The sequence below is a fragment of the Rhinatrema bivittatum genome, chromosome 6 (assembly GCF_901001135.1).
Source record: "Rhinatrema bivittatum chromosome 6, aRhiBiv1.1, whole genome shotgun sequence".
Lineage (NCBI taxonomy): Eukaryota > Metazoa > Chordata > Amphibia > Gymnophiona > Rhinatrematidae > Rhinatrema > Rhinatrema bivittatum.
In genome coordinates this window covers 348,655,647-348,782,303 of record NC_042620.1, presented here as the reverse complement: position 1 = coordinate 348,782,303, position 126,657 = coordinate 348,655,647, and the positions used below count along the sequence as shown (strand labels likewise).

At 49.2% G+C, this 126,657-nt stretch overlaps 1 protein-coding gene and 1 non-coding gene across 2 annotated transcripts; both read right to left on the bottom strand.

The window, feature by feature from the left end:
* Nucleotides 1–47,431: 47,431 nt before the first annotated feature.
* RBMX (RNA binding motif protein X-linked) lies at nt 47,432–101,796 on the bottom strand. The gene is made up of 9 exons (XM_029607791.1): nt 101,660–101,796; nt 100,719–100,844; nt 100,423–100,529; nt 75,081–75,228; nt 74,476–74,613; nt 49,284–49,395; nt 49,072–49,197; nt 48,917–48,996; nt 47,432–48,018 (listed from the first exon to the last, which is right to left on the bottom strand). The coding sequence occupies exons 2-9, from the start codon at nt 100,825–100,827 to the stop codon at nt 47,714–47,716; spliced, it is 1,125 nt and encodes a 374-aa protein (XP_029463651.1). The 5' UTR covers nt 100,828–100,844; nt 101,660–101,796; the 3' UTR covers nt 47,432–47,713.
* LOC115094760 lies at nt 100,600–100,670 on the bottom strand. Its single transcript, XR_003857613.1, has one exon. It is a non-coding gene; the product is annotated as a small nucleolar RNA SNORD61 (small nucleolar RNA).
* Nucleotides 101,797–126,657: the final 24,861 nt, after the last annotated feature.

Genomic DNA, 126,657 nt, shown 5'->3' with positions numbered 1-126,657 from the left:
CAGTAACCCAGAATATGTGCTCCCCCCGTCTGAGAGGCATTGGTGGTGAGAATGGCCTAGGAATTCCCAGCCTGTGAGCTTTCCAAAAGGGACAACCCTGCTACAGGTTGGAGGGGACCATCCATCACAGGAGGGATTGCCACACCCTGTGACTATGTGAGCATGAAGGTCCTGCAACACCTGCCAACAAGGAGAGCAGTGTCCATTGTGCACGCTGCATGTGTAGCTGAGCAAAAACAGGGTAACATGCACAATTGCTGCCATAAGGCCCAGCAGCTGGAGAAACTGCTGAGCAGAAATATGGGCAGCTGGAGACATGTCATACAAGAGCTGCTAAGATCTCTGCCCTGAAGTAGGAAGGCCCTCGCCTGGACAGTGTCCAGGTGTGCCCCAAAGAAGTCCAGCTGCCTAGCTGGCTGAAGATGGGACTTAGGATAGTTGGTCAAGAATCCCAGGGTCTCCAAAGTTTCAATTGTGAGGCTCATGGCACTGAGCTCCTTGATGGGAGTTGCCAATCATCGAGGTAAGGAAAAACATGAATTCCCAGCCTGTGAAGATTGGCACTGACAATCATTTGGTGAAAGTTCAGGGTGCCGAGGCCAGGCCAAAGGGCAGAACCCAATACTGATAGTAGTGTCCGTCAACTAGAAATCTAAGGTACTGTCGACGTGCCTGAAAAATGGCAATATGGGCATATGTGTCTTGTAGATCACAAGCGCAGAGCCAGTCCCCTGCCCTGAGAAGGGGGATCAGGGTACTCAGCGACAGCATTTTGAACTTTTCCTTTACCAAGAAGCAGTTTAAAAGATCTCAGGTCCAATATGGGCCTGAGGGCACCTGTTTTCTTGGAAATTAGGAAACAACTGAAATTGAACCCTCTGCCCTGTTTCCTGGTTGGAATCTGTTCGACCGCTCGAGCGGAAAGTTAGGTCAGAGAGCTCCACTCAAAGTATTTGAACATCGCCTGCTGTTCTCCACATGGGGCACAGGGGAGTATGGTTGAGGTTGCTATTAGTGCAGCAAGTAACCCTGGGGAACAATGAATAGGACCCCAGTCAGATGTGAGAGATCCATCAATCTGTGAATAAATACCAAGACTATTACCTTCCTCCTTTTCCCTTTATTTCCTTGTCCTCCCTTTTTCACCACCAACCTCTCCCCCTTCCCTTCATCTTTCCCACTGTTAATTTATGCAACTATGTTTTAATTGTTTATTCTTTGTTTGATTTCTGTAAACAGTTATGATGGCTGCACAGAATGACGGTATATAAAACTGAACAAACAAACGAACAAATAAATAAATAAAAGCTAGACACTACCCCCAACCAGAGGGCCAGGGTCCCGTTGGGGAAATGCTCCCTCGCCACCAGTCAAAATCCTGTGGCAGAGCCATATGTGCCATACAGGCAGCCTAGGTTGCCTGTATGGCCTTGTGGACAGGCCTCAGATCTAGACCACTGTGTGAATGGGTAATATTTACGAGGCCAATAGAAAGGCCTTTTTGGATATTGCCGTGTGGGCTTCCTGGTAGGCTGAGTGTTGGAAGTACTAGCCAACAATTGCTGAAGGGTATCATGGTAATCTTTCAGCTTGGCTAGTCTCTTTAATCCTGTCTCCAAACAGGTTCTCCCCCATACACAGCAGGTCAGATAGTCAGTCCTGGACCTTCAGGCGCAGGTCAAAGGCTTGCAGCCAAGCAGTCTCACAGGTAGAAATGCCCACTTCAGCAGATCTCATGGCTTTCTCAGACATAAGCTGACCATGTGTCACACTCCAGGCCCTGCTGAAGGATAAGGTACTATGCATCAGTCTATTAACTGGTGGCACCACAATGGGGTGCTCCCACAGGCAGGTTACCAGTTCCTTGAAAAATATATTGGACTGGTACAGCCACCTCCTTGGGGGCATCCATGAATTGCAGGATCTCAAGCATCATGTGCCTGGAGTCCTGTCAATTGGACTGCCATGGCCTTGAACCCCACAAAGGAGAGATCCTTGGGTGGGGGGGGAGGTTGTTCCTCTGGGGGAGAGGGTTTGGTAAGCAAATCCTCTATTTCCTCCGGAAAAGGATTCTGGCACCTCCCCTTCCCAGGTGTTGTAGGGGACCTCACCCTCTCTACAACACCCCCCCCTCCCCCCAGAGATGTGGGAGGCCGAAGGCCCATCAGTGTGCAGCCTAGCACTCGAAGGGCCTCGCACTTGCGAGGGAGGCAAGGGATCCGATGGTGTTAGTGGAATTGGGGGCACAAAAGGAATCTGTGGAATTGACCCAGGCGGCCTTGGGAGAGCTGGATGGTGAGGTAGCAGCCTACCAGAGCCTGATGGCCCTTCCTCCTCAGAGGAGTTACTCACCGGTATGGGAGCCGGTGGTAGTGGTGCACCCAGTAGCCTTTGAGGGGCTTGGGGCACCAGCGCTGGCTGCGTGGGAAGTACAGAGTAGGATGTTGACCCACTCCAGCAAAGGTACAAACACTGGTGGAGCAGGCTCTTATAGCAGAAGCAGTACCCAGGGAACCAGAGGCTCAAGGTCCTGCAGGCCCTGGCTGCTCACCAGCCTCAATGGGTGACTTCATGGGAGGCACCATGGTCGATGCCTTCTCAGTCTGGTTTGGAGGAAGATCTACGCCAGTGATTTTTGGACCTTTCACGACAATCACCAAGGTCCTTGCCCAATGCAGAAGAACCTGATCGGGAACGGAAATACAGGGACAGCAGTCTGTTCCCAGTGCCGAGCTCAGGACCTGGCAGGGCAGGAGAGAAGAAGCAAATGGAGCCAAGGCTGGGGGCTCCTTACAAAGTGAGGTGGAGGTTCCCAATGCAGAGGATGGCTCCAATAGCTTGGACCCTAAGATTTTCCATTTTGTTGAAATGGGCCCAACGACCCTTAGGGGTTATCTGGGCACAGGTTGCAGGTGGACATTATGGGAAGCTCGCAGGCAGAGAACAGACCTCATTTGAGAGGGGAGGGGGGGGGGGGGCGTTTGACATGGTCCGAGCATGGTAGAGTGGTAGAGGCTGGTTGATGCCACTGGGGAAAGCACAATGCATGGTCTGTGGTTAGCAGGTACACAGATACTTGAAAGGTTTTAATGATCCAAAGACAACGACAAACCTGTTCCGTAGGAAAAAAATCAGCAGAACCAGGGGTCACGATTTGAAGCTCCAGGGAGGAAGATTCAGAACCAATGTCAGGAAGTATTTCTTCACGGAGAGGGTGGTGGACGCCTGATGTGGTGAAGACCAGAACTGTGAAGGACTTCAAAGGGGCGTGGGATAAACACTGTGGATCCATAAAGTCAAGAGGCCGCCAATGAAGAGTGGGTGACTCACCAGAATGACAGCTACTGCCTGGAGACAATACCCTTATTCAATAAACATACACAGCAGGGGAGAAGAAAAACAACCAATAAGGACTGTATAACATAGTCTGGGTAAAACAAATAAGCATGGGTGTAGCTTGCTTATTGCGGCGGTTACTACCCCTACTACCCCTAACTAATCAAGCTAGATATTTCAATGGTGGGGGAGGAAGGTTAATAGAACCAAGAGCTAAGAGAAACAGATAAGTATGAGAGAAAAAATGTGTGAAGCTTGCTGGGCAGACTGGATGGGCCGTTTGGTCTTCTTCTGCCGTCATTTCTATGTTTCTATGTAAGATGCTGTCAGCAAATGACTGCTATGACCCAAAACTTACCAACTGCAGATTGAGAAGCGCATGGAAGGCAAACAAAAATCACTTGCAATAGCAAATTATCAAAAAAACATGAGATCCAAAATCGTGAGGGAAAAGCTCTACAGAAAAGAATAGACTGAAAAGGGACCATGCGTGGACACTCCCGTGTGCCTATCAGTTTCTAGAAAAACTGACAAACGTTTTTGTACTGGGCTCCATCCAATGTCACCTTGGCTAATACCTTTCACACATGTACATATATGTATATAGTAACCCAACTTGAGTGGTGGGGGGGGAGGAAGGGCCCAACCAATTGTATAGAAGAGTGGGGCCAGAGCTCTGCTATGTGGGTGCACATCATCAAGTTTCAATTTCTTCCAGAGCTAGGAGAGCAAGTTTCTCATGACTGCTACTGCTGAAGTCTCCCACTTCAATGGCTGATTTATCTTCTGTCCATGGAAAACCCCTACTACAGGTAAGAGATGCAGTGTTTGGGAGGGGCTCCTAGTTGACTATCTTTAGGGGGAATGAGGAAGAAATCTGGTAGCCTTGAGATTCCTGAGGACCCTGTGAGACTGGAAGATTGGGCATCCAAATGGCAGATGAAAAATTTAATGTGGACGAGTGCAAGGTGATGCATATAGGGAAAAAATTCTTGATATGGTTACATGATGTTAAGATTTACCATTCAGGAAGGATCTAGGCATCATTAGATAATACATTGAAATCATTGCCTCAGTGTGCTGCAGCAGTCAAAGCTGTTAGGGATTAGGAAGGGAATGGTGAATAAAATGGAAAAATATCATAATGCTCTTGTATCTCTCCATGGTGAGACACCTTGAGTACTGTGTACAATTCTGGTCACCACCTCTCAAAAAAGATGTAGTTGCACTGGAAAAGGATAACCAAAATAATAAAGAGGGATGGAAAGGCTAAAGAGATTAAGGCTGGTCAGCTTGGAGAAGAGAGTGCTGAGGGGTGATATGATAAGAGATCTTTAAAAGCATGAGGTCCAGAACAGGTAGATGTGAATCCGTTATTTACTCTAAGAGCACTAGAGGGCAATCGATGAAATTAGCAAGTAGCACATTTAAAACTGACTGAATTTTTACTCACACAATTAAGCTCTGGAATTTGTTCCCAGTGCTTGGGGTGAGCAGTTAGTGTAGCTGGGTTTTAAAGGCTTGGCTAAGTTCTTGGAGAAGTCCATTATCTGCTCTTAATCAAGCTGACTTAGAAAATAATGGAAAATTGGTTCTTACCTGCCACATATCAGTCCAGATACCTGGGTTCATCTTCCCCTATCAGCAGATGGAGACAGAGAAAAAACCTCAATGACACCCTATCTAAGCAACCATGTGATGTGTGCCTGAGTTTGAAACCAACATGGAGACTATGGCTCACCCAGAATCCTCTGCTGCCTTGGCCTGCTTGCAGTTCTGGATATGGGAACCTTAAATGCCCTATTGACCCTGATTTGGAGAAGCTACAGGAGACATCTGGACAGTAGCAGGAGCTGTCAAAAAACTTATGATGGAAGGTCATGGGGGTCACAAAAAAAGCAGAAGGAGAAGGTTAGACTCTCACAGGCTAATGTTTCTACTAAGTGGTACCAGTGAAACCACAGTCTTGGAAACCTCCCAGAGGGTGAAAACCTGACAGATCTTCTGTTAATCCTTTGTCCTATGTGAACAGCAGGCAAATGGGCCTCAATTTGGGAGGATCAGGTTAACTTAGGTTTAATTCATCTTGTTTTGACACAAGCAACATCCATGGATTCGAGCAATTTGGGGATTGAGACTGTGTTATCTATAAAAAGACGACTTTACTAATGTATGGAGAGAAACAAAAGGGTAGAACTTCTCCTACGCGCAGGCCAGAGAGGTCCTGTCCCTCTGTTCCTCCCAAAAGGTATAGAAACATATAGAAACATAGAAATGACAGCAGAAAAAGACCAAATGGCCCATCCAGTCTGCCCAGGAAGCTTCACACATTTTTTTTCTCATACTTATCCATTTCTCTTAGCTCTTGGTTCTATTTCCCTTCCACCCCCACCTTTAATGTAGAGAGCAGTGATGGAACTGCATCCAAGTGAAATATCTAGCTTGATTAGTTAGGGGTAGTAGCCGCCGCAATAAGCAAGCTACACCCATGCTTATTTGTTTTACCCAGACTATGTTATACAGCCCTTATTGGTTGTTTTTCCTCTCCCCTGCCGTTGAAGCAGGGAGCTATGCTGCATATGTGTGAAGTATCAGTCTTCTCCCATGCTGTTGAAGCAGAGAGCCATGCTGGATGTGCATCGAAAGTGAAGTATCAGGCACATTTGGTATGGGGTAGTATCTGCATTGCTTATTGATATGCACTAATAAACTTAATTTGTTTCTACTAAAGTTAGTATGGTACCTTTGTGGTTCATGGGGCTGTTCTATTTCAAAGCAGATAATAGCAAAAAAATATGGAAATATTAAACAATTAACAAATTTGCAGGTGGCACTCTCATATATGTGGCAGTGCCCAAAGTTTTGTTCTCTACCTCCATCTGCTGGTAGGGATGAATAAAACCCACTTATCTGGACTGATCTGGGTATGTTCTGCAACATATAACAATTTTACAGCTGAGCAGACAACTCTTCCCTTAATATAACCCCCTTCTAATTGGGCGGGCTCTGGCCCATTCTGTAGTACTACAGGAACAAAAATGGAGAAATTACTTACCTGGAAAATTTTCATTTTCCTTAGAGCAGACAGACTTAGGACCAATGGGTATTGTGCTCTTCTGCTAGCAGATAGTCGAGTCAGAGCTCAAAGCTGACATCATTCTAGATATACCCCTGCAGTAACCCCAGCTCTTCAGTATTCTCTTTGAAAAGCCATTGTGGATATATCTTTGCTTAAATAACTTTATTAAACTTGAGTAAAACGAACTGGTTCACCTAATTTCCAAACTGAAAACCACCAGTGCACTCAACCATTTAACGCAGACCCTGGTCAAACGGTGGGTGTCTTGAATGAGGGGTGGGCTGCAGCTTACCCATGTTTCTCCTTTTCCCAAGCAGCCATGGGCAGGATGCTGAGTCCATCTCTCTAAACTAAGGAAAACGAAATTCTCAGGTAAGTAATTTCTTCATTTCCTAGCGTGTAGCCAGAAAAGACTCACGACCAATGGGATGTACAAAAGCAACTCCTGAACAGGGGGGGGGGGAAGGCTGCCTGTGGCCCACTTAATACTGCCCTTGCAAAGGCTGAGTCTTCCTGGGCCGGAACATCCAAGCCATAGAACCTAGAGGTGTGTATGGAGGACCATGTCACCACCCAACAGATCTTGGTGGGCAACAGCACAAGGACATAAGAAATTGCCATGCTGGGTCAGACCAAGGGTCCATCAAGCCCAGCATCCTGTTTCCAGAAGCCAAACCAGGCCACAAGAACCTGGCACTTACTCAAACACTAAGAAGAACCCATGCTACAGCTGCAATTAATAGCAGTGGCTATTCCCTAAGTAACTTTATTAATAGCAGGTAATGGACTTCTCTCAAAACTTATCCAAACCTTTTTTGAACCCAGCTACACTAATTGCACTAACCACATCCTCTGGCAACAAATTGCAGAGCTGTGTTGAGTGAAAAGAATTTTCTCCGATTAGTCTTAAATGTGCTAGTTGCTAACTTTATGGAATGCCCCCTAGTCGAAAGTTAAACAGATTCATATCTACTCGTTCAAGATCTCTCATTAAAGACCTCTATCATATCCCCCCTCAGCCGTCTCTTCTCCAAGCTGAACAGCCCTAACCTCTTCAGCCTATCCTCATAGGGGAGCTGTTCCATCCCCTTTCTTATTTTGGTTGCTCTTCTCCATCACACCTATATCTTTTGTGAGATACAGAGACCAGAACTGTACACAGAATTCAAGGTGCAGTCTCACACTGGAACAATACAGAGGAATTATGACATTTTGTTTTATTAACCATTCCCTTTCCAAGAATTCCTAACATTGTCTGCTTTTTTTTTTTTTTGACTGCTGCAATACACCGAGCCAATGATTTTAAAGTATTATCCACTATGATGCCTAGCTCTTTTTCCTGTGTGGTAGCTCCTAATATGGAACCTAACATCATGCAACTACAGCAAGGGTTATTTTTCCTACATGCAACACCTTGCACTTTTCCACATTAAATTAACTGCCATTTAGATGCCCAATCTTCCAGTCTTGCAAGGTCCTCCTGTAATGTATCACAGTTTGCTTGTGATTTAACTACTCTGAATAATTTTGTATCATCCACAAATTTGATAACCTGTTGTATTCCTTTCCAGATCATATACAAAAGCACCGATCCAAGTACAGATCCCTGAGCACTCCACTGCTTACCCTTTTCCACTGAGAAAAGTGACCATTTAATCCTGTTCTTTTTTTTTTATTTAAGATTTTAGAGACACCAAGCAACACAAATACTATAGATACATGGTTATGGTATATCAAGTTTAATGATCCCCAAACTGGGAATACAATTAGTAGCCATATTACCAATAAAAATATTGACAGCATTATCTATACTATTAACAGGATTGTTAGAAATAAAATCAGTATAAGTATCATGCCATCCTATTGCTGTGTGAGTGCAAAATAATGGATCATGTGTCAATAAAAGACCCATTATGTCTAAGAGCCATGTCACTTTTTTTCCCCCCCATTTAGTTTCCCTCCAATACCACCCTCCCAACCCCCTTACCCCCCTCCCCCACCCAAGATAGGTAATATGTTAAAGATAATAAAAAAAAAGTATGCCATCATCCCTACCCTGTGTCTTATGAGGTACCATCTACAAATATGTTTAGGCTTGTGTGCTCAGAAAGCTCTCTATCCAGGTTCTATAATGCCACCAGGTTTTCTGAAACTGGCTTACGGGCTTGTGGTTACAGGCAGTGATTTCTACTAGGTTATAAATTTTCCCAAGTATTCTTTGGCCATCACCCAGGTTGGGTAAATGAGGTGTTTTCCATCTTCGAGCTATTTCGACTCTTGTAGCCATAAATATAAAGGTAATCAATCTGTTGTCATACTCTCTATTCGAGAGCAAGGGCACCCCCCAATAAAGCACGGTATGGGCAAGTCACTGAAGGAGCGGAGAAGAGTTGACCCAACCGTACCTCATTATCATGCCACAAAGCTTGGGCTAGCATGCAAGTCCACTACATATGAAAATAACTCCCTGATTGGAGACAGCCTCTCCAACATTTATCAGAAGGGAACATTCTATATACTTGAATTGGACAATAATACCATCTGTACATCAATTTTAATGAATTTTCAAATCAGAGGCCATGATCAGGCCTTTATCCAGTCACCTGAATGACCCTTCCCAGGCTTGCTGGGAGAGAGTGCTCTGCCAATCACTTTCCCAAGCTATCATATGCTTAATACAGGATTGTCTCCCCAGCAATAAATATACTGTAGATAGCAATTTAGTGGCTTGATTAGCTTTCTGATATAGGATTTCAAATTCCAACTCGTCTTATTGCAAATGGCCACTAAGCATGGAAATGTGGGCAAAATGTCACAGCTATAAGAACAGGAATATATCAGAATTGGACAGATTAAATTTTAAGTCCTAAAAAGAGACTATGTCTCCTTTGATTTCCACACTCGAAAAGCCAGATTTGTGTATCCTGGTATAAAGTTGCAATTCACATAAAGATAGGTACACCGATGATAGTTCCTATAAGTAAATGCCCATGCCTAGTCCAAAGGTCTAAAGATAACAGAGGCCGGTAGTATATATCGTGGTTGTACGCTCCAGGTCGATTTAGGCTGCCATATTACACTAGCAAGAGGGACCACTCCCATCAGCTGTTGGCTGAAGTGTACCCAGGGTTTAATATTGTACTGTCTACTCCAGTCTAACATCTTAAACTGAGCAGCTAAATAATACTTTTCAAATTAGGGATGCTCTACTGCAAGGGAGGTTCCCTTGCAGTAGAGATTGAAACAGAATACATCGCTACCTCTGGTCTCTTACCTCCCCATATGTAGACCATTACTCTTTTCTGCCATCTAGTCAAGGTTTGTCTGGAAATGGCAACAGGTAGTGTTTGGGACAGATATAGCAAGTTGGGCGTACTGTCATTTTGACAGCAGCGATCCTGCCCAGCCAAGATATGATACCTATTCCACTCAAGATCTTGAATGATTTTGGGCCATACCATGTCATAGTTTAACTAGAAAAAGTCTTGACTAATACTTAAATATATCCCCAGCTACTTTATTTTCTGACTGGCCCATTTAAATTTAAAATGATTTTGAAAAGTGGATTCTAGGAGGGAATTAGTATTAACATTAAGAAGTTCAGACTTCTCGCAGTTGATACGAAAACCAGATACTCTACTAAATGTTTCTAGCACAAAGTCAAGTTGGGTAGAGATGATGCCAGGTCACTGATCGTAATCAAGACATCATCCGCAAATAGCAACAATTTAAAGAAACTCCCAACCTCAATACCCCTAATATCTGGGTCCTTTCGTTCACTGATGGCAAAAAGTTCTTAAGGCAAACAAGAGTGGTAACAGTAGACACCCCTGCCTAGTTCCACCTTTCACCGGGAAGGTGGGCAAATAACTGCCATTAACTTTTACACATGGTAAAGGATTGCTATATAAAACTGTTGCAGCCATTGTATAAAGTGCTCCCCAACTTTCATTTTCTTCAGTGAAGTAAAGATATTGCCAGTGCACCATATCAAAAGCTTTCTTGGCATCAACCAAGAGGGGCAGTGTGGTAATATGTTCTGTTACCCACCATATCATATCTAAAATTTTATGAACGATTGCACTTGCTTGTCACCCTAAGAATAATCCTGCCTGGGGAGCGGTGACGTCACCCGCAGCGATGGCCGCCTGAACTCCGTGCTCTCCCCTCCGCCGCAAGCAATCTCCCTCCATCGCGGGCTGGGCAGGGTAAAAACTCCCCACACCGAGCGAATCTGAACCGCCAGCAGCACGGGATGCCACCCCGCGGAAAAAGCCCGATTTAAATCGCTTCTCCTTCGCAGCGGCATCTACAGCTGCGGCCCTAAATAGCGAGGAGGGAACCAAGATGGCGCCGGCGGGTGAACCCGGGGAAGCCCCGGAGGTGCCGGCGGGGACCGGGGATGAACAAGGCGCTATGGAGGTACCAACCCGGCAGGAATTTAGGCGGTGGTTCCAGGAGCTCAGGGGAGACATGGCTCGCTATCGGGAGGAGCTGGGGGCCATGTTCGCTGGAATCCAGCAGGAGGTCCGGGATATTGGAAGCAGAGTTGATGAAGCGGAGGTGGGCCTGCAGGAGACGCAGACGGAGCTGGAACGGCTACAAGAAGAACAGGGGAAGGTTAAGGAACTGCAGGAGGACCTCCAGCGCCAAGTGGAAGATCTGGAGAACAGAGCACGGAGGGTTAATCTCCGGCTCCGAGGTATCCCAGAAGGAGAGGAATATAGGGACTGTGCAAAGACTGTGCAAAGTATTTGCTCCCAGCTGCTGGATCCAGACAATTCAGCAGAGCGGCCTCGAGAGGTAGTGCTGGAGCGAGCCCACAGGATTTATGGCACCCCCCCGCAATAATATGCCTCGAGACATAGTAGTGTGTTTTCATAGCTTTCTAGTGAAAGAGCAAGTGGCACAAGCGGCCAGATCCCTGGGCACCATCACCTGGCAGGGTCATAAGATTGACATTTTCCAGGATTTAGCCGTTTCCACCATAAAGAAGAGGAGGGCCTTTCGTGATGTTGTTCAAATCCTGCGAGCCCATAACATCCGATATCGATGGCTTTTCCCCTTCGGATTACAGTTTGCTATTGGGGGCGTTACCTCTAGAGTCCATCAAGTCATGGAAGCGGAGGATATACTACGTGCGGCAGGACTACCGGATCCACCCTCCGGAGAGCGCCAGGAAAAGCCCGGGGACGGTGGTCCGCGCAGTGGACAAAGACCCGGATGGCAGCGAGTGGACACAGGCAGAGGACGCCTCAGCAGGAGTTCGGGAGGTCCTACCGACCTTGAGGCACCTGGATAAGACAATGGGGATCGGTGTGGGTGAGACAGTTTCATGCTGGCGGGGCAATCCGGGAATTGCAGGCCAGTGGGTTTTGGTTCTCAGAGCGGTCTGAGATGCCTAGTTTACAGCGGTGAGTGCTGACTTATCAGTTGGGCCTGGAATGTTACCAAGCATGTTATTCATGGGGTTGAAGTGGGAGAGGTTTTGCCTACTTTTGCCTACAATTGCATAACTATGTTTAGGGGAGACGATTTTCCAGTTAAAGGGATCCAGGAGGGGCAGAGGGGAGTACGGTTCGGAGAGGCGGGTGATGTCCGCTGTCTTAGGGAAATGAACCACATGGTGGAGAGTGGTTGTAGGATGGGGGGGATGGGGGGGTGCTGGAGGGGACCATGTTGTCACATATTGCGGCTTGCACACATCGGGTTACATGACAGACGGTACGCTGACTTCCCGGAGACAGGGGGCCTTTAGGGCGGTTGCTGCTCAGCTTATTTTACTGCCAGTATGGGGGTGTTAAACATTGCTTCTCTGAATGTGAAAGGCCTAAATACTTATCATAAAAGACAGCTTTTGTTTAAGGATATGGCCTTATTGCAGGCTGACATTATTTTCAGCCAAGAAACTCATATCCGGAAGCGACACGAGCGCTTGCTTACTTCGGTAGCGTACCCTCAGGTATATCATGCTGCAGCGAGCGGGCAAAACAAATATACGGGTGTGGGAATCTTCTTTGCCAAAGCCATGATAGTGGATATTTTGTCCGTCATTAGGGATGTGGAGGGACGCTACATCCTAGTGAAGGTTAGAATTAATGAAGCGCTGTTTACACTCATGAATGTCTATGCCCCGAATGCGGACCAGTCCTCATTCTTTAATAAACTGTCTACAGTTCTCAGTGAATGGGCGGAAGGGCACTTAGTAGTGGGGGGGGACTTTAATTTCACTCGTTACCCCTATTTAGACAACACGGGCAGGGGAGGTGTGGGGAGTAAGAATATTCGGCAGGCCCTAAAGAATTTGATAGCGGACAGAGGCTTGGTAGATGTTTGGCGGCTCCGCAATCCTACGTCTCGCAACTACACTTTCTTTTCCAAGCCCCATCAATCCTACTCCAGGATTGACTACTTTTTAGTAGATAGAGATATGGTGGGCATTATACGGGATGCGGATATTGGCATTATCTCTTGGACGGATCATGCTCCGATTTGGATCAAGCTCTACCTAGGAAGCCCACAAGCGGGGGTTAAGTTCTGGAGGCTGAACGACCGGTTATTGGACGATAAGCTATTTGTGGACACAATAAAGGTTAAGTTAGCTCAATATCTAGAAATTAATGATAATGGGGAGGTTTCCCCGGGCGTCTTATGGGATAGTTTGAAGGCGTATGTTAGGGGTCTTTTTATAGCTCGAGCCTCGTATGTGAAAAAGGAGAGGGACAGGGAGCGCTGCTTGCTAATGGACAAAATAGCCCGTCTGGAGTTGCAACATAAACGTTCCCTGGACCCGGGCCTGTTGGGGAAACTGGGGGAGGCTAGAGGGGCGTTACAGGCCCTAGATAACGATAAGATAGCTTTTATGTTGCAGAAATTGAAGCAACAACACTATGAATGGGGCAATAAAGCTGGGAGGCAATTGGCCAGAAAACTCAAAGAACGGGAAGCGCAATCTAATATTATTAAGATTAAGGGGCCCCAGGGTAAATATGCTTACACCCAGCAGGAAATAGGGCAATGTTTCAATACATTTTACCGCACCCTATATGATTCGGAGCAGTTGAGTACACCGGCAGAGCAGGACCAGTATTTGCGGGACGTACCACTTCCTGTTTTGCCAGATGCCCAGAGAACTCAGCTTAATGAAGAGATTAAAGAGGGGGAATTATCCCTAATTATCAAAGATCTTAAGTTGGGGAAGGCCCCGGGCCTGGATGGGCTAACTGGGAAATTCTACAAGACTTTCTGCTTGGAAGTGACGCCTATTTTAGTGTCTATGTTTAATGCATTACGAGGGGATGGTAGAATATCCCGTGAGTCCAATACGGCGGGCATTACGATACTGGCCAAGCCGGGACGAGATCATACCTTGTGTCGCTCCTATCGCCCCATATCACTGATTAACATAGATATGAAGATGTTGGCGAGAGCTTTGGCTGTCCGGCTCGGGAGAGTTGCACCTGGGCTGGTTCACAGTGATCAGTCGGGGTTTATCCCAGGACGCCTGGCGTCCGACAATGTGAGACGGGTGGTGGAACTGATGTGGTGGGCTCAGACTAATAGTATCCCTGCTGTATTACTCACTGTTGACGCCGAAAAGGCGTTTGATCGGGTCCACTGGCCTTATTTGTTCAAGGTCCTGGAGGCTCTGGGATTGGGGGAACATTTTATCACTTGGATTGCAAAATTGTACGGGAATCCACAGGCTAGAATTAAAATAAATGGGGCTTACTCTGATCCCTTCGAGGTGAAACGGGGCACGAGGCAGGGGTGCCCTCTCTCTCCGCTATTGTTTGCCCTATCCTTAGAACCGTTTGCGGAGCGTGTCAGGGGTCACCTAGATATCCAGGGTATCCCCATTAAGGATGTCTCCTATAAAATATCGCTCTTCGCTGATGATTTGCTATTTACCATAGCCCACCCGGAGGTCTCTCTACAGCCTCTGCTGGAGGAAATGCACATATTTGGTAGATTATCGGGTTTTAAAGTCAACGCCGATAAATCTGAATTGCTTAATGTTTCGTTGCCTACTGCCCAGTATGCAGCGTTGGGGAGTACACTGCCTTTTCGTCTGGCTCGAGAGGCCATAAAGTACTTAGGGGTTAAAATAGGGACGCGCTTGGCAGATCTTTATAGTTTGAATTACGATGCCTTACTGATCCGCATTCAACAAGACTTAGGCAGGTGGGACAGGTCGAACCTATCATGGTTCGGGAGGGTGGCAGCTATTAAGATGAATGTTTTGCCCCGCTTTTGTTATTTCTTTCAAACACTCCCTGTAGCGATACCGGCAGGAGCCATGAGAATCTGGCAACGGAAACTCTTTCAGTTTATTTGGAAGAGAAAACCTCCTAGGGTTTCCCGTAATGTGTTATATAAGGATAAGGCCCGAGGAGGCCTCAATATACCCAATCTTCATTGGTATTACTCAGCCATTTTACTAGGCGTAATTACCAGCTGGCACCTACAGGGTAACCCCAAACCGTGGGTGGCCATAGCGCAGGCGAGATCGGACCCTGTACCATTAACCGCTAGGGTTTAGTGGCGAGACCTGGGGAAGGGTACGTTCAAGACACTTACCCCGTTCACGCAAATGGTTCTCCGGCACTGGGGGATCTGGAGGGGGCGCATGGTGGGAACCAAGAGTATATTTCCACTCACTTCCTTTTTACTGCACCCTCGATTTCTACCGGGGCAGGATCCCAGTTTTGCTAGGAGATGGCGCCAATTAGGGGTTACTACGGCGGGTCAATTCTTTCAAGGGTCTCAGTTGATCCCCGCAACTGATTTCCAAGTTACATATGACCTTTCCCACAGAGACTTGTATGCCTATCGACAAATTACCCATTTCCTTAGGTCGGAAGGGGCACCTGGTGCATGGTCGCAGGGCAAGACCCTGTATGAGTCGCTTTGTGAACAGGCTCATCCGGTATCTAAGCCCATCTCTCGCCTATATATGCTTATTAATAGTGGTCCTAAAGTAAAAATGGGGTATCAAACTAAGTGGGAAAGAGATTTGGGCGCATCTCTCTCGGACGTCGAATGGGAACAATGCCATATGACTATGGGGCGGGGTTCTGTTTCCGCCTCTATTAAGGAGAACAGTTATAAACTGATGTATAGGTGGTATATGGCACCAGTAAGAATGCATTGTATACAACCCCAGTTCAGTAAACAATGCTGGCATCAGCGTGGCGAGAAGGGTACCTTCTTTCATATGTGGTGGCAATGCAATAAAATCCAGAGGTTATGGACCGCAGTGATACAGTATATATTCACTTTATTGGGGGTGGATGTTCCGCTTGACCCTAAGGGATGTCTGCTAGGCTTGATGGGGGGATTTGGGGGTGAAAAACAGAGGAGACTTGCCCTGCATATCCTCGTAGCTGCCAGGTGTGAAATTGCCTTTAGATGGAAAGGAGATACCGTTCCTAGCCTGACACAGGTATTATCAAGATTGGATAGAGTTTATCAGTTGGAATATCTGACAGCGGTTACACATGACCGGGTCAATAAATTCCATGCTATTTGGGATCCGTACCGAGTCTAGTAACAAAAACAGTAGTCACCAGTAGTGCTTGTCTCTGACTTTGAGTCAGATTAGAGCACCGTAATATGGACGGCGGGGTGGGTGGGGACATATAGGGGGGATAAAACCAGGGGAGCAGTTCGATATACACCACACATGTTGATATTTGGGAACAGTTTATTATACTTATGTACACAACGCTATAACATTTGCAATTATAAAGAGCATAATATATGTACACTTGTGCAGAAGGTTGTGTTATACTGGCGGTGCAGTTGAATGTTCTTCTTCTGAAGCTTATTTTGTATCTTTGTGCTGTACGAGCTTAAATAAAAAATTTCAAAAAAAAAAGAATAATCCTGCCTGATCTGGGTGTATAAGCTGGGCTCTAAAGCTATTCTACGGGTGGCTAAGGATGTTGGCTAATAGTTTCACATCAATACTGATTTGAGAGATCAGCCTGTATGAATCACAGATCTCTTCCTGGTTTAGCTATTACTGTAATGGCTGCAGTGTTAGCTATTGATGATAGTGGTATCCCATCTCTCAATGCCCTGTAGAATTTTGCCAAAATATAGGCCTATTGAGGTACAAATACTTGATAGAATCTGCCTGTGAACCCATCCCATCCCAGCAACTTCCCTGGTTTTAGGGCTGTAATAATTTCAACCTCAGACATATTTGTCCACTAACATTCACTGGGATTCAGTTAGCTCTGGTAAAGCTAAAGACTCCAAACAGCTTACTATCTCCTCTAAACAGATATCCTCATCACTGGAGTATAGCTCGGTGTAAAACTGGTGGAATCGTTGGCATATGGACTCATCTGTCAACATGACACCATCTTGATCTTTAACTACGAGGGACTGGGCCAGTCTTTTTAAAGCATGGGCTAACAGCATTCCAGCTGTATTGCCACCTGCAAAGTATGTGTGTTACATAATTTCCAATTGGTAAGCTAAGGTCACTGTGTCTAGAGCTGCTATTTGGGTATGCAAGTCAGTGAGTTGGACAAGGGTAGCCAGTGAGAGTCCCCTGCTTGTGTGGAGCCACTCAAGACTTTTTAGTTAAGTGAGCAAGTCAACCCATGCCCTTTCCCATTTCTTTAGAAATGGGACTCTGGCTATAAATTTGCCTTGGAGGACCACACCACCACTCCCCTGTATCATTTATAATAGATAGTCTTGTAGAGCTGTCTACCTGTGCAACAACAGGGATGTCTTCCAGGAGGGAATCATTAAGTCTCCAACCCCGTAGACCATCATCATCCTCATCATCAGCATGATTGGACCATAAGATAAGTTCAGTATCAATTGCTACTACATCAGGGATCAAACTTCTGCTGCCCAAAACCATCAGTAACTTTCATGTGGATGAGAAAAAAAAAAAAAAAGTATAATTCCTTGAATTTGGATATCTGGACCACCACTCCTTGACCATGCACAAGTGTTTTCAACACATGGCTAGCTGATTTGGGATCAGTACTCTGGCCCATGGAATTGTCCAGTCTTGGATTAAGGGTTAAGGGTTAAGTTAAAGTTCCCTCCAATAAATGCATGGCCCTCCACCTTAGCCATCAATGTTTGGTAAAACATCTTTGTGAGAAGTAGGGCCATAAACTGATACTAGCAAAAAAAAAAAGATGTCCTCATACTGGCAGTTTTATCAGTAAAAACCTGCCCTCAGGGTCACAATGCATCTCCCTAAGTTCAAAATGCAGATCCTTATGTATCGTAATTACCACTGCTGTATATTTAGGTGGAAGGGAAGCTGCCACCCAGAAAGGAAAATTAGTGCTTACCTGATAATTTTCGTTCCTGTAGTACCAAGGATCTGTCCAGACTGCTGGGTTATGCCTCCCGTCTAGCAGATGGAGTCAGAGAGAAACTGAAAAAGGCACCACTGATATACCCTGGTGTGCCCCCTGCGATCCTTCAGTATAATCCATAACAAAGCAGTATGAAATAAGAAATCAATAGCAAACTCTGACCAGATCAAGATAAATATGAACATGTGGAAAAACAAGGAAACCAGGCAAAAAAAGGCCATGAAATAAGAAAAACAAGTCCTTCAACAAGAAATCTGAAAGCCAATATAGCTGCGGGACTCTGACATGGGCGGGCGTCTGGACTGATCCTTAGTACTACAGGAACAAAAATTATCAGGTAAGCACTAATTTTCCTTTCCCTATACGTACCAGGATCAGTCCAGACTGCTGGGAAGTACCCAAGCTGCCCTAAATGGGGTGGGACATTGACAGTCCCGCGTGAAGCACACCGCTGCCAAACGAGTCTGTCGGAGCGCGCACGTCCAATCGGTAATGTCTAGCAAAAGTGTGTAACGATTTCCAAGTAGCCGCTCGGCAAATTTCCTGAGGTGAGATAAAACCACTCTCCGCCCAAGACGCCGCTTGGGAGTGCAGAGAATGGGCCTTAAGACCTTCCAGAACGGCGTGACCTTGAGAGATGTAAGTGGAAACAATCGCCTCCTTCAACCAGCGGGCTATCTTAGCCTTAGAAGCTTTATTCCCCTTCTTTGGACCATTCCAAAAGACAAAAAGATGATCAGACAACCGAAAAGGGTTGGTAATGTCCAAATACTGCAAGAGTGTCCTTCGAACATCTAACCTTCGAAGTTCCGGTTGCCTAGACGCATCACTGTCATCCATCGCAAAGGCTGGTAGGTCCACTGTCTGGTTGACGTGAAAAGCTGAAACTACCTTAGGCAAAAAAGAAGGAACCGTACGTAGTGAAACCCCCGAATTAGAAATACGGAGAAACTGTTCTCTGCAAGACAACGCCTGAAGTTCTGAAATTCTTCTAGCTGAACAAATAGCGACGAGAAAAAACCGTTTTGAGAGTGAGATCCTTGAGAGTAGCCCTTCGCAATGGTTCAAATGGAGAAGTACAAAGACCCCGAAGAACCAAATTCAAACTCCAAGAAGGACAGATAGGTCGCACCGGAGGTCGCAAATGTTTGACTCCCTTTAAAAATCGCGCTACGTCCGGGTGCATGGCAATGGAAAGTCAGTCAAGTTTACCGCGGTAACAGCCTAAGGCTGCCACCTGTACACGAAGCGAATTATAGGATAAACCTTTCTTTAGACCCTCTTGCAAAAAGGCCAGAATATGAGACACTGTAGCCTGCCGTGACGGCACGGTCAAACCTCGGCACCAAGAGTCAAAAACCTTCCATACTCTGACATAGGCAACCGAAGTAGAGGGCTTACGAGCCTGAAGAAGAGTAGTAATGACAGACTCCGAATATCCCTTCTCTCAATTGCCGCCTCTAAGCCAAGCTGCTAGACAAAAGCGAATCGGCCTGGTCGAAAAATACTGGACCCTGCCGTAGGAGTCGAGGCAGATGACAGACGCAAGGGGCCGTCCACTGCTAGGTTGATCAGGTCGGCGAACCACGGTCTCCTTGGCCACTCCGGAGCCACGAGAATGACAGGTCCTGTGTGGGATTCGATCCGACGCAATATTTTTCCGACTAACGGCCACGGTGGAAACATGTACAGAAGGACCTGCACGAGCCAGGGAAGGACTAGAGCATCTACGCCTTCCGAGCCGTGTTCCCTTCTGCGACCGAAGAAGCGAGCTGCCTTGGCATTCAAACGAGTCGCCATGAGGTCCAATTGGGGAGTTCCCCATCTTTGAGTGATGAGTCTGAGTGCCTCGGGAGAGTTCCCACTCTCCCAGATCTAGCCGCTGCTGGCTGAGATAGTCTGCTTGAATGTTGTCGACTCCTGCGATGTGCGACGCTGCAATACGAGACAGGTGCTTCTCTGCCCAATCCATCAATCGGCTGGCTTCGGTTGCTACTGGTAGACTCCTTGTTCCGCCTTGCCGATTTATATATGCCACCATGGTTGCATTGTCAGACAAAACTCGAACTGCTCTGTCCCGAATCAAAGGGAGAAAGTGCTGTAACACTAGGCAAACCGCCCTGGTTTCCAAACGACTGATAGACCACTTGGTCTGCGGAAGCGTCCAACGTCCCTGAGCGGACTGAGACTGACAGACTGCCCCCCACCCCATCAGACTGGCATCGGTTGTGACGATGATCCATTGAGGGGGCTCCAAATCGACACCTTGGAGCAAGTGGACCGGATCCAACCACCATTGTAGACTGGTCCTGGCTGGGTGTAGGAGCGGCAAAGGTATCTGAAATTCTTCCGATTTGGGATCCCAACGCGACAGAAGCGCCCTCTGTAGCGGCCACATATGCGCAAAAGACCAAGGAACCAAATCCAGGGTGGACGCCATATACCCAAGAACCTGTAAATAATCCCATACCACTGGCAAGGGAAGGGCTAAGAGACGGCGAACGTGCGCCAGACGCTCCATCCTTGCCTGTGGCAGGAAAACCTTGCCCAAATTGGTGTCGAACGAGGTGCCCAGAAATTCTAAACTCTGGGAGGGAAGCAGTTGGCTCTTGGAGTAATTGACTACCCAACCCAGAGAGTTGAGCCGGTAAAGTACTGTCTGAATCGCGTTTTCGCAGAGACACCGCGATTTTGCCCGAATGAGCCAGTCTAAGTATGGGTGTACCAATACCCTGTCTCTCCGGAGACTCGCGGCCACCACCACCATGACTTTGGTGAACACTCTCGGAGCTGTCGCAAGCCCGAACGGAAGAGCACAGAACTGGAAATGGGATCCCATTACCATAAAGCATAGAAACCTTTGATGGAACTCCTGTATTCCTATATGCAAGTAAGCCTCTGTGAGATCTAAGGAAGCCAAATATTCACCTTTGTGGACCGCAGCGATGACTGAGCGCAGGGTCTCCATCCGAAATTGCGGTATTCGCAATGCCCTGTTGACCTGCTTGAGATCCAGGATTGGCCGGAACGTGCCCTCCTTCTTGGGAACGATGAAGTAAATGGAATAGTGACCTGTCTGTTGCTCGGCAGCCGGTACTGGCACTATAGCTCCTAGCGCCTGCAACCGCTCCAGGGTCTGTGCAATCAACTGTTGTTTTGCCGGAGAGCCGCTGGGAGAGATGAGGAACAAACCGCGCAGGGGCCGTGCAAAATCTAAGGCGTAGCCGTGAGTTATGTCAAGGACCCATTGGTCGGTGGTAATTTTGGCCCATTCCTCCCGAAAGTGAGAGAGTCGTCCTCCGACCTCCGGGACTGAGGAATGGACCGGCGTCCCTTCATTGAGCCGCCTTAGAGGTGGTGAAGGTGTGACGCTCCTGCGCGTGCTGGTCTTCTAACACGAAAGGAAGGAGTCCATGCTTGGGAGCGCGTAGATGGTTGTCTTGTAGCATAAGATGAGCCCCTCCCGGAGCGAAATCGGCACTGCCCGCGAAAACGACCGCAGAAGGTGCCAGAACAACGAAAAAACCTGGGCTTGTCCTCTGGCAACTTGAACACCTTGTTCTCCCCCAGAGACCAAACAAGTTGCTCTAACTTGTCCCCAAATAATAGTTTACCCCGAAAAGGAAAGGAACCGAGTTGCGCCTTAGAGGAAGAGTCTGCTGCCCAGTGACGCAGCCATAGTAGCCTCCGTGCCGATACTGCCAAAGCCATAGATCGGGCCGAGGTGCGGAGTAGATCATAGAAGGCATCTGCAGCATAGGCCACTGCGGATTCCATGTGGTTTGCTTGCTCTGCTTCCTCCGGAGGCAGATCCTGAGCCGTCAACATCTGTTGTACCCAACGGAGGGTAGCCCTCTGCACCATGCAGCTGCAAACCGCCGCCCGTACTCCCAAGGCTGAAACCTCAAAAATTCGCTTAAGTAACATCTCCAATTTCCGATCTTGAAGATCCTTAAGGGCCGTAGCCCCTGTTACCGGGATGGTGGTATGTTTAGCCATGGCAGTGACCGCCGAAACCACTTTTGGCACCTTAAGGAGCTCCAAGGAATCAGCTGGGAGTGGGTAAAGCTTATCCATAGCTCGGCTGACTAAGAGTGGCCTCCGGATTATCCCATTCCCGGGATACAATCTGAGAAAGCTTATTGTGAAAAGGAAAAGCATGTGAGGGTGTGCGGAGCCCGGATAACTCAAAGTCTCCTGGCTGGGAATCAGATTCAATCTGGGGTACCAGAATTCGTAGCTCCTGAAGAACATGCATGATCAAAGGATCTAATTCTTCTTTATGGAATAACCGGAGTATCTGAGGATCATCTCCCTCAACTGGGTCCGTACCCCCCACGTCAGTACCAGAATCTGGAGCGGGAGGGTCCTGTGAAAAAGGATCTGGAGCTACGTGCTGCGGAGGTTTAGGAGGAGGGGCTGGATTAGAATCCCCCAGCCCCTGGTCATTCTGACCTGTAGAAATTTTGCCACGTTTATCTGGGGCAGAAGCACCCTGCTCCCATTCAGCTTCGGCCTCCATATAAGCCTTGAGGAGCGAAAGAACAAATTGTGAGGAAAAAGGATGAGGTCTCTTCAAAGAACCTCCCTTGGCTCCCATAGGTGGCAAATTCATAAGCCCTGATAAACCGTGGGGGTCGGTGGGGGCTAAGGTCCGGCGGAGACAGAGGCGAGAGGTCCGCTCCTTCCTCCGACGAAACTGCATCGCAATCAGGCTCTCCTAAAATGGCCGCCGAATTTTCCAAAATGGCCACTGCCCCCAATATCGGCAGCGAGGACTGCCGAGATTTGCCCGACGCTGACCGTGCCCCAAGTCGCGGTGAGGGAGAGCTCCCGGCTGTGGCTGGCCCCCGCGAGGACCCCTCACCCCCGGGAACGCACCGGGAGCAAAGGCCCTCGCGGGAGAGCCGGCGGCCCGGCTCCCCACATGCAGCACAAACTGTCCCTCTGGGCATTTTTTTTTTTATTTTTAAAGAAAACTGCGCAAAAAAGGCGCGAAAAAGGGGCTGGGTGACAAGCCACCCCTTCCGGAGACCACAGTGAGTAAAGCAGGCAGTGGGAAAAGTTACCTCTTTTTTTTTTTAAACGTTTATAGCGCTGCCACCGGCAGCTAAGTAAATACCTCACAAGTTAGTTTTATGGTGGAGCCTGCAGAGGGTGTAGCATACCCGTCTGAACTATCTTCTCCGAGGAATTAAACTTCTCAGGAGGCGGAGAGGGAGAGTGACCGGCCCACCGATTAATCCTCCCCCTCCTCTCACTGGGCAGGGCAGAAAGAAAACCCCAGGAAAAGGCTCTAGGGCAGTGCCCTGCTTTGCCTGCTACGGCTCCTATTACTTGTGTTAAAGTAGTTCTGAAAAATTACATTGATCCAGTCACAGGATTTCTCAGATAGCTTAAGTCAAACCTGATAGGGAAACCCCTCCCAATTTACAGGAGATCAGAACCGCAGGTTATGCTCTCATCTGCTGGAGTAAGAGAGATATACTGGAGGATTGCAGGGGGTGCACCAGGGTATATCAGTGGTGCCTTTTTCAGTTTCTCTCTGACTCCATCTGCTGGACGGGAGGCATAACCCAGCAGTCTGGACTGATCCTGGTACGTACAGGGAACTGGTAGGGAAAGATTTCACCAACCCCTAAAAACATTTTCTAAGTTGGGTCTCCTGTAGGACCACCCCATCCACCCTCAATTTCTCCATTTCTTTGAAGAAAAGGCAATGTTTGCATGAGGAATTAAGACCTTTTAAGTTTCTATCCTTCAATGTAAAAGTTGCTATCAGAATGTACCAGGCCCCCTATCCCACGCACTAGCATGTCCTGCCCCAAAGAAGAAAATTATTCCTTACCTGCTAATTTTCGTTCCTGTAGTACCATGGATCAGTCCAGACGGTGGGTTATGTCCCCCGTCCAGCAGATGGAGTCAGAACAGACTTCGAGGGGCGTAACCAGTACCCCCCTCTGCAGGAGCTCAGTATCGAGTATATCAAAGCCCACCTAGAACACCACCACTCTGGATCAAGTTTGCTTAACCATGCATTGAACGAAAACTGAACCAACAGGTAACCAACCAACTTGTAGGGAGTTGTGAAAGTAGAAAAAAAGAGAAACTGCGAGACACAGAAGACTGCTATATAGCAAGCCACCTGAGCAGCAAAGACAGAGCAGAGCGGAGCAGGACTAAGAACCCAAAAGCGGTGGGCGTCTGGACTGATCCATGGTACTACAGGAACGAAAATTAACAGGTAAGGAATAATTTTCTTTTCCCTGTACGTACCAGGATCAGTCCAGATGGTGGGATGTACCCAAGCCTCCCTAAATCGGGTGGGGTCCTGCAAGGTCTGCTTGGAGAACCTGCTCGCCAAAATGTCCAGAATCTGAAGAGGCGAGATGCAGGCGATAGTGCCTCGAGAACATGTGCAGCGATTTCCAGGTTGCTGCACGACAAATCTCCTGGGAGGAGACAGAGCGGGCCTTTGCCCAGGAGGCTGCCTGAGCGCACATAGAATGCGCTATGATGCCTCGAGGAGGAGTCCGTCCCGCTCCAATGTACGAAGCGGCAATACAGTCTTTTAACCACCTAGCAATCGTCTTCAAGGCCTGGGAACCCTTCCTGGGACCGGACCAAAGTACAAACAGATGGTCAGAAATCCTGAACTCATTAGTAGCCTCCAAATAGTGAAGCAACGTGCGCTTGACATCCAAGAGGCGGCGGGTCTTTGGCTCGGAGGCGAAGGACAGAAGTTCCACCGTCTGGTTCAAATGGAAAGACACCACCTTCGGGAGAAAGGAGGGGACGGTGTGGAGGGAAACCCCCGAATCCGTGAACCGAAGATAAGGCTCTCTGCACGACAAAGCTTGAAGTTCCGAGATGCGCAGAGCAGAACAGACGGCCACGAAAAAGACAGCCTTAAGAGTGGGATCCTTAAGTGTTGTGCTGCGTAGCGGTTTGAAGGGCGATCCTGACAAGGGGTGAAGAATGAGATTAAGACTCCAGGAGGGACAAGGATCCCGTAACTGAGGTCGCATATGCTTGACACCCTTGAGGAAACATGCGATGTCAGGCTGAAATAGGAGAGAGCCACCATACTGCAATAGCGAGCCCAGGGCGGCCACCTGAACTCGTAGCGAATTATATGAGAGTCCTTTATCCACCCCATCCTGGAGAAACTGTAGAATCTAGGACAGAAGCCCGCGTGGGGCTCGCGGGCTTCTGTGGTGCACCACATATCGAAGACCTTCCAAACTCGAACGTAGGCCACCGATGTTGAAGTCTTCCATGCCCGCAGCAGTGTCGAAACTACTGCCTCCGGGTAGCCCCGGCGCAGACGCCACTCAAAAGCCAAGCCGCAAGACAGAAGAGTTGTGCCTGCTCGAAAAATACCGGGCCCTGATGGAGACGGGGAAGATGTCCTAGTCTTATTGGCCCGTCTATCACCAGCTGTAGCAGGTCCGCAAACCAGGGTCGTTGGGGGCCACTCTGGGGCGATGAAGATCACGGTACCCTGATTTCTTCGCAGAATAGAAAGCTTTCTGCCCACCAGGGGCCACGGTGGAAAGGCGTAGAGCAGGAGATGTGGAGGCCACGGAAGGGCCCAGGGCATCCACTCCTTCAGTGTCGCGCTCTCTTCTGCGACTGAAGAAGCGGGGGGCCTTGGCGTTGAGGGCGGTCGCCATTAGGTCCAAGTGGGGGACCCCCCCACCGGACGAGAAGTTGCATCGCCTCGGAGCGGGACCACTCTCCGGGATCCAGCTGTTGACTCAATGCGCCTGAACGTTGTCTACGCCGGCAATGTGCGAGGCCGCGAGACAGACGAGATGCTGCTCTGCCCACTTCAGAAGCGCCGACTCGAGACGTGCCGGCTCCATGTTCCTCCCTGCTGAGAGGATCCTGACCTCCCAGTTCCGAAGAAGCGGGAGGAAATGTCGTAGCGCTAGACGGGCCGCTCTGGTTTCCAGACGGTTGATTGGCCACGTCGCCTCCACCGTTGACCACGTCCCTTGCGTGGCACTTCGATCGCAGACGGCTCCCCAGCCGACGAGGCTGGCATCCGTGGTCACCACCACCCAATTGGGAATCTCGAGGGAGACACCGCGAGCCAGATTTGACGGATCCAACCACCAACCCAGACTGTCCCTGCCAGTCTGCGGAAGGGGAAGTATCTGATAATCTTGTGAGACTGGTTTCCAACGAGAAAAGCGCCGCCTGTAAAGGGCGCAGGTGTGCAAACGCCCAGGGCACGAGGTCGATGGTGGAAGCCATCACACCCAGGAGCTGGCAACACAGAGAACCGCCATATGTGTTCCTGCAAGGATTGAGCCTTGTCCGGGCGTAAGAAGACCTTGCCCTGCCGCGTGTCGAAGCTTGCCCCCAAGAAGTCCAAGCGCTGTGAAGGAATGAGGGAGCTCTTGGAGAAGTTCCCTACCCAACCCAGGGAATGAAGAACCTGGATGACCCTGGCTACCGATGACTGTCCGTGGATGAAGGACTGCGCACATATGAGCCAATCGTCCAGATAGGGATTAACAAGAATGCCCTCCTTCCTTAGGGTCGCCGCCACGACGAGGAGCGGTCGCCAACCAGAACGGGAGCGCCTTGAACTGAAAATGTTGGCCCAGAATCTTGAAACGGAGGAAGCGGTGAGCCGGGAGGATGGGAATGTGTAGGTAGGCCTCAGTCAGGTCCAGGGAGGCGAGAAACTCTCCCTGATGCATTGCCGCAATCACCGAACGGAGCGTCTCCATGCGGAACCGGACAACCCGCAGTGACTTGACGTCTTTTAGGTCCAGGATGGGCCGGAAGGATCCGTCCTTCTTGGGCACGACGAAGTAGATGGAATAATGGCCCAAGCCCACCTTGCCTAAGGGGACGGGAGAAATGGCCCCTATGTCCCGTAGCCTGTCCAGAGTTTGCTGCACCTCTCTTCTCTTGAGGTCCGAGCCACAGGGGGAGAAGATGAACCTCCCCCTCGGGGGGCGGACAAACTCCAAGGCGTAGCCGTGCTTTATGGTATCCAGGACCCACTTGTCTGAGGTGATACGCACCCACTCCTCGTAGAAACTCGCCAGACGACCCCCAATCCTGGGGGTGGAGGAGTGGGCAAGGCTGGCATCATTGGGTGGACTTAGGAGAGGGTTCCCCGTTCCTGACCCGTCTCACATGGGCCTGCGCCCACGAAAGCAGCACGGCCAGGACTGCGATCTGAGAGCCTGTCTAACTTCTGTAGTGCCGCTGCGCTCTGGTCCGAGAAGCAAAGGCCCTTGAAGGTCGGTGTCTATCCTCAGGGAGATGGTGAACTGCTTTTCCCCCAGGGACTTGATGATCTGATCCAGATCCTCCCCGAAGAGGAACTTGCTCCTGAAAGGTAGAGAGCCCAGGCTCGACTTGGAGGAGGTATCCGCTGCCCAGTTACGGAGCCACAACAGACGCCATGCCGCCACCACCAAAACCATGGATCTTGCCAGAACCCGGAAGAGGTCGTACAAGGCATCCGCCCCGTACGCAATGGCAGCCTCTAGACAGTCCGCCTGGGCGGCTTCTTCGGGCGGCAGGTCCTGAGACGTGAGAAGTTGTTGCACCCAGCGAAGACTAGCCCGCTGGGTGAGCGAACTGCACATAACCGCCTCAAAGACCCGTTTGAGAAAGACTTCCAACTTGCGGTCTTGAGTATCTCGCAAAGCCGCTCCGCCCGTCACCGGAATAGTCATCCTTTTTGTGACTGCTGACACCGCGGAGTCCACCTTTGGAACCTTGATGAGCTCCAGGAAATCTTCAGGAAGAGGGTACAACTTCTCCATGGCTCAACTGACCTTCAGGGAAGCCTCCGGGGTATCCCATTCCCTGATCAGGAGCTGTAGAAAAGAATCGTGGATGTGAAAAGCCCGAGACCTCGGTCGAAGTGCCGCCAAGACTGGGTCCCCCTTCTTGGAGGACGTGAAGACGGCTGGGGCCACTGGAGCTGGCGGGTCAAGATCCAACTCAAGGAGGATCTGTATTATGAGGTTGTCCAGCTCTTCCCTCTGAAAGATGTGGAGCGCATGCGGGTCATCCCCCTCCGGCAGGACGTCCGGCTGCCCCGCGTCCGGGACAGCCCCCCTCAGGGCTGAAGTCGCACCCACCGCTCCTGGGGCCAAGTGAACCCGGGTGGGGACTTGGGAGGCCCCCGCGCCCGATCCTACCAGGTCAGGGGGGCCTGTAGTGTAGGCGTGAGACGAGGAACTTTGGCGGGGGGGGGGGGGGGGTCCCGCGGGCAACACCCCAGGAGCTTCCAAACCCTGAAGACACTGAAAAGGAAAAACCTCTGTAACTTACCCTGGCCAGAGAGAAGCAGGGTCGAGGAAGACAGAGAGGCAGGCAGAGTAGGAAGCCACACCTCCCCAAAAATTGAATTAGCTTTTTTTTTTTGTAAAACTTGATCCAAATTGTTAAATAGGAAATAAAGAAGCAGAAGAAAATAATTCCCTGCCAGTCTGGAGAAGCACTGATTCCCCTACTCGCATCTGCTGGAGTCAGAAGATACTGAGCTCCTGCAGAGGTACTGGTATATATGGTTACGCCCCTCGAAGTCTGTTCTGACTCCATCTGCTGGATGGGGGACATAACCTACCGTCTGGACTGATCCTGGTACGTACAGGGAAAAACAATATGCATGGAAATTCTAGACATTGCAACATTTCAACAGCATCTGTAGCCAACCACCTTTCACGATGTAGCTCAAGCACACCATTAGGTTGAGCCTAGTCCCACAGTATAGACCAGGGGTAGGGAACCTATGGCTCACGAGCCAGATGTGGCTCTTTTGATGGCTGCATCTGGCTCGCAAACAAATCTTTAATAAAAAAGTAAAAATCTTAAACCCCCCCACGCTCCTGACACCCCCCCCAAAAGACCTCAAGTTAATTTACTACAACCCCCCCCTCCCCCCCCAAGACCTGCCAAAAGTCCCTGGATGTCCAGCGGGGGTCCAGGAGCGGTCTCCTGGACTTGGGCTGTTGGCTGCCAGTAGTCAAAATGGCGCTGACGGCCCTTTGCCCTCACTATGTCACTGGGGTCGACCAATGGCGGTGGTAGCCCCTGTGATATAATAAGGGCAAAGGGCCGTCGACACCATTTTGATTACTGGCAGCCGACTGCCCTTTGCCCTCACTATGTCACAGGGGCTACCGCCGCCATTGGTCGACCCCAGTGACATAGTGAGGGGCGAAGGGCCGTCTGTGCCATTTTGACTACTGCCAGCCGACAGCCCAAGTCCAGGAGACCGCTCCCGGACCCCCGCTGGACCTCCAGGGACTTTTGGCAGGTCTTGGGGGAGGGGGGTGTCAGGAGTGTGGGGGGTTGTAGTAAATTAATTTGTAGGTCTTGTATGGCTCTCATGGAATTACATTTTAAAATATGTGGTGTTCATTGCTCTCAGCCAAAAAGGTTCCCGACCCCTGGTATAGACAGTCACCTCTGGTGGAAATTAACATTGCCCACCCTCCCTCCTCCATATCTATGGCAAAGGAAAATAATCTTAGCCCACAAGGTATCAGATGAAGTCACAGGCCACTGCCCATCTCTCCCAACCAGACATTCATAATTGTCTGATATCTAATATCTACAGTCAGTTTAGTGGTGATGCAGCAAAACTCCTGCAGTTTCTTTAGGGCACAGAAGCAAAGTCAAAGACTGCAATCTCATGTCCTTCCCATTGCCAGAGGTATTTTCGCACAGAGTTGAATATTTTTTCCTTTTGTGCAAAGGAATGGTAGCACACCACACTCACATGGCCTGTTTGCTAGTTTCGGCCCCAATGTTCTGTGTGTCCTTTCAACCTTAATTTGTTTAATGTCTTCCACATTGTTTGCGGTAGTCCCCAGAAAAAAAAAAAAACTTGAGATTTTTTCCACTACAGCTACGCAGTTTATAAACTCAGTTTCCGGGACACCTTATGCGTATATTGTTCCAGCAGCTACTGTTTTCCATATCCTCCAGTTTGAGAGAGATTGATTGGATACTTGCAGAGCATTGTGGTCTTGTTGTAGGCTATGCCAGCCTTCACCCTGTGTGTTGAGGCAGGTCTCAGCCTCATTGATCCTCCTACCTAATTCCACAGTGTCTTCTCTAAGTTCAGAGATCAGGGCATAGACTTCAGTTTTTATAGTTTGAGGTCTTGCCTCAGCTTGCAAAACCGTATCATCTGTGCCTGGGTGGGGAAATTGCTGGGATCCTCACTTGGGTCATCGCCAGCCTCCATTTCTTCTATATCAGGGGTCAGGAACCTATGGCTCTTGATGGCTGCATCTGGCTCGCAGACAAATCTTTAATAAAAAAGTAAAAATTTAACAAAATCCCCCACCCTCCTGATGCCCCTCAAGACCTCCAAAATTAATTTACTACAACCCCCACCCTCCTGACACCCCCCCCCCCCCCCCCAGGAGCGGTCCGGAAGCGATCTCCTGGACTTGGGCTGTCAATAGTCAAAATGGCACCTACGGCCCTTTGCCCTCACTATGTCACAGGGGCTACCGCCATTGGTCGACCCCAGTGACATAGTGAGGGCAAAGGCCCGTCAGCGTCATTTTGACTACTGGCAGCCGACAGCCCAAGTCCAGGAGATTGCTCCCGGACCCCTGCTGGACCACCAGGGAGTTTTTGGCAGGTCTTGGGGGGGTTGTAGTAAATTTGGTAGGTCTTGGGGAGTCAGGAGGGTGGGGGTTGGAGTTAGTATGGCTCTCACAGAATTACATTTTAAAATGTGGCGTTCATGGCTCAGCCAAAAAGGTTCCCGACCCCTGTTCTATATAGTGTCCACAGGTGCCATTTTGGGCCCCCACATCCTCCAGCTCATCAACACACTTGGACTCCCCCAAACAGCTAGAGTCCAACAAAAAGCTCCTACCTAAGGGGAGGAAGTCACTCTCACCTGTAGAGTAGTGCTCCGGTGCAAACAGTTTTGGGCTGGTTTTTTTTTTAATTAGTTTTAGTTAAAAATGAACAAACTGCCTTGAAAAAGAAAAATAGCCAAACAAATTCTTGTTAAAGTATTGTAAAGAGACTGCAGCAGCCTAGTAAAGAGAGGATCTGGACAACCAGATTAACACCTCACAGGCACCCAGACAAAGCACACACAAGGGTACCAACCCTGGTCAGCTGCCTCAACTAGACAGGGAAGAACCTTAAGGATTCTAAAAAAAATAAATAGCAACCCCCAGGAGGAAGGCTCAAAAGAAAAAGATTAGTCAACTGCAGGATTAAAGGAAAATTGGTTCTTACCTGCTAATATTCATTCCTGTAGTACCACTGATCAATCCAGACCATAGGTTGAGCCTCCTGTCCAGCAAATGGAGAGACCAAAACTGAAAGGGTATCCTATATCAGGACAGAGCCTACCCTCCATCCCTTCAGTATAACCATCGTCAAAGCAGATAAGTATAAAGACAAATAGAAGGTCAAGCAAGTAACAAGATAATTAAGAAAATTAGTAAACATTGGAACAATTGAATGAACTCTAAATAATTGCTCTTGTATAACTACCCATGGTCATCTTAATAGATGATAGAAAGGGAAGGGTGTCTGGACTGATTCATGGTACTACAGGAACAAAAATTAACAGGTAAGAACTAATTTTCCTTTCCCTGTACGTACCTGGATCAGTCCAGACCATGGGATGTACCAAAGCTTCCCTAGACAGGGTGGGACCTTGACAGGCCCGCTCAAAGTACCTGCCGCGTGAACATAAAGGCAGTAATGTCAAACAAATGCATGCAGAGACTTCCAGGTAGCTGCCCTGCGTATCTCCTACAGGGAGACTGACTTTCTGCCCAGGAGGCTGCCTGAGAATGCAAGGAATGGGCCTTGAAGCCCTCCGGGACCGGGTGTCCCTGACCAATATAAGCTGACTTTATTGCTTCCTTCAGCCAGAGCGATATCGTTGTCTTAGGGGCCACTCCATAAACAAAGACTACCTGACACTCAGAAGTCATTGGTTACCTCCAGGTAATGCATGAGAATGCATTTCACATCTAGACTGCGTAGGTCATCCCTGCCAGGGCTTGCAATGTCCACAGAAGAGAACGCAGGGAGCGACAGACTGACATGAAAAGACAACCTTTGGTAAGAATGACGGGACTGTCTTTAGAGAGACCCCGGAATCCAAAAAATGTAAGAAAAGCTCGCAGTGGGGGACAGGGTGACATCACCCGCTAAGATGGCCGCCTAAGACCTCCGCTGCAAATCCACCTCCATCGCGGCAATAATGGGTTGGCATAACCTGTATTTTGGAGATCCAGGGTCCAGAGACTTCGCAGATGGCCACCCCCTGGAAAAACCGGATCCCAAATCGCTTCTCGTTTCTGTGGCAAACACAGCAATGGCGCTAGGGGAAGGAGACAAGATGGCGCTGGTCCGCGAGAACACAGAGGAGTCAGAGCAGGCCGTAGCGGCAGCGGACACGGAGGTCCCAACCAGGTATGAATTCCGGACCTGGTTTCAAGAATTATGGGGAGATATGGCACGATTTCACCAGGAGTTGGGAGATATGATTGAGAACACTAAAAAAGGATGTCCGGGAACTTGAAAGGCGGGCGGATGAAACTGAAACAGGGCTGCAGGAAACACAAACTGAGCTTGATAATGTTTGTGAAGAGCTAGGGAAGCTCAGAGACTCACAGGAGGAGTTGCAATCACATGTTGAAGATTTGGAAAACAGAGCGAGGAGGGTGAACTTAAGATTCCGTGGGGTGCCGGAAGGAGAAGAATTCAGAGATTGCTCACAGGTGGTGCAAAATATCTGCTTATCTGCTGGATCCAGAGGGCACCAAGGAGAGTCCGCGTGAAGTGGTACTGGAGAGAGCACACAGAGCTTTTGGGAATCCAAAGAATAATCAGGCCCGGGACATTATAGCCCATTTCCACAGCTTCCTGGTTAAGGAGGCCGTGGCGCAAGCAGCACAAGCCATGGGAACTATAACATGGAAGGAACATAAAATCGAAGTGTTCCAGGACCTGGCAATCTCCATCAGGAAAAGGCGTGAATTCAGGGATGTTATTAATATACTACGCTCCCAAAATATCAGGTATCGTTTGCTTTTTCCATTCGGCCTTCACTTCACGATCAACGGGGTTCAGTCCCAAGTTCAGCGGGTGATGGAAGCGGAAGACACCTTGTGTGCAGCAGGTTTGCCAGTGCTGGGCCCAGTAGGGATCAATGATACCGCAGCTGCAAGCAACAATCGGAAAGGAGATAGACCCCAATGGAAAAGAGTGGACAACGGTGGCAGACGATTGCGACACAGATGTGGGGGAACATCAGGTCTAGAGGAGCCAGGATGAGCCTGAATGGACTTCTGGTTTGCTTGAAATCCAGGCTGGCTCCTAGTAGCGAAAGACTATGTATGACTATCGCTGGCACAGAGAGGTCCGTGGTTTATAGCGGTCTTACAGATGCTTAATTGCAAAGTTTACGGGGGAAATAGTTTTTCCCCTAGTTATCATCAGGAGGTGTTATGTTAAAGTTCATAATTTGGAGGAGGGGGGGGGAACTCGCTCAGGTTATGCGGTGACATCTGGTCTCTCATGGAGAACCACTCAGGGGAGAGTGGCTGGTTACTGGGAGGGGATGGGGAAAAGTAGAAGGAATATACATGGGAGAGGGTCACTTACCATACCAATACTATCCACCACTTACCCTGTGTAACAGGAGAGGCAAGCCTCAGATATAATGTGAATGCTTTAGAGCAGAAAATACAGAGATCTATACAGTAACCATGAGGCCCTTAAAACTACTATCTATTAATGTGAAGGGCCTAAACACTTATACCAAAAGACAGCTATTTATGCATGAAATGGCCCACTTGAAGACTGATGTCATTTTTTGTCAAGAAACCCACATTAGAAAACATTTTGAGAAACTATTGCCCTCTAAAGGGTATCCGCAAGTTTTTCATGCAGCGGCTACAGCCCAGCATAAGTATAATGGGGTAGGGATCATGTTAGCCAATTCAGTGGTGGCAGATGTTCTGAGGTTCAGGATGTTGAGGGTAGATATATCTTTGTAAAAGCTAAAATTCATGAGGAATTGTATACTTTTCTGAATGTATATGCTCCCAACGCGGATCAGGCTGCGTTCTTCACCAAAATTGCGACAGTAATAAGTGAGTAGGCGGAAGGGAGTCTTATTGTGGGAGGAGATTTTAACAGCACGCGCTATCCCTAGACAATACTAAGAGTGGGGGTGTTGGGGTAAAGCTGCTAGAAAGGTACTTAAACACTTAATAGAAGATCGTGGGCTCAAGGATATCTGGAGATTGCACAATCCCACCGCTCGTAATTATACGTTCTTCTCTCACCCACATAAGTCCTACTCTAAGATTGATTACTTTTTGATAGATAAGGACTTAGTGGGGAAGGTTATAGACGCGGATGTGGGCACTATCACTTGGTCGGATCATGCTCCAATCTGGCTCACGATAACGGGAGGCTCCCAGGTGGGTACTAAATTCTGGAGACTAAATGACAGATTAGAGGATAAGACTTTTGTGGCCAAACTAAAGAAACAGATTGTTGAGTTCCTGGACATCAATGATAATGGAGACGTTCTTCCAGGGGTAGTATGGGATAGCTTGAAAGCCTATGTGAGGGGTCTATGCATTGCCGTCTAGATTGCATTGTAAAGGAGAGGGACAGGGAACAACTATCGCTCATGGATAGTATAGCCCGTTTAGAGATAAGCAAACTTTGGATCCAGGCACCCTTCAGCATCTATTGGCAGCACGGAAGGCACTGCAGACCCTAGATATGGATAAGATAGCCTATCAGTTACAGATGCTGAAACAGCATCATTACGAATGGGGGAATAAAGCTGGGAGGCAGCTGGCCAGGAAGCTAAAAGGGAAGCACAATCCCAAATTACTAAAATCAAAGGAACCCAGGGCCAATTTGTGTGCGCTTTCAGAAAGATATTGGGCAATGTTTCAATCAATTTTACCGAAAACTATGAATCAGAGAATTTGTGCACTCAGGAGATTGCACAATATTTACAGGATATCAAGTTGCTGGAGCTATCTCAAGAACAGAGATCAGCTTAATGCGGAATTGAGAGGGAGAGGTTTCACTTATTAAAGATCTTAAATTGGGGAAAGCCCCCGGGTTGGATGGGTTTACAGGCAAATTTTATAAAGTTTTCAGTGCAGAGCTGATCCCGCTGTTGGTGGCCATGTATGAGTTACGGTCGGGAGGGTCATTTTCCATGGAAGCAAACACTGCTGGAATTACAGTATTGGCCAAACCTGGCAGGGATCACACACTATGCGGTTCGTATCGGCAGATATCTGATCAATATTGACCTGAAAATACTAGCGAGGGCTTTGGCTTTACGTCTAGGCAGAGTGGCCCCCTGGCTGGTAGACAAGGACCAGTCAGGTTTCATACCAGGTAGACTCGCATCAGACAATGTGAGGAGGGTGGTAGAACTGATGTGGTGGGCGCAAACTAAAGGCATTCCAGCGGTGTTGCTTGCTGTGGATGCTGAAAAGACGTTCGATCGCGTGCACTGGCCTTATTTATTCAAGGTCTTGGAAGTTATGGGGATAGGGGAATGCTTTATCACCTGGGTTAAGAAGTTTGGTAGCCCGCATGCTAGGATAAAAATCAATGGGGCCTACTCCGATCCATTTGAAGTTAAGGGGTACCCGTCAGGGGTGCCCATTGTCGGAACCATTTGCGGAGAAAATCCGATGTCACCCTGACATTCAAGGCATACAGGTCAATGATTTGGCATACAAGATCTCGCTATTTGCCGATGATCTATTTACTATTACTAAGCCGGAGGCCTCTAAATCTTTTGCTAGAGGAACTTCATAAGTTTGGGAGACTGTCTGGCTTCAAGATTAATGCTGATAAATCGGAACTCTTAAATGTCTCAATGCCAGTGGACCAATATAGGATATTGGGGAATGCTTTACCATTTCGTCGTGCTAGGGCCTTTATAAAATACCTGGGAGTCAAGCTGGGGCCCCATCTTGATGACCTATATCGACTTAACTATGAGAATCTATGGACTCAGGTCCAACAAGACCTGGATAGGTGGGACAGAACGGACTTATCTTGATTTGGCTGGATTGCTGCTATCAAAATGAATATATTACCTAGATTCTGTTATTTGTTTTAAACTCTGCCTGTGGCGGTGCCTGAGGGGGCCATGAGGATTTGGCAAAGAAAGTTGTTCCACTTTATTTGGAAGCGTAAACCCCCAAGGGTTTCGCGCTACATTCTGTATAAGGATAGATTAAGGGGGGCCTCCACGTTCCCAACCTAAGTTGGTACTACACTGCCATCATGTTGGGGGTGGTTAACTGGCACGCAAAACGTGGGTCGCTATAGAGCAAGCAGTCTCGGGAGACTTTCCTCTAGCGTGCAAGGTGTGGAGTAGAAACATAGGGAAAGTCATAAGTAATTCTTACACCGTTCTCCAAGACTGTTCTGCGGCTATGGGATAAATGGAGGGCCTGTTTGGCAGGGTCCAAAAGGATTTACCACCTCACATCCTCTCTGCAACTCTAGGTTCCCTCTGGGGCTGGATACAGCTTTCACACAGAGGTGGAGGCAATTGTGCCCGACTATGGCTGGGCAATTTTTCAGGGGGTCAAAAAAGTGTGGCTATGGCAGAGCTACAAGGCACTTATGGTGTGTCCCAGTGGGATTGGTATTCTTATATGCAAATTATCCACTTTTTGCGATCTGAAGGGACGCCTGGGGAACTTCTAAAAGGCAAATCCCTATTAGAGTCCTTGTGAACAACCAGGGCCCATCTCTAAAACAATACACAGATATATCTCCTCATTAATAGCGGATATAAAACCAAAGGGTCCTACCAACAGTGGGAATCTGATTTGGGTCATAAGCTTCAGGACTGAGTGGGATCAATGTCACATGATTATGGGTAGGAGCTCCATCTCTGCCAATATTAAAGAAAATGGGTACAAATTATATAGATGGTATATATCACCCAATAGATTACACCGCATGAATCCTCAGATCAGTGATACTTGCTGGAGGCAATGTGGTGGGAAGGGAACATTATCATATGTGGTGGCAGTGCCCTAAGATACAAGTTTTTTGGGCTATGGAGACGGGATTTGCAACAGATGTTCTGGGGGTTGAAGTGATATCAGATCCTAAGGGTTGCCTATTAAGCTTGGTGGATGGGACACTAAATAAGCAAAAAATGCTGGTATTGCAAATTTTTATTGCTGCTCGCAGCGAAATAGCGTTTAGGTGGAAAAACGCTGATGCACCTGCCCTAATGCATATTCTCTCTAGATTAGACAGTGTACCAGATGGGTTACCTCAGCGCTCCAACACGATCGTGTTCATAAATTTCAGGATGTGTGGGCACCCTATAAAGCATGGTTAACTAAGCAAGCTTGAAGCAGACCAACCCAACTGAGGTGGCAATAAGCCGGGAGAGAGGGGAAAAAGCATATTGAGTGTGACTTTGTACGGGTATGTAGTCATTGATCAAAGGAAGACACTTGTTATTTATACATGGTTTATTCATAACACTCCAGGCTTGTATAACTATTCATCTGATTGTTATGTGGATTACATTACTGTTGATGTGGGGGGATACTTTACCAGGCACAATGCGACATGCATAATTGTCTATGTTTCTGATCAAGTGTTATGTAAGTTATGCTTTTTTATATGAGTAAATAAAAACTTACAAAAAAAAGAAAAGCTCACCGCAAGACAACGCTTTGATCTCAGACACTCATCTGGCGGACCAAATAGAAACCAGAAATATCGTCTTGAGTGTCAAATTCTTGAGTGGAACGGTGAAGAGGCTCAAAGGGAGCCTGTTAGAGCGCTCGAAGGACCAAGTTCAAACTCCATGAGGGACAAGTAAGACGCAACAGTGGCTTCGAGTGTGACCCCTTTGAGGAAACAGACAATATCTGGGTGAGACGCAACCACGTGGCCGTCAAGGCTTACCAAAAGAGAACAGAGGATAGACACCTGAACATGGAGTGAGCCAGAGGAGACACCCACAGAGAGACTTCGCTGGAGAAACGAGAGACTGGGGCCGAACGAGTCGTAGCACCCGCACATTCCATGTAGGCCAACTCGAAAACCTTCCAGAACCAGACATAGGCAAGGGAAGTAGAAGTTTTGCAGGCCCGCAAAATAGTGGATATGACGTCCTCAGCGTATACCTGCCGCCTTAGCCTTTCAAAAGGTAAGCGGCAAGACAGAAGCGATCCGCCTGGTTGAAAAATACAGGCCCTTGACTGAGAAGGTGCTGAAGATGGCCTAGGCGAAGAGGACCGTCTGACGCCAGGTTGACTAGATTCGCAAACCACGATCTGCGGGGCCACTCGGGAGCTAAGAGAATGACTGGGCCTCGGTGAAGCTATGCATCTGAGCACTTTCCCAATGAGGGGCCACAGAGGGAACAAGTACAGCAGGACGTCGCTCGGCCATGGAAGGGCCAGGGCATCCACCTGTTCCGAGCAGTGTTCCTGCCGCGGCTGAAGAACTGGGAAGCCTTGGCGATGTTCAGAGTTGCCATCAAGTCCAGGTGTGGGGGAACCCCACCTGTCGATAATGAGGGACATGGCATCTGACAGCTCCCACTGACTTAAGCCAGCTTGAACGTTCGTTGCCTGCTATGTGGAAGGCCACGAGGCAGTCCAGGTGCCGTTCCGCCCACTTAAGGCAACTTGCTTCAAGGGCCACCAGTCGACTCCTGGTGCCCCCTTGGCGATTGATGTACGCCATGGTGGTAGAATTGTCCAAGAGCACCCGGAATGCCTGTCGCCGAAGTAGAGGGAGAAAGTCCTTGAGTGCTAGATGAACTGCCTGGGTCTCCAGATGGTTGATGTGCCAGAGAGACTGGGCTGAGGACCAGTGCCCCTGTGTGGTCTGAGACTGGCAAACCACTCCCCAGCTGGATATGCTGGCATCTGTCGTGACTACCATCCACTGTGGGGTCCGAAAGGACATTCTACAGAGGAGGTGCTTGAGAGAAAGCCACCATTGTAATTCGCTGATGGTAGAGTCTGAAAGCGGGAGCTGCATCTGAAACTGCTCAGATACCGGCTGCCAACAAGCCAGCAAGATTCTCTGTAACTGTCACATATGTGCAAACACCCAGGGGACCAGGTCGATCGTGGAAGCCATGGTCCCCAGGACCTGCAGATAACCCCATGCGGTGGGGAGAGGCATGGAGAGGAAGCCCTGGAGCTGATCCATCAGCTTGAAAGCTCTTGAGTACGAGAGAAAGACCTTGCCGACGCAGGTATCGAAGCGAACCCCCAGGAACTCCAAGACCTGAGACAGCCTGTACTGTGTCTTTGGCAACAGAAGAATCAGAATGCTTTGGCATTCCGAGAGTGTGCCATAAGGTAGATGTAAGCTAGACCCAACAATCTCAAACTGCATGGCTATCAAGTTCCCACTCACCCGGATCCAAGTGTGTGCAACTCAAGAAATCTGCCTGAACATTCTCTGTTCCTGCGATATGGGATGCTGCTAATCTCTGTAGATGTGGTTCTACCCAGAGCATCTCAAAAAAGATATAATTGCAATGGAGAAGGTACAGAGAAGGACGATCAAAATGATAAAGGGAATGGAAAAGCTCCCCTATGAGGAAAGACTAAAGAGGTTAGGACTTTTCAGCTTGGAGAAGAGACGGCTGAGGGGGGATATGAGAGATGTTTTGAAATCATGAGAGGTCTAGAACGGGTAGATGTGAATCTGTTATTTACGCTTTCGGATAATAGAAAGACTAGGGGGCACTCCATGAAGTTAGCATGTGACACTTAAAACTAAACTGAGAAAGTTTCAGTCAAGGCACAATTAAAAACTCTGGAATTTGTTGCCAGAAGATGTGGTTAGTGCAGTTAGTACAGCTGTGTTTAAAGGAAAATTAGTTCTTACCTGTTAATTTTTGTTCCTGTAGAACCATGGATCAGTTGAGACTGTGTGTTGAGCCTCCTTTCCAGCAGGTGGAGACATACTAAACCTGAAAGGATATCCTATGAGGACAGAGCCTATCCTATAATCCTTCAGTATAACCAATGTCAAAGCAGAAAACAACAACCAGAATAGGATCAAGCAAGTAACCATAAAGCTCAATGGCGCAACTGTAGAACAATGTAAGAAATATGGTATGACTAACCACTCTTGCATATACTTGGTGCTTGAGCAACCAAGGCTTCCGGTGTATTTGCTCAGTATTCTTGCACAAAAATGATGTATGGAAATCTAAGAATCTGCAAGAGAAACCAGCTTTGAGAGGACAGAAGACAAACAGGGAAGGGTGTCTGGACTGATCCATGGTTCTACAGGAACAAAAATTAACAGGTAAGAACTAATTTTCCTTTCCCTGTATGTACCTGAATCAGTCCAGCCTGTGGGATGTACCAAAGCTTCCCTAAACCGGGTGGGACCGAGACTCCCGCTCGAAGCACTTGTAGCCCAAAAGAACCAAGAACCGGAGCTTGCACATCCAGGCGGTAGTGTCGAATGTAGTATGCAAGGATGTCCAAGAGGCGGCCCTGTAAATCTCCTGCGGAGAGACCAATTGACTCTCCACCCTGGAAATAGCTTGAGAATGCAGTGAATGAGCCTGTAGGCCCTCAGGAACTGCCAGACCTTGACAAAGATAGGCAGAGGAGATTGCTTCCTTCAACCACCATGCAAGAGTGGTCTTAGAAGCCAGCTTACCCCAATTGGGCCCACTCCAGAGAGCAAAAGATGGTTTGAGACCCGAAAGCCATTGGAAACCTGGAGATAGCGAAGTAGAACCCGTTTGGCATCAAGTTTATGCAGATCGCCCCCAGTTGCAGGGGAAAATGCAGGGAGTTCTACCGACTGGTTGGCATGGGAGTTAGAAACAACCTTCGGTAAGAAGGAAGGGCCTGTCATGAGGGATACCCCGGAATCGGAAAATTGCAAAGAAGGTTCCTGACAGGACAATGCTTGGATCTTTGAGATCAGACGATCAAAAGAGAGACTAGAAAGACAGTCTGAAGTGTAAGATCATTGAAGGTAGTGCGACGGAGAGGATCGAAGAGAGCCGCACAGAGGGCCCGAAGTACCAGATGAACTCCACGACTGGCAAGCAGGCCGAGAAGGTGGACGTAGAAGCTTGACTCCCTCCAAGCACCGAATCACGTCCGGGTGGCCCGCTAAGTGATGACCTTCTACCCGACCCAGGAGAGAGCCGAGAGGTAAGACCTGTACGCGCAGAGAACGAAAGGAAAGACCCTTGGAGAATGAGGACGAACAAGATCGGGGCGGAGTGCGCTGAGATACCCGACTCTGAACAGATTCAAACTCATTCCAGAAATGCACACACACTAGGGAAGTAGCCTGTTTCCGGGCCCACAGCAAGGTGGGGATGACCTTCTCCTTATAGCCCTTGCGCCTTAGGCGCTGTTCAAAAGCCAGGATGCTAGACAGAAGCGATCAGCCTGGTCGAAAAATACAGGTCCCTGACCAAGAAGCCAAGGAAGATGGCCTAGCCGCAGAGGTCTGTCCGTCACTAGGTTCAGAAAATCCAAACCACAGCCTGTGCAGCCACTCGGGTGCTACCAGAACCACGTGACCCTGTGGAGTTTTATTCTGAGAACTTTCCCCGACCAGGGGCCACGGGAGGAACATGTACCACAGGATGTCTGCTGGCCAAGGGAGAGCCAGAGCATCCACCCACTCCGAGCTGTGTTCCCTCCAGCGGCTGAAGAAACGATTTGCCTTGGCATTGCGAAGGGTCGCCATGACGGCCAGGTGGGGGGGACCCCACCTGTCGACGATGAGATCCATGGCTGCGTCAGAGTTCCCACTCCCCGGGATAGAGTGACTGACTGAGAAAGTCAGCCTGAACATTCTCCTTTCCCACAATGTGGGAGGCCACCAGGCACTGTAGATGTCGCTCTGCCCAGGCGAAGAGACAGCTTGTTTCCAGGGCCACCAGAGAACTGCGGGCGCCTCCTTGGTGACTGATGTAAGCCACGATGGTGGAGATGTCCGACAAGACCCGCACCGCCTTGCCATGGATGAGGGGGGAGAAACTCCAGAAGAGCTAGGAACACCGCCCGAGTCTCCAACCGAATGATGTGCCAGCGAGACTGAGCTGCTGGCCTGATCCCCTGGGTAGACTGGGAGAGGCAGACTGCATCCCAGCCCGAGAGACTGGCGTCTGTGATTACTATCGTCCGCTGTGGGACTTTGAGAGGCATTCCCTGTAGCAGATTAGGAAGGGAAAGCTACCACTGCAAGTCGGCAATGGTAGAGCCCAAAACGGGAGGGCTATGTGAAAAGGTTCCGCCATTGGCTGCCAACGGGACAGCAGAGCTGTCTGTAACGGTAGCATACGAGTAAAAGCCCATGGGACTAGAGCAATAGTGGATGCCATGCAGCCCAGACCTGCAGGTAGTCCCAAGCTGGAGAAAGCAGCGAGATGAGATTCTGAATCTTGTCGAGCAACTTGAAAGCCCACGTGTGAGGCAAGACCTTGCCTGCTCGGGTGTCGAAGTAGGCTCCCATGAACTCTAACTCCTGGGAGGGCTGAAGGTTGCTCTTGGAGAAATTCACTATCCACCCGAGAGATGCGAGAAGAGCGAACACACGATCCACCGCCTGCCAGCAAAGAGACTCTACCTTGGCCCTGACAATCCAGATGTCCAAGGAGGGGTGAAAAAGGATTCCTTCCTGGCAGAGAGCTGCTGCCACGACCATGACCTTGGTGAAGGTGCGAGATGCCGTCGCGGGACCAAAGGGAAGTGCCCGGAACTGGAAGACCCGGTTGAGGATGTGAAAGTGAAGGAACTTCGGTAGTTGTGATGAATCGGAATATGGAAATATGCCTCTGACAGAACGAGTGAGGCAAGGAACTTTCCGGGGCGAACTGCCATGAAGACTGCGGGATCTTGAGAGCTCGGTTGATTCCCTTGAGGTCGAAGATCAGCCAAAAGACCCGTCCTTCTGGGGAAGGACGAAGTAAATAGAATACTGGCCTGCGGCAAGATCGCTCTGGAACCGGGACCACCGTGCCCAGACACAGGAGCCTGGTGAGTGTGCTCCACTGCTTCCTGCTTGGACCGCCATACGAGGAAAATAGAAAAAGATCCTGAAGATCTCTAGCACAGTTGAAGGCAAACTTCTCTGAAAATGTCGAGGACCCACTGGTCCGACATGATTTTGACCTATTCCACGAAGAACAGGGAAAAGTGACCACCTAGGAATGGGACCAAGGAATAAGCCAAGTGAACTGCATTGTGTGGCAGGCTTAAGGGTAGAGCATGTGGGCTGGCCCTCATGAAAGGGATGTGCCCATGGGAAGGCTGAGACTAAGACTGCGATAGAGAAGGAACCCCCCCCCCCCCCCCCCCCACCGAGGAGCCACCCTGCCTGCGTGGCCCTGAAAATGTGGACGAGGGTGTAAAGGAACAGGAGGTTTCGAACACTTTCCAAACTCGTGTAAGCAATGGACATGGATGATTTACGAGCCCGCAAGAGGGTGGAGATGACCCCATCCAGATATCAGTGTCTTAACCGGCACTGTTCAAAAGCCATGCCACTGGCGTCGACTGGGACCCGCAGACTGCTCCCCATCCGGAGAGGCTAGCATCCGTGGTGACTTATCCACTGCAGAGTGGTCAGGTCCATGTCCTTCAAGAGGTGGTCCAGGTTGAACCATCATTGCAGACTGTGCCTGTTGGCCATTGGCAACAGGAAAGGAGGCAAACTTCCACAACACTGGCTTCCAGCACAAGAGCAATGCCTGCTGGAGCAGTCGCATGTGGGCGAAGGCCCACAGCACCAAGTCTATGGTCGACACCATGAAGCCTATCAGTTGAAGGTAGTCCCATGCGGTGGGTGGCGATAGTGTCACGACAGGCGCAGTTGGGCAAGGAGAGATGACACCTGGTCCTGTTGGAGGAACACCTTCCCCTGGTTGGTGTTGAAGTGTGCTCCTAGGAAATCGATCGTTTGGTAAGGAACAAGATAAAACTCTTGCGGAGGTTGATGACCCAACCAAGGGAGCGCAAGAGCTGAAGCACCCACTGCACTGCCTTCCTGACAGATGTCAGGACTTTGCACGATCAGCCAGTCGTCCAGATAGGGGTGAACCAAGATATCTTCCTTCCGTAGAGCCGCAGCCACCACCACCATCACCTTGGTGAAAGTCCGAAGAGTCGTCACTAGTCCAAACAGGAGGGTTTGAAACTGGAAATGCTGTCCCAGGATCTTGAAGCAAAGGAAGTGCCGATGCGAGTGGTGAATCGGGATGTGCAGGTAAGCCTCCTTTAAATCTAAGGAAGCTAAAAATCATCATTCGTGGACTGCAGCGATTAGTGTGTAAGGTTTCCATCCAGAAATGGGAGACCTTGAGAGCTTTGACCATTTTGAGGTTGAGGATAGGGCAGAAGTCTCCTTCCTTTTTGGGAACCACGAAATAAATGTAGTGGCCTAAGCCTCGTTCTGCCAATGGTATGGGAACAATGGCCCCCAAGTCTAGGAGCTGGGTCAGGGTGCCCTGCACTGCATCCTGCTTTTTCCCTGGTCCACAAGGGGAAGAGATGAAACGGTCTCTTGGCTGCCAAGCAAACTAACGCGTAGCCTTGCTTTATGATATCCAGGACCCACAGGTCTGCGGTAGAACTGGGAAATGAGGGAGCAGGGAGCTCCGAAATCAAAATGGCCATCTCTTCAGAGGAGCAGGCCGAGGCCAGTCTCCGAAGGTGGGCACGCCGGAGCGCGCGAAATCTGAGGACTCCCTGAAACGGACGATCCCTCCCTGCTGTGGAGGCAGTCTGCACAAGCCGTCATGGGAGAGTCTGCCAGACTCCCCACAGGCTGAGCATTGCGACGAGTGCAGCATGGGGGCACCGCTGAAATCGCTCCCCCGAAGAAATCAGCAGCTGACAGGCAACGTGCTGGGCAGAGGAATGGTGCCTCAACCTGACAGCCCGAGGGAAACTGCTTCTCAGGCGTGCTGCTGAAGGGTAAGAAGCTGGAGCCACCAGCATTAACCCTAAGACCAGCTGAAATAAAAAATCACAGAAATACAGGACACTTACCCCCCAACAGCCAGTCAGAAAGAGGAAAGACCTATCAGGTCTGCCTGCATGTCTAAGATAAAGTTCACACTAACGTAAACCTTTCTTTTTTTTTTTTTAAATTGCTCCACACCAAAGGGAGAAAAAGTTAGGAAGAAAAGCTGGGGAGCCAAAGGTGCCCCCTGCCATCTGCTGAAGTCAGAGAAAAATACTAAGGGACACAGTGTGCTCCAGGCTATGGGGCGGTCCTTTCAATTTTTTGCTCTGACTCCATCTGCTGGAAGGGGGACATAACCCAATGTCTGTACTGATCTGGGTATGTACAGGGAAAATTGCTTTAGATAGCAGTAGTGACCTGCCCCTGTTCTTGGTGGATGGCAGCACTTTTTTCTGCCTATGCTTCCCTGAAACAGAGGCAAAGTATACTGTTCACCTCATTTCCTGGGTCTAACTGTACAAACTGTGCATCCCACCTAGTTTCTAGGCATCACAATTGAAATTATTAACTGTCCACAACCTCTCACTATGCATATTGTTTCACTAAGTGCAGAAAGTTAACCAAACTGAGCAGAAATGACCTGTAAAATGCAGCTTCATATAAACAAGTCAAGGTTGCATTTTCACAGTGACTATTCTGAGATATTTCAACTGCTTTGTCTCATTTCTTACCTATGGCTTCTAAATACAAATACATTCCAATCAGATGTTTAAATGACATAACTGTACACCTTACCATTTGAATTGGTACTGATGAATCTGTACTGGCTCATGGGCTCATTACATCTGACAAGCAATCTTAGGGAAACTTGATCAACCTGCAATAAGAAGTAAGAAATCAAAATCTGCAGCATTCCAATTTAAAGTCCATGCCCTGCCCACCCTTGACTATTTTCAGGTTCATCTAGTTCAGTGGTTCTCAACTTATGGGGTTGGGGTGTCATGACATGGAGGTGGGCTTGGCCCAAGCAGAGTCCATCTGACAATTGCTGAAATCAACTCTAATCCATGATGGCCCAAGCACTAACAAGGACAATGAGGAAGGTCCCAGATTTTTCCCACTTCCCAAATACACTTAAAAATAAACACATGCAAGAAGAAAAATTAGATAAAGGGACAAAGCATATGCTCAAGAGTATAGAGGTAGAGACTACAGCTTGATGGGGTGGGGGTGGAGATTGTCCCAAAATTAAGTTTTAAAGGGGAAGAGAAAGTCCTGGTGGAAATGTAGAAAAGTCAGAGGAAGAAAGGAAAAATTGAACTGATAGAAAAAGTGGAAGTGTGGGGAGGTTACTGAACAGATTGAACTGGAATGGCAAGTACTTTTATTCAGGTTATGAAAGGTGCCCACAATAGCCACAAAATATGTCAGTGGTACAGCACAAGTATTTTGAAAGGGTCAAAATAAAAAAGGTTAAGAACCACTGATCTAAGTGTCTTCTACTAAGAGGTAGAAACTTGAACATTCCATGGCTAGGTGGTTCCATTGTACTAAACTGCTCAAGCCATAACACGTGTGACAAAGCTTAATGTTGGTTGCATTTTAGTTGAGATCTTCAAGGCTAGAACTTCCAGGCTTCACAATAACTTCGTGAGATTATATTTGCATTTCCCACTATTGCAGATCTTACCATAAAAGTTATCCATCTAGTATCAAAATTAGTGGTTTGCTTGAAAATTTGCTACTAGTTGACACATTAAGCCGTCTGCTATTTACTGAATAAGGTTGTATAAACTACTAGTGAAGAAAAAAAAATGGTCTTAAGATACAGCTTGCCCCCTCCCATAAAAATATTGGTATCCCAGAGCTGTACTTAAAGCTTCAGCTTAACTGAAGTCTCACATACTTTATCCAAGTTAGAGAAAATGTTGAATTTTCAGGATTTACTGCAATCCAATATTGCTTTTCCATATGAAAACTGGAAATCTGTGCCTGAAAGCACTTCCATTGTATGATGTACAGCATGATGTACTATGGAGATTGTTTCAAGTTTTGACTTAGATGAAAAACTAGTTTGCTTTGCTTACCATCTTTTGCTGTTTCTCAGGCATTTGAAGCTTTAAATCTGATGTGGAAAGCTGAAAGATTCACTTGTTTTAGGTGTTCGTGAGCCTTTGAGAAGACGTAGAGACAGCTTTGCTTATCTTAATTCTCCATTGCCTTTAGAGTCAAAGGTGTTCCTTTAAAAGTGAGACACTACAGAGTTGCAAAAAATTTGAAACATAACAGCAAGTATTGTTTTGCAGCTTCCTTGGTGTGACCGAGTCAACCTTTTATTTATAGTATTTGAAGTTGATTTATCACATTGTTTATTTTTTGGGGAATGGGGAGGGAAGTCCTTGCAAATTCCCAGAGACATAGTTGAGTTAGTATTTGTTGCCATTTTAGGCTTAGTGACTTAACTCCATTTTTTCCTTTAAAATCAAGCCATCGGAAGCAGACAATTTGTGTGAATTTGTTTCAGGAGTGAATTTGAATCCCTACCACCCCATACCAGAGCCACATAGTTTGGTTTTGCATGGAAGTTTGTGTGGAAAGTCTCCAGTTTTAGCTGTTTGGAGTTTTTGGTGTGGAAGGTTTTAGCATTTTGCACTGTTAGGAAAAATAAGATGAAGCGTAGCATTCAGGGAAACTTTACTTTGAAAAACTTACAACACTAATACACAGCTCAAGCTATACAATGAACATCCAATTCTGAAAGAAAATGTTAACAAGTTTGAAATGAAAATTAAGCATTTTTAACCTTTCCTCACAAAAGCATAAAAATGAGGGGGTGCTTAACAGGAAACAATAAAAAAGATAAATAAAAACTTTTCCTTTCAGTAGTCCTCTGGTAGTAAAGACAGAACTTCCATTTGAGTTTTGTTTGTATGAAAAGAAAATCTGTGGTCCAAAAGATTTAGTATCTGCTTCTGCCTCCACCTCTATCAGAACGGCTTCCTCCACGGCCACCACCCCTGGGGGCACCACGGCTTGAACTGCTGTATGAATCACGTGGTGGAGGATAGCCCCTGTCCATACTAGGGGGAAGGCCACGGTCTTGTCTGCCAACACGATCACGGCCACTTGAGTAGAGATCACTTCTGCTTGAGTAACCATCACGGCTTCCATATCCATCACGAGTGCTGTTGTAATCATCATATCGACTGCTTCCACCATATGATGGCGGGGGCCCTCGAGCAGGTGGAGCACTACGTGAGTTACCTGCAGGGTCAATGTCAGGTAATATGGCAACACTATAAGTTTATGTACATCACTCATATCTGAATTTTACAGAAGTGCTGTCTTACAATTCATGTTACTTATTTGAATGACTTTGCAAGTTCTTAATGTGCCAAGGTGTGGCACTTCTAGTGAGGGGCTGCATTTCCTTTCAACATATAAAAGATCAAGATGTTAAAATTTGTGCCATGTTGGGGTGCACAGGGAACTTAATTCATCCATTGATCAAAGAAAGTGTTTCTTTAACAAGGCATTTGCCATTTTGGGCCATGGGGATGCAGTCTGCTCAGCAGATTGAATAGATCAAGATGATTTCTTAATATAATTTCTGCTGTGTTAAGGCATCACATACAAAGGGGGCTGCATTTCATTTGTCTGGTACAATGTGAATGCATTTTTGCAAAACTTCAGATGTATTCTTATGTAACCTCTGCCACATTGGGGCAAGTGCATGTAGCAGAGGGGGTTGCATTTCATTTGCCCAGTAGAGTGAATAGATGTGTTCTTAAGTCACTGCCATAAGAATCACTTATAGAAGTGGGCTGCATCTCATTTGCAGAGCAAAATAGTTTCAAACTGTAGATGGTGAACATTTCAAGACAATCTTTAGGGGGGACAGAAATCCAGAACAGATTTTACATTAGAAATTCAGCCACATTTTCCAGTATGGTGCTATTTTGTAATGAGGATTTTGCTTCGTTACCTTATGACAGTGGTTGATCTTGTAGTAGATTAAGTATGGCATATAGTAATAAGCTGAAACTTGCCAATTTCTCCAGGTAAGTGTCCTGGTTGCTCATTGTTCCATTTCTCTTTATAGACCTAAAATGGGTCCTGGAAGTTTAAATATGTAAACATGCTTCTTAAAGCAGGCCCTTACCGTACGACTCATATGAATCCCTGTAAGAACTTGGATGATCGGCATAGTCCCTATCACGTCCGCCATAACCATCACGATCACTGTAAAACAGAGCAGCTTTGTAGCTTCAGGTAGACAAATAAAATATCATTTAGTTCTAACTCCATGCTAATTACCTGTACCCTCTTGATCCATAGTCATCTCGAGAACTAGAATGGCCATAATCCCTGTAGGCATAATCCCTGGGAGGTGGAGCATAGTCTCTTGCATCTCTGGAACTAGGGTAATCTCTGCTCGAGTAACTACACAAAATAAATCCAAATACAATTTGTTTTAAACTGAAGACTACATCAAATATCAGTTAGCAACCCTAGTAAATGATAAATACCTGTCTTTAGCACTGTAACCATCATCTCTCGGAGAGAGGTATACATCTCTTCTAGGTGGCAATGGATCTCTGCGAGGAGGACCATAGCTGTCCCTTTCACGGGGCATGGGAGCTTAAAAAAAATAATCAATTGAAACAGCTTCAAACACAAGTCATGTATCTTGATTTGCTGAAGTACAGTTTGATTTATGCTCATTGTAATCTAAGACATTTAGCTTGTTATTTAGATGTTTAATAAAATAATAGCATGTAGTTTCAATGAAAAGTCAGTTCTCTACTACAAATCTGCTGGCAGGGGAATATAAATCCATTGGTCCCAAGTACATCTGGCTACACACTAGGAAACAATGTTACTCCTTTTTCAGTTACCTACCCTTATACACCAATTATTTTGTGCCTTTGTATTCAAGGAAAGGAAATTATCAGGCAAACTTCACTTTCTGTACAATCAGACCAGTCCCGATGATGCACATCAACCAGCAGATTGAGAAATAAGGGTGATAGTGAGCCTACAGATATGTCCATGCCGACACTAGCCTGCCAGCATTCCTTTAAGCTAATAAAGCAAAGCCAAAGAGTTAAAGGACAAAAAATCCCAGTAACCAAGACACTTCTAGATGAGGATGTAGAAACAAAAGAAAAAAAGTTACTCACCTGCTAGTTTTTGTTCCTGTAGTACCATGGATCAGTCCAGACAGTGGGTTGTGTCCCCCTTCAGTAAAAAGAATACCAAAGCCAGAAAAGGACATGGTATGGATCAACTAACATATGAACTTGAGAACCACACACAACTAAAAACGTAACTTAGAACTTGCAAAGTGAACTGGTAGACAGAAGTTGAGCTGGGCCCAATCCAGATAGGGAGGGTGTCTGGACTGATCCGTGGTACTACAGGAACGAAAATTAGCAGGTGAGTAATAATTCTCTTTTCCCTGTACGTTCCCAGACAGTGGGATGTACCAAAGCTTCCCTACTTAGGGTGGGGGCTGTGGATAGCCCTGCATGAAGAACTTTAGCACCAAACGAGCCAAACTCCGGAGATGGAACATGCAATAGTGCCATGCAATGATTTCCAGGAAGCTGCTCTGCATCTCGTGTGGAGACTGCTTGGCTCTCTGCCAGGGAGGTTGCTTGGGACTGAAGGGAATGAGCCTTGATGCCCACTGGAGGTGTACGACCAGAACAGATGTGGGCGGAAAAGATAAGTCTTAACCCTTCTCAATAGTGGTTTTGGAAGCCTTGCAGCCTCTTGGATCCGCCCCAGAGAACAAAGATGGTCCGTTAAACGAAAGTAGCTTCCAAATAATGCATGAAGACCAGTTTTACATCATCAAGTTGCTTAAGCTCTCTAGGGCTGTCATCCAGGAAGGATGAAGTTCTACCAACTAATTCAGATGGAAAGCAGAAACCCCCGAATCTGTGAAATGTAGGTAGGGCTCCCTACATGAGAGCTTAGAGTTCTGAGATCAGACAACTGAGCAAATGGCTACCAGGAAAACAGTCTTGAGAGATCTTTAAGAGTAGCTCTGGGGAGAGGTTCGAACGGTGGGTCACAAAGAATCTGGAGTACCAAATTTAGACTCCAGGACGGACACAAGGAGTGAACCAGAGGCCTGACATGTTTTACACACTGAAAACAATGTCAGGACGGAAAAGAAAGACTAATTCCATCAAGATGATGCACCAGGGCCCAGAGGGCTGCTACTTGGACTAGGCCAGGCCCTTCTCAAAACCTCTCTGCAGGAAGGAGAGAATGTTGGTAATGGAAGCATGACGGGAGACATGCATGGCGACACACCAAGTCTCAAAGACTTTCCAGACACAAACATATGCAATGGATGTAGATGGTTTGAGCTTGGAGGGTGGAAATAACCCCATCCGAGTAACCGTGCTCTCTCAACCTGTGTTCAAAAGCCAGGCTGCAAGACAGAAGCGATCTGCCTGGTTGAAAAATACCGGTCCTTTGAGACTGTTTGGAAGATGTCCCAGCCGAACGGGACTGTCCACTGTCATGTTGACAAGTCTGTGAACCACGGTCTTCGAGCTCATTCCGGTGCCCACCAGGATTAGTGGACCCTGATGGAACTCTATTCTCCGTAGTACCTTTCCCACCAGCAGCCAGGGTGGAAACGTAGAGCAGGATGTTCAGTGGCCACAGAAGGACCAGGGCATCTACTCCCTCTGCGCAGCATTCCCGTCTGCGACTGAAGTGCGGGGCTTTCACATTCTGTTGTGTTGCCATCAGGTCTAGATGGGGAGTCCATCATTGCACCAGTAGCTCCATTGCTCCTTCGGAGAGCTCCCACTCCCCTGGATCCAAGCGCTGCAGACTTAAGTCTGCTTGAACATTGTCCACTCCTGCTATGTGGGATGCTGCCAGTCGTGACAGAGCTCTGCCCATGCCATCAACTTGTCTGTTGATGGCATGGCTCTTGGGAGACATGCCAGCTTATTGTGCCTCCCTGGCGATTGATGTATGCTACTGTCATTGCGTTGTCTGAGAGAATTCGCACCACTTGCCCTCGGACTAAGGGGAGGAAGCGTTTCAACGCAAGATGAACTGCTCTGGTCTCCAGGTGATTGATCGTCCAGGCGACATGGCCTGTTGACCATTGTCCCGAGTAGACTGCATCCTGCACACTGCTCCCCAGCCAGAGAGGCTGGCATCTGTGGTGACGATCACCAGGTCTACTCCTCGCAGCAAGGGATCCACACTTATCCAGAGCAGGCTGTGTCTGGCTGAGTCCAAAAGCGGGAGGGGAGCCTGAAAATCAAGACAGGGCTTCCAGTGAGAGTAATGCCCACTAACAGATGCATATGGGCAAAAGCCCAGGGCACTAAGTCTATAGTTGATGCCATGGAGTCCAGCACTTGTAGGTAGACCCAGGCTGTGGTGGGGGGGGGGGGGGGGGGGGGGGGACGGGACAGGACCCCTGAAGCATTGCACTTGAGTAATGAGAAAGTATGCCCAATCCTGACGCAGGAAGACTTCCCCCCAATCTGGTGTTGAAGTGTGCTCCTAGAATGTCTGAGAGTGAGGCTTCTCTTAGTGAGACTGACGACCCATCCCAGGGAGTGAAGTAGTTGTAGCACCCTGTTGACCACTTGCTGGCACATGTCCAGGGACTTCACTCAGATGAGCCAGCCGTCCAGGTAAGAGTGAACTAGGATCCCCTTTCCCTTTTGTAGAGCTGCTACCACAGTCACCTTGGTGAATGTCCTCGGCACAGTCGCCAGACCAAATGGCAGAGCCTGAAATTGAAAATGCTGTCTGAGAATCTTGAAGCGAAGGAAGCGCTTATGTGCTTGGATAATAGGAATGTGCAGATAGGCCTCCGTCAAGTCCAGGGAAGCCAGGAACTCCTCTTGGTGGACTGCCGCGATCACCGAACGCAAGGTTTCCATCCTGAAGTGTGGAATCTTGAGGGCCCTGTTGAGCATTTTGAGGTTGAGGATTGGACAGAAGGAACCACGAAGTAGATGGAATAGTGGCCTGACCCTTGCTCTGGCAAAGGCACAGGGAGGATAGCCACCAAGCTCTGGAGCAGATCTAGTGTTTGATGCACTATGCCTTGCTTCTTCTCCAGGCCACAAGGGGAGAAGACAACCCAGTCTTACGTGCCGAGACCATTCTAATGCATAGCCGTGTTTTAGGATATCCAGGACTCACTGGTCTGAAGTGATTTTGACCCACTCCTTGTAGAAGAGGGACAGCTGTCCCCCTATCCTGGGAGTTGAAGAGTGGGCCTGCAATACTTCATTGTGAGGGCTTGGATGCCCCTTGGGAGGTGTTATCCCTGGTCTCTTCGGCCGTGACAGGAATGGGAACAGGACTGCAAGCGAGAGGAAGCTGGTCTCTGGGGGCCTGGACTGACTAAAATGACGCTGGCCCCTTAAGAGAGCACACCGAGCTGAAAATCCTGTAACTCAGGTCAATCTTTGGGAAACTTATGTACCTTATTCTCGCCGAGGGACTGGAAGAGCCGTTCCATTTCTTCTCCAAAAAGCAATTTGCCTTTGAAGGGCAAGGAGCCCAGCCAAACTTGAGGAAACATCCGCCGACCAGTTATGGAGCCAAAGCAGGCATCTAGCTGAGATGGCAGAGACCATGGATCTGGCCAGGACTCAGATCATACACCCCATAAGCAATTACCACCTCCAGGCAATCTGTTTGCCGTGCTTAGTCCGGGGAAGCTCTTGAGCACTTAATTGTTGCATCCAGCAGAGACCAGCTCGTTGCAGGAGGGAGCTACAGACAGCCACACTGACACCCAGAGGAGAAACTTTGAAAATTCTCTTCAAATACACTTCGAGCTTATGGTCCTGGATGCCTTTTAGCATGGTGCCCCCAGTGACCGGGATAGTTGTCCTCTTCGTGACCAGACACTGATGCATCAATGCTGGGCACCTTGAGGAAATCTGAAAATTCTTCTGGGAGTGGGTACAGCTTGTCTACTCTGCTGACCCTGAAGGAGCCATCAGGGGCATCCCACTCTGGACAACAATTGGAGAAGCCTGGGATGAAAGGGAAAGGTTTTTGCTGGTGGACAGAGACCCACCAGGACAGGGTCTCCCTTCCTCCCGGTCACACTGGGCCCTCAATATCTAACTCTTCCAGGACTTGAGGGATGAGTGGGTCCAACTCGTCCCTCTGAAATAGCTGTAAAACATGGGAGTCATCCCCTTTCATTTGTGGAGTTTGATCAGCCAGGTCCGGATCAAGAGAAAAATCCTATGGGGGGGTCTGGGTTAGGCAGATGAGACCTAGACCACCCATACCCGAGAAGGCCCCTGAAGGATTCCTGGCAATTGTGGGCCCCTGCTCCTGGGATTACTGGTGGTGTGACAGGTACCTTAGAGAGATCTGAAGAATCCCCACTCCCTTCAAGCCTGATGATTTTGGGAGAAGGAGCTGAAGCTGCATCCTGCTGCAAGATCCTTGCTAAATAAGCATTATGAAGTAGTAAAATGAACTCCATAGAAAATGGTCCTAGAGGGGCAGCAGGTGGGGGAACTGCCCCGATGGTAAAGTTGCATGGGGTGGGATTGCAGGAGTGAGAATCGGCAGGGGGTGGGGAGGTGAGGGTCTGGAGCAAGATTGGGAGGCACAGGCATTTCAGAACACAAAATGGCCGTCATTCCCTCTTCAGAAAGGAACGGGGCAGACCTCCCAAAGGGTGGGCACACTTGAGCATGTGAAGTCTGACACCCCCCAGCATGGCTAATTCATCTGCTATCTACAGTAAATTTATGATAAGCAAACTTGCTCTTTTCACTTAGATAAGCAGCTGGATTAGCCATGCTGTATGGGAGTCCCCAGCTGACGTTGAGCAATCAATATCTGAAGAGCAATTTATTTTTTTTTGCTCAATATGATAAGAGGCGGACAGTTCCAATGAAGGCTGTATTTGCATGGAATCAGTGCTCTTCTGTAGGATAGTCCCGTCTCAATAGGGCGCATCTACAGTTTGTCTAAATGGCAGGATGTGGAGTGTGTAGCGATAACATCTCCACTTGACATGCACGAGAGGTACGTGATGGAGCTAGGCAATCGAGGCTGTCGTTGCACGCACCTGATGTGTCCTTGAGTCGCAGATAGTGCTTGCAACCTTGTCATAACAAACTGGATAGAGGTGAATACCCGTGTGGATAAAGTGTTTGTTATTTGACGTGAACAAAAGTAGTAGTAGTGATGGTCGATTGGGTTATTCCAGTGCACATCAGGTAAGGTGTGTAACCGCCTCGCATAGTCATTTGCACGAGGATTAAGAAGCACATGGTAAGGTGATGTCTTGGTTAATGTGGAAACTGAAATTTGCCGTTGGTGGAAATTAAGGGTGAGTGCACAAGGTCACCCTGTCATGGTGAAAGTGAAGATAAGGAGGCTAGTTAACTAATGCTTAGAAGTTACTTATTCTTCTTACAGAAGTTAAAGCAATCAGGAAAAAACACCTACCATGCGGTAGCAAAGGGAGAAATTGTGAGCTGTTCGAGAACTGAAGTAATGGCTCATGGTACCTTATGCAGAGGTGGACGTATGTGAAATCCCTCCTTCATAAATCTGGAATTGTGTCCTCCATCTAGATGAATGTGAGAAGGTGCTACAGTTCCTAAGGAAGAATGTAGCAAGGAAGTAGCAAGGTTGTTGCTATTAAGTCGATTGAGGCACAAGCAAATTGGGTAGGTGGCAGGTGATGAACACCAGGAAGCATAGCAAAACTACTTTCTCTGGTAATTGAGGCCAGTGGATAGTCTTCCTGAGGAGAAGACATCCTGAAGGGTAGGAGAAGTGTTAAACGGTATCCAGCGAGCTTGCTGAATCCCTATGCCCTTAGGTATAGGGAGGAGTGAAGATGCTGCAGTGATTCCCTTGCCCCTGGGTAGACGCTGCAAGGTGGCGATCAGGGAAATTTTGTTGTGGATTGAAAACATAGTAACTGTAGCATGGTTTTGACCATGCTGTCGGGGTGAGGAACAGATCCCACCGGTTCACTTTGGATTGTGTGAGATAGGAGTGGTATTTAAAGGAATGCAGAGAGTGGGGCTTGTGACCAATCGATGATACAAGCATCTGGAGTGAGTCGGAATGGCTCAGGTAAACCAAAGAAAATCTGCAGTGTCCTGTTGTGTGCTGGAAAGATAAGACTGTAGGGAGACACTGCCTATGAGCTACTTTGGATTAAGTAGTGCCCTGTAGCAGGGGTGAAGTTTCCCTTGAGTTTGACCTCTCTGGAATTGTAAATTTTGGGAAGAGAAATTGTTTGCAGTGAAATGGATCCTTTATCCCACTCCAGTATTGGAATTGCTGGTTTGCAGAGGTTCCCTGAACTCAACCCTCTATTTGTTTACATAGGACATTGTAATCTGGTTGTCCATGTGAATCATGACTATGTTCCCTTGTAGGGAATCTCTGAAGTGTCGAAGGGTGTTGATTGCCACTTTGGGAACCAGGTGTATGTACAGTGTATGAAGTCCCTAGACCTTGTGTCTAATTCTTTCAGATGAATTCCCTTCAGGGGATGCATCCCTGGTGAGTATTTGATGTCAAAGGGGGTGCAGGGGTTAGCCCGTCGATAGTGTCTACAGGAGTAGTCACCAATTGGAGGTGTCTTTCCATACTGTTAGTATAGGAAATCAAGTGGACAGTGGATGAAGGAGGCCATTGGTGCTTGAGACCCCAGTGAAGGCAGCATATATGAAAACATGTATGTAGATGGCTGCTACCATAAGTGCCAACCCAGGTAGGACTTTGTGAGGTGTTACCATGGTACTGTGAAGTAAAATGGTACAGTGTGGAGAGAGCTACTGCTCTCTGGTGAGATAGGAAAACTTGACTGGAATTGTGTCGATGTAGGCATATTTGAAGTGTAAGAGTGAGTGGGCACCAATTCCGGTTGATTGTAGTCAATCTGGCAGCCTAGATTGTCTAGGTAAGAAAGGTCTGCAAAGATTCTCTTTGTAGTGTTTGATTGGATGTTAGGAGCCCAATTAGGTAGGGAAAAAAACTTTGCAACCCCGCCCATGCTATGCATATGGTGCAAAACTTGGGTCAGAGGCCAGGCCGAATGGAAGAACTTGTATTGGAAGTGATGATAGTCTGCTTGGAAACAGAGGAACACCAGGAACTGTGTACATCAGAATGTGAGCTTATGCATCTTGTAAGGCAAATGAGCTCATCCAATCTTTGGGGTGAAGAAAGGGAAGAATGGACTTGATGGAAGGTATTTTGATTTCTCCTTGTGGAGGTATATGTTGAGATACAAAGGTCCCAAATTGTGTGTAAGTCTCCCCAGTTCATGGAAACAAGGAAATAATGGGAAGAAAACCTTTGATAGGATTTCAGGTAGGCAAGTTGCGTATGACTGAGAAGACCATTGATCCGATGTAAACTGGATCCATGATGGAAGGTAATTGGACAACCGTTCCCCAGGAAGTGACGTGGCGTATTGATGCCTAACACACTGATTAGGTTTTGCAAACAAAGTCCGTTTGATGTTGCGGATGGCCAGGTGGTCCAGTATGCTGGTGTGGTGCCAGTCGCAGATAAGCCTGCTGCCTCAATGGTTGAGAAAACTGAGGCATATAACAAGGTATGTCTTAAATATGGTGAAGGCTGACCCTTGGTAGGGGGCCAAGCTGAAAATTGACCTCGTGATATAGATTGACATTGAGGAACGCTAGGAAAGGACCCATGCATTCTGCTCCTTGAGCATTGTCACAGCATGGTGGACTGATCTCCAAAGCAATTTTCTGGATGACATGGTAAATTCGCCCACTTGACATGAACATAGTCTCAGATGGTGGTAGCCTGTAACCCTGCAAGGCATCTGGATGCCTAGGCAGTTGAAGTTTTAGAAGCGACCTTAATCCTTCATAAATGGATCACCAATATTACCTCGACCCTCCCTCAATGATAAGGTATTGAGGTAAACAGGTGTTAGCTGCTATCAAAGGGATATTGTAGTATAAAACTGGTGGTTTGAATGCGGGCGGTGAGCAGATATGAAATTATGCACTGCGAAGTCATCCAAAGTTTTATTAGCCTTAGTCTGTGGTGTCGGAACAGATTCTGTACTTGAGTCGTCTGCATTGCTGACTAACTACCACGGATTAATGGATTAATTGCTCCTTGTGACCTTTGGCAAGTCACTTTACCCTCCATTGTCAGGTACAAACTTAGATTGTAAGCTGGCTGGGGATAGGGAAATATCTATAGTACCTGAATGTAATCCACTTTGCTCTGAAAAGTGGAATATAAATCTAAAAAATAGTATGGAAAAGCTTTCCATATGAAGGCTGACAAACTGGGTGTTGTGGCCTGTGAGCACAGTTGCGTTCGTGAGTTGAGTCGCCGATGGGCAGTGTCTGCTGATTTTGTACAGGACTGTGGTAGAAAGTGACCCAGGACTAGTTGTAGCAAGCCAGTTTTTGGGCAGGAGCTTTGTTGCTCATACGTTAAGGGGTGGTAATGTGTTATTTTTGGGGGGGGGGGGTTTGTTTTTTTTTTACAGTCATGCCCATTCTGGGCTTTAGCAGTCAGTTTTTTTTGAGTCACATACACAGCATGCTGGAGTCATCGATGTGCCTGTGGATGTGACGGGCTGTTGGGGTCAAGTACATGTTGGTGCGCTGTAGGACACTGGCGTTTTGGTGAATACATGTTCACGTCCATGTGCCTGCGGGCTTATTGGCGCACAGATGTGCCGGAGCTCAACTCTGTGCCAGGCCAGCCTAACCAGGTGGCTGAAGAGGTAAGCACTACAAGGGGCTTCTATGGCCCAATGGGGGAGGTCCCTGAAGACAGGGGATTTTCCCAAAAGTGCAAATTTTTTTTATGCCCGCGAAGCAGTCCTTAGCCCTGGCGAATCAATTGTGTCCTTCCCCCGGCTCCACTCAGTATCAGTTTAGAAAGATACAAGGGAGTCCCATCGAGGAGGTAAAGATAAGGCATCGAATCGGCCAGTGGGTGCCCAGAGATGAATAAAAGGATCAAGGGCAGGTCTTCAGGAGTTTTTTTTTTATCTGTAGATCTAATCAATTGTAGTAACAATTTTTCATTTTAGCTTTGTGTAGAGCACACTGTGCACGAAAAAAAAAACCACAGACCGAGGAGCCTGAGGTAAACCTGTCAAGATACAGGAGGGAGGGAGCACCTAGCTTAAAAAAACCAAAAAACAGACTAGACAGAGCTCTACCACCTAGTGGCATGGAAGACGTACCCATACAGCATGGCTAATTCAGCTGCTTATCTACATGAAAATAGACATTAACAGGGCGGGAGTCTGGACTGATCCGTGGTACTACAAGAACAAAAATTAGCAGGTAAGAACCAATTTTCTTTTCCCTGTACATGCCTAGATCAGTCCAAACAGTGGGATGTACCCAAGCTTCCCTAAATAGGGTGGGATTGAGTCCCACTCGAAGCACCTGCCTTCCAAAGGAGCCAGAGACTGGCACCTGTACATAAAGGCGATGAGCAAGTATGCAGAGCCTTCCAAGTAGCTGCCCTGCAGATTTCTTGGAGACACCAACCGACTGCCCCAAGAAGTAGCCTGTGAATGCAAAGAATGGGCCTTTAAGCCCTCCGGAACCATCTGGCCCTGACAGATATACGCTGATGCAATTTTAGTCTTAGAAGCCTTGTTTCCCTTATTGGGACCACTCCATAAGAAAGATGACAGATTCGAAACTCATTTGTAGCCTTTAATTATTGCAGTAATATTCTTTACATCAAGGCACCATCCACCAACTGACGTGAAAGGAAGACACAACCTTCAGCAAGAATGCTGGTACCATCTTAAGGGAGACACCTGAATCAGAAAAGCAAAGAAAAGGATTCCTACAAGACAACGCTTGGAGCTCAGACACCCTCCTGGCAGAGCAAGTAAAGAAAAACTGTTTTAAGCGTGGCCCGCCAGAGGGTTTCGAAGGGCGCCTTGCAAAGGACGCGAAGCACCAAGTTAAGGCTTCACGAAGGACAAGTAGAACGGACCAGTGGATTCAAATGCTTGGCCACCTTGAGGAATCGAATGACATCTGGATGGGCCACCACTGTGTAACCATTGATACTCCCTAGGAGTGAGCTGAGAGCCGAAACCTGTACTCTTAAGAATTGAAGGACAAACCTCTGGAAAGGCCATTCTGTAAGAAGGAGGACCTGGGATACCAGAGCCTTGCGTGCCAGTACTCTGGATTCAGCACATTCTCAAACACGCCACACCTGAACATAAGCGAGATAGGTAGAAGGCTTACGGGCCCGCAGAGTAGAGAACTTCCTTATACCCCTTCTTCCTCAGTCGCTGCTGCTCAAAAGCCATCGACCCGATCAAAATACACTGGACCCTGACCGAGCAGGTTCGGGAGGTGACAGAGGCCAAGAGGACAATCTATTGCATGGTTCACCAGATCAGCATACCACAGCCTCCAAGGCCACAAGAATGACAGGCCCCCTGTGGCGTTCTATCCTTCCAAGTACCTTTTCCACCAGAGGCCAAGGGGGAAACACGTAGATGAGGTGGTCCTGAGGCCAGGGAAGAGCCAAGGCATCCACTCCTTCCAAGCAATGCTCCCTTCTGTGGCTGAAGAATCTGGGAGCTTTTGCATTGTGCAGAGTAGCATTCAGGTCTAACTGGGGGGGCCCCCTCACCTGTGCATGATCAGATCCATCGTCCCGGACAACTCCTACTCCCTGGGGTCTAGACGTTGGCAACTGAGGAAGTCTGCTTGAACATTCTCCTTTCCTGTGATGTGGGATGCTGCCAATTGATCCAGGTGATGTTCCGCCCAGGTGAGCAGCTTGCTGGCTTCTAGAGCCAGACGACTTCTGGTGCCCCTGTCAATTGATATAGGCTACCGTGGTGGCGTTGTTGGAGGACATGCACTGGCTTGCAAGCTATCAGGGTCAGAAAGAACTTGAGCACCAGACAGACTGCTCGGACCTCCAGGCGATTGATGTGCCAGCAGGATTGGGCTGGGGACCAGCATCCCTGCATAAACGAGTCTGACACTGCTCTCCAGTGGTTACAGCAATCCACTGAGGAGTCTCCAGAGGCATCCCCTTCAATAGGTGAGTGAGACAACCTCGCCAACATAGTGGTGGCTAACACTGAAGAGCAGCAGGGGCATTCAAAACTCCTCAGAGACCATCCAGCGGGACAGCAAGGCTTTCTGTAAAGGATGCATATGCGCAAAAGCCCAAGGGATCAAACCTATAGTTGAAGCCAGAGCCCAGCACTTTGAGATAGTCCCAGGCCATGGGGACCGAGAGAGATCAGATGTTGCACTTGATCCGTCAAATCAAGAGAGGTGAGGAATTCACCTGTGTGAACTGCTTGCTGACCACCCTCAGGGTCTCCATGCAAAAGTGGGGGACTTCGTGCCCTGTTGACTCTTGAGATCCAGGATCGGACGAAAGGAGCAGTCTTGGGTACAACAAAGTAGATTGAATACTGGCTGGATCCCTGCTCCTGTGGGTGGACTGGGACTATGGCTCCAAGTGCTTGAAGCCTGTCTAGAGTCTGGTAGACTGCCAGCTGCTTCTGCGTGCCACAGAGAGATTAAGTAGAGGTCTGGGATATCCCAAGCAAATTCTAAAGCATAACCCTCTTTCAATCACCTCGAGAACCCACTGATCTGAAGTAATTTTGACCCATTCCTCTAGAAATAGGGCCAGCTGACCACCTAAGTCTGGAACAGAGCAGAACTTTGCAGCAGAGCCTTGGTGGGTACAGTCTCTGAAGGGCCATCTGCCCCAAAAGGACTTGGACCATACCTGAGATCTAGTGGAGGTGTTTTGTTGAAAAGCTCCTCTCTGCTTACTGTACCTGTGCTGGCCCCTGAAGCGAGAGTGTGAAAGAGTGAAATGGACTGTTTGGGGCAGTCCTCAGGCAGCTTATGAACTTTATCACCTAAGGAGTTAAGCTGTTCCAGGTCCTTGCCAAAAAGCAACTTACCCTTGAAGGGGAGAGTGCCCAACTGCAACTTAGAAGAGGAGGCATCAGCAGCCCAATTCCTCAGCCAGAGGAAGCATCAACCTTAGGTAGCTTGTCTATCGCCCTGCTCACCTGGAGGCCTGACTTGGGAGACCCCAACTCCTGAAGCAGGAGCTGCATAAGCATGGGGTGAATGGAAAAGTAGGCAGTGGAGCCCTCAGTCCTGGGTCCACAGTGCGTGAAGTTGAGGCAGTAGGGAGCTCTTCCAGAGGAACCTCAATGCCAAGTTAATCCAAAACAAAAAAGGAATGAGCGGGTCAAGTTCCTCTCATTGAAACAGTCGCAGAACCTGGGGATTGTCCCCGTCAGCAGGCAGATTAGGAAGGGCCAAATCTGTGTCTGGATCTAGCAGAGGAGAGGGTTGAGGAGGGTCTGGAGGATCTGGTATGCCCGGTACCATCCTGACCCTATTTGTGCCCGGTAAATCTAGGGATCATGCTGCTCCTCTAAACTATTAATTTCAATAGAACCCCACAAAGTTCCTTTGACCATGGAGGATGTAAATTATTCAACATATTAGCTGGATCTGTGGAAGCCTCATCTGCCTGAGTGTATCTGTGTAGAAGCAGAAGTTCATATTAGAGTCCCAGTTTTTGCTGTACAGCAGATTAAAGACAGCCTGCTCCTCTAAACTAGCCAGAAAGGATTTATGCATTAAGAACAAATTCTGTTGAAAAACAATGCTGAACCTCCCCAGGCAAGGGAGGGGAGGAGTCAAACTACACCCAGGGAATTCAGAGGGCTTAAATCAGGTGAAGGGTTGAAACCCAGCTGTTACTCCCTCAGGTCTTGTAACAGCAGGGAGATCTGGGGACAAAGAAAAAATTACTTACCTGTTAATTTTTGTTCCTGTAGTATCAAGGATCAGTCCAGACGGTGGGTTATGTCCCCCGTCCAGCAGATGGAGTCAAAGCTTCGAAGGGTGCTGCTATAAGAACGTGTGCACCCTCTGCAGGAGCTCAGTATAGAGAATATCAAAGCCAAAAACAACCACGTACCAAGGCTGGATCAAGTGCAACAATCATGAAAACAAATTGCAACTGAGGCAAAGAGCCATAGAACTGAAAACTTGCAGAACAAGAACAGACTTGAGTTGAACCAGGCTCTAGAAATAGAGTGTAGTCCAAGATGAAAAACAGAATGCGGTGAAGAGAGAGCAGGGAAGAAAGTACCCCAGAAGAAAACCCCATAATCGAGAGGCAGGCGTCTGGACTGATCCTTGGTACTACAGGAATGAAAATTAGCAGGTAAGTAGTAATTTTCTTTTCCCTGTACGTACCAGGATCAGTCCAGACAGTGGGATGTACCAAAGCTTCCCTACACTAGGTGGGCCCTTGAAAGCCCTGCTCGAATGACCTGGGCGTCAAAGCATCCAGAGGACGAAGACGGGAGATGCAAGCGGTAATGTCGTGCAAAGGTATGAAGGGACTTCCAAGTCTCTGCTAGACAGATCTCCTGGGAGGAAACTGACTACTTCAGCCCAGGATGCAGCCTGAGAACAGAGAAAGTGTGCCTTAATACCCTGCGGGGGATCCTGACCCGTACCTATGTACGCTGTGACAATGGCTTCCTTAAGCCATCTTGCGATTGTCTTGGAGGCCTGGGAACCCCTCCTCGGTCCCGACCACAACACAAACAAGTGGTCTGAGACTCGAAAGTCATTGGTGACCTCCAGGTAGCAAATGAGAACCCGCTTGACATCCAGAGCACAAAGGTGACCCGATTCTCCCGCTGGGAAGGTAGGAAGCTCAACCGTCTGATTCAGATTGAACGAGACTCGAGACAACCTTGGGTAAAAAGGAGAGCACTGTGCGTAGGGAAACCCGAGTCCGTGGACCGGAGATAGGGTTCTCTGCAGGAGAGTGCTCGGAGCTCCAAAATGCGGCGTGCGGAACTTATGGCCGCCAGGAAGACAGCTTTGAGCGTGATATCCTTAATGGTCGCGTTACGCTGAGGTTCAAAGGGCGGTCTTGCCAGAGTCCGGAGTACCAGGTTAAGACTCCAAGAAGGGAACGGATCCCTGACTGGGGGCCATAAATGTTTCGCACCTTTGAGGAAGCGGGCGATATCCGGCTGTCTCAAGAGAGGAATGGTCTGTGTACTGGAGAAGCGAGCCCAAGGCAGCGACCTGAACTCTCAAGGAATTGTAGGCTAGTCCTTTATCCAAACAGTCTTGCAGGAATGCCAGAATCTGAGGGACAGAGGCCGTGGCGCTGTGCACCAAGCCTCAAAGACCCTCACAGGTAGCTGACGTCGAGATTTTTCGGGCTTTGAGTAGAGTTGAAACTACTGTGTCAGGGTATCCCTTGCGTCGAAGGCAGTGCCGTTCAAAATCCAGGCCACAAGACAGAAGCGTTCTGCCTGGTCAAAATATACTGGTCCCTGATGAAACAATCAGGGAAGATGGCCCAACCGGATCAGGCCGTCCACTGCCAGATGGAGTAGGTCTGCAAACCAGGGGTGCCGTGGCCATTCGGGAGCCACCAGAATGACGGGTCCCCGATGAAGCTCTATTCTCCGGACTTTGCCTACTAGAGGCCAGGGGAGCACTAGGGTGTCTACTCCTTCCGCCCCGTGCTCTCGTCAGCAGCTGACGTCCCTCAACACCAAAGCGACCGAGTCGCTTTGGTGTTGAGGGACGTCGCCATGAGGTCCTGTCGTGGCGTCCCCCAGCGATGTCGAAGTTGATGCATGGTTCCAGAGAGGGACCACTCTCCAGGGTCCAGTTGCTGGCATCTCAGGTAGTCGGCCTGTATGTTGTCTACGCCCGCAATGTGTGATGCTGCCAGGCGCGCTATGTGCTTTTCTGCCCACGCCATTAGGTGGGCCGATTCGAACGACATGTGCCGGCTTTGTGCCCCCCTGGCGATTGATATATGCTATGGTTGTTGCATTGTCCGATAGGATGTGCATCGCTCGATTCTGCACCAAGGGCAAGAATTGCATGAAAGCCAGACGCACCGCCCTTGTTTCTAGGAGATCAGCCAGGTCGCTTGCTCCCTTGTCCACAACCTGTGCTGAACTCTGGTGGCAGACTGCTCCCCAGCTGGAAAGGCTGGCATCGGTAGTGACCACCACCCATTCCGGTGTCTCCAGAGAAACACCACAGGCCAGATGTGGCTCCAGCCACCAGGCCAGGCTGTCCTTGGCAGACTGAGGAAGAGGGAGTACCACCTGGTAATCCTGAGAGGTTTCCAGCGAGAGAGGAGAGCCGCTTGCAGTGGACCAAGATGTGCAAAAGTCCATGGGACGAGATCAATCGTGGAGGCCATGGAACCAAGAGCTGCAGATAGTCCCAGGAAGTGGGATCTGGTAACAGAAAAACACTGTACTTGTTCCTGGAGTTATTGGGCGTAGGAAGACCTTGCCCTGAAGCGTATCAAAGTGCGCTCCCAAAAAATCCAAGTGTTGAGGGAAGGAGGGAGCTCTTGGCCAAATTCACCCACCCAATCCAGGGACTGTAGGAGATGAACGACCCTGGAAACTGCTGACTGCCCCTGGGAGAAGGACTTTGCTCGGATGAGCCAGTCGTCCAGGTAGGGGTGGACTAGGATCCCCTCCCATCTCAGAGCGGCAGCAACCACCACCATGATTTTTGTGAATGTCTGTGGGGCGGTTGCCAGCCCAAAGGGGAGGGCTTGAAACTGATGGTGTCTGTTCAGGATCTTGAAGTGAAGAAACCTGTGGTGTGCCTACAGAATGGGGATGTGAAGATATGCCTGTCAGGTCGAGGGAGGCAAGGAATTCCCCTTGATGTAGCGCTGCAATCATGGAGCGCAGGGTCTCCATGCGGAAGCGGAGGACCCTTAGGGACTTGACCTCCTTGAGATCCAGAATTGGGCAGAAGTACCCATCCTTCTTGGGCATGACGAAGTAGATGGAATAATGGCCCAAGCCCACCTCTCCAAAGGGGACGTGAGCAATGGCCCCGAGGCTCAGGAGTCTGTCCAAGGTCTGTTGCACTGCCAGTCTCTTGAGGCTCAATCCGCAAGGCGAGAAGAGAAACCTGTCCCTTGGGTGGCAGGCAAACTCCAAATCGTAGCTGTTCTTTAGGATGTCTAGTACCCACTGGTCCGAAGTGATGCGAGCCCACTCCTTGTAGAAGTGAGAGTCTCTTCCCCCGATCCGCGGGGGTCGGTGGGCTCGGCATCGAGCGGGCTTGGACAAGGCTCCCTGACTCGTCCCCTCCCGAGCGGGCCCAGGACTGATCTAGAAGACTGAGTCCGGGGCCCCTGCTGTTTTGTAGCCGCTGTAGTGACGCTGCGCCCGGGAGCGGGATCTGGGAGTAAAAAAAAGACCTGTAGCTCTGCTGGCGGTCCTCTGGGAGCTTGTGGACCGAATTCTCCCCCAGGGACTTGATGATCTGGTCGAGATCCTCGCCTAAGAGGAACTTGCCCTTAAAAGGAAGAGACCCAAGGCTGGACTTGGAGGAGGTATCTGCCAACCAGTTGCGAAGCCATAGAAGACTGCCTGTGGAAACCATGGATCTCGCCAGAACGCAGAACAAATCATACAAGGCGTCTGCCCCATAAGTTATGGCAGACTCTAGGTGGTCCGCCTGCTGCACTTCCTCGGATGGTAATTCCTGGGAGGTCAGCAGCCGTTGTACCCAGCGGAGGCTAGCTCTCTGCACCAGGGAACTGCAGATGGCAGCACGCATCCCCAAAGTAGAGACCTCAAATACCTGCTTGAGGTAGACTTCCAGTTTCCTATCCCGAGTATCCTGCAGTGCTGTGCCACTGGTATGGCTGTCCTCTTGGTCACCGCCAAGTCTACTTTCGGGACCTTAATCAAGTCCAAGAAATCTTCCGGAAGAGGATAGAGTTTTTCCATGGCACGTCCGATCTTAAGGGATGTCTCGGGAGTATCCCACTCTCAGGCTAACAATTGTAGAAAAGTGGGATGGGTAGGAAAGGCCCTGGATAGGGGGTGCAAGCCGGCTAGGAGTGGGTCTCCCTTCCTGGTGGATGAGGTGACAACTGGGACAGGATGTGCTGGCGGTTCGTGTGGAGGGTCGAGGTCCAACTCCTGAAGGATCTGTGGTATAAGGTCCTCAAGCTCTTCCTTCCGAAAAATGCTTAGGACCTGCGGTTCACACTCCAGTTGAGTCTCCAAGGTCAGATTGTCCAGGTGAGACTGGGATCCCCTGGATCTAGGACAGATCCTGCCCCCCCCCCCCCCCAGCGAAAGGGGAGCGAAGTGGACCCTGTGGGAGGCCCCCCCCCCGCGAGCCCTGGGTCCCCTGCTAACTGGGGTGCCTTGGAAGGAGGAGGGTCTGGGCTGGGTGCCCGAGGAACCTCCAGGCACTGCAAATAAGCATTGTGCATCAGCACAATGAACTCTGGGGAAAAAAGGTGGGGGACCCCAGGGGGGGAGATAGGAGACATCCAGGGGGCCCTGGCCCCCTGAGGTGCCCATCGAAGCAAGAAAAGAAAATTACTTACCTGCTAATTTTCGTTCCTGTAGTACCATGGATCAGTCCAGACAGTGGGTTATGTCCCCAATCCAGCAGATAGAGTCAGCACAAGCTTTGAGGGGGCGTATCCATATATCCTACTACCCCCTCTGCAGGAGTTCAGTATCGAGTATATCAAAGCCAGAGTAGAAACCCCCGAAGGATCAAGTTTGTGGAAACAGATAATTAAAACAATTGTAACCGCAACAAGTAACTGCAAACATCCTACCAACTTGTAGGGAGTTGTGAAAAACAGCAAAAAAGGAAACGACTGTGAAGACAGAGCACTGTGAACAGGAAATAGCGCAGAGCTGAGCAGGATCAAGAACCCAAAACGTGGTGGGCGTCTGGACTGATCCATGGTACTACAGGAACGAAAATTAGCAGGTAAGTAATAATTTTCTTTTCCCTGTACGTACCTGGATCAGTCCAGACAGTGGGATGTACCCAAGCTTCCCTAAATCGGGTGGGGTCCTGCGAGGCCTGCTCGGAGAACCTGCTCGCCAAAGTGTCCAGAGACCGAAGAGGCGAGGTGCAGACGATAGTGCCTAGAGAACGCGTGTAACGATTTCCAGGTGGCTGCTCTACAAATTTCTTGAGAGGATACAGAGCGAGACTCCGCCCAGGAAGCCACCTGAGAACGTGTAGAATGTGCGACGATGCCGGGTGGGGGAGTCCATCCCACCCCAATGTAGGAAGCAGCAATGCCGGCCTTCAACCATCTGGCAATGGTAGCCTTCGAGGCCTGAGACCCCTTCTTAGGTCCGGACCAGAGTACGAAGAGATGGTCAGAGATCCGGAACTCATTTGTAGCCTCCAGGTAGAGGCGCAGAGTGCGCTTGACATCCAAGAGACGGAGAGATTTCGGCTCTGAGGAGGAGAAGGACGGCAGCTCCACCGTCTGGTTCACATGGAATGCAGAAACCACCTTCGGAGGAAGGAGGGAACGGTGCGAAGCGAAACTCCGGAGTCGGAAAAGCGGAGATAAGGCTCTCTACACGACAGCCTGCAGCTCCGAGATGCGTCGAGCGGAACAGATGGCCACAAGAAAAACCGTCTTGAGTGAGATCCTTTATCATTGCGCTGCGCAGCGGCTCGAACGGTGGTCCCGACAGGGAGCGAAGCACAAGGTTAAGACTCCAGGAGTGACAAGGGTCCCACAACGGAGGACGCATATGCTTGACACCCTTGAGAAAACGAGCAATGTCAGGATGCTGTAGAAGAGAGCCCCCATCGCTCAACAGCGAACCAAGGGCGGCCACCTGAACCCGTAGTGAATTATAGGCGAGCCCTTTTTCCACTCCCGCCTGTAGAAACTGAAGGATCTGAGGTACAGAAGCCTTAGCGGGTCTCGTGGCCTGGCTGGTACACCACAGCTCGAACACCTTCCAGACCCAAACATAGGCCGCCGACGTCTGTTTTTTGTGCCCGCAATAGCGTGGATACTACCGCCTCCGGGTAGCCCCGACGCCGGAGGCGGCGCTTCTCAAAAGCCAGGCCGCAAGACAGAAGAGTTCTGCCTGCTCGAAAAATACCAGGCCCTGATGTAGGAGCTGGGGGAGGTGCCCCAGCCTGATTGGCCCGATCACCAGCTGTAACAGGTCTGCAAACCAGGGTCGCCTGGGCCATTCTGGAGCGACGAAGACCACGGTCCCCTGATGGCTTTCTATTCTGCGGAGCATCCTGCCCACCAGGGGCCACGGTGGAAAAGCATAGAGCAGAAGATGTGGGGGCCACGGAAGGACCAGGGCATCCACTCCCTCCGTGCCACGCTCTCTCTGGCGACTGAAGAAGCGTGGAGCCTTGGTGTTGAGAGCGGACGCCATCAGATCCAGGTGGGGGGGCCCCCACCGATGGATAAGTTGCATCGCTTTGTTGGAGAGAGACCACTCTCCTGGGTCCAGCAGTTGACGACTGAGGAAGTCCGCCTGGACGTTGTCCACCCCGGCGACGTGCGAGGCCGCTAGCCGGACGAGATGACGCTCCGCCCATTGCATCAGTAGCGCCGCCTCGAGCGCGACCTGCGGGCTGCGCGTGCCTCCTTGTCGGTTGATGTAGGCCACGGTGGTAGCGTTGTCAGATAGAATTCTAACTTCCCGGTTCCGAAGAAGCGGGAGGAAATGTCATAGAGCTAGCCGGACCGCTCTGGTTTCCAGACGGTTGATTGACCACATCCCCTGCGTGGCGCTTCGATCGCATACTGCACCCCAGCCTGCTAGACTGGCATCGGTAGTCACCACCACCCAATTTGGCAAATCGAGGGACACGCCCCGGGCCAGGTTCGGCGGATCCAACCAGCCCAGACTGTCCCTGGCATTCTGCGGGAGAATCATCTGGTAGTCCTGTGATACTGGTTTCCACCGGGAGAATAGCGCAAAAGCCCAAGGTACAAGGTCGATGGTGGACCCCATCACTCCCAGGAGTTGTAGGTAGTCCCAGGAGGTGGGCTCTGGTAATGCAGAGAACCGTCGTGTGTGTGATCCCACAAGGATTGAGCCTTGTCCTGGCGCAGAAAAACTTTGCCCAGTAGGGTGTCGAAGGTCGCCCCCAAGAAATCCAAGCATTGCGAGGGAGTGAGGGAGCTCTTGGAGAAGTTCACTACCCATCCCAGGGAATGTAGAAACCGTACTACGAGTCACCGCTGAGCGCCCATGATCGAATGACTTCGCCCGGATGAGCCAATCGTCCAGATAAGGATGCACCAGGATGCCTTCCTTCCGGAGAGCTGCAGCCACGACTATCATGATCTTGGTGAAGGTGCGCGGCGCCGTCGCCAATCCGAACGGGAGAGCTGTGAACTGAAAATGCTGGTCCAGGATTTTGAAACGAAGGAAACGGTGGTGGTACGGGCGGATGGGAATGTGCAGGTAGGCCTCCGTTAAGTCCAGGGAGGCGAGAAACTCCCCCCGATGTACCGCCGCAATCACTGATCGGAGCTTTCCATGCGGAACCGAACGACTCGAAGGGATTTGTTGACTTCCTTGAGGTCTAGTATAGGCCAGAAGGAACCATCCTTCTTTGGCACGACGAAATAGATGGAATAGTGGCCCGAGCCCACCTCTCTGAAGGGCACGGACGCAATAGCGCCAATCTCCCGGAGTCTGTCCAGAGTCAGCTGCACCGCCCTTCTTTTGAGGTCCGAGCCACAGGGAGAAAAGATGAACCTTCCCTGCAGGGGGCGGACAGATTCCAATCTGTAGCCGTGTTTTATGGTATCCAGGACCCACTGGTCAGAGGTGATCCGCGCCCACTCCGCGTAGAAAAACTTTAGCCGGCCCCCAATCCTGGGGATAGGGGAGTGGGCGAGACTAGCATCATTGTGAAGACTTGTTAGAGGGGTTCCTGGGTCCGGGAGTAGTGCGTGCGGGCTGACGCCCGCGAAAGGAGCACGACCAGGGCTGAGACCTGGGGGTGGATGGCCGGGCGCCCGCCTGTCTGTATCCCCTGTAGCGCCGCTGCGCTCTGGTCCGAGAAGAAGAAAACGCTCTGGATGGATGAACAGTGTTCTCCCCCAGGGACTTGATGATCTGATCCAAATCCTCCCGGAAGAGGAACTTGCCTCTGAAGGGGAGAGAGCCCAGACTGGACTTCGAGGACGTATCTGCCGCACAGTTGTGTAGCCATAGTAGTCTGCGTGCCGCCACTACTGATACCATGGATCTTGTGAGGACCCGAAAAAGATCGTACGAGGTGTCCGCCCCATACGCCACTGCGGCCTCCAGCCGGTCCGCCTGGGCAGCCTCATCGGCTGGCAGATTCTGAGATGTGAGTTGTTGTACCCAAAGGAGACTAGCCCGCTGGGCAAGCGAACTGCACATCACTGCCCGCATGCCTAGCACGGAGACCTCGAAGACCCGCTTAAGGAAAACCTCCAACTTACGATCCTGTGTGTCTCGCAATGCCGCACCTCCCGTTACTGGGATAGTCGTCCTCTTCGTGACCGCCGACACTGCGGAGTCCACCTTTGGGGACCTTGATGAGGTCCAGAAAATCTTCAGGGAGCGGGTACAGCTTTTCCATCGCCCGGCTGCTCTTCAGGGAGGCCTCCGGGGTGTCCCATTCCCTGGTGAGAAGTTGTAAAAACGAGTCATGATAGGAAAAGCCCGAGCCCTCGGCCGAAGCACCGCCAGGACCGGATCTCCCTTCTTTGAGGAGGTGACGACAGCGGGAGCCACTGGAGCAGGCGGGTCCGGTGGAGGGTCCAAATTAATTCCTGAATGATCTGTGGGATGAGCTCGTCCAGTTCTTCCCTCTGGAAGAGGCGAAGGGTACGTGGATCATCCCCTTCTTGCGTGCCGTCCCCTTGGCCCCCGTCCGGGAGGGTCAGGTCCCTGTCCCGCTGGGTCGGGCACCGCTCCCACTGCCGCTGGTGCCGAACGGACCCGAGTAGGACGACGTGAGGCCCCCCGCTCCCAAAGGGTCGGGGGGCCGGCGCAGAGGGAGACATCCGTGGGATCTTACGGGGGGTCCCACAGGTGTGTCCAGTCCCTGTAGATAAGCGGTATGCATGAGCAGGATAAACTCGGAGAGAATCCCGGCCTGCCCGGGTGCGTTTCAAGGGGCGGCGTGGTTCCTGCTCCCTGGCTCCTGCACCAGAATGGGGGGGCACCCCCGCTTGTAGAGTCTGAGAGACGTTCTCCCTCGTGGCCTGCGCCTCCGGGCGCTCAGAATGTAAGCTGGCCCCCGTTCCTGCCAAAAATGGCGGAGTGGCCGGCCCGCGCCGCCCGGGCAAAAAAGAAAATTCAGTAAGGGACTGTGAGGTACCTTCCCCCCCGGGAAGGCATCGTGCACAGATGCCCTCCCGGGAAATCTGGGACCCCGGGTCGCCGCAGGCTGCACAGCATGACGGCCGCGGCATCGGGATCGCCGGGGGAGAGATTAATAACGGTGGCAAAAAAGAGCAAAAGCCTCGGGGGGCCACGCGCACGAAAGTGCCGCTGCGGGGGGCCCGGGCGGCCCGCACTGCCCGCTGTCCGAAATTACAGGAGGGTGCCGCGGGGGGCCTTTCCGGCCACACAACCCGCCCGAGAAGTCTCCCAAGCGCGGCAGCAGCCCACGAGGAGCTGCAAAATGGCCGCGGGTGAGTGAAGAAAAACGAAGAGGCCGGCACCACCGGCACCGGGAGCTGTGCTGTGAAGAAAAACTACAGAGGAATAAAACTTACTTACCCCTGCTGCAACGACAAAGAAAACAGCACGGCTGCAGAAAAGACAGGAGAGATAAGTCACTCCCCCAAAGGTGAAAGGACCCTGCTTTACTTTTTTTTTTTTTAAACTTTATACAAGACTTGATACAAACTTGATCCATGAGAAAAAGGCAGCAAAATAATCAAGCAAAAGTAGTGAGAAAGAAGGAAAAGGAGGAGAAGCCTGATTCCCCTACTCGCATCTGCTGGAGTCAGAAGATACTGAACTCCTGCAGAGGGGGTAGTAGGATATATGGATACGCCCCCTCAAAGCTTGTGCTGACTCCATCTGCTGGATTGGGGACATAACCCACTGTCTGGACTGATCCAGGTACGTACAGGGAATCTGTGGTTCTCCCCCATCAGAATCCTCTCCCTCCTCTGATGGCTGCTGTACCTGATCGGGAGAATCCAAAATGGCCGCCGTTCCCACTGATAGCGGCGAAGGGGCTGGCCCCCGACACCTGGACTGAGGCGTGGTGAAGAGGTGCGGAGGTGCCCTCCCCACCAGGGAGGCACCTTGAACAGACTCCCTCCCATGAGCCTCAACCCCGGCTCGCCACAGGCAGCGTAGCAGGATGGCTGCGGCATGCTGACAGGCAGCCAGGGGGGGCAGTGAGGAGAGAAAACGTCACGGGAAGTGGGGGGGAAAAAAAATACAAGAGCCCTGCGCTCCCCCAAAAGAGTAGCAGAGGGATACACCCCTGGGAAATGAGACATAGTGGGGTGGGGGGGGAAGAGGCTTGCACCACCAGCTTTCCCCCAAGAAGAAGCAGCTGAAAGGAAGAAAACCACAACAGGCAAACTCTTACCCGAAGGGAGAGCGAGCGAGAGCGAGACTGAAATCAGCCCTGCCTGCAAGCTCCGTGAGGAGCACTGCCCTCTCTCCTCCCTCTTTTTTTTACAAAACTTTGACAACTATCAGACACTTTTACAAACACCTTGAGCCAGCCTCAGTATAAAAGCCTAATGAAAGAAAAAAATTCCTTCATGGAGGGGGAAGCGCCAGGTTCCCCTACTCATCTGCTGGAGTCAGAGATATACTGAGCTCCTGCAGAGGGTGCACATGTTCTCAAAGCCTTGTCTGACTCCATCTGCTGGACAGGGGACATAACCCACTGTCTGGACTGATCCTGGTAGGTACAGGGAAATGGCTGACATGCCCGTGGATTTTTGCAAGGGAGCCAGCTTAGCAATGTGCTTCACGGTCCGACTCCAGACTGCCAATTTAGCCGCTGCAATGGAGGGCCCCTCTCCTCCGGGAGGACAGAGCAGGGCCCATTGCCGGAGAGCAGAGGAGCAAGCTCCCCACAGGCTAGACAGATCGAGGAATGCAGCATTCACTCTGGTGGGGTAACCACACTGTAGCTGATTGTCCCTGCACCGAAATGGCTGTGCCCGGCTGAAAACAAGCCAAAGAGAACACAAGCCCTGCTACACTTTTTCCCCTGTGCCGCTGAAATGCTGTCGTTTGCCTGTTGCCTCTTTTTTTGTAAAACTTTAAGAGCAGAGGAAAGAAAACCTCCCTGCTATGGAACCTGAGACAGGAGCCTCTCCAGAGTCACACTAGGCAAGGGGGGAGTGACTGGACCACCAGAATCACCCCATACAGCCAGGCTGATGGTTACTGGGAAGAGGGAGTCCCAGGCTGAATACTCAAGGGGAAAAATCCCCTCCTGGGACCCAGTAAGAGCTAAGAGACAAATTGTCTCACTTTGTCAAAGTCTGATTTTCCTCTTTAATTGAATACTTGCTTAATCCTGTAATCAACCCAGAGGGAAGAGCAGACAAGTTACCACAAAGAAAAGTAGATAATGCTAGGGAACTGCAGGTTCAACTGCCTGCATCTGCTGGAGACAAGAGAAATACTGGAGGGACACAGGGTGAGCACTGTCCTGATATAGGATACCGTTTCAGTTTTTCTTCCGTCTCCATCAGCTGGACAGGAGGCTCACACTGTCTGGACTGATCTGGGTACATACAGGGAACCAGGGCAGTTATTTGCTAACCCATAATACTCCCCACCATATCCAAGTACTTTGATTATGGGCTGAATCTTACCTCTTCCTCCCATTCCACTACTACGGATTGGTCCAGAGGGAGCAGATCGCTTAGGTGGTGGTCCACCACTTCGTGGTGGGGGGCCTCTTTTCATGGGTAGCTGTCCTCTTGAGCCCCCTGAGGGAAAGGGGAAGTAATCTACAAATATGTTTAATATTCTATGTAATAACTGTTGAAATCATGCCAATATCCCAACCCTGATTAACAGATTAAAGAAAAGCATAGCCCTCATGTCAAATTGTAAGCAGGCCAACTAGTTTGTTTTCTGAATTTCTATACCATCAAAATGTCTAGGCAATTTACAGAACAGCATATCCATAATCACAATAAATCAATAAAACAAGAATTGGAGGCTTAGGGGGGTGGGGACAGGTACGTGGTATGGAGTATGAAGCCTGCATGTTAATAAGTGCAGCTAAATTATGGAAGCTGTAAAAAAGTCGTGTCTCCCTTCCTGTCAAATATATTGAGCAATTATGAAATTATAGAATAATTTGTACTATATTAAGATTTTTTTAATGGTATTTCTTTATCTGTTTAAGATCCCCACCAATAAAATAGATTTAGTTAATCCATCTCTAGTTAAACTACTACATATTAATTACCTCTTGGTCCTCCACTTCCTCCTCTTCCACCTCTAAGACCTCCTCTTGGAGGACCACGGCTTCTTGGAGGAGGGGGTGGTCCTCGTCTTCCAGTTTCAAATGAAGGTTTAGTGGCCTGTTCTACCTTTATGGGTTTTCCATCCAAAGACTAAAAAAAAAATCAGCATTTTGTTAAATGTTATGAGAACCAGCTTAAAGGTTTTACATTACTGTACACATCCATTTCATATATGGTAACATGCCATGTTTAAAGTTTTCTAAATACTTGAGAATCATGTAGTTTCAATTCTAGATTCTCCTAGCACCCTGATACCGCAAAACAGACCTTACACAGCCAGCAATAATCCTAATCACCAGTTCCACAGACTGCAAAGTATAGGAAAATTGATTCTTACTTGCTATTTTTCTTCCTGAAGTACTGCAATCAGTCCACACAAGTGGGTTTATCTATCCCTACCAGCAGATGGAGGCAGAGAACAAAACAGACACTGCTACATAAAGGAAAATTAGTTACCTGATAATTTTTGTTCCTGTAGTACCACGGATCAGTCCAGACCGTGGGTTATGTCCCCAATCCAGCAGATGGAGTCAGCCCAAAGCTTTGAGGGGGCGTCACCATAAGTACTAGTACCCCCTCTGCAGGAGTTCAGTATCGAGAATATCAGAGCCCGAGTAAACAGAAAACTCCCAATTGGATCAAGTTGAAACAAGACGGCAACAATAAGCCGCTGAAGTGAAATAGAGAAAAACTGGAACCATCCCACCAACGGGTGGGGGTCACGAATATAGCGTGTCAACCTCCATCAACAGTGAAGACGGGACACACGTGAAAAACAACAGGAAGACACTACTGTAACATGAAGAACAGCTGAGGAGAATCAGCCCGAAAGACAGCAGAGCAGGAGTAGAACCCATATGCGGTGGGCGTCTGGACTGATCCATGGTACTACAGGAACGAAAATTAGCAGGTAAGTAATAATTTTCTTTTCCCTGTACGTACCTGGATCAGTCCAGACCGTGGGATGTACCCAAGCTTCCCTAAACCGGGTGGGGTCCTGCAAGGCCTGCTCGGAGAACCTGTTCGCCAAAGTGTCCATGGACGGACGAGGCGAGGTGTAATCTGTAGTGTCTCGAGAACGTGTGCAACGATTTCCAGGTGGCCGCTCTACAGATTTCCTGCGACGATACCGAGCGGCTCTCCGCCCAGGAGGCCGCCTGAGAGCGTGTAGAATGCGCCACAATACCGGGTGGGGGAATCCGCCCCGTCCCGATGTAGGAAGCGGCAATGCCGGCCTTCAGCCATCTGGCAATAGTCGTCTTCGAGGCCTGGGACCCTTTCTGGGGACCAGACCAAAGGACGAAGAGGTGGTCCGAAGTCCGAAAATCATTCGTAGCCTCCAGGTAGGACCGCAGCGTACGCTTGACGTCAAGGAGACGGAGAGACCGCGGTTCAGATGAAGAGAAAGATGGCAATTCCACCGTCTGATTCTCATGGAAGGCGGACACCACCTTCGGGAGGAAGGAAGGCACAGTACGAAGTGAAACGCCCGAATCGGAGAACCGGAGATAAGGCTCTCGACAGGACAGAGCCTGCAGCTCGAAATACGCCGAGCGGAACATATGGCTACCAGGAACACTGCCTTGAGAGTGAGGTCCTTGATCGTCGCACTCCTCAGAGGCTCAAACGGAGGTCCCGACATGGACTGTAGTACCAGGTTGAGGCTCCAAGATGGACAAGGATCCCGCAATGGAGGCCGCAAGTGCTTGACACCCTTGAGAAAACGGATGATGTCCGGATGTCGTAACAGAGATCCCCCTCCCCGCAGGAGGGAACCAAGAGCGGCCACTTGAACCCGAAGTGAGTTGTAAGCGAGCCCCTTGTCCACTCCCGCCTGTAGGAACTGGAGAATCTGCGGGACAGCCGCCTCCGTGGGTCTTGTGTTCCGGTCGGTACACCACAGCTCGAACACCTTCCAAACACGGACATAGGCCACAGACGTCGAGGTCTTCCGGGACCGCAGTAGAGTTGACACTACCGCCTCCGGGTACCCCCGTCTGCGGAGGCGGCGCCTCTCAAAAGCCAGGCCGCAAGACAGAAGAGTTCTGCCTGGTCGAAAAATACCGGTCCCTGGTGTAGGAGGCGAGGAAGATGTCCCAGCCGGATGGGTCCGTCGATTACCAGGTGGAGGAGATCCGCAAACCAAGGACGTCTTGGCCACTCTGGTGCGACGAAGATCACAGTTCCCTGATGAACTTCTACTCGGAGTAGCCGTCCCACCAGCGGCCAAGGAGGAAAAGCGTATAGTAGCAGATTGGTCGGCCACGGGAGCGCAAGCGCATCCACGCCCTCCGCCCCCCGTTCTCTCCGGCGACTGAAGAAGCGAGGCGCCTTGGTGTTCTGGGCGGACGCCATGAGATCGAGGTGGGGGGATCCCCACCGCCGGACCAGCAACTGCATGGCTTCGGAGAGGGACCACTCTCCGGGATCCAGAAACTGGCGACTGAGGAAATCCGCCTGGACGTTGTCTACTCCCGCGATGTGCGAGGCCGCCAGACGGCCCAGATGCCGTTCCGCCCACTGCATTAGCATCGCTGCCTCTAGCGCGACCTGCGGGCTGCGAGTGCCGCCCTGTCGGTTGATGTAGGCCACCGTTGTCGGACAGGATCCTGACGTCCCGATTCCGAAGAAGAGGCAGGAAGTGGATGAGCGCCAGCCTGACCGCTCTGGTTTCCAGACGGTTGATGGACCACCTCGACTCCTCCGCGGACCACGTCCCCTGCGTGGCGCTGCGGTCGCAGACTGCTCCCCAGCCTACGAGACTGGCGTCGGTGGTTACCACTATCCAATTTGGAAGATCGAGGGACACGCCGCGAGCCAGATTCTCCAGGACCATCCACCAGGAGAAGCTGTTCCTGGCAAACTGGGGCAGCGGGAGAATCACCTGGTAGTCCTGCGAAAGAGGTTTCCAACGCGAGAGGAGCGCTCGTTGCAGAGGTCGGAGGTGCGCAAATGCCCAAGGGACCATGTCGATGGTGGAACCCATGACTCCCAGGAGCTGCAGAAAGTCCCAGGAGGTGGGAGCTGGTAATGCAGAAAACCGCTGTATGTGCTCCCGTAGGGCTTGCGCCTTGTCCTGGCGTAGGAAAACCGCGCCCAGACGGGTGTCGAAGGTCGCCCCCAAGAAATCCAAGCGCTGCGAGGGCACGAGGGAGCTCTTGGAGAAGTTGACCACCCATCCCAGGGACTGCAGAAACTCTATCACCCTGGCCACCGCAGCCTGACCATGCCGAAAAGACTTCGCTCTGATGAGCCAATCGTCCAGATAGGGGTGGACTAGAACACCCTCCTTCCGAAGGGCAGCCGCCACGACTACCATGATCTTGGTGAAGGTGCGCGGGGCCGTTGCCAATCCAAACGGAAGCGCCACAAACTGGAAATGCTGGTCCAGGATTTTGAAACGTAGAAGCCGATGATGCTCCCGGCGGATGGGAATGTGCAGGTAGGCCTCCGTCAGGTCCAAGGAGGCCAGAAACTCCCCTCGGTGTACCGCTGCGATCACCGAGCGCAGCGTTTCCATGCGGAACCGTACCACCCGCAGGGATTTGTTGACCTCCTTCAAGTCCAGAATGGGGCGGAAGGACCCGTCCTTCTTCGGTACCACGAAGTAGATGGAATAATGGCCCGAGCCCACCTCTCCGGAGGGTACGGGCACAATGGCGCCTATCTCTCACAATCTGTCCAGCGTCAACTGCACCGCCCTTCGCTTGATGCCCGAGCCGCAGGGAGAGAAGATGAACCGTTCCTTTGGAGCGCGGGCAAACTCTAACGCGTAGCCGTGTCCTATGGTGTCCAGTACCCACTGGTCCGAGGTGATCCGCGCCCACTCCTCGTAGAAGAACGCCAGCCGCCCCCCAATCCTGGGGACGGCGGAGTGGGCGAGCTGATCATTGAGAGGACTTGGGAGAAGGTTGTCCCGCCGTAGGAGCGGAATGCGTGGGGCGGCGCCCACGAAAGGAGCGCGCCCAGGGCTGAGACCTGGAGGCAGAGGGCCTAGCCGCCGCCGGCCTGTAGTTCCTGTATCGCCTTTGCGCCCTGGTCCGGGAGGACGAGAATGCCCTGGTGGATCGATATCTATCTTCCAGCAGGCGATGGACCGCGTTTTCCCCCAGGGATTTGATGATCTGGTCCAGATCCTCTCCGAACAGGAACTTACCCCTGAATGGCAGGGAACCCAGACTTGATTTGGAGGACGTGTCCGCCGCCCAGTTGCGTAGCCAGAGGAGTCGACGTGCCACCACCACCGAGGCCATGGAGCGGGCGAGGACCCTAAACAGATCATAGGAGGCGTCCGCCCCGTATGCCACCGCCGCTTCCAGTCTATCCGCCTGAGCGGCCTCCTCGGGCGGCAACACCTGCGAAGTGAGCAGTAGCTGCACCCAGAGGAGACTGGCCCGCTGGGCAAGCGAACTGCACATTGCCGCCCGCAGCCCCACTGCGGAAACCTCAAAGACCCGCTTGAGGAAAACTTCCAACTTGCGATCCTGCGTGTCTCTTAGCGCCGCTCCACCCGTAACCGGTATGGTCGTCCGCTTCGTGACCGCCGACACCGCGGAGTCCACCCTGGGTACCTTGATGAGATCCAGGAAATCTTCCGGCAGCGGATACAGCCTCTCCATGGCGCGGGTGCCCTTCAGAGCAGCTTCCGGGGCATCCCATTCCCTGGTGAGAAGTTGCAGGAACGAATCGTGAATGGGAAAAGCCCGAGCCCTCGGACGAAGGGCTGCCAGTACGGGATCCCCCTTCTTAGAGGAAGTGACGACCGCGGGCGCAACGGGAGCTGGCGGGTCCGGAGGGGGATCGAGGTCCAACCCCTGAATGATTTGCGGAATTAGGTCATCCAGCTCTTCCCGCTGGAAGAGGCGCAGCGTGCGTGGATCCTCTCCCTCTGAAGTAGAGTCCCCTTGTCCCGAAGCTGCAGGATCCGCCCCAGGGGAAACTGGGGGCCGACCCAGTCCCCCCCGAGGCCACAGGGAGCCGGGCGTGTACGGGGAGCTGTGGGGCCCCCACGCCCGCCGGAGCAGGGGGGGGGGCCGTGGAGAGGGCCGAAGGTCTCGGTTGCTTTGGTGGGGGCCCCGCGGGATCTGCCAGCTCCTGCAGGTACGCTGTGTGCATCAGGCGGATAAACTCCGGGGAGAACCCCGGCCTCCGCGGGGGGACCCCCGCGGGTGGGGGCCCCGGGTGACCCTGCCCCTGCGGGTCTTCCTCCGGTAGCAAATTCGGGGGGAGCCCTCTGAGGCTTCCCCATCCCCCAGCGCTGCCTGAGCTCCTTCAGGGTGCAGCGCATGTAAAATGGCCGCCGTTCCCGCCAGGAATGGGGGAGGGGCCGGCCCGCGCCGCCCGGGCAAGGCTGCCATGGGGAGAGAATGAGTGCGGGTCCGAGACGTGCCTTCCCCCCCGGGGAGGCACCTAGCGCAGATCCCCTCCGACACGCGCGATCCAGGCTCGCCGCAGGCCAAGCAACGCGCCGGCCGCGGCATCGAGATCGCGATGAAGAAACAGTTCCCGGCAGCTAAAAACACCCAGGGCCTCGGGGGGGGGGGGGGGGGGGGGGCGGGCCGCGAGATGAAACGCCGCTGCGGGGGGGCCCGGATGGCCTGTGCTACCCGCCGACGAAGAAAACGGCGCCGTGGGGGGGCCTTCCTGGCCGCACAACCCGCCGACAACTATCTCCCTGCTCCCCGCTGCAGCCCACGTGGAGCCGCAAAATGGCCGCGGGAGAGGGAGAAGACGCTGGTAGACCGGTCCCACCAGCAACCGCGTCCACCTGAACAGAAAACAAAACAGCAGCAAAAAAAGCAACTTACCCCGGGGAGACCACTATCGCCGGGAAAGGAGAGAGAGACAGCGAGGGACAACAAGAAAGCCACGCCTCTCCAATTAAGCAATTAACTTCTTTAAAAAAAAAAAAAAAGACAACTTGATCCAAAATACAAGTGCTAACAAAAGAGAATAAAAACCCCAAAACCAGGGAAAGACAAAAGGGTTATGGGTGATCGGGACCAAGCCCAGATTCCCCTACTCGCATCTGCTGGAGTCAGAAGATACTGAACTCCTGCAGAGGGGGTAGTAGTACTTATGGTGACGCCCCCTCAAAGCTTTGGGCTGACTCCATCTGCTGGATTGGGGACATAACCCACGGTCTGGACTGATCCAGGTACGTACAGGGAACATGGGTTAAGCCCCCGTTCCAGCAGGTGGAGACAGACCAAAGTTCTAAGGGCAGCCCATATAAGGCTGGAACCCACCCTGGAACCCTCAGTATAACCATTGTCAAAGCAGAAAATACAAGATCAAGCAAGTAACAGGATAACTAGTAATTTAAACAAAATAACAGATCAATTGAATGAACTGTAACTAAACGCTCTTGTATATCTACCCCCGATCGTAACGATGCTTCCGGTGCCTATTAGTAGATTCCAGGAAGATGCAGGGATCAAAAAAAGAGAGTCCTATAAGAAGGAAAAAATCAAAAACAGGAAGAAAATTTGAGCAGGTGTCTGGACTGATCCGTGGTACTACAGGAACTAAAATTATCAGGTAAGAACTGTTTTTCCTTTCCCTGTACTACCCGGATCAGTCCAGACCATGGGACCCAGACAGTCCCACTCGAAGTACCTGCTGACCAAAGGAACCAAAGGCTGGAGCCTGAACATCGAGTCGGTAGTGACGAGCAAAAGTATGAAGAGATTTCCATGTAGCCACCCTACATATTTCGTGTGGAGACACTGAGACTCCACCCAAGAAGTCTCTTGAGAACAAAGAATGAGCTTTTTGGCCTTCAGGAACTGGTCGGCCCTTGCAAATGTAGGCCGAAGAAATCACCTCCTTCAACCAGCGAGCGATCATAGCCTTAGAAGCTTGCTTCCCCCTGTTGGGTCCACTCCACAGGACAAAAAAGGTGATCGGAAACCCGAAAATCATTAGTGACCTCAAGAGTGTGCACTAAGACTCGTTTGACATCGAGACGAAGATCACTATTACCAGACGCCACGATATCCTCTGGCGAAAAAGCAGGAAGTTCCACAGACTGGTTAACATGAAAAGACAAAACAACCTTAGGTAAGAAAGAAGGTACGGTCTTGAGAACTGCCAGAGTCCAAAAAATGCAAGAAAGGTTCTCTACAGGATAGAGCTTGAAGCTCAGACACCTGCCTGGCAGAGCAAATAGCTCAACGGAGAGGCTCGAACTGTGCCAAACAAAGAGCTTGAAGAACCAAGTTTAAAACTCCACAAAGGATAAATAGACTGGACAAACTGTTTCAGGTGCTTAGCGCCCGAGAAAACATACAACATCCAGATGAGAGGCGACTGCCCGACCTTTGATAGAGCCCAGGAGGGAACCAAGAGCCGAAACCTGAACGCACAGGGAACCGAAAGACCCTTGGAGAGACCACGCTGAAGAGTGAGTAACCACAACCGAAGGCAAATGTGCCGAAACACCCAACTCCTCGCAGACGTTTTCAAAAAGCCTTCCAGACCCGGATGTAGGTAAGCGATGTTGACTGTTTGCGAGACCTGAGGAGTGTGGCAATAACTTCATCCTTATATCCTCTTAGTCTCAAGTCTCCATTCAAAAGTCATCCGCCTGGTCGAAATATACGGGACCCTGCTGCAGAAGATGGGACCGATGACAGACGAAGAGGTCTGTCCAGTGAGTTTCACCAGATCCGCGGGGGCTACGAGAATGACCGGACCACGATTGAGTTCTATTCTCTGAAGAACCTTCCCCACTAAAGGCCATAGTGGAAACACGTCGAGAAGAACGTCAGAGGGCCAGGTAAGAACCAGCACATCCACCCCTTCCGAACAATGCTCCCTCTACCGGCTGAAGAACCGGGGAGCCTTGGTGTTGGATAGCGTCATGAGGTCCAGGTGAGGGGGACCCCACCTGTGCACGATTAGGTCCATTGCTTCATCTGACAGCTCCCACTCGCCAGGATTGAGATGTTGACTGAGGAAGTCTGCTTGAATATTCTCCTTGCCTGCTATGTGGGAGGCTGCCAGGCAATCCAAGTGCCTCTCTGCCCAGAGAAAGCTTGCTGGTCTCTAGCACCATTAGACGACCGAGTCCCCCCCCCCCCCCCCCCTGTCAATTTATGTAAGCCACCGTGGTGGAATTGTCCAATAGCACCCAGACCGCTTTGTGGCGAATCAGAGGAAGAAAAAATTTGAGAGCCAGGTGAACTGCTCGGGCTTCGACAATTGATGTGCCACCGAGACTGGGAGAGGGACCAGAAACCTTGAGTCATTTGAAATTGGCAGACGGCCACCCAACCGGAGAGGCTGGCATCTGTCATCACAATGACCCAAGAGGGAGTCAAGAGGCATCCCCTTGAGAAGATGTGCTGGGGAGAACCATCATTGTATATTGACTATGGTAGAGTTGGAGAGAGGGAGAATCTCTTGGTACTGCTCAGACATCAGTTTCCAACGGGAGAACAATGCTTTCTGTAAAGGACACATATGAGCAAATGCCCAGGGGATGAGATACATTGTGGAAGCCATGGTCCCTAAAACTTACAGGTAATCCCACACCATGGGAAGCGGTAGAGAGACAAGTGTTCAACTGATCGATCAGGTTGAGAGTCTGCGAGTCCCAAAGAAAATTTGACCCGAGTGTTGAAGAGCACCAAGGAATTCCAGCTCTTGTGAGGGCCGAAGATTGCTTTTGGAGTAGTTGATTATCCAGCTGAGAGATTGAGTAGGGCTAAAACTGTTTATCTCGTGTGTGCAGAGGGCAGCAGACTTGCCCCTTACCAACCAATTGTCTAGATATGGATGAACTAAAATCCCTTCTGAGAGTTGCCGCAATGACTACCATGATCTTGGTGAAGGTGCGGGCAGCGGTGGCGAGACCGACGGGAAGGGCCCAGAAGTGCTGGTCTAGGATCTGAAAGCGAAGGAATCTTTGATGTTCCCAACGGATGGGGGATGTGAAAATAAGCCTGTCAGATTGAGGGAAGAGAGGAACTCGCCGGGACGGACAACCACAAACACTGCATGCAGGGTTTCCATCTTGAAACGGGGTACCTTGAGGGCCCAATTGACCCTTTTGAGATAAAGGATGGGGTGAAAGGAATCGTCCTTTGGGAACGAAGTAAATTGAATACTGGCCGGCACCCTGTTCTTGCACAGGAAGGATTGCCCCCAAATCCTGAGGCCTCAACAGGGTGAGAGACTGCAGGTCGCTTGGAACGGCTGCAAGGGGACACAATATATATCCGGCAGGTCCCTGGCAAACTAACGCGTAGCCATGTTCTATCACCTCGAGGACCCAGAGCGCGGATGTGATTTTGGCCCACTCCAAGAAACAGAGAAAGACATCTACCTAAGTTTCGTTCAGAGGAATGGACCGGCCGAATCTCATTGGGGAGCTGACTTAGTAGTTGTGTTGCTGACGGCCATTCTGGAATGACCTGGGTGGGGGGGCTGTTAAAAAAAATTGGCCCCCCCAGCCCCAGGGAGCTCTGAAAATGGAGCCAATAAAAATTTCAAAATGGCCACTGTTCCCAGGCTTTCCTGACCTGGGAACAGCCTGGCCAAGCTCTGGGGACTCGACCCCTGGGCTAAATTTGCCTGCCCTGCCAGGGAGGGACCTTCCCCACCCAGCAGGGAGGCAGAGCAGAGGCCCCCTCGCAAAAAACATGAAGGGGGCTGACCCTGAAGAGAAAGGCTGCCTGCCACGGCAAAGAGCCGCTCTGAAGAAAAAACTGCATAGAAAAAAAAAGTTTGATTGACAGCCTGCAGGCCCAGAGTGAAGCAGGTGGGAACCTGCTGACTCCTGCCTGTCCGGCTGCTGGTTCAAGCCCTGAGAGAACCAAAAATAAAGGATATGGGTCTGCTGCTGCAGGTAATAGAAGTACTGGAAATACTTGTAAACTTAACCTGATTCTTTTGGCACAAATTTATTTTTTTTTTTTTTACACAGACTGAGCACAGCAGCAGAAACCTACGACCCCTCAGCAGCCAGAGGGGGAGACGAGAACTGGCCTACTAGACTGTCCCCAAACCTGGAAGCGATAACAGACACAGGCTATGCACTGCACAAGGGGCAAAGCCTCCCTGAGTCTAGCAAGAGCCAGGAGACAGCCATCTCCTGAAGAAAAATTCAAATAAAATTCTTCCTTACCTGCTAATTTTTGTTCCTGTAATATCATGGATCATTCCAGACGGTGGGTTATGTTCCATGTCCAGCAGATGGAGTCAGAACACAAAATTCCCAGGGGAAGACCCATTAACCACGCCTCCCCTGTAACAGCTCTCAGTAACTAGACTAACAAAGCCCAAAAGAGAGACTAAAAACAGAGGGATCAAGTAATCAAAGAAGGAATTGAAATAACCATTGTCCAAATAAACAGCAACTAAATTCTGAACAGTGAACTTGCAAACAGCAATGCGTGAACAAAAAAAGACACGTAGTATTTGAAATACAGAGTAAAAGATTGTTAAGACAGGTAGGCAGGGATGTCCCACAAGCAAACCCCCAAACCAAGGGAGGGTGTCTGGAATGATCCATGGTATTACAAGAACAAAAATTAGCAGGTAAGGAATAATTTTTCCCTGTACATACCAGGATCATTCCAGACGGTGGGATGTACCAAAGCTTTCCCATCACGGGTGGGCCGCAGACAGCCCTGCTTGTATTACCTTGTCTCCAAGCTGACCGCCCGACGGAGCACAGACATCCAGGCGATAATGTCTCGCAAAAGTATGGATAGACTTCCAGGTGGCCACCCTACAAATCTCCTGAGTGGAGACTGAGGAGCTCTCCGCCCAAGATGTCGCCTGGGCTCGAAGAGAATGAGCCTTGACAACCAGCGGAGGGGACTTACCTACGCCAAGGTACGCCACTATGATCGCTCCCTTCAACCACCGCGCTATAGATTGTTTGGAGGCCATGCAACCCTTCCGGGATCCGGACCAGAGGATAAACAGATGATCGGAGAGCCGAAAATCATTAGTCACCTCCAGATAGCGTATCCGAGACCGCTGTACATCCAGTCTACGCAGGTCTCCAGACTCAGAAGGGACAAAAGATGGTAATTCCACCAATTGGTTGAGGTGGAATGCCAAAACCACTTTAGGGAGAAAAGGAACCGTCCTCAGCGAAACCCCTTCAGGCGTGAAACGAAGGTATGGATCACGACAGGATAGGGCCTGCAGCTCGGAAATACGTCTTGCTGATTGCCACGAGAAAAATGGCCTTGAGAGTGACGTCCTTGATGGTAGCCGAGCTTAGAGGTTCGAACGGCGAACCAGAGGACTGAGCACCAGATTCAGATTCCACGACGAATCTGGGTGGGCGAATCGGAGGTTTCAAGTGTTTCATTCCTTTAAGGAAACGGGAGACTTCCGATGTGAGGACAGAAATTCCTATTTCCACTGCGAAGAAAAGCCCCCAAGGCCGCCACCTGAACCCGAAGAGAATTGTAAGCAAGACCCAAATCCAAACCTGCCTGCAAGAAGGAAAGGACTTGTGGCACTGAAGCCTGCATGGGAAGAATGTCATTCGCTCCACACCAATCCTCAAAGACCTTCCAGACTCGAACATAGGTAACCGAGGTGGACATCTTACGTGCTTTCAGTAGCGTTGAAATAACCGGCTCCGGATAACCGCGCCTCCTCAACTAATGCCTCAAAAGCCAGGCCGCAAGAGAAGCGATCTGCCTCCTTGAAAAATATTGGTCCCTGGCGTAGAATACGTGGCAGCTGACCGAGACTAAGGGGACCCTCCACCATCAAATTGCGCAGATCCGCGAATCACGGTTGTCGGGGCCACTGGCGCCACAAGGATCACCGGCCCTTGGTGTGCCTCTATCCTGCGGATGACCTTGCCCACGAGGGGCCACGGTGGGAAAACATATAGGAGACAGTGGCGCGACCAGGGCAGGACCAGCGCGTCCACGCCCTCTGTGCCGCGCTCCTGCCTGCGGCTGAAGAAGCGGGTGGCCTTTGCATTTCCGGCAGTTGCCATTAGGTCTATGTGCGGTGTCCCCCATCGCCATACTATTATCAGCATCGCCTGCTGTGAATGCTCCCACTCTCTGGGATCCAAGTTTTGTCGGCTGAGACAGTCCGCCTGTACATTGTCCACTCCCGCTATATGCGAGGCCGCTTGTCGTTGGAGGTGAAGCTCTGCCCACTCCAATTTGTCGGTTTCCAGAGAGACCAACCGACTTCTCGTGCCTCCCTGGCGATTGATGTACGCCACTGTAGTCGCATTATCCGATAGCACCCTGACTGCTTGATGGCATCCTATGGGGAAGAAACCCTGTAACGCCAGACGGACCGCCCTGGTCTCCAAGTGGTTGATGGGCCACTGACTATGCCTCCGCCATAGACCCTGGATTGAGCTGACCCGACAGACCGCTCCCCAGCCTGTGAGGCTGGCTTCCGTGGTGATAATCACCCAATCCGGGTCCTCCAGCGACACCCCCTGAGCTAGGTGCCGCGGTTCCAGCCACCAATGGAGACTGATGAAGGTTCCTCTCGGAAACAGAAGGATTGCCTGGAAATAGACACCGGCTGCCACCAGGAGAGTAGGGATCTCTGCAGAGGCCTCAGATGCGCAAATGCCCAAGGAACCAGATTGATGGTCAAGGCCATGGTCCCCAGTACCTGCAGGTAGTCCCAGGCAGTGGGTGTCTCGAGCGCCATAAATCCTTGAATCTGCTGACGCAGAGAATGAGCTCTGTCTGGATGCAGAAAAACCCTGGCATTCTTGGTGTCGACGTGAGCTCCCAGAAAACCCAACGACTGGGACAGGACCAGGCTGCTCTTGGTGAAGTTGATAATCCATCCCAGAGATTGGAGAAGTTGTACCACTGTCGACTGCGAGGATACACTGCGCTCGTGACTTTGCACGGATGAGCCAATCTAGGTAAGGATGCCTTCCTTGCGCAAGGTTGCCGCCACTACCACCATGATCTTTGTGAAAACCCGTGGAGCTGTGGCCAGGCCAAAGGGAATAGCGCGAAATTGGAAGTGTTGACCCAAAATTTTGAAGCGTAGGTAACACTGATGAGCTTGACAAAGTGGTATGTGGAGATACGCCTCCGTGAGATCCAACCAAGCCAAGAATTCTCCCGGATGAACTGCTGCTAACACTGAACGGAGTGTCTCCATGCGGAAACAAGGGACTCTGAGGGACCGGATGACCTGCTTGAGGTCCAGGACAGGACGAAAAATACCTCTTGGGAACCACAAAGTAGATTGAATAATACCCCCGGCCCAGTTCGGCGGCTGGCACCGGCACTATGGCCCCCAATTGAAGGAGACGTTCGAGGGTCTGCCGCAGGGCTCCCTGTTTGATTAAGGACCCGCAAGGGGAAAACAGGAAACTGTCCCGAGGAGCGCAAACAAAATCCAAAGCGTAACCGCGTCTTAGAATATCAAGAACCCATTGATCAGACGTGATTTGGACCGACTCTTCGTAGAAGAGAGCAAGGCGACCCCCCCAGTCGAGGGACCACCTCGCTGGTCCGTCTGGCATCATTGGGTAGATTTTAGCGGATGTACCAGCACCCTGCGCTTCCTTACCCTGGTGGTGCCCACAAAAGGGCCGGTTCCAGGAGTGCGAACGAGAAGTCGCCCGAGGTGGCTGTTGAGGCAACAGCCACCTCAGGCTCCTTCTCGTTTGCACTCTCCGCTGGTTCGCGCTCTCCGCTGGTTACGATAACTGTTGCTGGAGCAATTATATGATCTTGACGAATGGGGTCAATCTTCGGGCAACTTGTGCACCGTGTTCTCATTAAGGGACTTGATGATCTGATCCAAGTCTTCACCAAAAAGATACCTACCCTTAAAAGGAAGGGACCCCAAACATGTCTTGGAAGAGGCATCAGCCGACCAATTGCGAAGCCAAAGGAGCCGACGCGCCTGAGACCACCGCCACCATGGTTCGGGCTAGGACCCTTAAAAGATCATATAAGCACCTGCTCCATAGGCAACCACGGCTTCCAGTCTGTCCACCTGGTGAGCCTCAGCGTCTGGTAAGAACTGGGAGGTGAGAAGCTGCTGCACCCACCGAAGACCTGCTCTCTGTGCGAGGGAACTGCAGATAGCTGCCCGCATCCCTAAGGCCGAGACCTCAAAGATATGCTTGAGGTAAACCTCCAGCTTCCGATCCTGCATATCCTTCAATGCCATCCCTCCAGTGACAGGAATAGTGGTATGCTTTGTGACCGCTGATACTGCAGAATCTACGGCAGGAACTTTGAGAATTTCCAAAAAAAAAAATCGGCCGGCAGAGGATACAATTTTTTTTTCCCATGGCTCTACCGACCCTAAGGTTGGCCTCTGGGAATCCCATTCCCGAGTGATCAACTGCAAGATCTTGTGATGAGTGGGAAAAGACTTGGCTAGAGGCCGCAGTCCTTCTAGGAGGGGGTCCCCCTTCTTGAGAGCCGGGTCAGGCCCCACCGGTTCCGGAGGGGGATCTAACTCCGCCACTTGGAAGATGGAGGACCCTAGGGTCGTCGCCCTCCACCTGGGCTGCCAAGGTGGGGTTGTCCACGTCAGGGTCCTGGGATTGTCCTTCCCCAGAAGAAGTCTGTATTATCGATGGTGTCCCGGTAGGGCCACGAGATGTCCCCACTCCCCTGCCTACTAAAGGGGGGCAAGCCTGAGGGAGGGGGAGAGGGTCCCCAGGTCCCGAAGGTAGTGTCTCTGCTTTGAAGAAAAGCCCTGTGCATCAGGACTATGAATTCAGGGGAAAGGCCTGGCATCCTGAGGGGTCACCCACTGGGGGATCCCCCTCTGCCTACCAGGATTAGACTCAGAGTAAGGGTCCAAAACGGGCCTAGAAGTGGGAAACAGATTATCCGTGTCCTCAGAAAGTGCGGCATCAGAATCTTGCAACAAAATGGCCACCATTCCCGCGTTGAGGGAACGGGGCCTGGCGCTTCCTTCCCACGCGGTCTGCAGCTCGAACGTCCTTGTTAGTAGCTGGTGCACATTCCCCCCTCGGGGAAACAGCCTGAGCACAGACCCTCTTCAGAAAATAATCCGGCCCTGTCTGAGCCCTCACAAGGTGCCACGGACTGCATCGCCGCAGGGAGAGAGGGGGGAGGCTCTACAGGTGGCTCGCACCTAAAATGAGCGCCGACCCGGCAACAGACGCTTGCCGCGGTCCCCCGACCTGAAGAACTGACGGGGAATTACCCTCCCGACAGCAGGCAGCCCCGGGGAATGGTGCTTCGTGGGGCCGCAGGTCGGGACGGTCACTCCCCAAAAGGGAGGGGGGAAACCTGGGTCAGGAGGGAGAGGCCGGCGCTACCGACTTTCCCCTCAGAGCCAAAAGGAGTCCAAAAAATTGCAGTCTTCTGCTGAAAGAGAAGATGAAACAAATACACTTACCCCAACTGAGCCCTCAGTGAGGAAAATGAGAAAAGAAAGAAAACAGGCAACAGCCTGTCAGCAAGTCACAAGGCTAGAGAGCCATGAGCCAGCACCAGCGGAGAGCTCTCCCCCTGCTCTAAGAGGAGCCTTAGCAAAGTGACCTAAACTGTAAATTTAAATTTTATTTTTTTTTAAACTTGATCCCCCTGAGGTAGCCCTAAGCTAACAAGCTGGGGACCACAAGTCCCCTGCTCACATCTGGAGTCAGAACATTACTGAGCTGTTACAGGGGAGGCGTGGTTATATGGGTCTTCCCCTGGGAATTTTGTGTTCTGACTCCATCTGCTGGACATGGAACATAACCCACCGTCTGGAATGATCCTGGTATGTACAGGGAACTACCACTTCCTAATCAATTAACTTTTTTACAGGAAGATAAAGAAAATCCCTAAGGAATAAGTACTGCTTGATCCCAGAAAAAAAGAAAAGAAGGCTGACTAGCCTAGAACAGGAGACTGAAGGGAGACCTGCTGCACACACAAATACTGAAGGGTTATAGGATAGACTGTCCTCATATAGGATATCCTTTCAGTTTTAGGATGTCTCCACCTGCTGGAAAGGAGGGAGGCTCAACCCACAGACTGGACCGATCTGGGTACGTACAGGGAACCTGCAAATTCTGCTCCCCAACCCCTGGCAGCTCTGAATCGGGAGCTGCTGAAATCCAAGATGGCTGCTGTTCCCATGGTTTGCTGACCAGGGAACAGCCTAGCCATGCGCAGGGGATTTATTCAGATAAATTTGCCTGCCCTGCCAAGGAGGGAACTTCCTCACCCGGCAGGCAGAGCAGAGCCCACAGGCTAGGCAGGCGTTTGGCCGCAGCATCCCTAGCAAATAGGAGCCGCGAGCTGAAGAAAGAAAAACAGCCGATACCCAAAAATAACCCCTGAAAGCCCTGCCAGCAGGAGCAAAGGCAGGGGAGTGAACCCTGCACGCTTCTGTGTGGCTGCCAGCTGGCTCCTAATAAAAAAAAGCTGAAGTCCCCCCCCCCTTAGAATGAAGCCAAACACGGAGGGAAAAAAAGGCAACGGAGCACTGTGCTCCCTAGGCAGCCGGGGGGGGGGGGGGGGGGGAGACTAATGACTGGACCACCAGCCTCTATCCCCACACCAGGGAAGCAAATCATGGACTTAGGCTATGCCCAACACGAGCCAGGAGACTGGACCGTCTCCTGCAAAAAGAGGAACTAAAATAAATTAAAGAATTTTAACTCTATTTGAAAAAATCCTAAGAATCCCAAAGGAAATTAGTACTTGCTTGATCCCAAAGGAAAAAAGGAAAAGGCTGACTAGCTCATATCAGGAGACTGCAGGGTGAGCTGATCCATCTGCTGGAGACAAACACTGAAGGGCTGCAGGGTAGGCTCAGTCCTGATATAGGATACCCTTTCAGTTTTGGTCTGTCTCCATCTGCTGGACAGGAGACTCAACCCACAGAGTCTGGACTGATCCGAGTACATACAGGGAAACCTTGATTACATCTTCTGGCAACAGATTTTGAGCTCTATTTGTATACTGAGCAAAAATAAATCCTCTAATTTTAAATGTTAGTTTCATAAAGTGTTCCTAGGTATACCAGATGCCAAATAGAATCATGGCAGTAAAGAAAGCCCAAGCTCAAGGTGAAAAAAAAACAAACAAAAAAAAACCTACCTGCACCATATTTATGGGATCTAGTAAGAAACAGGCCAATGCTGTACTATACACTCAGCCGAGCAGTTAGCCTGTTGGACACATCCACAACCTTATAAAAGGGATCAGCGTGTCCAAAACGTTGAAGGGGCTATTAACCCCCAGCAAAAAAAAAAAGCCACCTTATGCTCCCTAGCACCTCTTTTTTGACAGGAGTGGCAGCTGTCAGCAAGTGCAACAGCTGACACTCAATTTTGCCAGTGGTTCTTAAACCTGACAGCCAAAGGTTCAGAAACCAGCAAAATTGAGTGTCCGGTTTTCAACACACGAGCTGATTTTAAATTCTCTTCTTTTGGGACCTCTGACTTAATAGCACCATGATATTAAGTTGGAAGGTGTACAGAAAAGGAGTTTACTGTACACTTTCCTGGTGCCGGCAGAAATTAACACCTATGCTAATTTCTGAAAGTAAAGTGTGCAGCTTGGATGCACATTTTACTTACTGAAGTGCATGGGAATAACTAATAGGGCCATCAACATGCATTTGCATGTTGCAGGTGCTATTAGTTTTGGAGGGGTTGGCCACGCGTTTGACACGCTATTACCCCTTACTGAATAAGGGGTAAAGCTAGCGCATCAAATGCAGGTTAATAGTGCCCTCTGCCAGAGCACACTACTGTATCAGCCTGCAAAGCAGGCATTCATTTTTAAGCAGCCCATACTGTACACAAAAGATACTGCTTTTCTGAGCTTCCTCCAACTTAAAGGAAAATTGGTTCTTACCTGCCAATTTTCATTCCTTAGTACCACAGATCAGTCCAGACTGCAAGGTTTTGCCTCCCTTCCAGCAGATGGAGACAGAAAAACTTGAGCACACCCTCTTAATACAGTCTGCCACCTGCACCCCTTCAGTATAAACGTTACTGAAGCAGAACAAATTTAAAACCAATGGTTAGACAACACCACCAAAACTATATACATTAGGGATGTGAATCGTTTTAGGACGATTAAAATTATCGTCCGATAATTTTAATATCGTCTTAAACCGTTATGGAACACAATACAATACAGATTCTAACGATTTATCGTTATAAATCGTTAGAATCGTGAGCCGGCACACTAAAACCCCCTAAAACCCACCCCCGACCCTTTAAATTAAATCCCCCACCCTCCCGAACCCCCCCCCCCCCAAATAACTTAAATAACCTGCGGGTCCAGCGGCGGTCCGGAACAGCAGCGGTCCAGAACGGGCTCCTGCTCCTCAATCTTGTCGTCTTCAGCCGGCGCCATTTTCCAAAATGGCGCCGAAAAATGGCGGCGGCCATAGACGAAAAAGATTGGACGGCAAGAGGTCCTTCCGGACCCCCGCTGGACTTTTGGCAAGTCTCGTGGGGGTCAGGAGGCCCCCCACAAGCTGGCCAAAAGTTCCTGGAGGTCCAGCGGGGGTCAGGGAGCGATTTCCCGCCGCGAATCGTTTTTGTACGGAAAATGGCGCCGGCAGGAGATCGACTGCAGGAGGTCGTTCAGCGAGGCGCCGGAACCCTCGCTGAACGACCTCCTGCAGTCGATCTCCTGCCAGCGCCATTTTCCGTACGAAAACGATTCGCGGCGGGAAATCGCTCACTGACCCCCGCTGGACCTCCAGGAACTTTTGGCCAGCTTGTGGGGGGCCTCCTGACCCCCACGAGACTTGCCAAAAGTCCAGCGGGGGTCCGGAAGGACCTCCTGCCGTCCAATCTTTTTCGTCTATGGCCGCCGCCATTTTGGAAAATGGCGCCGGCTGAAGACAAGATTCAGGAGCAGGAGCCCGTTCCGGACCGCCGCTGGACCCGCAGGTTATTTAAGTTATTTGGGGGGGGGTTCGGGAGGGTGGGGGATTTAATTTAAAGGGTCGGGGGTGGGTTTTAGGGGGTTTTAGTGTGCCGGTTTTTCGATTTTTAACGATGTTCCGGCGAGGGATGGGGTTCGGGAGGGTGGGGGATTTAATTTAAAGGGTCGGGGGTTTTAATGTGCCGATTTTTCGATTTTTAACGATTTTTCACGATATTTTACCCCCCCAAACGGCAACAATAGGATTCCCTCCCCCTCCCAGCCGAAATCGATCGTTAAGACGATCAAGGACACGATTCACATCCCTAATATACATGCAAGTATTCTTTAATGGTCAGCTGTGTTTGGGCATACCTAGGAAATCAAACAGAAAATGCTGCAGAGAAAAGAAAATCGAGCGAACTCCCCCCCACCAATGGGTGGCATCTGGACTGATCTGTGGTACTACAGGAACGAAAATTAGTAGGTAAGAACCAATTTTCATTTTACTGTTGGTGTGCCTGAGTCTGACTCACCTAAAATCCTCTGCTACCTTGGCCTTTCAGTTCTGGCCATGGGAACATCTGGACAGCAGCAGAAGCTGTCAAACTGATGGAAGGTCAGGGGGGGGGGGGTGTCACAGAAAAGCAGAAGGAAGAGGTCAGAAACTCACACGCTAAATTTTTCAACTAGAGTAGCACCAGCAAAACCAGAGTCTTAGAAACCTCCCTGAGGGTGAAAATCTGAGAGGACTAAGGATTAACCTAAGATTGATGTGAGCATTAGGCAAGTAGGCCCCAATTTGGGAGGAAGGTCAGGGTAATAGGTTTAATGCATCTCGTTTTGACAAGAAACTGTACATACTCCCATAGATTCAAGAAATTTAGGGATTGAGACTGATATCCATAAAAAGAAAACTTTACTAATGTACAGAGAAACAAAGGGTAGAGCTTCTCCTGAGCTCTGGTCGGAGAGGTCCTGTTAATCACAAGGGTACCTGCATTGCTTACTGATATGCAATTAAAAATGTGTTTATTAAATTTTGTATGGTACACTTGTGTTCATGGAGAAGCACCTTTAAGCATGATTTAGCATTAAACATTGTACATACCTGGATCAGTGCAGACTGATGGTATGTACCTAAGCTTCCCTAACTGGGATGGGACCTGGAGATTCCTGCTCAAATGACACTGCTCCCAAATGGTTGAGATCTGGTGCCTGAACATTCAAACAATGATGTCTGGCAAAGGTGTGCAGAGATTTCCAAGTCTCTGCCCTGCGGATTTCTTGCTTCCATACAGACTGGCTCTGCCCAAGAAGCCTCAGGTGACTGGATCGAATGAGCTTTTAGGCTACCTGGAATCAAGTCACCCATGGCAAATATAAGCAAAGTGATAGCCCCTTTCAACCAACGAGCAATGATATCTTTAGACACCTTATGTCCTTTCTTGGCACCACTCCACATAAAGATGATCTGAAACCCGAAAGGCATTGGTGACCTCAAGGTAATGCAAGAGAACTTGTTTGACATCTAGATTATCCTGGTCTAAACCCTGAAAGGCCAGAAGATCCATAGACTGATTTAAGTAGAAAGCAGAGATGACCTTCGGAAGAAAGGATGGAACTGCTCTGAGCAATACCCCAGAATCAGAAAACCACATAATGGGCTGAATCTCCGAGACCCTCCTAGTGGAGCAGATAGCTACCAAAAACTCAGTCTTGAGGGTTAAAATCCTTCAAGGTAGCCCTCTTGAGGGGCTCAAGAGGAGGTTCATATAACACCCGGAGCACCAAATTGAGATCCCAAGAAGGACAAAAGGAAATGGACCAGAGGGTTCAAGTGCTTCGCCCCTCCTAGAAAGTGTACCACATAGGGGTGTGCCACCAGAGATGCCCCTTCAACCTTGCCTCAAAGACAGAGTCCCTTCTGTAGAAAGGCAAGGATCTGCGGTACTGAAGCGTGCCAAGAAAGGATCCCTTGCTTGTCACACCAAGAATCGAAGACTTTCTACATCCAGACTAAGGTTAGAGGTCTTCCATGCCCACAAGAGAGAAGATGACAGTCAAGGTACCCTCTCAATTGCCTCCTCTCATAAGCCAGGCTGCTAGACAAAAGCAATCCACCTGGTCAAAAAACCAGACCCTGACTCAGGTTTGGAAGAGGACGGTCCACCACCAGGTTGATTAGGTCCACAAGCCATGGTCTCTGGGGCCTCTCTGGAGAGATGAGGATAATCTTTCCTGGGTGAGTTTCTATTCTCACAATCTTGCCTATGAGAGGTCATGGAGGAAACATGTAGAGCAGAACATTGCAGGGTCAAGGAAGGGCTAGGGCATCTACCCCTTCTGCCCCATATTCCCTTGTGACTGAAGACGCATGAGGCCTTTGCATTTTTCTGAGTCACCATCAAGTCCACGAGGAGTGTCCCACCAGCGAGAGAGGTCATTGCCACTGCGAATAACTCCCACTCTCCGGGGTTCAGATTCTGACTGCTTAAGAAATCCATTTGCACATTGGTTGATGCTGGCTGCTGGCTATGTGGGGCTCCGCCCAGGGTATCACTTTGCCTGTTTGCAAGGCCACCAGGTGACTTAAGACTGTTGATGTAGGCCACAGTCACATTGTCAAACACCACTTGTACCGCCTGATGGCACAGGAAGAAACCTCAATGCAAAGCGCACCGCTCTTGTTTCCAGGCAACTGATGGCCCATTGATCTTCCTGTTGGGACCACTGGCCCTAGACTGACAGATTGGCACCCCAACCGGAGAGACTAGCATCTGTAGTTAATCACCCATTGAGAGACCTCCAGGTACACCCCTCGCTTCAAGTGGTTGAGGACCAGCCACCAACCAAGACTGAATCTGGCGGACTCTGGGAGTGGCAAAGGAACCTGGAATTAATCAGACATCAGGTCCCAACAGGAAAGCAAAGCTCTCTTTAAGGGCCGCACATGAGCAAAGGCCCAGTGGACACCATAGAGCCAAGAACCTGCAAGTAATCCCATGCCCTGAGCACTGGCAGTGACAAGAGCTGTTGAACTTGAGACAGCTTGACAATCTGTTCCTGCCTGAGGGATACTTTGCCAACTCTGGTATTGAATCACACTCCCAAGTCCAGGACCTGGGAAGGAATCAGATGGCTCTTGGGATGATTGACGACCCAACCAAGGGAGCAGAAGCGATGTAATGCTTTGCGTACCAACCTGCAGAGGTCTTCCAACTTCGCCTGAATGAGCCAGTTGTCCAAATACAGGTGAACCAGTATCCCCTCCTGCTGGAGGTCTGCTGCCTCCACCATAATCTTGGTGAAAGTACAGGGGGGAGGGCCCAAAACTGAATGCTTTCTAGGGATCATGAAGCACAAACCTTTGATGATCCTTGTGGATTCTGATATGCAGATATGCCTCCCGTCAAATCCAGTGAAGCTAAAAACTCTGCTGCGATAACTGAGCACAGTTTCCATACAAGAATGTGGCACCTTGAGGGGTTTGTTCACCTTCAGGTCTAGAATTGTCCTGGTAAAAGCCTTCCTTTTTGGGAGATCACAAAATAGATCTCCTGTACTGTCTGGGGAAAATGGAATAGTGGCCCCAAGATCTTCCAGCCAGAGGTCTGACGTCTGCATCATCGGGGATCCACAGGGAGACCACAAACAGGTATCACAGAAGCTGAGCAAATTCTAAAGCATAACTATTTTATTTATTTAAAGTATTTTTATATACCGCGGCTCGTTGGCAAACATCACCTCTGTTTCAACGGCATGGGAGAAAGACTGATACATAACGAATTTCCAGCATAGCTCTCTGCTTCAACGGCAGGGGAAAAGAAAAACTGATACTTCACGCATATCCAGCATAGCTTCAACGGCAGGGGAGAAGAAAAAAGGATTCGCACTCACAAAGCGGGGAGTAGCTGGCTTGTTACGGCGGTTACTACCCCAAACCAAATGTGCCTGATACTTCATTTTCGATGCATATCCAGCATAGCTCTCTGCTTCAACGGCAGGGGAGAATAAAAACTGATACTTCACGCATATCCAGCATAGCTCCCTGCTTCAACGGCAGGGGAGAGAAGAAAAACCACCAATAAGGGCTGTATAACATAGTCTGGGTAAAACAAATAAGCATGGGTGTAGCTTGCTTATTGCGGCGGTTACTACCCCTAACTAATCAAGCTAGATATTTCACTTGGATGCAGCTCCATCACCGCTCTCTACATTAAGGGTGGGGGTGGAAGAGAAATAGAACTAAGAGCCAAGAGAAACAGATAAGTATGAGAGAAAAAATGTGTGAAGCTTGCTGGGCAGACTGGATGGGCCGTTTGGTCTTCTTCTGCCGTCATTTCTATGTTTACAATGAACATTAAGTGAGCAACAGGCTTTACAATCCAACATATTTAAGAAAGGATACAATAGCTGATAACATTCACATTATAGTATAATATGAAACCAAACTAGAATTAGCTAGACTGTGTTCTATGATGTTTAGAACCAACTGGTCAGATGTTATTTTGACCCACTCCTCGTAATAGGGAGAGCCGACCACCTATAACTGGGAAGAAGGAATGTGTTGGCACTCATTGGGAGGACTTGGATCCTGAAGAGCCTTAAGTAACCCCATTGCAGGTAGACCTGCACCTGCAAAATGAGACTAAGCCAGGGATCTCACCAATGGCTGCTGCTGCCCAAAGGAAGGTGTCCTGGCCCTTTAAACATCCCGCACCCCCCCCCGGGGGCAGCAAATCGGCAGGAATCAGGCAATGAGCCCCGAGAAGTCTCAGGGCAGGAGAAGAAAGTGGAGGCGAAATCCCTCTCTCCCTGCTGCATGAGTTGCTGCAGCAGCCAAGGAATTCAAGATGGCCACCGTTCCTGCACTCAGTGGGAACGGGTCCAGCTGATTCCCCCACAGATGTGCTGATGACCCGTGCTGTGGGACCTAGCTGGTGACCCCCCTGCCATGCTAGATAGACCCTCTCCTCCAGGGAGGCACCGAGAACATAGGTGTTTGCATGAGAGCCATGCAGCCGGCTCCCTGCAGACCGTGCATCACGGCGCACGTGGTAGGGCCGGCAAAGAGAAAGACAACAAACTGCCTCCGGAGCCCAGGAGAATGCGAGGACACAGGCAGCAGGAAGCTGCACTGAAATAAAAAATTAAGTTGGCGATCTATAGTAGCCTCACCAGAGGAACAAGACATCTGACGGGGGGGGGGGGGGAAGAACTGGACCCCTGGAGCTCACCTCAGGCAGTGTCACTGGATAATAGAGCTGACAAGGCCTCCAACCACTAAGCTCTGCCCGCAACCAGTGGGATGGTCCCACCAGGACCTGCTGACCCCATAGGGGGAACAGAACACCTTGTCTGTCCTCAGACTTATTAATTCTTGCTTGATCAAGCATTAGTTAAGAGAAAACAATTCAGGACTGCAGGTTCCCCCTTCATCTGCTGGAGACTAATACTGAAGGGATGCAGGTGGCACACCGTAAGGGAGACAAAACCCAGCAGTCTGGACTGATCTGGGTACGTACAGGGAATATCATGGTGATATTAAGCCAGATTAACAAGGAGAACATTAGGAAGTGTGCCGGCAGTCACGTTAGAAAAAGAGGACACTCAATATTGAGCATCCATTTTCCTAGCCTGCTGGCAGCCACCTCTCTGGGCACCCACTGGCAAGGATACACTAGGTGCGCAGTTTCCTCTAGAGCCTTTTTACAACAGCCGATTTAAATATTAAATCTGGCACCTCAGAAAGGTCTCAGCACACATTAGGAGAGTGGGCACCCATTTTCAGGATGCCAATATTGCAAGATTATCCTGCCCTTTTGTTGTAGGTTACAATAAGTGACTCCTGAAAAAGAAGTTAGTCTGCCGTTTGTTGCCTGAGAGTGCACAGAGCACTGCTTATGGTTTGTTCCTTATTGTGTGCTGAATTTAGTGTTTGTTACCCACTGAGTAATACTGAAAGCACAGAACACTGAAAAAGTGTTATAACAGATCATGTGCATCAGAATGCATCACTAGCTAGTGTTCACATGAGCTGTGGTGATACAACAGAACTTTAATGAGTCTGCTTAAAGATAGTGATGCAGAAGACCCTGTTAACAGCCCACATCAATCTACTTTAGTATTTGAGGTGTCGATATGGATAGCAGAAGCAAGAGTTAAGTCTATTTGTCTTCAGCATCCTATAAAGTACCTCCATATTATATGATTTACAGCATCTAGAACATTAGCTAATACATTCAAGAGTCTGAAACCTGCATTTAAGACCATGGGTCTTTACTTTTTTGTTCTATATTGCTTTGTCTTCAGATGTGGTTGTATTTGGCTTGTTACATACCTTTAAAAAAAGGTCTGTAAATATTAACACTTGCCAAATCTTCGTTACTTCAGCTCAAATAATTTGTTGTATAAGCTACAGGAATCTAAACATACATACCTTCCCATTCATGTCTCTAGCAGCATCCTTTGCATCAGCTGGACTCTCAAAGGTAATAAAGGCAAACCCTCTAGACTTATTCGTTTCACGATCTTTCATTAATAGAACTGAAAAAATAGAAAAGTTATTAAGCCCCGATTCATGATTCCCTTAAATAAGCTATCCATTTAGACATTTCAGCTCAGAACTTCTTAGAGGACATGGCTTCATCAGCTCCTACACGATCAATGCCATAGACTCATCACAGCTTAGAATCTTTAGTTTTAATATGTAACGTTAATCGTTTTTATGGTTACCTTCCTGCACACGTCCATATTTGCCGAACATTGATTCAAGTGTCTTTTCATTTGTTTCTGTATTCAGTCCACCAATGAAGAGTTTTCCGGGACGATCTGCTTCCACCATTTTGGCGCCGTTGAAACCTACATATACATAAGACACTTACACGCGGCACCGTAAGCTCCACATTAAAACGTCAAAAACAAAAGCTTTTAAAATACAAATTGTGATCAAGTAGTAACACCAAGACCGATCAGATGTTTAAAGAGTAAAAATCACGTCAACTTAAGATATTAAACGACTTGCCCCCACCTTAAAACCGGAGGGCAACTTCGGACTCTCCCATGCACAAAATGGCGGCCAACGTTTTACTAGGACTTAAAGAGAAGTCTATTGGTTGATTACCACAAACCGTGGGGAGGGACGACCCTTTTACACTTCGACTCCCAATTAGTTCTCAAAACCCGTACCGTGGCAGAAGACAGGGGACCCTTTTCCACTTCGACTCCCAATTAGTTTTCTCAAAACCCGTACCGTAGCAGAAGACAAACATTAGAAGCAGACAGCCACATTCGCGTGCAATAGACCCCCACCGTGAACTGGGGTACAGTATTAAAATATGTACAGCTTTGCATAAATATATATGTCGACGTTTATTGCTACAAAAGTATATTGAACAAAAGGTGGAATGAGGAACACAAACAAAAATCACTGGCTGATTTCTCATCACCACATAAAACGTGTGCTTCGCTGTACCCTAAGATGGCGACGGCATCGCTCCCGCCTCGAGACCGCGCTCCAACGCGGCTTTAAGGGCCCATAAAAGCTCGAAACCCAACACATAACCCATAGACAGATAGGGTATAAAGAACTATCTTATTAAGTACAAAGCTATCCCTAAGGGCTTCCACGTCTTCTACCAGGATACACGTACGGGACGATCACCATTACCACCTACCTCACTTCTCTGATCTCAATAACTGCGCAATGAAAATGACCGCAAACAAAGAGAGCGTGAGCTTTATAGGTTGCAAAGCGCGGGCGCCACTGCGAGACTGAAACAGCCGGATGTCCGGTTAGGCCCCTCCTTCTTTCCTCCGTCCTCCATCCCTATAGGCTAGAGAAACGAAACGAAATGAATGAATGAATGAATGAATAAATAAATAAATGGATGCTAGCGGTAGCAGGCTAAGAACGTTTCAGGTGGCGCCTCCCTCGTTGTTTGGAGTAGAGGCTGATGCGGGTTGAGGAGAGCCGGGGGTGGGGGGCTGCTGATCTCTTGGGGCCAAAGACATGATTGAAAAAAGAGCTGGCTGAAGTTAAAGATGAATTAGCTTCAATAAAGAAAGTCTCACCCACTTTACATTATTCATGAATTAATTCCCCATTGCCACAGAAAAAACAAAAGTCAAGGAAAACGAGATTTACAGTGGGCTCAGGTAGGATAAGACCTGTGACCCACAGACACCCGTTCTTGAAAGCTGTGCAGCCCACAAGTCTAACACCCCCCCCCCCCCACCCTCACATAGGGCATTAAGGAACTAAAAAAAACAACAGGATTACAGTGGGCTCTGGTAGAATTAGACCTGTGATGCAGAGACACACACTGTATCAAGTGCAACAAGTACAAAAAGCCTTCTCTGTATTAAATACTGAAGAAGTTTGTTGAATGTAAACCGATGTGATGTTTTTCACTAAATGAATGTTGGTATAGAAAAATCCGCAAATAAATAAAATAAATAAGTTCTTGAGAAAAAGATTGAAGTATTATCTGAAAAGAAATGAGCAGCGGTGCGGGCTTGTCCCGCGCCGCTAGCCATAACCAGGGGAGAGGCGCGCGCAGGACGGGTCCGACGTTAAGGGGGAAGGGGGAAGGAAAGCGATAATCGTGGGGAAACGAGAGCCAATGGGAGGTCGCCAGCGATTCAAAATTGTGGCGCTCCCATTGGCTCTTAGTGGCTAATGAGGTAATGAAGGAGTTCGATTCCATGAACCCCTGAAGACTGCACAGCTGTGACGCCTCTCGTCTCATCATGCTGCAGTGAAACGCACAGCCATTTTGATTTACTAACATTTGCAACGCAAACGGAACCTAATATGTAATGACGTACTTACGCATTAACGTTTAGTGAACGTGACTCCATTTTGGATTCATATTTTGTATTGTATTAATACGAACGCCGTCGCAAATGTCTAACCCGTCAATTAAATGACGAAACAATAGTCTGATCATAAGCTACACCTACTAGAGACCACGCTAGCTATTGCTTGTTCAGCAGTTTGTAAAATGTTTGTTCAGCAAAACCAGAACGCATGTGTGAAAGATAAGAACTGTAAAGTGTATAAAGGTTTGCTCCGAAGGGGGCGTGGCATGCAGTTGTACTAAGCCGTTGTCTTAGCTGCATCTTGCTGGCAATAAAAGTCTATCTTTACGGATCAGTTGTCTGGGCCTCCTTACTGACTAAAAAGAGACGGTTACATTGGCGAGCCAGCCAGGAGGTACCGGAGACGCTATTTTAGCTCTCCAGAAGGTCCGGTAGTTTGGTGGCGGAGCAGTCCCCCTGATACACCTGGTGAGTGGCCACCGCTGAGTTCAGCGATCAGGTTTCTGAGGGGATCGTTCCACAGAAATTCTGCCGGGACCTCTGGGTTGATGATCCGGGAAGAAGGCTTTCACGACGATCGGAAGACCCCTGCAGGCGAGTATTATGGGAATATGGAAATAAGTAAAGACTAGCTAGCTAAGGAAATAGCCCGGTCTTTTCTGGCTGACCGAGGGGGCCTTGATCACACCCCACGCAGTGTGTTAGTAGGAATTACATTCCGAAGACCACGCGGATGATATGTATGGAAATAATAAGTAAACGTATACGATAGTGGGAATAGGTTTCTTGTTGTGTGAAAGAGAGTGAATGGCCTCGCAGTTCTAGGCCGGGCTGACCGCGTCCTAGTCGGGGCGATTGTGACCCTTTGTGTCTGACGGATACGGACCCCTTACCTATCCGTCTTCCCTTCCCTCCTTTGTCTGTGAATTCTATCCTAATGGGAGGGAGCGGGTCGACTCCGTTAAAAGTCATGACTGAACACTATAGCGAAGTGTTCGATGAACATAAATGTACAAAACCCGGAATGATTCAACGATGCACCCATAAATGGCCCGGTTTCTGTGTAAATTGGCCTCCTACAGGAACTTTTAACTTCCAAACGGCCACACGGGTCCATAAAATAGTCATACGAGAAGGGAACCCGGGTTGCCCTGAGGATATACCATACATAACCGCGTGGATCGCAGTTATTGAAAATCCTCCATCATGGGCAAAGAAACTAGTGGAGGGAGCCGCCCTCGTAATGGTGACTCAAGTATGTAAGATGGGAGACCGGAAATCCCCAAACCGGAAGAGAAAGGGCAAAGCGGCCATATTGGACTCTACAGAGCATGCGTCATCTGAGGCGGCCATATTTGTAGTACAAGGGAATCCACGGACTCCAGAAAAAAAAATTAAACCCCTGCCGCCTGCAGCATTGCCCGACGCTGAAAATATTTTACCACCGCCATATGCCCCTAGTTATCCCCCCACATATCCCACGCCACCAAGCCCCCCAGTTCCCTCCAATGCGCAAGCTGATCCAAGAATGGCACTAGCTCATGAAGAACGACCCGGAACGGCGACCGCAAAGGAAGAAGGCGGCGGCGAGGCATCCGTGTCAGACGGAACTCGCAGTAAGACCCAAGCCGCAGCTAGTTTGCAATTACCAATCAGGGAAACATCAACTGTTGTTCCCGTAGTCCCAACTGAAGAAAACGAGCATCGTACTACGCAAACAATAAGATTATTTACCTACATACCTTTCACATCCAGCGATCTTTTTAATTGGAAACAGCTGGGGCCATCATACGCTGAAAAACCAGAACAGATGATAGACTTTTTACGGGGCATTTTCGCCGCCCATAATCCCAACTGGGCTGATATTCGGCACCTAGCCTCCATTCTTTTCACCACTGAAGAACGCCGACAGATACAATTAAACATGGAAGAGGCAGCCCGATTAGGAGCCGGATCAGACGGACGTCCCGAAGACGCAGTAAGAGACTTAGCCCCGACTGCGGATCCTAACTGGGATTTCCAGACCGCGGCAGGGCGGGAGCGCATTACCGCCTATCAGACCGCATTTCTTGAAGCTTTGAAGAAAGGGAAGCAGAAAGTTGTAAACATGGGAAAAATCCAAGACGTGGTGCAGAAGAGAGATGAGTCCCCCGGAAACTTTTTGGAGCGATTAATGGACGCATACCGTCAATACAGCCCGTTTGATCCAGAGGATCCCAAATATCAATCCATCATACTGATGAGCTTCGTTAGCCAGTCCTGCCCAGACATCCGCCGGAAGTTGCAAAAGCAGGAAGGGTTCGAGGGCATGAATATCAGCCAATTAAAAGTAATGGCTGATAAAGTGTATGTAAACCGAGAACCGGATGGAGACAGCAAGGAAAAGAAAGAAACTAGAAAGTTAAGAGAACGTGTTAGTTTGTTAGCCGCAGCGTTGGAAGAAACTAATTTCGGGAACCCGTCTAGGCAGTATCACGGGTACCCCGGATTCCGAGGAAGGGGCAGACCACCCTCAAGAGGGCTGCCAAGAGGACGAGCGAATAGAGGAGGATTGGTTAGAGGTGGAAGAATGCCATTGGGAACCAACCAATGCGCATATTGTAAACAAGAAGGGCATTGGAAGTCTGAGTGTCCGATGCCCCTGCAAGCAAAGCAGGAAGAATATACACCGCCCAAATCTAAAGAAACGGAATGGCAGATGACTGTAGGTGAAACTTCCGGCGAGGATAGTGAAGCATGACTAGATAGGGGAACTCTTCCCATAGACCCCCTAGTGGAGATAAAAGTGGGGGCTGAAACGTTCAGAGGACTGTTGGATACGGGGGCGCAACGATCTGTGATGACCACAGCCATCACCACGCCTACTTCAAAAAACATCTCTATAGTCGGGGCTTCCGGAAAACCACTAACTGCTCCCTTCCTTCAGAAACGGCAGGTTACAATAGGAGGACAATTAGTGTCCCATCAATTCCTCTACGTGCCAGGGTGCCCAGTACCTCTCATAGGAAGAGACCTCCTATGTAAATTAAGGGCTACCTTGCAGTTCGAACCTACCGGTGAAATCAAGGCATCCTTTGCCGATAGTCCAGTTTCCCTTATATGACCACTACAAGAAGAATGGAGACTACATCTCCCCGTCCTTGAACAAATCACTCTGCATCGATATGAAGGGGACACCCCTCTTAACAAACAGCGCAGACAACTGATGGATAGTGTGCCCCAAGTATGGTCCGAGCAGAACCCGGGAGGAATAGCTATCGACGCTATCCCCATATGGATAGAGATGAAGCAGAATGCACAGGTGATCAATCAACCTCAATACCCCATTCCATACATGGCCAGAGAAGGAATTGAAATACACCTGCAGAGACTGTATGATTTGGGAATTCTCAGGCGAATCCGATCTGCATGGAACACTCCCTTGCTACCCGTAAAAAAGCCTGGTTCTACTGATTACCGACCAGTACAGGATCTACGGAAAGTGAACAATCAAGTAGCAGATCTAGTAGCCCTTGTACCAAATCCATACTCAATCTTGGCTCAAGTTTCCCCTACCTCCAAGTGGTACAGTGTCATTGACCTCAAAGACGCTTTCTTCTCCGTTCCAGTAGCAGAAGAATGCCAGAAGATCTTTGCCTTCACATGGGAAAATGCACAAACTGGAATCAAGCAGCAGTACACATGGACTCGCTTACCGCAAGGATTTAAGCACTCACCCACGATGTTCGGGGAGCAACTGGCAAAAGACTTGAAGATGTACCAAGTCACGTATGGGCCAGTAATACAGTATGTGGATGACCTTCTGTTGTTTCGTGAAACGTATCACGAATGTGCAGTAGCCACTCTCCACTTACTAAAGACGTTGTACTCAAAAGGATACCGTGCAAGTAAAAAGAAGGTGCAAATTTGTGAATTGGAAGTCGAATACCTGGGATTCCAGATCCGGGAAGGTACCCGTTGCCTTGGAATATCCCGTACCAGTTCAATACGAGGTCAACCTGTACCCACTTGCAAGAAAGAGCTCCGAGCTTTCCTTGGAGCTGCAGGATACTGTAGGCTGTGGATTGCTAACTACGCTGTTATTGCCCAGTCCCTGTACGATAAGCTGCGGGGAAAGGAGGCAGAATCTCAGCCTTTTCAGTGGGAAACCCATGAACTGACAAGCTTACAACAACTGAAAGATGCCTTGATTGAACCACCTGCTCTAGGATTGCCAGATGTAATGAAGCCATTCCATCTATTCGTCGATGAAAAGAAAGGCATGGCCATTGGGGTATTGACTCAAACTCTAGGCTCATGGGAACGACCTGTTGCATATCTGTCAAAAGGAATGGACAATGTTGCAAAAGGATGGCCAGGTTGTCTTCGAAGCATTGCGGCTGCATGCTTATTAATTCCAGAAGCAGTCAAATTAACTTTTGGACAAATCTTGAGTGTAACGACCCCCCATACCATTCAAGGACTGCTAGAAACTCACGGACCAAAATGGATGACTAATTCACGTCTTGTAAAGTATCAAGCTCTGCTATGTGAAACTCCTGAAATCCAAATACAGGACAGCAAAAACTTAAACCCCGCCACTCTTATGCCGGCACCTGAACCCGTCGCACATGACTGTGAGGAGGTCATGACTACAATACATTCCAGCAGACCAGACTTGAGAGATCAACCATGGCAGGGAGCGTGGACATTATTTACTGATGGAAGCAGCCAAGTTATTGATGGAATTCGAGTTGCTGGATATGCTGTGGTTTCTGAAGATGACATTATTGAAGCTGAGCCCCTACCTCCTGGGACATCAGCCCAAAAAGCTGAACTGATCGCTCTCACTCGAGCTTTACAATTGGCAGAAGGACAGACTGTGAATATTTATACAGATTCCAAATATGCTTTCCTCACAATCCAGGTACATGGAGCCCTATATAAGGAGCGAGGGTTTCTAACAGCAGAAGGAAAGCAATTGGCCAATGCATCTGAAATACATCAATTACTAAATGCTGTATGGGCACCGCAAAAGGTAGCTGTCATGCATTGTAAAGCCCACACCGGAAAGTCAGATCCCGTTGCAAAAGGAAACCAATGGGCAGACAAAACAGCAAAAGAAGCAGCCCGTGCACACTTATTATCAATCCCAACTACAACATGTCCACTTCTGCAATTCCCAACAGAAACTCCTACCTATTCGACAGAGGAGAATGACTGGGCACAGGCTGAACAGATCCACCATCACAATGGCTGGTGGATTCTGCAAGATAACAGAGTATGGATACCAGAAACATTAGCTTGGACTATTGTCAAGGAAGCACATAACAAAACCCATCTCGGACGAGATGCACTAATAAAGTTGCTGGGAAAAACGTACTACATCAATAAAATCATCCAACTAACAAAACATGCAATCAGCCAATGTGTCACGTGTGCCAAAAATAATCCTAGAAGTGGACCTGGTCCATCACCTGGACATATTCTAAGAGGAACTACACCATTTCAAGTTTGCCAAATCGACTTCACTCACATGACTCCGTCCAAAGGCTACAAAGCAATGCTGGTGGCTGTCTGCACCTATACCGGCTGGATCGAAGCCACACCAACACGAACTGAAACCGCCAAAGAAGTAGCGTCCCTGCTCCTTCACCAAATCTTACCACGCTACGGATTACCAAGACAAATCAATTCAGACAATGGACCAGCATTCACCAGCGATGTTACCCAAAGATTAAGTAAAATCCTCGGTATCACATGGCATTTGCACTGCGCATGGCGACCGCAGAGCAGTGGATCTGTTGAACGGGCTAACAGAACTCTGAAAAATCAGATAGCTAAACTATGTCAAGAAACAAAGACCAAATGGCCAGACATCCTACCCTTAGCCTTGCTACATATCAGATGCAGTCCAAAACGATCAGGGCTAACACCGTATGAGATGATGTATGCAAGACCTCCACCTCTCCCTTCTTTTCCCGAATCACTGCAAATACAAGGGGAGCTGTCACTCAGTAATCAGCTCAAAGGACTATATAACACAGTCATTGCAATTCAGGACTATACATGTGACGTTGAACCATTAGTTTTGTTAACCCCAATTCATCCATTCCAAGTTGGAAATTCTGTATGGATGAAGGACTGGGATGTATCCGATTTCCTCAAACCATGTTGGAAGGGTCCATACACAGTACTACTCACCACTCCTACTGCTGTAAAAGTCTCTGGATGTCCTTCCTGGATTCACTGGACTCGCTTAAAACCTGCTGCCTCCAATTGGCAAGTCTCCAGGATTGGAGACCACAAATTAAGGTTCACTCAAAACAGGCAACAAGATAGTCCAGATTAGATGATTATAGTACTTTGCTAAAGAGTACTAACATATACATTTTTTCTTCCTTTCAGAATTAATCTACTGAACTACTTACAACTCAAGTCCAACGTGTTTACCCTCAACTTTCGGCTATGAAAAACAGACTACTACAAGTTATTCTACTAATTTCCTGTTCTAGAGCTATATCTCTTGTTCTACCTCTAAGCAAAAACTGCACCGAATGTGTCAAGTTAATCCGTACCACTACTCCAGATGGATTCCAGATTGTCTCTACCATTATACACCAATCTCAGCCACCCAACTCATGTGCAGCTCAGCCTGCGTGCTCATTGAATACTACTCAAGGATACCAGTCTTTTCACCGGTGTCTACAAAATGACAAAGTCATTTGTCATACACCTACAACTCCCAAGTACTATAACATTACCCTGACTGCCGGATTACCAAAGAGCTATACCTCAACTATCGTTCCGGAAGGAAAAGGCATCCTATACTACATCAACTCGACCAAAGTCCTTATCAGAGGAGAATCTATTGCTACCATAAACTTCGACGCCTGTGAAGCCATCGGAAAACACCCTAACGCCCTCCATTGTGGATCTAAGGCCTGGAAAAAGTCCTATGCTCACAACCACAAGTACCTTTGCCCTTACAATCGGGTGGCAAACCCATCTCATTGGCTACCATGTCAAGGAGACTTAATTTTATCAGGATGGGCTCTGGTATGTGACTATACAGGAGGAGGATATCATGGCTGCCATGGAATTGGCCGGTTAACTGCAGTAGCTGGTAATACCATGTCCATACAATGGCCCATACGGGGTGAAGGATATCCCTGGCAAGATACTTGGGGCTTTGGAATCGATGGAACCGGGAAAGACCCCATGACTTATATAACAATTACCCAGCGTCGAGACAAACCTCGACCAATTATTCATCAGACTACTGTTGTGGGCTATCAGTCCTTCTTTGATGAAATATCCCACGCATCAGAAGAATTGAAAAAACATGCATTCTCCAATCAAGCAAAGAATATGTTTGTCAATCTAGCTGAGAATATAGCTCTCTCTCTTGAAGTTAAAAATTGTTTTGTCTGCGGGGGAACGCACACCGGAGAACAATGGCCATGGGAAGCCAAAGAGGTCTTCCAAACCGATCTCAATCAATTGAACACGACTATAACTTACAAACGGAAACCACACCCATATGAATGGGCTCTCCAGACAGATGTCATTGGCAGACATTGCATATCTCGACAACACTCCCGAGTATATACTACCTCTGTTGGTAATTCCCCATGTACTGGGGTGCTTACTGCTAACCTAACCAAACAAACCTGGTGGCAAACTGAGAATTTGACAATGCCCACTACCATGTGGACTGAAACAATCCTCAACAAAACGTGGACTGCTGCTGGAGTGCCAACTACCCTCTTCGCTGCACCCGACGGTTACTACTTCGTTTGTGGCCGCCGGGCATATGAATTGCTACCACTCAACTGGTATGGCACCTGTTTCCTGGCCACCATACGACCAAGTTTCTTTCTCTTACCAATCACAGCGGGTGAAACATTAGGTGTACCTGTCTACAGCCCTATGAAGCCAAACAAGCGTCGCAGAAGTCCTAAAGTTTCTATTGGTGATTGGAAAGATCAGGAGTGGCCTCCTGAACGAATTGTGCAATACTACGGCCCTGCCACATGGGCTGAAGATGGCTCCTATGGATATAGAACTCCAATATACATGTTAAATCGCATCATTCGCCTACAAGCCGTACTAGAACTTCTGACTAACGATTCTGCTATGACCCTCAATATCCTTGCCAAACAGAACACCAGAATAATTACAGCTGTCTACCAAAATCGTTTAGCCTTGGACTACCTCCTTGCACAAGAAGGTGGTGTCTGTGGCAAATTTAATCTCTCCAATTGTTGTTTACAGATCGATGATAAGAGCAAAGTTATCGAAGAGATTACTGATCGCATGATCCGATTAGCTCATGTCCCTGTGCAAACTTGGACCGGTATCCTTGATTGGACTTCCTCACTACCAAATTGGCTTACTTCAATCCCCGGATTGAAGGACATTCTCTTTCCTCTTCTGTTTTTTATTCTGACTTGCATTTTGTTCCCTCTTTGTTTACCCATTATTTTCAGAAATCTACGATCTATGATTGAAACCATTGCTGATCGCAGGGCTGCAGCTCATGTTATGATGATCAATAAGTATGTGTCGATTTCCTCATTCCCTGATTCTGATGCATCTGACTCTGATGATATCTCTTTTGATTCTGATAACGATTATTTTGATACTAAACTCTAATCCCACCTAATTCAACGAGAGGACCACTTTTGTTGCTAGGGTAAGCCGGGCTACAAAGGGGGTTGATGCCATTAGGGCCCATCCGTCTCAAACCCGTGAAGAAACCAACGACCTAGCAGCATCTTAGGGTCCACCTTGAAAGTTATTAGTATTAATTCTTGCTTCTCTTTTCAGTTACTTAACAGCTACAGGTGATACTTCCACTTTCCATCGGCGTTGAAGTATCAAAGGGGGGAATGAAGGAGTTCGATTCCATGAACCCCTGAAGACTGCACAGCTGTGACGCCTCTCGTCTCATCATGCTGCAGTGAAACGCACAGCCATTTTGATTTACTAACATTTGCAACGCAAACGGAACCTAATACGTAATGACGTACTTACGCACTAACGTTTAGTGAACGTGACTCCATTTTGGATTCATATTTTGTATTGTATTAATACGAACGCCGTCGCAAATGTCTAACCCGTCAATTAAATGACGAAACAATAGTCTGATCATAAGCTACACCTACTAGAGACCACGCTAGCTATTGCTTGTTCAGCAGTTTGTAAAATGTTTGTTCAGCAAAACCAGAACGCATGTGTGAAAGATAAGAACTGTAAAGTGTATAAAGGTTTGCTCCGAAGGGGGCGTGGCATGCAGTTGTACTAAGCCGTTGTCTTAGCTGCATCTTGCTGGCAATAAAAGTCTATCTTTACGGATCAGTTGTCTGGGCCTCCTTACTGACTAAAAAGAGACGGTTACAGTAGCATCTGTTCGGGCAGTTGGAGCTGCAGTGAGAGCGCACAAGCTGAGCGGGGACGGGTTTCAGGCAGCTTTTCTAGCTATATAAAAAAAAAATCGTCATTAGATTAGTGTTTTAATATTTACAGCCCCAGCTTAGGTTGTTTTTCTATCTATTTCGTTCGAGCCCCCTCGGCCATGTAGCGCAGATTCTGTATTTCTTGGTCTCGTCCTGGAGCCTCCGTTCCATTGGGCTCCAGTTCCCAGCAGGGGTCCACGATGGAGGAAGTTCCAGTGGCCAGCAGATCCAGCCAGCAGGCAAGTTCCGACAAACTTTATGAGACCCCCGCCCACTCCCCCCCTTCTACCCCCTGCTCAGCATCAGGTGAGAGCGGGCCTGAGGCTGGCCCTTACCCCCCCTCCAGCCCTGAGTCTCATGACCCAGTAATCCTCCTCAATGTTTCAGGGGAATTGTACAGTGACCCCCCCGGAGATGTCACGTCTAAAGCCCCTAGTGTCCTTCGCGCCTCAGGGAGTAAAAAAGGCGTTTTAAAAGTGCAGACTAGATCAGGCTTAAAACTGGATTCGAGGAGCCAGGCACCAGATAGGCATGGCCCTCCGCCTCCTCCCCCCCCCCCTGTGCTTCTCTAGGTGTTAGAAAAGTGCGCTTCCAAATGTAGGAAGCCTCTACCCAGGCGCGAGGTGTTATTAAAAAAACTGGGTCTGGAGGAAGTGACATCACAGAACTGATGGCAGCGTGAGGCTCGAGCTCCGCTCCTCATTCCCTGCAATACCCCCAAAAAATAGCGCTATTAGACCGGAATCTCCCTCTACTCACGGCGATTGTGTACAGGAGTACCGCAGACATGTCAGTCAGAAAGAAAACTGTGGATCTCAAACAATTCGCCTTCACCGCAGTGCCGGAGGAGTTCCGTGAAGGCTTCACCGACCACGAGGCAGACATGCAGAGGCCTGCTTCCCCGGAGGGACAGGTGCGTGCTACCTCCCCAGCATCCACGACTGATTCTACTTTCACTAAAGCTGATTTCCTGCATTGGTTTACTGAACTTAAGGAAGGCATGGGAAATCTCCGAACTGACATACAAACACTGGCAACGGATATGAGACGCGATTTCGCGGCCCTGGGAGGCCGTGTAGATGTGCTGGAAAATCAAATGGGGGATCATGAGCAGGCAGTGCTTTCAACAAACCAGGACATTAAAACCCTACAGCAGAAAATTGAGGACCAGCAAGCATGGCTAGAAGACCTGGAAAATAGGTCACGAAGGGGAAACTTGCGATTCCGGGGGATACCCGAAGGTGAGCCCTATATGGATTGTGACAAGGTAATCACTGATATTTGCAGTGCGCTCCTCAGTGAATTACAATCGGCTCCGGAGGACGCTTTACCTCAGGTTTTGCTAGAAAGGGCACACAGAGCACTTGCAAAACCTAGGGATAATATACCCCGAGATATTGTAGTATATTTTCACAGTTATACCCTTAAAGAGAAGATTCTACGGCAATCCAGGAATATGCAGGACTTTCAATGGCATGGGAATAAAATTGAAATCTTCCAGGACCTATCCCCTATTACCATTCGCCGGAGGAGGGAGTTTCTAGAAATTTTGCAAGTTTTGAGAGCACATAACTACAAATATCGCTGGCTGTTCCCCTTCGGACTTTTGATCACGATCCAGGGGGTGTCTACCAAAGTTCAGCAGGTTGCGGAAGCCCTAAATTTACTTCGAGCTACAGGTTTGAAGGCTTTGCCGGAGGAGGTTTCCAAGCTTTCCAGTCAACCACCTGCCATCGACAAACCTCAACGCTGGCAACGAGTACAGTCCGGAGGCAAAAGACTTCGCAGGCACTCAGGGGACGCTTCTGGGCACCATGCCAACAAAGACTGAGTTATGCAATGGGGACTGTCCTCTATGTGGTGCCTTTCAGATAATTCTCTTTTTGGCTAGATATGACACCACTGAGGTCGAGCGGGTAAAGTAATTAATGCCTAGGTCATAGGTGATATTAAGGGGTAGAGATGTTTGGTCAACATATGCTTGTATCCTTTCTAATAGATTGGGGAATTTAGTCTACAATCCGTAAGGTAATTATATGAGCGGGGGAGGGGGGGTTCTCACGTGCGCACTCGGGTCATGGGAGGTGTCGTTAGTCCTCGCGTCCAGAATTGGATACTGGGCACAGGGGGGGGTGGGAGGGGAGGGAAGTTGGGTGGGCCTACAAGTCTTGGTTTCGGCAAGGTATAAGATCTTCCACACATTCTAGGTGGGAAAGGGATGCTCATTATGTAGTGCTGGATAACCCATATATCTGTATTACATGTTATCCTCATGGGTGATGTGAAAATTGTCTCATGGAATGTTAAGGGGCTAAATTCATATTATAAACGGAAAAACCTTTATCAGGACATCCGGTGGGCAAAGGTGGATATCTTGCTATGTCAAGAGACTCACCTGAAAAAAAGCCATGAGAAACTTATGGTCTCCCCACAATATCCAACACAATACTATGCGGCTGCCACTAAAACTAATAAATATGGAGGGATGGGAGTGCTCTTCTCCAAAGATCTGATTATTGATGTACGTTCTGTTATTAGGGATACTGAGAGTAGATACATTATTATTAAATTTGAACTGGGGGCTGCTCTATACACATTAGTAAATGTCTATGCCCCGAATCAGGGACAGGGGCCTTATTTGAAAAATCTCTCTAGTACACTACACCAATGGGCTGAAGCACATCTTATAATAGGGGGAGACTTTAATCTTACTAGATATCCATTTCTAGATTCCAGTAGTGGAAGAATTGGTACTAGTAGTACACATAGAAAGAGTTTCAAAAGATTGATGAGGGATTGGCAATTGATAGATGCCTGGCGGTTGTTCCATCCAGGGGAATAAAACTATACCTTTTACTCAAAAGTTTACCAGTCATATTCCAGGATTGACTATCTCCTAGTGGATAAAGCACTAATCAATCACACCCGGGAAACAGGAATTGAGTCGTTCATGTGGTCTGATCATGCAGCCATATGGCTTCAGCTTCAGGGTGTGGGAGCCCCCTCAGGAACACGATACTGGAAATTAAATGAACGTCTCCTAGATGATCCCCAGTTCTGTAAAGATCTGGAGACTGATATTAACTAACTATTATCTTAGTGAAAATGATATGGGTGAGGTGTCTGCTATTGTGATTTGGGAGTGCCTTAAAGCGGTGGTGAGGGGCAAACTGATAGCCAGAGCATCCCATGTTCATAAAATGGAAAATAAAACTCACTTGGAATTGTTACAACAGATTGGTAAGTTGGAGATAAGACATAAAAGGCAACCAGAGCCCACGATAGGTAAACAGTTAGAACTACTACGGGCGAAATTGAAAGATCTTTCCACCAAGGAAACCATATTTCAGTTAGACCAGATTAAGCAAAAGTTTTTTTGAAGGGGGTAATAAAGCCGGTCGCCTGTTAGCCCGGAAATTGAAGACTAGGGCTACCCAGAATCAAATACTGAAGATTCGGGGTGCAAATGGGGACATGCTATCAGATATAAAAGTAAATAAATAAATAATAACAGTATACGAGAGAGGTTTACCCAGTTCTATCAAAAACTATATGCTAAACGGGACGATATCTCCTCTCTTGAGATAGATAATTATTTAGACGGGGTGACTCTTCCTCATCTGGATGAGCTACAACAATCTAGATTAAATCAGGATATTTCTATTGTGGAAGTACAGGAGGGCCTCCGGGACCTAAAATTGGGTAAATCACCAGGGATCTATGGATTCTCTGCAGGCTTCTATAAGAGATTCAATGGCCTGCTTGCTGCCCCAATGCGTGAGGCCTTTAACTCTTTATTGGGAGAGGGACAGTTTTCTACTGAGGCTAATAGAGTGGGCATTACTATTTTAGCCAAACCGGGGCGAGATGTGATGGTCCTATAGACCCATCTCTCTTATAAAATTAGATTTAAAGGTCCTGGCAAAAATTTTGGCTAATAGATTAAGTTCTGTTGCTACTCACCTAATACACGCGGATCAAACTAGATTTATTCCTGGCCGCCTTGCCGCAGATAATGTACGACGGGTGGTGGACTTAATCTGGCATGCGCAGACATCAGACACGCCATTGGTCTTATTAACTGTGGACGCGGAGAAGGCCTTTGACCTTGTCCATTGGGACTATCTCTTTGCGGTTCTACGTAAGGTAGGCCTGGGAGGTCAGTTTTCTACATGGATCCGCAAATTATATAACAAACCCAGTGCTTGTATCAAGGTCAATGGGGGATACACCAAGCCTTTTGATATTGCCCATGGTACTAGGCAGGGGTGCCCATTGTCGCCCTTGCTGTTTGCGCTCTATCTGGAACCCCTAGCTGCCACTATTAGAACATGCACAGGGATACAGGGATTGAGAATTAGATCACAGGAATATAAACTATCCTTGTTTGCTGATGACGTATTGTTCACTGTGGCCCATCCAGAGAAATCTCTACCCCCGCTGGTTTGTGAATTTCAGAGGTTTAGTGCTATATCTGGATACCAGCTGAACGTTGATAAATCGGAAATCTTAAATGTGACGCTCCCGGTGGACGAGTTCCATCGGCTCAACCAGCAGCATCCCTTTAAACTAGTACATTCTACTTTGAAATATCTAGGAATACAGTTGGGCCCTGACCTGGCTAAGCTTTATCAAATCAATTACGAGGGTATATGGGGAAAAATTGTCGCTAATCTGCAGGCATGGGAGCGGCTAGATATCTCCTGGCTTGGCAGGGTGTATACAGTTAAAATGAATATTTTGCCTCGATTGGGGTATTTATTCCAGACTCTTCCTATTGCAATATCAGCCGGAACCATTAGGGGATGGCAGAGGAAGCTCCTTCAGTTCATTTGGAGGAGGAGACCTCCGAGGGTACATAGACAGATCTTATATCTTCCCAGACAGCGGGGAGGACTGGGGGTGCCATGCCTTCAATGGTATTACGTGGCCTCTCAATTGAGATCATTGATAGATTGGCATCGACAGTCTACAGACAAACAGTGGGTACAGTTAGAGGGGGATTTGGTGCCAGACGTTTCTTTAGACAAGTTAGCATGGTTACCCAGACAATCTAGAAGGTTACCGAGGGAGTGCCCTCCGACAGTTCTACATACGCTGAAATGTTGGGACACTTGGAAGGGGTGTTTGACGTGATCTCGGGTGACAATCATGCGTACACCTATATTTCAGAATCCAACATTCACTCCGGGCATGGTAAACCACCTGGCCAAGAGATGGGAGCAGCAGGGGTGTCAGAGACTGGAACATGTTTGGAGTCAGGGACGAATGTGGCCCTTTTCAGAATTACAGCAGAAATTTGGCCTACCCAATTCATCTCATTTCTTTTATTGCCAATTGCACCACTATATTTTTCATACGGGGGTGCATGCGGATCTTCAGAAGAGGAAATCGTGAGGAAGTGACGTCACTTCCCCATGTAAGCAGCACTTCGGTACTGTTCCTCGAGCTCCCGTGGCTATTTAGCTTTTTTGCCGGTTTCAGCGCAGCCTTTTTGCAGCAAGGACCCCCGTCTGTTCCACCTAAACACAGGGAATGGCATCCAAACAGAAAAAAACAGATCTGCGAAAGTTTTCCTATGCCCGCGGCGATGACGATCCTGACCCGGGTAAATCCAAAATGGCGGCGGCGGATCCCCTCGCGGACCGGGAGGATGAGCACGACGAAACGTCTGCAGCAGATGACTCTCCACCGTCCCGGACTGAGATGCGGAGGTGGTTCGGGGAGCTGCGGCAGGATTTGAAATCTTATAAGCGGGAGATCGCCGACATGCTTGCGGGCATGAAAGAGGAGACGGCAGAATTGGGGCGCCGCGTGGATGAAAACGAGCTGCGGCTGGACGCTCAGGGGGAAGGCTGGGATGCCCTGAGGAAGGAACACGCTCAATTTCAGCAATCCTACCTCTCCCTGTCAGACAAAATGGAGGATATAGAGAACCGCAGCAGGAGATGTAACATAAGGATCCGGGGCGTGCCTGAATCTGAGGACTATTCAGACTGCGTGGATGTAGTGAGGAAAATCTCTCTATTTCTCTTAGCTCAAGCTGAAGTGCCAACTACAGAGACGGCTACTGAGATACCCCCTGTGCCGGATACCATTATAAATGTGGAGCGAGCGCACCGAACACTGGGGCCTCGGCTGGCTAATAAGCCCAGGGACATTGTGGTATGTTACCACTCGTTCCAGCAGAAAGACAAAATTTTTGGCATAGCTAGGAGACAGAGATCCTGGCGATGGGAAGGCCACGATCTGGCTATCTATGCTGATCTTTCATCAGCTACTTTAAAGAAAAGGCAGGAGTTTCGCTGCGTCACCGCAAAGCTGAATGAAGCTCACATCAGATATCGTTGGCTATACCCGGGCGGGCTGGCTTTCACGGTACAAGGCCAGACACACAGCATTAAATCAGTAAAAGAGGCAGTCGAGATTCTAAAACAGGAAGGCATCGTGGTTGAGATACCCCCAGGGGTATTAAAAGAATCAGGAGGACTTGTTTCCAGAAGTGCCCCTCAACCCAAATGGCAAAGAGTGACTAAGGGACGGCGCAGATTGCAACGGAATGCGGCTGAAGAGTATGCTGAGGAGGCCCCAGCTTGACTTTACTTTTGAGATTCACTCTTTCTTTACAGGTTCCAGTTGTGGAGCCGATGCAAGGGGTTCACTGCTTATCCCTTTACTGGCAGTCTTACTGTCTCTCTGTGTGTTTTTGCTGTATTGGGACGTTCCTATTCTCTGCTAGTTACTATGCTGTGTTGATTTGGTAATTTTGAAGTTTTTCTTAGGCAAACCTGGGAGCGGGGCATCGGGGGAGATGGTTTATACTTCCTCCATGGGTGGCCGGCACGAGGGGGATGTGCCATGTTGTGCTCAGGCAGGGGGTGGGGGAGGGGGAAGGGAGATGGGGTTTGGGGTGGGGGTATGTTATGGTCATGTACGAATGGAGTGGGTATTTTCTGTTGAGTGTGGGGGCAGTCATCATGGGGTGGAGCGCTACATTTGCTGTGGGGGAAGTCTAGGTTCCATTGCGGATGGCTAGTTTCCACTTCCTTGCCCTCAATGTGAAAGGGCTCAATACCCCCAGAAAGAGGAAATTATTATTTAAAGAACTAGACCGTTTGAAGGTAGACATAGCATTGTTGCAAGAGACCCACCTGAGGAGGAGGCACCAGAGTTTGATGAGTAATCCCAAGTATCCATATCAATACTGGGCGGCTGCCACAGTAGCTTCTAAATATTCGGGAGTGGGAATCTTGATTCAAAAGGACTGTCATTTTGAGTTAAAAGACACTTACGAGGATCCGCTTGGTAGGTTTATTATTTTAAAAATTAATATTGGGTCTGAGGTATATACCTTAGTGTCTATTTACGGTCCCACCTCACAAAAGCAGGATTTTTACCAAACTGTAAATCAGATCCTGCTCTCCCGGGTGGAGGGATCTTTAGTTATTGGTGGTGATTTCAATTTAACTCTGAACCCTAGGATTGATACATCGGTTGGTTCTAGCTCAGATCCCAGGAAAGCAAGGGACGCATTAAAAGCACTAATGCATAGCTTTGGGCTTCAGGACATGTGGAGGTCCAGAAATCCTACGTCGAGGAATTATACTTTTTTCTCCTCGCCGCACCATAGCTATTCCAGAATAGATATGTTTTTGGGCGGCGCTAGCCTATTACCTAGAGTTTCCCGGCTTGATATAGAGCCTATACTGTGGTCCGACCATGCTCCTATATGGTTCGTATTACAGGTGCGGGACTATGATCAAGGGACTAAGTTTTGGAGGCTCAATGACTCATTGCTGGACGACTCTGATTTTGTTTCTCAGGTAGACTCAGCCATACAGGAATATTTACAATTTAATGACAATAGTGACGTACACCCGGTGGTTGTCTGGGAATGCCTTAAGGTGGTGATTAGGGGTAGATTTATTGCCAGGGGGGCGCTATTAAAAAAACTTAGGGAACGGGACCGTGAACAATTATTAGCCCAGCTCAAAGCTTTAGAACGCTTGCATAAACAGTCTGGTTCGTCCCTGTCCCTTTCCTCCAAATTACAGGAGCTTAGGAATCAAATAGCGTCGCTAGACTCCGCGCATATTGCGCACCAATTGCAACTAACTCAGCAAAAATATTTTGAAGGGGGAAACAGGGCAGGTAGGGTACTGGCCAATGTTTTAAAACGGAGGCAGGCTCAAACCTCCATTATTAAGATCAAAAGCAAAGCGGGGGAGGTCCTGACGGACAATAAGTCTATCCGAGGGCGTTTTCATCAATTTTATTCTGAGTTATACGCGATGGATGAGGATATTAGTCTAGGGGAGATTGACAAATATTTAGAGGCTTCCCAGGTTAGAGGGATAGAGGACTCCCACCAACGTCTCTTGAATAAGGATATTACTGAGCAAGAAATCTTGACTGCGATTCGATCGCTTAAACCCGGAAAATCGCCGGGTATTGACGGATACACAGGCAGGTTTTACCAAACTTTTGCCACTCGGTTGACTCCTGTCCTGGCCAAAGTGTTTTTAGCGCTAAAAGAAGGGACGCCCCTCTCGGATGCGGCTAATACAGCTGGAATCACGATACTTGCCAAACCAGGTAGGGACCCTACAGTTTGTGGTTCGTATAGACCCATCTCCCTCATAAATATTGACCTTAAAATCTTAGCGAAAATTTTGGCGACACGTTTGAACACTTTCATAGCCCAAATCATACACCCTGATCAAGCGGGGTTTATTCCCGGTAGACAAGCCAGTGATAATGTGCGCAAGATCATTGACTTATTCTGGTGGGTAAAAAAGCACAACATTCCGACAGTGGCCTTGGCGATTGACGCCGAGAAGGCATTTGATATGGTGCATTGGCCATATCTCTTTGCACTGTTGCGAAAAATGAAATTTGGTGATAACTTCATCCAATGGCTCCAGCAGTTGTATTCAAATCCTCTAGCATGTATAAAAATTAATGGGGGATACTCTCCTACCTTTCCGGTACGGCGAGGCACCAGACAGGGTTGTCCGCTGTCCCCTTTGCTTTTTGCAATTTTCTTGGAACCCTTTGCTAATATGGTGAGGAATCATACTGAGATACAGGGAGTGAAGGAGGGAGAGTTCTCCTCCAAATTGTCGCTGTTTGCAGACGACATTTTGTTACTTGTAACCCACCCTGAGACATCTCTTCCTCACCTGACGAGGGCGTTGGAGGAGTTCAGTAGTGTCTCGGGCTTTCGGCTCAATTGGGAAAAGTCGGAGATTTTAAATATTACCATCCCTAGTTCCTCTGAACTGCTTCTCAAGCAGCAATTTCGCTTTAGATGGGCTCATGACAAATTAAAATACCTGGGAGTGTATATTAGTGCTTCCCAGGATTTATTTTCCATCAACTATGGTAAGCTGTGGTCCACGATACTTAGGGAGTTGGAGGAATGGAACAGATATAGCATTTCCTGGCTGGGCAGAATAGCTGCAGTCAAAATGACCGTGCTTCCTAAGCTGCTGTATCTGTTCCAAACATTGCCGATTGCCATCCCCCGCCATAGTTTAGCCCAATGGCAAAAGAGGCTCTTGGTGTATATTTGGGGGGGCAAGCGCCCTCGTATTGCTCGTACCATCCTGTATCGACATAGAAAACGGGGAGGTCTGGGAGTACCCAACTTAGAGCAATACTATATGGCGGCACGTTTTAAGTCCCTAGCGGACTGGCATAAACAAGCTAATCCTAAGCAGTGGTTCCGTTTTGGGCAACAATTAATAGGGGAGATACCTCTGTGTAGTTTTTTATGGCAACCCCGAGGTACTTGGCTGATCAATCCTGAGACTTTAGTGCCCCCGACTATGATCTTAGATCTACAATTTTGGTGTTCTCGGAAGGGACTGGTCCTGGGGACCCGCGAATATCATGCCTCAACCTATATCTATGCCAATAAGGCTTTCACGCCTGGATATGGGAGTCGGGCTGCCTCCCGATGGCAAGCTAGAGGTATTCGCTACTGGGGACAGCTGATGGGATCCAAGGGTATGCTTTCCTTTCAGGACTTACAACTGAGGTTCGGTCTTGAGGAGGGAGATGTATTTTTTTACTTACAGCTTTGTCACTTCGCTCGTACCTCGCAGTTGTCTCCACATGTGCAAATGGGGAAATCGGAGTATGAGAAGCTTTGTCAGAAGGCTGATTTTGGGCTTAAATTGCTGTCTGGGTTGTATAATCTGATGGGTCTGGCACCATGGGTGAAAACGAAGGCCATGCTGGCTTGGGAATGTGATTTACAATGTACCTTTTCAATCTCTGATTGGGAGGGGATAATTATGGGCCTGGGTAAGGGACTAATTGCGTCATCGTTGCTAGAAAATACACTAAAGATGTTTTATAGATGGTACTATTATCCAGTTAGATTGCACTGTATGTCTTCTCATATATCAGATCTGTGTTGGAGGGGCTGTCAGGGGGTGGGCAGCTATTTTCATATGTGGTGGACTTGTCCTGCACTGCGTCCGGTGTGGCAAGCGGTGAACGCCTGGATCCAACACCTGTGTGGAGTCACAGTGGAGCTACTACCGCAACACGCCTTGCTGGGAGTACCATTGACTTCGCTGCGGGAGGGTCACAAAAGATTGGTGACCTTTATATGTACCGCCACCAGAACTGAAATAGCCAGGAAGTGGAAAACTACCACTACTCCCACTCTAGCAGAAATACAAGCCAAATTGGACCACATTTATCATATGGCGGAGATTACAGCGACTCTTCGGAGGACTCTTCGACGGTTTCAAGACACGTGGTCCACCTATCGTCTCTGGAGGGAGAAGCGCGCATGCCCTGATGCTACCTGAGTATGTCCTCTTTCTGACATTTAGAGACCTTATTCTTTGAGCCATGGACTCCTATGACTCTGTTCCGGGATATTTCTGATCTTCAGCTGGCAGACTACCCACTCGAGTGAGACCTGAGGGGGGTGGGGGGAGGCGATGGTTAACAAACAGAGACTCAGACATGTGGTTTTTTGTTATGGATAAGCATTTAATAATTTTCTTCCTACATGTTCTATAGACGATCAGGTACACATTGATCAGGGGTTTTTGTTCTCTACATGATATCATTGCTTGTAACTCTTTTCAATTTGTACAGACCACTTTGTTTTGTTACGTAGAAGATATGTACATGGGCTTTATCCATGCTGTTATCTGTTTTGTTGTCTCTTTAATAAAACAACTCATTTAAAAAAAAGAAGAGGAAATCGTTATTTGAAGGTTTCTGTGAGAATGCAAGCTCCCTCCGTAAGGTTATATCACGGATATATTCTTTATTAAATGGCGAACTAACCTTTCAGCCATCCCATATTCGGGGGTGGGAGAAGGATTTGGGGATCACTATGATGAGTCAACAATGGACCAATGCCTTTCTGGCTATTAACAAGTGTTCAATTGCGTCCTCGATAGTGGAACATGGCTATAAAATGCTATATAGGTGGTATTTAACGCCATCAAAATTACACAGCTTCTACCCACAGGTTTCAGAGCAGTGTTGGAGGGGATGTGGAGCAGCTGGCTCTTATCTACATATATGGTGGTCCTGCCTTGTAGTGGTAAAATTTTGGGATAGTTTTACTCAACTGATGTCAAGGGTCGTGGGCTATCAGGTGATTAAAGACCCGGCTGTATTTCTTCTCCTTTCTCAAGGGGACACACAATCGCGTCCAGAAGAATATTTTCTACAGCAAGCTATTTTAGCAGCCAGAATGGAGTTAGCCAGTCACTGGAAGCAAGTCCAGGTACCCACCATGGCCCTGGTTCTCAAACGACTGAATAGTATACAGTATGTCATCTAAATAAACTTACTGCCATTAGGCAAAAAAGATTAGTCACATTTAAGACTCATTGGCAATGCTGGTTTATCTGGCAGGAGAAGCCCCATGATTGTTAGAATCATTCAGTTTTATTGTTCCATTATTGGTGAGATGGTTACCAGCGGCTCTACACAAGAATAATCTGGAAGTGTGGGATAAGGGTGGAGACTTGAGTTTGTAGGGGGGGGGGGGGTGGGAACAGTAGGGTGAGGATAATTAAAATCAAAATGTACACAATACTGTTAGAGGTTTCATTGTCAAGTTTATTGATCTTTGTGATTCACTGGTTTGATACTACATAATACTTCCATTTTACTGATACTACATAATACTTCCATTTTACTGCCATCAGTTGAGTAAAACTATCCCAAAATTTTACCACTACAGGGCAGGACCATCATATATGTAGATAAGAGCCAGCTGCTCCACATCCCCTCCAACACTGCTCTGAAACCTGTGGGTAGAAGCTGTGTAATTTTGATGGTGTTAAATACCACCCATATAGCATGCTCTCATTGCTTTCACAGTAGTTAAATCAGTGATGCTATATATTTTCTACAAGTTTACAGAATGTCCGTTTGATGATTGGAGGTATTAAAGGAAATACTTGATGGGATGTGAGTTTCAAAAGACCAGGAAATGGATATCATAAGGCTGTGCTCATCCTTCTGTTTATGTTTATACTGAAACCCATCTGTATATATGTATTTAGTTTAATATGTATTGTTATGGTATTCCTCGTACTCTGACATTCTTGTATTTGGTACTGTTCTGTATATCTTTATTGTTACACTAGAATACCTTAAAACTATAAATAAAGAAAAAAAAGTGGGTCTCAGAGTACGTAGAAGGGAAAAAAGACCAAGGCCCCCCCTAAGGCTAGGGAGGCGTATGGAGTAGGTTCGCACGGGATGGGGGAGGATGAGGAATTTGGGGGCCAGTCTGCTACGTCAGAGGAAGATCAGGAGGGGGGTTTGCTGCGTGGGAGTGTGCCAATTTCTATTCCGGGCAAGTTGGCCCGGCAGGGTCAGGGATTTCCAAGTGGTAGAGACTTTGGAGCTCCATTTTTGGGGGCCAGGCACAGTTTCCAAGAGGAGGAGACTGGCTATATTGTGAGGCCTAGAAGCCAGATAAGTACGGATTGGGGAACCATCGAGCGGCGAGGGGGAGTGCGAGGAGGGATTATTGCTTCTGGCTCAAAAGGTGTAGGTTGGGAAGGTTCAATGTAATGTAGGTATGCTGGCAGTTCGTCTGGCGTCTCTGCTTTTCCTGCAGAGGTAGAAGGTGACGATTATCCCAGCACTTCCCGACAGGAAGCATTGAGGAACAGGACAGATGATGTTGCGGACGTGCAGAGGGAGGCAGGAAGATGGAGGTCAAGAGCTTGTGATCCTGAGGAGCCAGGACCGTATGTGCGAAGCCGTGCTACTGGTGAGTCAAGAGTTGCAAGGTTTTCAGGATAAGAAAAGGAAAAGGAGGGATAGGAGTTCTAGTTCAGACTCAGAGAGTAGCTCGGATGAATCTTCCAGCTCTTCGAGTGAGGCCGAAAGGGAAAAAAGATCAAAATTTAGGGTTGGTCCGATGCAGGATAGGGGACATCTTGCGTTAGCGTCTTTGTCCGAATTGTGGGAGGGGGTGCCCAGAAGGTTGAGGCGGAGAATTAAAAAACGTAAATATGTTAATATATTTAAACTATTAGAGGGCAGAAGGGGGGGGGGGGGGGGGGGGGGAGGACAGAAAAAAGAAAGAATACAAAGCATAAAAAGGGAGAAGCGAAGCCAAAAGTGGCTAAAAATATTTTGAATTGAATGAGAGGTTTCCTGCAGCTGGCCAGTGTAGTCAGCCATTCCCAGCCGCAACAGTATGGATTATTGTTGGCATATGCCGACAGCATTCTGGGCGCATTTAAAGATTATGAAGGTTGGGCTTGGCTCAATTATGATGAGCGTTTCCGTGATAAGATGGAAGGTAATCATTACATGTCATGGGGCACACAGGACATTAATCTGTGGCTTACCCAAATGACTAACAAATGCGCCAGCGGGTTAAGAAGTGTTGGTAGCGGGATAGGGTCGAGTCGGGTGGACGGAAATATTAGTTCCTTTCGGAGCCAAAGAAGCGGTGTTGGATTCGTGGACCCTTGGGCCGATCGGAACCAGAGGATGAACTGCTGTAGATGGTCGCAGCAGTGGCCCCGACCGGGAGGCGGCAAAGACGGACTTGGAGATGGCCGAAGGAGGAACTCTGGAAGCCCTATGCGACCAAGGGCTTTGGCGAGGAAGGAGGAGACGATGGAGCTGGCCCAGTAGTGGGAAGATCTTCACCCTGGAAGCCGATCCTCCCCCGAGAGGAGCTCGTAGGAGTTCGGCCGCTGGGACTTAGGAGATTCACCCTGGAAGCCGGAGTCCCCCCAGGAGGGGCCTGTAGGAACCCGGCCGCTGGGACTTAGGAGGACCCGTGGGGGCCGAGTCAGGTGGAGTCCAAGGCTGAGTGCCAGGGGGTCGTCGCTCGCCAGTCCAGAGTCAGGAACCAATGGAACACTGTAAGCCAGTCCGAGTCCAAGAGCCGAAGA

Bases quoted from the DNA above. Each gene is read 5' to 3' on its own strand.
- RBMX (XM_029607791.1), bottom strand. From the start codon at position 100,827: ATGGTGGAAGCAGATCGTCCCGGAAAACTCTTCATTGGTGGACTGAAT. The intron at 74,614-75,080 runs GTAATTAATATG...ACATATTTGTAG, and splicing joins AGGAAGTGGAGGACCAAGAG to ATTACTTCCCCTTTCCCTCA. The intron at 49,198-49,283 runs GTATTTATCATT...TATTTTGTGTAG, and splicing joins GGTTACAGTGCTAAAGACAG to TTACTCGAGCAGAGATTACC.